The 124,510-nt window shown below is 43.3% G+C and overlaps 4 protein-coding genes across 5 annotated transcripts; 1 reads left to right on the top strand and 3 right to left on the bottom strand.

Annotated features, from left to right (window-relative positions):
• Window positions 1-5,188: 5,188 nt before the first annotated feature.
• zfyve9a (zinc finger, FYVE domain containing 9a) lies at window positions 5,189-80,016 on the bottom strand. 2 transcript variants are annotated; one of them, XM_080727237.1, is made up of 19 exons: window positions 79,807-80,016; window positions 60,583-60,687; window positions 59,615-59,714; window positions 54,026-55,443; window positions 50,052-50,151; window positions 43,850-44,026; window positions 43,097-43,245; window positions 39,766-39,874; window positions 38,701-38,823; window positions 35,486-35,641; window positions 27,947-28,171; window positions 23,505-23,587; window positions 21,470-21,574; window positions 20,328-20,478; window positions 17,779-17,859; window positions 16,834-16,996; window positions 12,612-12,717; window positions 11,048-11,224; window positions 5,189-7,561 (listed from the first exon to the last, which is right to left on the bottom strand). In XM_080727237.1, the coding sequence occupies exons 3-19, from the start codon at window positions 59,682-59,684 to the stop codon at window positions 7,400-7,402; spliced, it is 3,555 nt and encodes a 1,184-aa protein (XP_080583363.1). In that variant the 5' UTR covers window positions 59,685-59,714; window positions 60,583-60,687; window positions 79,807-80,016; the 3' UTR covers window positions 5,189-7,399. The 2 variants fall into 2 exon arrangements, with proteins under 2 accessions (XP_080583363.1, XP_080583362.1); XM_080727236.1 differs by having other exon boundaries at window positions 39,745-39,874.
• Window positions 80,017-81,613: 1,597 nt separating this feature from the next.
• Window positions 81,614-87,137, bottom strand: LOC308285716 (transcription factor BTF3 homolog 4-like). The gene is made up of 6 exons (XM_080726562.1): window positions 86,997-87,137; window positions 86,236-86,297; window positions 83,979-84,092; window positions 83,071-83,272; window positions 82,366-82,428; window positions 81,614-82,054 (listed from the first exon to the last, which is right to left on the bottom strand). Exons 2-6 carry the CDS (start codon window positions 86,287-86,289, stop codon window positions 82,008-82,010), a joined length of 480 nt encoding a protein of 159 aa, XP_080582688.1. The 5' UTR covers window positions 86,290-86,297; window positions 86,997-87,137; the 3' UTR covers window positions 81,614-82,007.
• A 2,508-nt stretch (window positions 87,138-89,645) lies between these two features.
• Window positions 89,646-100,523, top strand: txndc12 (thioredoxin domain containing 12 (endoplasmic reticulum)). Its single transcript, XM_080725467.1, has 7 exons — window positions 89,646-89,798; window positions 92,724-92,784; window positions 94,223-94,275; window positions 94,683-94,756; window positions 95,140-95,209; window positions 98,215-98,298; window positions 98,883-100,523. The coding sequence occupies exons 1-7, from the start codon at window positions 89,699-89,701 to the stop codon at window positions 98,960-98,962; spliced, it is 522 nt and encodes a 173-aa protein (XP_080581593.1). The 5' UTR covers window positions 89,646-89,698; the 3' UTR covers window positions 98,963-100,523.
• An 83-nt stretch (window positions 100,524-100,606) lies between these two features.
• gipc2 (GIPC PDZ domain containing family, member 2) lies at window positions 100,607-121,694 on the bottom strand. Its single transcript, XM_080726513.1, has 6 exons — window positions 121,237-121,694; window positions 106,276-106,461; window positions 105,932-106,112; window positions 105,067-105,179; window positions 103,310-103,391; window positions 100,607-102,627 (listed from the first exon to the last, which is right to left on the bottom strand). Exons 1-6 carry the CDS (start codon window positions 121,537-121,539, stop codon window positions 102,476-102,478), a joined length of 1,017 nt encoding a protein of 338 aa, XP_080582639.1. The 5' UTR covers window positions 121,540-121,694; the 3' UTR covers window positions 100,607-102,475.
• Window positions 121,695-124,510: the final 2,816 nt, after the last annotated feature.

The raw sequence follows: 124,510 nt of genomic DNA on the forward strand, positions 1-124,510 counted from the left end.
TTATATCAGGTCATCGTTGATGGTGACATCACCAGGAATGCTGGTACCTGATTGGCTACAGGCGTAAACACAAACAGATACACGACAGATACACCGAACGCAGTACTTGCGCACGAACTTGCTGGCGCAAGTAATAATGGTGTGGCTTCCATGCAGTCAGTAATTGACCCTTTGTCAAGTCCTGCCCGTGGTTTTGCCCCTCTTCGCAACTCTCCATCCACTACCATTGAAATAACATGTTTTTCAGTTGCTTTGTATTGATATTCTGTGTATTCAATTCTTATTTTAAACTTGGTCTCAGTAAAAAGGAACATCTCAGGTGCAGTACAGTGACTACTGGGCATATCATGTTTTTTTTTTTCCTGTCAAAAATGATGTTTTAGCAAATTCAATATAAACAAAATAAGGCTGAACCAGGGCAGAACAATGCAGAAAGACAAAGGTGGAGCCGGTGAAATCTATTATCTTGTCATCGCCATATTTGGGTAAAGTCTGGGAGGACATGCAGTAGGCTGATGCACAGGGACCTGATTTAGTGTTTGGGTGGGGAGCACAAAAAGAGACAATCACAGGCAAATATACTGTACATATTTTCACCCTCAAAATATTAAGTCGGGAGCGTGTGCTCCCATTGGCTCTATTGGCCAGGCGCCAGTGTGGTGATGGGGATATACTCAAATGCAACAAGTCTTTGTGTCAGGTTCAGGGATATCAAGCAGTTTTAAAAGTGCAGTTCCCCTTGTGTGTACTGCTACGCCGTAAAAAAAAGTCCACTCCCATATCCATCAATACACATGCAGGTTGGTTGCCTTCCGCACACAACCGGTAGGACTCGTTAGTGCAACAATAAGGACGCAAACGACCGGGAAAGATCTCTATCCAATTTCCGATTGGATGAATTTTCATGCCCCTTTCTCCAATTGGATCTCCTTTTGTGTCGACTGGACCTCTTTTTGGGTCCATTGTCCTGTGACTGAGAGGATGGTGGCTCTTCAATGGTCTTCAGTGATGTTCTCCATTTTCTTTCGGTGGCCCACTTGTTCCGTAAGAACTCCATTCTCCGATTGGACCTCTTTTCATGCCAGTCTTTACATTTGGACCTCTTTTGGTGCCAGAAGTCCAATCTCTGTTCCTTAGACCTGATCTGGTCGTCCGTTATGTGGAAAGACACTGCCTTTGGTCTCACTTGTTGTGAATGAGACAATGGTGGCTCTTCAATCTGACAGGTCTCTGACCTTTGATTGCTCCAGCTTTCATGGCCAGAACTCTTGTTCTGACGGAAGTCACATCCCCGACGGGGCCCATCGTCCGATCTCTGTTCACTGGACAAGACCCGGCTCTCCGCTTTAGCGACGAATACGGTCTTTGTCATCACTGCTGGCTGAAATGACAGCGTCTCCCGACTCTGAGAGGAAGAAAACCGTCTGAAACGTTTTTCCATCTCTAGTTTACAGTTCAGAATACTGCACTGTTGTGGAGATCTCCAATAAAGAATGGATTGTAACAAGCTGGAAGTATTCTTTACAATGACAAACACTGGGGCTGTCCAGCAACTATATAAATACTTGCATTATGTCATCACTGAAGCACAAAGATTACTCAATTGTGATTGGCCATTGTATTAGTTACTCGCATTCTCCAGAGGTCTATGTTACTTTAGGTGAGTCAAAATATGGTTTAAGCGGGGAGCTTAAAATGGCTAGATCTTGAATGGAAAAGATTTAGCAAATTATTTTTCAACTGATTCTGGTACCTCTGGATGCTTAAGAACATACTAAAAATCTAGGAAAATACACCTTCCAGAAACGCTTCATTTTCAAGATGGCGTGACTGGCATCCACGATGGCTGCCAGGAGCTTAAAATGCCTATAAACTGATTAAATATATAAAAGATCATAACAATTATGCACTTGGTGACTAGCTTTTGATTTTGTGTCAATTTTGCATACATTTTTTGGGGGTTAAGAGATATGTTTTTTGAGCGGTGCTAACCGCTCCTATAGACCGCTTTTTTACCAAAACTATGATGTCACAAATGATGATGACATGAGTTCGCTAGACCAATGAAACACTTCGATTCTGTTGATCTGTCCATGATGTCATAGTCACAGAGGCACTCGATTGGTTCACCCTGATTTAGAACGCGTTTAGGCCGCGTAAAATACATCATAACGCGTTTAGGCCACGTAAAATACGTCATAACGCGTTTAGGCCGCGTAAAATACCTCATAAAAAATTATTGAGCGGTGCTAACCTTGAATTTCAAAATTATATTAGATGAATATCACTTATAAGCGATAAAATAACCACACTTTTAGACAGACTGTGGAAAATCTTACAGGTTATAAATGATAGGCAGGTAATACAAGTTTAAAATACAAATGAACAGAAAAACTAAAATATTCATCTTCTGGCCTCTTCTCGCCTCTCTGGAGGCCTCTCTGGAGGTAAATAAGGTCACTTATCATTACACTATGACACTCTTACAAGCTACAATCCGTAGCTTGGTCAACTAACTGATGAAAAATGACAATAAAGACTTATATAGTCTGAGCAGACCTCTAGACTGACATCATACACAACAAAAAGAATATTGCCATGCATGCCTATCAACACTGATTTGCGCAGGAATTAGTTTGCACCGCTCACTTCGCACGGGTGCGATTTTTCATATATTGACTCACCTACCCACAACACTCAACCCGCTGCATCATTTTCATCCCATTATCATTCTCACGCATGAACAAAAAAGTATTAACTGTGGTTTAAGATAACATGAGTCAGTCCAGAGTCGGCTTGTTCGCACTCTCGCATGATCGCGTGCGATGTTCTTTCTTTCTGTGTTAATGATCCACCACTTGAATGATGTCAGACAAGGAGTACATAAAAACGCCAGTCAATCAGAGGATGTTCACCTTTAACAGCTGGCAAAAACAACAACTGAGCATTCATTTAAATTTTCTATAAGTTTTAATATACATATACTACAGGATTTTGATAAAGACCACTTTAATTGACATTTGTAGTGTAACGAGGGGGGTGTACAGGGTTTTTGGCTTGTCATACATCTGGTTTCTTTTTGATTCATTCAATGTTGAAAAAAAAAAGAAAATAACGAAAAGCATTTCAACAAAGTCAGTAACAGCCTGGATTGTATAAATTGATTTCTTTTTTACGTTTAGATTTTCACAGACAAGAGAAAATAATTACTGCCAAAAAGCAGTTTGTTTGCTTGCTTTTACCACAGCAAATGAATGTCTCTGTATGCATGCATGCCATCATCATAGTTTGAATAGTAACATCTTTGAACTGAAAATGAGAAATAATAATTGCTACCATCAAAACAATTGCACCTCTTGAATAAAGGATATATTGCACACCTCAAATAACGCCAAAGAAGAACGTAACAGAAAACAGACTCAGGAAAATAAACCCATTTAGTTTCTCTTTGTCTTCATGGTGTTAGTTTGTATAAAGGAAGCTTCTCTCTCCCAGACAGGCATGTCTAATCGTCACACAGCGGAGAGAGAGAGAACACAGTGATGAGGATAGAATAATAAGCTCAACTCAGGGAACAGGATCACAGTAGTCAACCCAGAAGCTCTGACCCATCATCACCTCTGGTTACATGTTTAATACTTTTATTCAAGGGTTCCTACACATCTGGAAAAGAACGGGAGGATGGGAGGATGGGAGAGAGAGAGAGCGAGAGAGTCATGTAAATATGGTTGCTGTCGGGTAGAATTAGAAACAGCTCATCTCCATTCTTCATATTTTAACATTTTCTTTTTTCGCCCTACTTGATCATACTAGTGTCACACAATAGTATGAAAAGTAGCAGATCCCCAAAACGCTTAATTGCCGATCTGCTACTTTTGCCATTTTTGAATCCTGAAAAGATAACAGTTTTGGACATAAGAGATTTCCACCCGACAAACACACACTGTATATTTAATATGTATATTTCATTCCACGGAAAGGTTTGCAGATCTCGGAAACTGCAAAATGAGCGAAGGAAATAAACTCAGTTCTGAAATAGATATGAGCTTGTTTTATGCAACTGCAGACCCTCTGTTGTTTCATATTTATAATAAGATGTGTGTTGTGGCAGGATATTGAAAGATATGAGTCATAAATTTCATACATCGCTCCACAACACATACTGTACATATATTACACTGTAAATATGTGAAATTAAATAACAGGGTCTGAAATTGCATAAAACAAGCTCATATCTATTTCAGAACGAGTCATGTTGAGACCGTTGTGTCTGCGTAAATCACCAAGGAACCGCTCTCTTCAAATTCAGTCCAGAAATAGAAATAGGGGGGGGGGGGGGGGAGTATAGGAATCCAGTAATCAGTTTCAGTAACATTTACCTCAAAGGTCCTCAAGTATTTCAGATCCATCATGTAAATGAAGTCAAACGCAGTGACGTGTGAATTATAAAGTTCCACTTGAGTAACTTTGTCAGTATGTTGGCTCTTCTGCAGATATTCCTGTGATTGTCTTGAATGATGCTGATTAATGCAAGTGGGGAGATTACCCAGTTGTTATAACATGTCATGTCATGGCATAGAAATAAAATGCTCGACTTTTTTTTTATCTGCATTTACATATTGTATCATTTCATTATTTAGCTTCTTCTGGTTTCGTAGTCAATGAATACGTTGGAGAGATGTAACATCTTTACAATATGAAGGGATGATTATGATTATTATACAATTTCATTACATGGTTTGGTTGCTTTCGTCCCAATGTGAATCTAACCATTATAGGTCAAAAAATACATTTTACAGATTTTGACAGCAAGAGAAATACATTCTTTCTTTAGTTCATCAGGTCCATAACACTGAGGGAGAGGACAATCCATATCTATTCACCACAGCACAGAGCATTAGATACCAAGCATGTCCTTCAGTTGAGGCCAATTTATAGTTCTTCATCCTGACTCACGTTAACAAGTAACTTTTTTTTATTAATATAGTTTAATTTTGCCAATCTGTATGGTTAATACAACATAACCTATACAATTGGGGTGGTTGTATTTTGGCTCTTCTGTTGAGAAATCATATATATATACAGCATATATATATATATATATACAGTATATATATATATATATACACACACAGTATATATATACAGTATATATATATATACATATATATATACACACACCCCCACACACACACACACACACACACACACACACACACACACACACACACACACACACACACACACACACACACACACACACACACACACACACACACACACACACACACACACACACACACACACACACACACACGCGGTATATATGGGAAAATAGTCGATCTAATTGATATTGTCAGGAATTCTTGAATTTAAGAAAATATATATTTTTGCAGGCTGTTGTAACCAGAATTGCTGTCCACTCCCTCAGTCAGAGTCTTGTCTCTCCTGTAAAAATGGCTTTGAATCCAGTGCACTGCTTCTGCATTTTTATTTCAGCATTTCTTTATTGTTCTTTTCGTGTTTTTGTTTGTTTTTTCCTTTAAACTTTACATCAAGAGTATCTTTTTTTGTTTTGTTTTCACAATCCAACCACAGACGAAGAAAAACAGAGCTTTGCTGATGTTGAGATAATGATACATGAGAGGAGCTTATCACTGGGATGACGTTCGGCACACACTGATCACCATAACCATGCTTTCCCTCGTTCGTTGCAGTTTCCACTTTCCGGGTGTGTTGATGCTAATAGTTCAGTGCGGTTTATTAGGAAGCTGGGGAAAGGGGGGCAGAGGGGTGTTGTTAGTGGTGGTGGTGGAAAGGATTTTATTGTCCTCTGTCCATTTCCCTCGTTTGTGATTCAAAGAGTTACTGATAAAGCATTGAAACCTTGTTTTGTTTTTTTTCTTAATTTGTTTTGTGAGCAGACTTCCTGTCTAAGGCCTAATCTATGCTCTGTCGCGTGGCAAGAGCAGCAGAGATGCAACGCGTCGTGAGCTTGTTAGGTCAGCTATTCGGAGCGTGCAAGCTACGTTGACAGAGCATATATTAGGGCCTAAGACTAAGGGCTGCTTGGACATGAAGTAATCAGGTTCCGCTGACTTTCACAGAATGCCAGTCGAAAGGGTCGACATATTTGTTATAGTCTGTCACCGTCCTTTTCATTTAACACTGTCCCCTTCTGTACAACAGGGTCAGAGTGCTTTCTGCAAGTGCATTACAGAGACCCAAACTTGTTTGTGTGACAGAGACATTGTTCTGCCCAGAAAATAGTATTATTATTATGTACAAACACAATCAAACCATACCATACTCCATACTTTGTCGTTAAATGATAAAAGCATCTGGGGTGATCAAAACGGATAAAGCTAAAAGAGGCGCACGCATCTGAAGCCCAATAAGTACATTTTGTGTCTTTACTTATACTTCTGCTTGCGTCCTCCAGGGGGAGTTGCTGCTGCAGGCACTGTTGCACCAGTGGGTGCAATTGAACTGGAATGGCCACATGGAGGCACTTTCTCTCTCCTTGTGTTGATGATCTCTTATCTTAGACTGGGCGCTTGTTGTGGTGGTGGTGATGAAGATGAGTCCAAACATGGCAGGGATGCGTCACCCTGGTGGTCTCGGTGTGTCTGTGCTACAAGGACGCCTTTTGCGGATCTTTAGCCCAGATGAAGTGCTTCTGCTTCCCTGGGGAGCTGTGGCTACCATGGTGGAACTGGACTGATTGAGAGGATATTGAGGAGTAGCAGTTTTGCGCCCGAAGGGAAACAAATCGCTATTTCTACAACTCTTGTTTAAAATGTGTTGTTCACCTGCCTGTGAGTGGCAGACGTGTGGAGTGTGCACACCCCAGGCTGCACAATAAACCCTTTGAAGGGTTAACCACATTTCATATTTTGCCATATGATGGCGTTGCACGGCAAAAAAATTGACAATCTACAAGCTCACAACAACACATGGCATTGTGTTGCGTTTGTGAGCTTGTAGGGCTGATATTTTAGCAATTTAGCGAAAACCTTTCATGCCCAACATAGGGACGCCAGGGTTAAAGTGGTTCCATAAACACTCCGGATTTTACAGTGTATTGCAAAAAGAGTTATAACGGTAGACAAGACGACCCCTTTCTCTCAGAACTTCCTGAAATCCCCAGGTGTGCCTCTTCAGATGGGAGATGATGGGTGCATAGGAGAACCGGATGAACGACGCTACCCCTCCTGCCTGGCACCTACCAGCACAGTCTTCCTCAGGCACTCCGAGACGCCCAGTGGGTGGAGGGAGGTGGAGGAGCTGTAGAACCAGGGTGTTGCCCCGGGAAAGAGCTAAGAGAGCAGAGGAGGAACCCTTTTTAATGACCTCTTTTAGGAAACGTTGAGTCTCTTTCTGTCCCCCGGCACCTTCCCTAGGAGATGATCTCCAGGATGTAGAAGACCAGCTCCATGACGACGGGACCCTCGCTGAGCTGGTAGGCCCCTCCGTGGATGACGGGGATCAGAGTGCTGTCCAGGTCGCTCAGGTACTGGGGGAGCAGCGGCTGGCCGTTACTGCCCGCCAGGTAGCCCACCTGTACAGGACACAGCACAGAGGGATTAGAACGGTCAAGGACCCCTAAATTTGATGTGTAATTGGCCGCAAACCCCCATCTGAAAATGTTTGGTGTCAGAGACCCCGGGAAGAGAAGATTTAATGTCTATGTTTGCCTATGAGACCCTGTTATATACTGTATATCTCTGCTGTTGGAGAGAACACACACACACACACACACACACACACACACACACACACACACACACACACACACACACACACACACACACACACACACACACACACACACACACACACACACACACACACACACACACACACACAGCATCTAGCCTTCAGGTTTGGGGCAGGTACTGTAGTAGAGAAACCCTGTGAATATGTCATCATCACTGAATCTAAAGGCAGTCTAGCGACTACTGGGATTCAGAGATTATTCTGTGAAGCAGTCTGCGGCTGCTTTGACATTGTACACAGTATCGGTGTGCTCAATGACACACTGTCACCCTGGCGTGTCACCACCAGTCACTGTGTCACGTCTTGTGAACGCCCGCCCTGGGATGAGGGGGAAGCTCGCAGGCAGCGGTGACGCACTGGGCAGCGTGTCTAGGAAACTCTGACAGGCAGCAGGGGTGTCCATGAAGCTCTCTGAGTCAGCACTGTAGCTTTAATCACATAGGAACACACACTTTGTTGTTTGGGAACACTTTGAGTAGCACTCACTCACTCACTCACTCACTCACTCACTCACTGGCCGTGGGCGAAAGCTCGCACTGCTGACTGTTCTGCAGTGGTGGAGAAAGTAATAAAAGTTCCTTCACTTAAGTAAAAGTGTCAATACTGCAATGTAGAAATACTCTGTAACAAGTGAAAGTTCAGTAAGCAAAATGTACTTGGGTAAAAGTAAAAAAGAATTGATATCAAAATGTACTTAAAGTACCAAAAGTAGAAAGTGCTTATTATGCAGAATGTCCCATTTCACACGTTTTCAAATGTATAAAAATCTTTTGTACATAGCAGATCTACAAGCACACAATGTGTCGCATCGCAACGCAGTGAGCTTGTAGAAGTAAAAGTACTGAAAACTGGAAATACTCCAGTAAAGTAAAAAAAAAAAAAAATTGAGCACAGTAAAAAAAGTACAGTGCACTGAACTGCTGTTCAGTGCACTGTGCAGTGCACATACATCAAGGTATTATTTTTCTTTTGGGATTGTATGCCTTTATTGATAGGACAGTAGACTGACAGGAAATGGGGGGAGAGATGGGGAGTGAAAATGCGGCAAAGGTCGTCCGGATCGGGAATCGAACCGGCGACACCGTCAGGCATCCATGCCTATGTGGCAATGCCTATGTGGTATGGACCAGCAGGCCAGCGGGCACCCCGGTATTTACATCTTTGAACCATACTGTGTCTGATAGCCTGGGTGTAGTCTCTCAAGAACAGCCGAACTGAGCTCCAGTTGAGTCAATGAAAAGGATCAACCTTTTCCTTGACGATGGCTAGCGAGATTGGCCTGGGTGTGACAATATGAGTCACAATGAGGTGCAATGCTATGTTATTTCACTGACCAAATACTATTGAACTGATTTAACTGATTTTAACTTTAACGACCCATTCCATACTCTTGGCAGCTGCTCTCTCACTCTCTCTCTCACCCCTTGCCTCTGCTGAGCTGGTAAAGCTGCCATTGTGTGAACATCAAAAACAATGGAGGCAGCAGGTTCGCCCGCTGCGTGCAGCCACCTACTGCGAAGGTGACATTTACATCGTCTCACCTCCGTGCACTTGGAAGGCCACGAGGGAGAGAGAGAATCGGGGACCTTGCAGTACATGTTTTACTGTCAACTAAAAGACAAAGTAAAGTCATTTATTGTCTTGTCTATTATGTAAGTAAGTCGGTCGGAGATTGTTGTCGGTATTAGCCAAGAATGCGGTAGTCTATCCCTGTTACAATGCGCTAAACCCCTGAGAGATGGAATGCTGAGGTGGTGCACCACACCTAGTGTACCATCAGCTCCCCATACTTACGACGACTCAAACGCTGTGTTAGCGGTGCCCTGGATCGAACGCATGACACGTGGTCTTTTTCAATTAAGCACTGACATGACTCATGAAGCTCAATCATACTAATTGTGTGCTGATGATACAGTTATTAATTGCTATTGAAAGCTTTACTGCACTGTGACATCATTCATGCCTTTTCAGCATTGGGATTCTTTCACGCCGCGTCTCAAGCGTGCAGATCTGCAACTTTTGATGCTTTTGTGTGACGCTGTATAGTATGATCAAGTAGAGCACTAATTTACGAAAAAAAATAAAGTTAACCCATTCAGAACGGGTGCACACTATTGTGTATTATTATTTTATGCTGTAACTACTGAAAAATAGCAGATATACAAGCTCACAGCGCGGCACCGAGTGCCGCGCTGCGAGCTTGTAGATCTGCTATTTTAAAGAAATCGTGAAAATTAGAATTTTGTCCCGATTCATTAAGTGTCTTTTGAATCCTTCTAAGGTTTATTTGAAAAACCTATGTTTCTATGTCAGCAATCGTCAAAGAAAAGGTCCTTTTCACTTAGCTGGAGCTCAGTTAGTCTATTCTTGAGAGACTACTATGTCAGTGGTTCTCAAACCTTTTCATGTGAACGACCCCCAAAATGATATGTATTTGGCCACGGACCCCCATCTCAAAATATTGTATCAGGGACCCCCCAGAAGCAAATATTTATCTTACAAACGTTCGCTTTAAAAATACATATAGTCAAAAGATGTGCACGCATTTTCACGACTTTTTTCAAAAATAGCAGATCTACAAGCTCGCAGCGCGGCACTCGGTGCCGCGCTGTGAGCTTGTAATCTGCTATTTCTCAATAGTTAACTCATACAGTGCCTATCCCGAACTAGTTCGGGATAATTTGGGCCGTATTAACGTCCTGAGTGCCTATCCCGAACTAGTTCGGGATATACATTTTTTTTTTTTTTTGTAAAAAAAAAAATAATAATAATTTTTGAAGTTACTTTTTTTTTTGAACCCCACTATATTCTGTTTACACGGCCCGCGAGAGCGTCGCGCCGCCGATATTTACCATCCACTCCAATGCAATCCAGGATCTTTAGAGCTCATTTTCTCTGTTCCAAGCATATCCATGAGGTGTGCAAGGTTTAATCATGGCTAAATCGCCGAAAATAGGTCTTCTAAAATGCTTGGTAGCCAATAGCTAACTTCAAGCTAACTTCATCCTGTTCCTGTAAATGAACAGAGGAAAGTGTTCTGGTGCATCATGGCTGCGCAGGGCTTGTGCATGTAACAGTGTATCTTTATGATGAATTCTTTGGCCACTGGGCGCCCTCTAGTGGTGAAAGCTGGCACTGATAGGGTTAAAGCATAAAGTATGGAGATAAGAGCTTTTTTCGGCCAGAAGGGCGAGGTAATGTTGGAGCGTTCTGCAGACTCTTGGACCTTTCCAAAGAAAACGTAGCAGCAGTCAGTCAGAACTCTAACCTGGTCAGAGTCCAGCGTGACTCGCAGGCCCAGCTTGGCCATGCCGTCCTCCTTCAGCAGCTTGAGGTGAGGGCACAGTGCCACGCAGAACGCCCGCGCCACGTTCTCCGTCAGCCTGCTGTGGTCGGCCGGGTCACTCAGACCGTTGGGCTGGTCTTCACTCTGCAGGAAGAACACCTGAGAGCACACGCACGCACGCACGCACGCACGCACGCACGCACGCACGCACGCACGCACGCACACACACACACCAAGGTTATTATAGTAAACGAAAACTAACTAAAAAAAGAAAACTAGAATGGGAAAACATTTTAGTTAACTGAAATAAAAATAAAAACTAAGCTTTTTAAAAAAAAAGAAAACTAACTGAAACGGTATTGTGTCTTTACAAAACTAACTAAAATAAACTAAAATTATAGAGAAAATCTCCTTAGTTTTCTGTCTTTTGTCTTTTGTGGAAATACAATTTTAAAAACACCAGTTGGTGAGGTCAAAGAGAGAAGTTGTATGTCTCAACATTCATGCCACTCTCAACAATATGATGTTTTGTTGATTTTCTTTATTAGACAATACTTTTTCCACACACACACACACACACACACACACACACACACACACACACACACACACACACACACACACACACACACACACACACACACACACACACACACACACACACACACACACACACACACACACACAGTGGATTAAAACAGGGGGTTCACACACTTATCAATGCCCGTACACACCGTACCCTTATTAGTGAAATATAGCTTTAAAAAAAAAATGAAAATAGCCGAAATAGCTGATCTACAACCTCACAACGTGTCACATTTTAAAATAATTCAGAATCTCAAAAAGACACCGGCATTTAAACACGTATTGACAAGACGGGGGTAGAGGAGGAAATGGTACAATCAGCTACGGCGGTGTGGGGGCGGGGCATCATGGCCACCGTGCCCTAAGGTCATATCGTTGCTGCCCGACATACGAGACGATGTACTGTAATGATTTGAGGGCCAAACTGAGGGGCAAACAGCGGCCGTGCCTTTCCTTCTCGTGCCTCTGTGGAATTCCTGCCCCACTGAGCACAATGCAATCACAGAACCTTTTAAACAAGACCTCAGAATCAGAACGTTATGGTTTGTTGTGCTGTATAAAGGCGGTCAGTTATGACAGTGGTTCTCAACCTATGGGTCGGGACCCCCATGGGGGTCCCCAGATGATTAACTTAATGCGCGATGTTGTTTTCTCACTCAACAGTAAACAAACCATGTGTGTACATGGAGGTATATGCACATTTCTAAAGTGACAATTTAAGGACTTTTTAATACCTCTAAAATGACAAATTAAACATTGGCCAAATTGTCAAATAATAGAGGCATAAATTGTGAAAATAGACGGTCTACAAGCAGACATTCAGATCTGCTATATTCACAATAAAACCATGTTATACAAAATGTAATGCCTGGGGGGGGGGGGGGAGTCCTCAGTTCAAATATGATTATTTTGGGGGTCGCGGCCTGAAAAGGTTGAGAACCACCGAGTTATGGTACTGTACCTCAGTCCAGCGGATGACCTTGCCGTTGGCCTTGAATTCGGAACCGTGGAAGATCTTCACGCTGGTGATAGACTCCATGGACTTGCCATCGATGGGGCTGATCACACTGTGGAACCAAAGGTATTCAATTATTAGCGACATCCCAATTTGAGCCACTAGAGGCGAAATGGTACACAAATCCTACAAATGCTCTCCCAAGTGGGCGCCACGCACGCACGCACGCACGCACGCACGCACGCACGCCGTCTGATCTTGCAAATGCTTGTTTACTGGTGCTAGATCCTGCAAGAGAGTGTTACTGGGGCAGAGAAAGGTTGATAATAAAGTAGATTTTCTCCTGATTTGGAAATAGCCGAAATGGCTGATCTACAAGCTTACAATGTTGTGTGGCTTGTGACGATCGGGTCCAATATTTAGTTCGGTGAAATTCAACTGATAAACGAGGGCCAATAACCCTGGCAAACATTCTTGAAAGTATCAAAACTACCAGATCTACAAGCTCACAGCGTGCCACAACGCGTTGTGAGCTTGTAGATTGGGTATTTTAGCTGTGCAATGCGTCAAACAATGAAGTATACATTAATTTGACAATTTTGATTTATTACAGGTACACAGGTAAATCTAGCTCTAGAGTTCAAATGCACAGTGAGACAATATATTCTAGATTAAGTGACACAGCAGATATTGTATATCGTTGCCGTCGGTCAGAAACCTCCAAATTCTAACCTTTTCTCGTATACCCAACTTGATCATACTACAGACTAGAGTCACACAAAAGCGAGAGAGGGCGAGATCATTTAGCGACCTACAACCGGGTCGCGACGTGGTCGGTAGTTTTCAGCGACCGGGTCGCTAAATCGACCGACTGGGACGGTAAAACCACCGACCGGGACGCTAGAACCACCGACCGGGACGCTAAAACCACCGACCGGGACGCTAAAACACCGACCGGGTCGCTAAATCGACCGACCGGGACGCTAAAACCACCGACCGGGTCGCTAATTCCACCGACCGGGACGCTAATTCCACCGACCGGGACGCTAATCCAGCGACCGGGTAGGTAAATCCACCGACCGGTGGTCGCTTCCACCGACCACCGGGCTACTAACCCTAACCCTAACCCTAAACCTAACCTCAGTAACCTTACCTCAGTTAGGCTAACCTGCCACGCAACCTCCCGACCGGGTCGCTAAATCACCGACCGCGTCGCTAAATCACCGACCGCGCCGCTAAAGCGAGCGACCGGGTCGCTAAATCGACCGACTGGGGCGCAAAATCTTCCGACCGGGTCACTAGATGTACCAACCGGGTCGCTAAATCTACCGACCTAAAACTGCAGGCAGGTCGGTAGATTTAGCGACCGAGTCGGTCGATTTAGCGGCGCGGTCGGTGATTTAGCGACCCGGTCGCTCGATTTAGCGACCTGGTCGCTCGATTTAGCGACCCGGTCGCTCGATTTAGCGACCCGGTCGCTGAAAACTACCGACCACGTCGCGACCCGGTTGTAGGTCGCTAAATGATCTCGCTCCTACTGACAAAAGCATCAAAGGTAGCACATCTAAAAGCTCGGAGCGCGGTGCGAAGCTATGTGTTTTGGGCTTGTCGATCTGCTACTTTTTTGAATCCTTGAATTTGAATCCTGAAAAGTAACAGTTCTTGTAAGGTTTCCACCCGACATAGACAATATGCTTTAATACCAACATCTATACTTAATGGTGGGAGTCAGATTTCGGTTGGCAGATAACATCGGCCTGCTGTAAGAACGGATTATATAGACATTATATTGATTTCTCCAGAGGGCTGGACCAAGCGTGAAACATTTGCATTCAGAGCACAGTCTCAGCTTGGAGCTTGCATGGCATATGCATGAAGCATGCGCCGCCTGTGGAAATTCTCTCACGGGTTCTCGTCTAAATTCTACACCAGTTTTGCACGCGTCGATATAATACACGTGCATTCCTCACGTGTATTTTACACAATTATAGCAGATAATAGTCTGGAGATGGCAATTGTCATCACACCAGCATTTTGTTTAGCATAATATACTACAGTATACAGTATATACCAATCATTTGTTCATCTTTTGAGAGAGATCCTCCCATACAGTACATTGAAAAGTTATTTGTGCATTGCGCACACAGATTGCGTTCAATACCAATTTATTTTAGGAGCGCTCGTTTCGGATCACTCCACGTCCTCCTGTGTATGAGGCTTGTGAGGGGCGCCTGCGCCGAAAAGCCAATGGCCTCGCCCGCCGACAAACTGACTCCCTCCGTACCTCCCTCCGTGCATCTCAGTCAACCGCAGAAACCGGGGGCAGGGTTTTGAGGACAACTGGTTTGGGCTCTGAATCTGCTCCTCAAGGAAGGCGGTCGTACAGTTGCGCAGGTTCTCCAAGATGGCTGCTGTGGTGACTACGTGTTGCGTTCTGTCGGTGTTGTTTGGTGTTTGTCTGTTTTTATGTTATATGTGAAAAAATGATGATTTGAATGCAAAAATGTAGTATGCCAAAGCAAATTCCTATGTGTATTACACAATGGTTAATAAAGTAATCTGAATCTGAATCTGGAATCGCTTATAGCCATGAAAGATACAAAGGAATATCTCTTTAAAGAAGGAGAGGTCACAGTACATACAGTACACATTCTATAAGCCTTTGTTCCTCCTCACTGGGGGGCAAACTGCGGCTGAACATGGAACACGCAAGTGCCGTAACTTATTTTCCTTTGCGTCTTATGAGCGGTGAGGTTCAGGCATTGCACTGATAATTACTATTTTATTATGAAGCACTGACTGTAATGGACACATGACCTCTGTGTACCGTTGCTCTGTATTGTTGATGCTTCTTGTTTTTTTTCTTTTTGCCTTGTATTGCTGTACACAACAGTACCTTTTCTTTTTCCTCAACATATAACCTGTAACTCTCTAACCTTAACTGCTGTGCTGCCTATGGACGGCTGAATTCCCCCCACGGGATAATGAAGGTTATCTAAACATTCTATCCATCTATGCCTGCGTAACACCAGCCTAACGTGGTCTGATAAGGGATCTATAACTGACGTAAGCTGTTATATGACATGTTTGTTTAAAAAAAGAAAGGTTTTAAAAGGTTTTCATATGGCGTTTATGGGGTGGTCCACCAAAATGGCCTTGGTTTGCGGGTTGGGTTGGAAGTTGGAAACGTGTGGTTGCACTAGTAAAGGGGGAATCATGCTGCTAGGAACTAGAAGGAACACACTGCTCCTGTACACATGTTACTGTACATCCTCCCGGTGAAACTCCTCGCGGTCAGGTGAAAAGAAGCAGACTGATGGCGTCAGGTGTATCGGATCATGAGACACATGCTCTCCTACACCCTCTACAAGAGCAACCAGTAGGGGTCATCAGTGACAACGGACTACAGCACTAGAGGAATTGGGAATTCAATCTACAAGTTTATACATTTACAATTTCTGAACATTTTAGAAACATCTTGAAAGTTCCATAATTCTGAATTCACACAACACCAAACACAAATGTTCTCTTCTCGGGATCCCAGGCACAAAACATTTTTAGATGGGGGTCTGTGGCCAAATACATATTGGGGGTACTGGCCTGGGCCACTGGTGTAGTGGTCCAGGCACCTATAGGCTGGTAATCCGGCCTGACAGCGCGTCGCAGGAGTCGACCCCCGATCCCGGCGAGCTTTGCTGCGTGCCCCCCCCCCCCAACTCTCTCCCCATTTCCTGTCAACCTACTGTATACCTACTGTATTAACAGTGATTATTTCACTATAGTCTAACTCAGTGTTTCTCAACCTTTTTTCTGCATGGGCACACTTTTCATGTCCTAAGAATCCATGGGCACACCAACATAATACAGGGGTGTAAATATCGTCACTGTCGGTTTCAAATGTGTACGTTTCTTCGCAAAGTAAAGCCCTGCTTCATCATACAAGGCTGTCGCACAACAGTAGTGAAAACAGCAGATCTACACGCACACAACGCCTCGCACCGCTTGGCGTTGTGTGCTTGTAGATCGGCTGTTTTCACTAGTTTAAATCATTTTTAAAATGATAAATACAATACTGGCTTTCAAGCAGTTTCAAGGGGCACGCTTGACCCTTCTCAGGGGCACACCAAAGGTCCCCAGGCACAGTGGTTGAGAAACACCGGTCTAACTATACTCCGTTGGTTTAATCCTCCCACTGTCAACCTGGTTCCCGGTCAGTTCTTCCTCTCACCCCTTGTTGAAGTTGTGGTCGTCTTCGGTCCACTGGACGTGGACGTGCTCCTGGTTGTCCTCCTGCTCCGCCTTCCCACAGACGATGGTGAAGTCCTTCATGTCCCTCAGGGCCTGCCGTAGAGAGTCCATGGTCTCCGCTGTGATCTGGACCATCACGCCATCTGACCACCACCACCACCACCACGGGGAGGGGGAACCGACACAGGAGACCCATTATCCTCAACACTTCACCTTTTTAACCAATTCAGACCGGGGTTAACCTCTATGTTGTTATACTGTACTTTTCAATCAGGGAATGCTCAATTTCATTCATTTCTGAAACTCTTAAAGGAGTAGTTCACCCCCAAAATGACTTTTTTTCTATTGATTACTCATGCCATGGAGACATGAGTTCAATAATATTTTTAGTTTTTTGTTGCATTCCTAAGACAGTAATTTGATTACAATAAATGTACCCCCATTGATTCCGGATGGGGACCCAAATGCATTCGGGTGATCATCCGGAATCAATGGAGGTAAATTTACAATAGTCCATTTTTAGTCTTAGGAGTGTGACAAAAATACAAAAATATTATTGAACTCAAGTCTCCATGGCATGAGTAATCAATAGAAAAAAAGTAATTTTGGGGGTAAACTACTCCTCATTTTATACTTCACCATATGACGGAGTTGGACGCCAAAAACAGCAGATCTGCAAGTTCATAGTGCATGCTTGCAGATCTGCTATTTTCCAGCTTGGGACGTGTTGTACGGTTAAGTATAAACAAGGCTTTAGGATTTAGAAGGCCTTTTTGGAATCATCCTCAGGCCTAAATGCGTTAAAGTACTATACTGTACTACTTATAGGAGTGCAACAGTTAATCGAACTAATCGATCCGACGTATTATAAATGTATACCTTTTTTAATTAAATAACCTTTTCAATCAACAAACGGAGTTCTCACCTTCTACAATGCTGGTCTTGGCTAGGTAACCCGACGAGGCTTTCAAAGCACCGCTGAACACAAAGAAGCAAGCACCAGTCACTGGAAAGACCAAGAAAAGGAAACATTTAACCAGTATAACTTTCAGTTCAACTTAATTAACCCCAGAGATCATCAGGCAACCATGACGCAATGAGGCCCAACGGAGATGGTGAGATGAGATGCTGAGAGACGTCTCTCTCAGGCTGCGAACTTGAACTGTACCACCTTAACAAGCACTTGGGATGTAGGTGTTGAGGCATTCAATTTAGTTTGACTCGATCGGTTCTACAGATAAATATTTTCTGGTATTTTCACACAAAAAAATCATGTGGGGGGCCCCCGACCCACAGGTTGAGAACCATTGTCTACGCTACGGGGGTGAGGTGGTGGAGGGGACAGCAATATACTTCCAAAGGAGTCAAACCTTTTTTGGGGGCTCGCCGGAAAGTTCCGTGCAGACAAAACTATTTCATACTTGATGTTTGTTTTCATACTCTGCGTTGTGTGATGAATGTTAGAGCCTCGTCCACTCTATCTAGTGCACTGGTTACCAAACACTGGGGCGGGACCCAATTTGTGGGTCGCGGAAAAAGATTTATGGGTCGACGTGGCGCTTTGTGAGCTTGTAGATCTGCTGTTTTCACTAGCTTGGGTACCGGGCAAAAGTCTTCTCTCTCTTTTGGTTCACGAGCTAAAACGTTTGGCAACCACCGATACAGAGTGCTGGAATGGTGATTCTGCCATCTGGGTCTCAACCGTTTTGTTAGTTTTCATCGACCTCCAATGCAGAGATTTTTCAATTTCTGGGTAAAAAGACAGTGGACAAAGTGAGCGCTCTCTCTTTCTCTCTCTCTCTATGAATTCATTGCCATCTGCTTGAGTTGGGAGTCCCTCAGAGAGCCATTATAGAGAGGTTTGTCCTGCCGCTGCGGACATGCCGCTTGATAACCCTGTAGCCAAAACACTGCGCAAACTCTACTACAGAAAAATGTCAAACTGACTCAGATAAAGAATGCAAAACACGGGCTTTGCCCAGCCAAAGTGGATGTGCACGTACTGTTAGTAACCATATTTGAACTGAAGCGTAACAAAAGGGAGGCCACAACTGAATTAACCTGGAAAATATCATGGACAATGCGTAATCATGGACACAAACCTAGAAAAAAAAACTACATTCACTCTATCATGTTTTTTTATTTATTTTTATTCTCTCATATCTGCTATGAGGCCGATGCATCCTTGAATTTCAAACATTCCTATAACTAATCACTGTATTTTACTCCTTGAATAAGTAGGATAGGCTTCTACAAGCTTTCAGCTTCAGCCTATTCCTTTTGATCACATGTAACAATGACTAAGTGGATGTATGACTTGTAAAAATGTGAGTGTTCAAATAAACTAAACTAAACTAAGCTAAACTAAACTAAACTGCCTCAGACTACCGTTCTTCAGGAACTGTCAAGGGTATGTTGTGGGCAGATTGCAGAAATTAATGGATATTAAATTGTGAAGGAGTGTCCAACCAATCACACACAATGTTCACATTGGGTTCCTCTATGGCAGGGGTTTTCAAACTTTTTTGACCCAGGACACTCCTGTAAATAACCTTTTCATCCACGGCACCCCTGAATTACACTGTTAATTTTTAGAATCTTACATCCTATTTGAGAAATATCTGTTTCCATCAGAACTGACTGAAAATAATGTTATACTTGGCGTTTAACCACTTGAACCCCAGCATCCCTATTCTGGGGGGAAGGTTCACCAAAAATAGCAGATGGTTCTCCCACTTTGAAAACCCCTGCTCTATGGTGGCATTCTGAAAATCTTGCGAGGTGCCGAAAAACAAACTTGGCAAGGGAGAGTGTTTTCTGCAGGTGATTCAGTCCGAGTGTATCAAAGGGTGCGTTCGGAAATGTGCACCGGGTCTGGTTAAGGTTAGGTTTAGGCATAGTTTTACTGAGGTTAAGGTTAGGGTTAGGTTTAGGCATAGTTTTACAGAGGTTAAGGTTAGGTTTAGGCATAGTTTTACTGAGGTTAGGGTTAGGATTAGGGTTGGGTTTAGGCACTCACTACACTGAGCACACACCCGGTGCGCATTTCCGAAGGCACCCTTTGATACACTCGGACTGAACGACCTGCAGAAAACACTCTCCCAACTTGGCAAGGCAATGCTTGTTTGTTTGTTTGTTTCTGCATGAACGTCATGTTCGCTTTGCCTTACCAAACTTTGTTTTGACAAGTACGCACGCTATAGTAACAAAAAAAAACAAAAAAAGGTAGGCTATGGTCTGTGGCCAAATCCATATCAAACTGGGGGTCTTTGAAATGAAAAAAAGGTTGAGAATCACTGAAGCAGACACAATGAACACACTGATGTAGAGAACCACGAAATGTATATATATACCGAAAACATACCGATGTGAGCTTGTACATCGGCCATTTTCTTCATACAACAGGTGGGGTGGAGCGAAGGGGACATTGGTGGTGGATGCTAATAGCCTGGGTCTGTTATTACTATTAGTTACCTTTACGGGGCTGGTGGTGGATGCTGATGGCCTGGGTTTGGTAGTTGCCGTCGTCGTTCTGAACGCACACCAAGTGCGAGTCGGCCCTGTCGTTGAAGCACGCCCCCATGGCCAGCACATGCTCATTGGACTTGTTCATCGCCTTCATTAGCTGGAAGGACAAACATCCTCTGTGTATAATCAAGCTGCTTGACAGGGTGTGTGGGGACACAAATGGGTTAAGCCTTAATTGCGTTGGGCGCATGGGTGATTTCTTTTTTTTTGTTAAGTGGGTTGCGCTCGAGATGACAGATTGGATGAGGACACTGACACATTATGAATAGCAAAAACCCAGATACATTTCCTTTCAGTGACTCGACTGCTGGCGTTTCTTTGAAATCAGTCCCTTCACAGCTTGAGAAACATGAAAATTAAAAAATCTGGAGACGTTTTTAGCCTGCTCGCTGCGTTAAAGGCCCGTCTTACATGCTGTTGTCAAACGGTTCCCCGTTTCATGTTACTGGGCTTCCATCTGTCATCGCGTTCAGTGGCCAAATGACACGGCCAGAACTGCCAGCGAAACCTACCCAACGCTGTTCATACCCAAACTCTGCCATCTCTGATGGTTTATTTGTCACGCTCCCAGACCAGACTAAAATGTTGTGCTCTGTCGCGTTGTGAGCTTTTAGATCAGCTATTTTCAGCATGCAACCAAGTGTAAAACCAGGCATTGTGCCACCATCAAGGCCCAACAAAATACATTGTTGTTACCAGAATCAACTGTTGATTTAGTCAACTAAAATCTTATGATATTTTGGGGCGCCTGCTGGCCTGGTGGTCAAGGCGCATACCACATACTAGGCTATGATGCCTGCTGGCGTCGCCGGTTCGATTCCCGATCCGGACGACCTTTGCCGCGTGTCATTCCCCATCTCTCTCCCCATTTCCTGTCAGTCTACTGTCCTATCAATAAAGGCATAAAAAGCCCAAAAACAAATCTTAGAAAAAAGAAAATCTTATGATATTTTGTCGACTAAAACTAAAACATTTCAGATGACTGAAATATGGAATTTTATTCAAAAGACTCTCCTCTGATGCAAAACAGCAGAGGCATTTAAATACAAGACAGGAGGAACTGTGAGGCTTTTGAAGGGACGTCTCACCTCATTGTAGCGGTTACTGGGGATCTTAATGCAGGTCTTCTTCACCTCCATGTCCACCACCAGACCTTTCACCACCGGCAACGTGTACTGGTAGTTACGGAAGTCCTAGGGCACAGAGAAAGACAACGTGTACTGGTAGTTACGGAAGTCCTAGGGCACAGAGAAAGACAACGTGTACTGGTAGTTACGGAAGTCCTATGGCACAGAGAAAGACAATGTGTACTGGTAGTTACGGAAGTCCTAGGGCACAGAGAAAGACAACGTGTACTGGTAGTTACGGAAGTCCTAGGGCACAGAGAAAGACAATGTGTACTGGTAGTTACGGAAGTCCTAGGGCACAGAGAAAGACAACGTGTACTGGTAGTTACGGAAGTCCTATGGCACAGAGAAAGACAATGTGTACTGGTAGTTATGGAAGTCCTAGGGCACAGAGAAAGACAATGTGTACTGGTAGTTACGGAAGTCCTAGGGCACAGAGAAAGACAATGTGTACTGGTAGTTACGGAAGTCCTAGGGCACAGAGAAAGACAATGTGTACTGGTAGTTACGGAAGTCCTAGGGCACAGAGAAAGACAACGTGTACTGGTAGTTACGGAAGTCCTAGGGCACAGAGAAAGACAACGTGTACTGGTAGTTACGGAAGTCCTAGGGCACAGAGAAAGACAACGTGTACTGGTAGTTACGGAAGTCCTAGGGCACAGAGAAAGACAATGTGTACTGGTAGTTACGGAAGTCCTAGGGCACAGAGAAAGACAATGTGTACTGGTAGTTACGGAAGTCCTAGGGCACAGAGAAAGACAATGTGTACTGGTAGTTACGGAAGTCCTAGGGCACAGAGAAAGACAATGTGTACTGGCAGTTACGGAAGTCCTAGGGCACAGAGAAAGACAATGTGTACTGGTAGTTACGGAAGTCCTAGGGCACAGAGAAAGACAATGTGTACTGGTAGTTACGGAAGTCCTAGGGCACAGAGAAAGACAATGTGTACTGGTAGTTACGGAAGTCCTAGGGCACAGAGAAAGACAATGTGTACTGGCAGTTACGGAAGTCCTAGGGCACAGAGAAAGACAATGTGTACTGGTAGTTACGGAAGTCCTAGGGCACAGAGAAAGACAATGTGTACTGGTAGTTACGGAAGTCCTAGGGCACAGAGAAAGACAATGTGTACTGGTAGTTACGGAAGTCCTAGGGCACAGAGAAAGACAATGTGTACTGGTAGTTACGGAAGTCCTAGGGCACAGAGAAAGACAATGTGTACTGGTAGTTACGGAAGTCCTAGGGCACAGAGAAAGACAACGTGTACTGGTAGTTACGGAAGTCCTAGGGCACAGAGAAAGACAATGTGTACTGGCAGTTACGGAAGTCACAACGGCACCCGGAAAGACAACATGAAAGTCTTCACTTAAGCCCCATATGGTTGACGGGAGTCCCTCAGGGCTCTATACTAGTGTATTGAAAATAGCTGATCGACAAGCTCACAAGGTGTCGCAGCACAAAGTGGTTAAGCGCCATATACTTTGTCCAACGACGAAGAGTGAAAATAACACATCTACAATCACATCTACGTTGTGCTTGGCTATTTTTGCAGTTTTTTTGCTACCATGTTTAAAATATACTTGATCCAGTCTGTAAAAAGGGCATGACTTGGTTTACATCCATATTTTTTAAGATTTCTTTGGGGGGTTTTATGCCTTTATTCGATAGGACAGTAGACTGACATGGGGGAGAGATGGGGGAGTGACATGCGGCAAAGGTCGTCCGGATCGGGAATCGAACCGGCGACGCCGTCAGACATCAATGCCTATGTGGTATGCGCCTGGACCAGTAGGCCAGTGGGCACCCCACATCCATAATTTTTCATGTACCAAATTTGTTTATTTATTTCCCTTCTGCATCATCTACAATCCCATTTCTAAGTAGTGGTGTCACTGTATTTTAAATAGTGGAGATCTCTCGCTTTCATGCATAGCAAGAAGAAAGAATAGGGTTAAAAACTAAACAGTATATCATCAGAAGTGGAAAACAAAGCTCTTACCGCTAGTAGATTCATGATGGTGTGACCGGTTTCTCCAAAGAGAGGTTTTCTGAATCGTACGCTGAACAGCGGGCACGGATAGACTGGAAAAATAAAGTATTTTCAGTTGTTACAACATGGCAGTTTATCACACATCAACCTAGAATCACTCTAAAGTAACATTCTATTCATAAAGCGCCTTTCAAAGTTACAAGCAGTGGTGGAAAAACATACCAAAACTAAAAGAAAAGTGCTTGTTATGCAGAACAGCCGGTTTCACAAGGTATCATAATATATACAATTTATATTTTTCAAAAATCTTTTGAAAATAGTTTTCACATAAATGCAGTATTTGCCTCTGAGATATAGTGGAGTAGAAGTAAAGTACTGAAAAGTGGAAATGCTCAAGTAAAGTAAAAGTACCTAAAATGTGTACTTAAGTACAGTATTTGAGTAAATGTACTTAGTTACTTTCCACCACTGGTTACAAGGTGTTGTACAATACAATACATACAATAAAATAAAATACATAAAACATTACATAAGAATAAAACCAGAATACCAATGAAATAGAAAGTAACCCCCTGCCTCCCAGAAAAACAGGATAAAAAAAGAAATGCACAGATGGCAAAAACCTATAGGACAAAGTGCTTGTTGTTTTAACAGCGTTTTAAAAGAAACAACTGACTGTGTGATTTTTAATGCCAGGGGAGGGTGATTTAGTAGATTATAGGGGCACTCATAGTCTTTAGCCTATAGATCAGGGGTCTTCAATGTTTTTCAGGCCAAGGACCCCTTAGCTGAGAAAGATGAAGCAGGGACCCCCACCACACATTGGATTCACGTTAAATGTGTGTTTTCAGACATTCAACCACTTTAAACCCCCAATACTTTGTAAACTTGACCTTTGGCTCGGTATATGGCCTAGCTTTTTTTCCTCTGCACCAAACCTCTTCTCAGAACATAGCCGATCTACAAGCTCGCAACATGTCACAGAGTTTGTAGACCTACTATTTTCAGCTAATGTACCCCCCAGAATAGGGATGCGAGTGGTTAATGTAAAAATACAAAAATAAAGTTGATATCACACAAAGATTTGGCTGTGCCCCCTGCAGTATCTCTGAGGACCCAGTGGGGGTCCCTGCGTTTAAGACCCCCTGGCCTAGATCAGGGGTTCTCCACCTGTTGCGTCAGGACCCCCAGGTGGGTCTCCAAATTATTTTTGGTGGGGTGGGGGGAAAAACCTTGTCACCTTTATGCTTCAGATTTTTATGTTTTCTTTTGGTAAATTAATGTCTTACCTCCTTGTACAAGAGTGCCACGCAGAATTTTCAAAAACGGCAGATCTACAAGCTAACAACATACTGTAATGAGTTTATAGATGTTCTATTTTCATTTTTTGTGTGAGGTTAAAGGGATCACTTTTTTTTTTAAATGGCACAGAATCTCACATAAGACATAAATACACTGGGCTGTGGCTCCTGTAGGGACAGTGGGGGGGTTAATCCACACAAGCGCAAAATAAGACAGCGTTTCCAGCAGAGCCCTACCAAGCTCCTTATAAACATCTATTTTTGGCCTTATCTCTGCAAAACAGCTGGAAAGGAATCAGGATATATTGATGTATCTGCTGGAGATGAAAGGAATCAGGATATATTGATGTATCTGCTGGAGATCTAATTAGCCTGAAAACCCGGGCTAACAAATCTCCTCAGGTGTCCTGCACCAAACACGCCCCAACAAACAACACCTTCCAGTCGCTCCCCAGTTATTAGAGCCAACACAGGCTGACGTGTTCTTCTGCATGGAATGTTTGTTCCACTGTGTTGTTGTTGTTGATGCTGAGAATGACTGCTTAAGCAAGTGGCTTTAAAGATTAACTCATACTCTGCGATCCCCGTCGAAACCGGAGATTTCCCGCTGCACCGCGGTGCCATGCCTGTCGATCCCGGAAGTTTAATCATTATGAAAGGATTAAAAGTATTATCGCTGATTTTCGCTGATTCTGGCTCTTTAGGCCCGCCCCCCTAACTGTATCCGGTCAATTCCGGTCTGGACCGGATCTAGCTTTCCGTATCCGGTCTGCGCCTGGGCCATAGTCCCGCCTCCGTTGGTTTACATTGTAACAGAAGAGGAAGCTACTCGGCGATGGAAAGCTCGTTTTTCGATCCGATTTTTGCGTTTGGAAACTTTGATCCAGTCTCTACACGCCTGGATTATGATCCCCGCACATATCGTGCGTTTTGTGCGCGAACGTGTCCACGTGTTACCATAGCGCACAGCTGGCTTTTTTCAATGTTTTTTCATGTAAACACTGGCGGATAAGCAGGGATACAGCGTGGCAACGGATATGTCTTTTTCAATGGGGGTTTTTTTATTCGAAAGCTGTCACAGAGTCTACACGTCTACTAGATGAGTCGCGCACAGATTGTGCACGATGCGTGCGCGTGCCCACGTTAAAAGGTAAGGACAATTTGGCAGCTGCTTACTACAGCTATGTTTAAAATGGCAGCAAAATTGTTAAGACTGGTGACTGATTCTACAAAAGTAGAAAAATGTTTTCTGTGTTACTGTATCAGTGGTGCTCAAACGTTTTCATGTCAAGGACAGCCCAAAATGTATTTGACCGCCAACCCCATCTCAAAATATTTAGTTCCAGGGACCCCCCAGAAGCAAAGATTTGAATTAAACACGTTCGCTTAAAAAAAGAAGGAAAAAAAAAAAAGTAAACGAAAATGTTTGAGAGCTTGCTAAGTGGTTTTAGTTCATGTATTCTATCCGTGTGCCATAGCAGTGTGTGTGTGTGTGTGTGTGTGTGTGTGTGTGTGTGTGTGTGTGTGTGTGTGTGTGCGTGTGCGTGTGTGCGCGCGCGTTTGAGGCTCGCCAGGCGGTGGCTGTGTGCTGGCAGGAGCAGGGGTTTTGGTGTGAGAAGAAGTGCCTCTTCAGCCAAATGCCTCACAATAAGGCTTCATGACATGGCTCTCGCTGCGAGCTTGTACGTCTGCTATTTTGAAAGAAAATCTTGAAAGTGAATATTTTTATTTTCTTACAAATCCTCTGCTCAGGGGGTCCCTGCCCTGGCACACAAAAACATTTCAGATGGGGGTCTTCTCCACGGTTTGGGGGTCCTCCAAAAGTGTGAGAATCACCCCCATATATTTTAGGTATTTTTACTTTGCTGGAGTATTTACAGTTTACACATTTCTGTACTTTTACTTCTACTCCACTACATCTCAGAGGCAAATATTATACTTCTACTCCACTGAAATGATTTGAAAACTTGAGTTATTAGTAGCATACATTAAGCACTTCAGCATGATATACGTTTCAGCCATTTGAAAGTAACCGATCTCATAACACATGTATATCCCTCATTGATTCTGGATTCCATGGAAAATAAAAATAAAAAAAGATAACAAAAAATAAATAACCGATCTAGAAGCTCAGAATGTGTCGCATCACAACGCATCGTGAGCTTGTAGATCTGCTATTTCCAAAAGATACATTGTATACAGGAGCGACTCCGCTCACTCGGACACAGAGTCGCTTCGCACAGCCAGCCAACCAGACAACCAGACAACCAGACACACACACACACACACACACACACACACACACACACACACACACACACACACACACACACACACACACACACACACACACACACACACACACACACACACACACACACACACACACACACACACACACACACACACACACTCTCGAAGAAAACAGGGAGAGCAAAGACAGGCTGTTTCTGACCGAGGAGAAACCCTTTTAACAGCGGTTCCGAAACTATCTGTCTGTCTCTCTTCTCCTCCTCCCCGACCTCGAGTCCCCGGCCGCGTCTCCTCCTATGGATTCAATGAGCTCCCCGGCCCGGCCGCATTAGAGAGTGGAGGGGGCTGCGCTGCGGGCGATGGGATATTTTGATTCCGAGTGTTGTTATGGTGTTTTCAGATAGACCACGTGACCTACTGTATACTACTATGATCATTTTGGGCTTGTCAGTGGAGCTTTAATAATAATTCATTTTGAGATATTTACTATACTTTTGTATTTCCAATTTCTAATACTTTTACTTTTACTCCACTACATCTTGGATACAAATATTGTACTTTTACTCCACTACAATTATTTGAAAACTTTAGTTACTAGTTACTTTGCGGGTTAGGGTCAACGCGTCGCATTGCGACGCGTTGAGCTTGTAGATCTGCTATTTTCAAACATTTAGTACTTTTACTTTTGGTACTTTAAATACATTTTGATGCCAATACTTTCGTACTTTTACTCAAGGTACATTTTGAATTCCGGACTTTTACTTGTATCGGAGTATTTCTATATTGCAATATTGATACTTTTAATCAAGTAAAAAACCTGAGTACTTTTTCCACCACTGCCCCTTCACTTCAAAATGTAGTACTTTTTCCACCACTGCCCTTGACTGGTTCACTTACAGCGGTACTCGGCCCCCAGCCGCAGCATGAGGCGGATGGGGAACACCTTGGCCCAGGGCGTCTCCCACTTCTGGATGAGGATGGCGAACAGGTAGGGTGGGTTGGGCAGCAGCAGGTCCTGCAGAGACTGGAAGGACGGCGCGATGTACAGGAAGCCGCCGTGCTCCTTGCTGCCCAGGAAGCTCTGCGTGAAGAACGAGTGGCTCAGGTGGCTCAGCACGTTGCCTGTGGGGGAAGCAAGGTCAATGTAAAGTTAATTAAAAACCCCACTAAAAAAAAATTAGATGTGTGTGTGTGTGTGTGTGTGTGTGTGTGTGTGTGTGTGTGTGTGTGTGTGTGTGTGTGTGTGTATATATATATATATATATATATATATATATATATATAATTCTTATTTTTTATATACGTACATTTGTTTATTTTTGAACGGTGGTCACACTGTCTCCTATACCTGACTGTGTCTGTATGTAACTATGTTTGTAACTGTGTAGCATGAGCTGCAATACCGCTGGGTGATCAGTTGCAGGCCTCGGTCACCAAGTGGTGCTGTTGAGTCACACTCACAAACACAGGGTATAGCTTAACTAAGTGAACTGCTCACATCCATCGCTCACTTCAAACTTGGTTTGATTTCTTTAAGCATGATGATGTTGAGATTTTATTATTACACATACTTTTTCTGATGTTTTTAATCTTGCTCCCGGCTAATGGAAAATGCCAACTAAAATAACAGCAATCATGGATTGCAAACGGACACTGCGGGAGCTAACGCAGGGCTAAGCCGGGAAAGACAAGAAGCGCACCGCCTACGTAGAATAGACAGATGCACTGTGGCGTGACAGCTTGGCTAACAACAATGTAGAGCTCAAGACCCTGATGCTAGATAGGAGAGTGTGGAGGGCAGCGATTCAGGAGTCCTGAGTTGGTGTTGGCTAGACCGCACTCTCACATTGCATCGCAAAGTGCTGATGGGAGGAGGAGATGTAGGTAATGTATTTGTTAATGATTTATTCAGACGGACAGTGGAGAGACACAGGAGGGTGAGAGCCGGGGATGAAGGGCGTTGCATCATGCCACCATGCAGGGACATTATGCTTATACGGTAACCTCGCGTTCCACCGCGGAGGAATGCCGGGTATTCGTTCTAAAACTAGCAGTGTGATCCAGTTTAGTGACCCGGTGGTGTAATGCGAATCAATTAGCCTCGTCCCGCTAGTCGCGCTACGAGTGAAATATGTCTGAAACTGTTACTCTTCGGGTTTCAAATTAAAAACCAGCAAAGCTTGTGGATCAGCTACTTTTGATTCTTTGGTGTGACACTGTGTGGTATGATGAAACGGGGCGTTAATTTACGGCAAAAACACAACAACTTAGAATATGGAGATAAGAGGTTTCACCCCCCCCCCCCCCCCCCCCCCCCCCGACAGCGACCATAACGGAGATACAAGGTTTCTTCCCCCGACAGCTGCACTATGGTACGACCGGTGACTTCCTGCCGCCGGCCACAACTAGAGAGGACAGCAGTTCAAGGGCACCGCAACGCAGAGCCGGTGAGTGGAGCGGCCGGTGTCCTTTCTCACTAGCGTCATTCTGCTCACGTGGCCACTTCCATAACACAACCCCCAACACACACACACACACACACACACACACACACACACACACACACACACACACACACACACACACACACACACACACACACACACACACACACACACACACACACACACACACACACACACACACACACACACACACACACACACACGCACGCACGTAGGAACAAATAAGAGTGAGGAAAAGATGGGGAGGTGTGAGATGAGATGAGGAGCAGGAGGGGAATAAGGAGAGGAGTAAGTGGAGGAGGAAAAGATGGCTTAACCACTTAAAGGAGTAGTTCACCCTTCAAGAGTCTCCATTTGACTCCTCCGGTCATCACATTATTGGCTCAGGCATGCGACAAAAACTAACAGATGTGCAATTGATAGAAAATAAGTCATTTTTTGGGTGAACTACTCCTTTAAGCTCCATTACAAAAATAGTAATAGTGGAGAAAGACAGAAAGAAAGAAAGACAGACAGACAGAAAGAAAAGCTTGTAGGTCAAGGTGCATGTTCACCTTCAAATGTTGAACATTTCAAAAGAACAGGCCTGCCCCAAAATAGGGACAGCAGGTTGGAAAGCACTTAATGTTGCAGTAGATATACGAAAGGGGGGAAAGGTGGACATGGTCAGCTAACGGAGGCATTAGAAACAGAGAGAATGAGAGACGGAGAGAGAGAGAGGGGAAGGAGGGGGGGAAAGAGGATGGAGGAACTGTGAGAAAAGGAAAAGGAAGACGGGAGAAGACAGGGAATTGGAATTCTAATTCTCGTCATCCTTTGAAGGGCTGAATATGAAGGGCTCCGTGGCTTAGTACAGTACGTGTCAGTTTATTCTTCCAGATTATTCCATGGGGATAAAAGACTGGATTAATACCACCAGGAAAACACACGCATGCTCCAAACACGGAGAGCTAGTGGTCAGTCAGCAGCACGCCGACTAAGAGCTCATTCATACTTTTGCTCGATGGAAATGACTCATTTCCGACCCATCCCACAGCAAGGTATAATTACGATTAGGTTTAAAAAGCCTAATCCAAAAATAGACCTACGAGCTCACAATGTGTCACTTCCGCAACACGCGAGCTTGTAGGTCCGCTATTTTCAACACGCGCCACCGTCGTACTAAAGTGTGAAATGAGGCTAAAAGGGAATCGGGATAGTTCACCCCCATAATTACTTTTTTGTTGCATTCCTGAGCCAATAATTTGATGACCGGCGCGGCGGAGACATAAAGAGTCCCTTTTGAGTCCACTCTGCAGGTCATGAAATTAATGGCTGCAGGAATGCGACAAAAACTAAAAAGATCTCCATGAATTCAAGGCTTGATGGGGTGTGTAATTGATACAAAATAATACATGTTTTGGGTGAACTTTCCCTTTAACCCTGACAGCTGTGCGAGCTCCACCTGCAAACCTTGTATTAATTAAACAGGTGGGGCTTCATGTTACTAATCATCTCGGGATCCCGAGGTTCCCGAGCATCAGATGGTATGTAAAAAAAAAAGAAAAAAAGGAAAAACAGCAACACTAGCAAACGGCGAGGCGAGGACTCCGTGCGGAACCAAAGCGAGCGACAGCCACGTTACGTAGATCTGAAACGACAGCAGACCTTCCTTTACTTCCTTCCGCTGCGGAGCCCCGAGTTTGCAGGCGAGCTGTGAATATGTTTAACCACCAGAACGAGCCCCCAGGGGGAGGTAAAGAGAGCCGTCAAAAGCGGTGGTGGGAACAGTACTCAAATGTACTACTTAAGTAAAAGTATGAATATTACAATATAGCAATAGCAATACTCTAAGTCAGGGATTTTCAAACTTTTTTGACTCAGGGCACCCCTGTAAATAACTTTTTCATCCACGGCACCCCTGAGTTACACTGTTAATTTTAAGAATCTTACATTCTTTTGGAGAAATGTTCATTTCCATCAGAACTGACTGAAAATAACGTTGTACTTGACGTTTAACCACTTGAACCCCAGCATGCCTATTCTGGGGGGAAGGTTCACCAAAAATAGAAGATGTACAAGCTCACAACGCGTCACAACGTGACGCGTTGTGAGCTTGTAGATCTGCTATTTTTGTTGAAGAGAGTTGTCGTAGATGGAAAAAGAACTCATCAAGTACAGTGCAAATCAGGTCAGTTTTATTGATTTAGTGATATTGATGAATTCCAAATATTATCAAATTATCTCGCGGCACCCCTGGGTGCCCCGTCACCCACTTTGAAAACCCCTGCTCTAAGTAAAAGTCTGGAATAAGAAATTAAGTGAAAGTACAAAAGTATCGTTATCAAAATGCACTTAAAGTACCAAAAGTACATTTCACAAGTTTTCAAATGTATAAAATGTGTAATCATTGTTTACTATCACAATATAGAGGTTTAACTTTATAACAAAAAAAACAAAAACAAAAAAAACGTTTTCTTTCTCCCTTTCTCTCTTTCAAAAAGAAAAAGAAAATTCTCACATCATTACAAGGTGACACTAATGTTTGGACCACATTTTATTTCGTTGTATTCCCGTGGAGGCCAGCTACTGGGCTCAGTGGCGGTGCCACGCTAACCTGGTTTCCTAAACCAGAGCGGACGAGGGGGTGGGGGGAGGGAGGCAGCGTGCCAGCCGGCCGGCCGGCCGTCTCCACGGACCTCCATCATCCAGAGCTGGGACATTACGTCAGTAGTATACTGGGGTTGTGGCTTATATTTTAACTCGGGCAGCAGCGGCTCGCTGTGACAGATGGACCTCACCTGAGGACCTCGGCATGCAGTGAACCGCTAATGAGCTGCTATTGTCCCCATGAGGGGACACCACGCTGGAGGTGATCTCCTTCTACCGTACAGTATAGTATAGTGGGCCTCCTGGTGGAGCTCTGTATCCCTTTCTTTTTTTAGATTCGTTTTTTTTTTTAAACACACAGACACGATTATTTAGTGTGATATCCATTTAAAACCATTTTCAGGGGTGCAGATGGCCCCAGTATGTTAAGGCGCAGACCAAATATAGGCTCTGATACAGCCTGACGGTGAAGCGCAAAACCGTGTGTGTGTGTGTGTGTACGTGTGTATGCGAGTGTGCCTGGCCTGCTCAACAGCGCCCCTCCCTTAACATGTGTGTGTGTGTGTGTGTGTGTGTGTGTGTGTGTGTGTGTGTGTGTGTGTGTGTGTGTGTGTGTGTGTGTGGTCAGCAGAGGTATTGCCATGGACCTTAAGGTCAGGAAGGCACTAGCGTGGAGGGCCCTGAACGGCATGTCAAGAGTGTGGTGCTCGAATCTCCCCCGACACATAAAGCCGAGCCTATTCCACTATTTGTCTGTCATTCAATGTTATATGAGATACTTCAATGGTTTCCAGTGGAAATAAGCTTAGTCTTTTCATGGATCTCCTTTTAGTAGACCTTGTACCAGTGAACTGTACCGTCATGAAACTGTACCTTTTCCTATGCAAACTTCTAATAAAGTCTTCAATCAATCAATCAATCAATCAAACTGTGGAGTCTGTCCTCCTGTATGGCTGCGAAAGCTGGACCCTGACAACCACCCTGCAGAAGTCCCTGGATGGGTGCTACACCAGAATGCTACGAGCTGTTCTGAATGTGGACCAGAACACCCACATTACCAACAAGGACCTGTACAGGCAACTGCCGAGGCTCAGCATCAGCAAGAAGGTAGCAGCCAGGAGGATGAAGCTGGCCGGCCACTGCCACAGACATCGGGAGCTCCCGGCCAGCAGGCTGATCCTGTGGGAACCAACGCGTGGGCATCGATCGTGAGGACGTACCGCGTTAACGTATGTGGACATCCTGAAGAAGGATGCGGGAGCTGAAAGCTCTTCGGAGCTGGCCGGGTGTATGGAGAACCGGAAAGATTGGAGAATCCGATGGAAGCTCGTCTGAGGACGACCGAGAGAGACATAGCCAGCCACATACAGAGTGACATACCCACTCAGAGGAGCGGCTCCACCGCTCAAAAAACATGTCCCTATTTTGGGCATATTAGCCTTATTCACGGCCCGCCCACTCAGCATCCCCCGTGTGCTGAAGTCACATTTTGAAGGGGAAAATCCTACTATAGCCTATAGAGTTAACACAGAAATCGCAAATGTAATGCAATTTCCGAATAGTAAAGTATAAAATACGGCTAGCATGATCAAGAACACAAGATAGTAAAAGGCACAAAGCATTATAATTTACTTTACCGTTCGAAATAATGATTTGTTGGCTTTAAGTCCAGCTATTTCTGTTATAGTTTCCCCTTCTAAATTGATGTCAGCTCAGCACCCGGGGGATGCTGAGAAATTCGCTGAGTGGGCGGGCTGTGAATAAGGCTTATTACAATAGGTGAACATTAAAACTAAAGGCATACAAAAATATCCGATCCAAAAGCTCATAGCACGACGCGTTACGAGCTTGTAGGTCTGCTATATTCGCCACCCGACAACGTCGTCTGACCAAGTTTAAAATACTGTAGAGCTTCAACAGGGGGTCCGGGACCCCTAGGGGGTCCTCAGAGTTACTACGATACAATACAACGCTACACACTGACAGTGAGGTCTATGAAATCTATGAAAACATTTAATTTGCAATACAATTTTATACAGTGGGGGTCCCTGCTTCATCTCTCTCGGCTAAGGGGTCCTTGGACTGAAAAACGTTGAAGACCCCTGCTGCAGGGCTTAAGTGTGAAACATTCACACCTGCTCAGTGCAAACTGCTGACCACTGAGAAGTACAGTACAGGTACTAGAGTTATGTGTTCGACCCTGGACGGTATATAGTTGTGCATACTGTAAATCCTGACGTCGGTCCTCGGCGGTCCTTGGCGTGCGACAACGACAACTGGGGGAAAGAATTTATGTGATGACAATTCGAGTTTGCCTCCTCCTCCCTCGATTATTTCATCTGCTGTACAACGGAGCAGACTAGTTCATTAGCGCATGAAATCACGCTTTTTTTACATACCCGAAAAAAGTGTGAGAGAACTACTGTTTTAGTAGGCATATGTAGAATCGGCCAACTTACTTACTATGCACTACTTACTTGTATATCTCTGCTTTCGCGCCGAAACCTCCTAACTCCAAAATGTTCATTTTCGGGAAAATGAGCTCAAGTGGAGTTAGGAGGTTTTGACCGAAGGGCTTTTTACTACTTTTCATTGGTTCAATATTATTTTAACCAACACACAGGCGTAAAGGGTGTTCAATAGCACATATTTGTGAAAAAAAAGAGAGGGCCAATTGGTTGGAGTTAGCTGGTTTGGCAGAAAGTGTGGAGTTAGGAGGATTTGTCCCAAGCACTTACTACTTTCCATTGGTTCAATATTATTTTAACCAACACTCAGATGTGTTCAATAGCCCTGATTTATGCCAAACAATCTAAAACCTCAAAAATGGAGTTAAGAGGTTTTTGCCAGACAGTGACGATATGCTATTTTTGAGAACCACTATTCTAAACCACTGTTCCAAATCCCAAGAAATTTCTGAAAAAGTATGTTGCTATTGTGTAGCTAAAATCAAAAATGTCACAGATGCTTTCCGGTTTAAACCCATTAAGACCGGGAATGCATCTTTAACCATTATGTTTCTTATACTTTAGCTGTTCAAAAATAGCAGATATAGATCTGCTATTTTTGAAAAAACTTGAAAATGTGTGCAAATCTTTGAAATATATTCTTTTAAAGCAAACTTTTAAAGCAAACTTTTTTAACTCAAATCTTTGCTTGAGGGGCGTCCCTAGAACAACATTTGAGATGGGGTTCTGCAGGTCAAATACATATAATTCTAGGGGTCCTTGACATTAAAAACCTTGAGCACCTCAGCTAAAGAAACAAACATTTTTTTCAGAAAACCATTATGATTCAGAAGACATTTGGGTATTTTTCCAGGTCTTAATGGGGTTAATGCTTTAAGCAGTTTGACCCTGGAGGTGGGGGTGTTGTGCTTTACCGGCGAGGGCCTCCTGGTAGAGGTGCACGAAGTGGGTGAAGATGTCCTTGGGGATGGTCTTCTCGTCAGGCAAACACTGCAGCAGGATCACCACCTCCGCCTGGCCCACTGCGTGCATGCCCTTAGTGGTGGCGTACCAACACTTCCTGTTCACATCTGTGGGACGAGGAGGAGCCGTCAGAAAACTACAGTATAGCGCCAGTGGCGCCACGTTGAATAACGCCTGCGGCGTCGCACGCAAAACACGGCCGAGCTATGAGCCCTGTGACTCGCCGGGCGCTCGTAGATCGGCTATTTTCGGCACGAGACACTGGCACACAACTAAGTATAAATCACTTAGGCGTCACTTGAGCTTGTTGATCTGCTATGTATATTTTTATCGAGCACCACTGATATAGAAACGTTTTTCAGAAAACAGGATTTAGAAGTCATTTGTCGAATCGGCCTCAGGCCTTATGGGTTGAAAGAATCCCTGGCTAATAAGGCAAATATGTCTTAATACATTATAATTGCCCTCTATAACTAAAATGTTGAATTAAAAACACCTTAAATATGTTATTCTTTCTATTAGAAATAGTTCATCTTTTACTCAAGGGCGACAACGCCCGTCGCAAGTGTGGTCCATTCCTATGGAATGTATGGAATGAATGTGCTAATACAAATGAATTTAAAATATTGTTTTAACCATAGGAAGTATACGTTTTGTTTTATTTAGACATGCAAGGGGGAGAAGACGACAGCCACCTCACGGCCTCCACCTAAGTAACAAGACATCTTGTGAAATAAAATGTCGCCAACCAATCATCAAGGACGACGATACACGAAAGAAGAAGACATGCCAACGACGTTTCTTAGGGCTTAGGACCACACGTGGACAAATGACATCAAACTAATTGCGAAGGCGTTGTCCCCCTTGAGAAGAAAGATGAACTATTCATGAAAGAAATGTAACACTTAAGTTACAGAGGGCAATTATCTAACATATAATTTAGCGAATGTCTGTCTGAGTGTCTGAGTGTCTGAGTGTCTGTCTGTCTGTCTGTCACAGCGTTTCTCCTCAGTGGCTGGAGCAATTGATCTGAAATCGCATCACCATTAGCATATGAACACACCTGACACAACTGTGAAGCCCTTTTTTCACTTTCACAAATCGTTTAATTGATATTAATTTATTAGTGAATAAATTTTTCCCATTGACTTATAATGGGAATCGCAAAAACTCACATTCAATATTTTTTTTCTCGCAAACCATAGGGGCTACAGTTACAAAACTCTGAGAGGAGATTTATAATGATATCAAGGATTAAATAAAAAATAACTTTGTCAGTTGGCCTCATGGTGGCGCTATAACAGTCCACTTTACGTTTCGGCCTGTAACTCTTGAACCGTAGGTCGGAAAATTAAAATTATTTTTTCCCTGGATTCCGTGGGTCGAGACGCATCTCCCGATATAGGCCACGCCCATTTGCGCCAGGCTAGATTTTCCGCCATCTTGAATTTTCTCCAAAACACACTTTTTGCTCCTTTTCCTACATATTTTCTTCAAATGTCGCAAAAAGCGGTATACATGATCTATGAACCCATGCAATGAATATACTCAAGGGATATGTCGATAGTCTGTACCGTTCGTTCGTAACGGGCTTCCAAAGTTATTAGCAGGATGGGACCGCAAACAATAGCCGTAAAGCACAAACAAATTGTCGAGTCAACACTGAATTTTAACCAAGGGTCGCGGGTGGCATACTCAACGAATCCCCAAAAGCATTTCCACTCTGCCTCATGGTGGCGCTATAACGGCCTACTTGCCTTGTAACTCTTGAACCGTAGGTCGAAAAATTAAAATTCTTTTTTCCCTGGATTCCTTGGGTCAATACGCATCTCCCCATATAGGCCCCGCCCATTTGCGTCAGGATAGATTTTCCGCCATTTTGAATTTTCTCCAAAACACACTTTTTGCTCCTTTTCCTACATATTTTCTTCAAATGTCACGAAAATGGGTACACATGATCTCTGAACCCATGCAATGAACATAGTCAAGGGATATTTTGATAGTCCATACCGTTCGTTCGTAACGGGCTTCCAAAGTTAGCGGGAGGGGCCCGTTTTGCAAACAATAGCCATAAATCACAAACAAAACGTCGAGTCAACACTGAATTTCTGCCACAGGTTGCGGGTGGCTTACTCAACGAATCCCCAGAAGCATTTCCAATTCCACCCGTAGAGGGCGTCACAAACGCGCAAAACGTAACCGTTTCGTTCCAAAACGCGTTTTTCAGGCAGACCGACCCTCTCAAAAAGAAACACAGACTACTCTGCGGATGGTCTCACGGTCCAAACCGCTGCACACACACACACACACACACACACACACACACACACACACACACACACACACACATAGCCATTAAACGAAACGGGTATTTCTTACATTGATGCTCCTACATATTATCATGCAAGAACCAGTTAAAGTTACTTTCCATCCCTCATATACCGTGTGCACAGTGCACATCCCATAACCCACACACTGCACATCATTTCGGAGCTCATATCTTTGAACGGGTAAGGACTAGTTAAGTATTAAGCCAGGGATCCTTTTAACCCATTTAAGCCTAGAATTATTGAATGCTTTAACAATTGAAAAAAAGCAGATATACAAGCTCACAGCACGGCAGCGAGTGCCGCGCTGCGAGCTTGTAGATCTGCTATTTTTGAAAAAGTCGTGAAAATGTGTGCAAATCTTTGAATGTATGTATTTTTAAAGCAAACGTTTGTAACTCAAATTTTGCTTCTGGGTGGTCCCTGGAACTAGATATTTTGACATGGGGGTCCGTGGCCAAATAAATATCAGTTTGGGGGTCCTACAGATGAAAAGGTTTGAGAACCACTGACATAGTAGTCTCTCAAGAACAGACTAACTGAGCTCCAGTTAAGTGAAAAGGACCTTTGACGATGGCTGGCCAGATTGCTGACATAGAAACATATGTTTTTCAAAAAACCTTAGAAGGATTCAAAAGACACTTATACAATCTTCACAATTTTTCAAAAATAGCAGATCTACAAGCTCGCAGCGCGGCACTCGGTGCCGAGCTGTGAGCTTGTATAATCTGCTATTTTTCAATACTTAAAGCACAAAATAATGATACACAATAATATGTAACCGTTCTAAATGGGTTAAGGTGGTTCATAATAAATCAGTAGACGGGGGTTTAACTCACAATTCACCAGCTTCACCATGGCCAGTAGGTTGGCGTTGAGGACGAACACCAGAGGGTCGGGGCCTCCCTCCTCCAGCTGCTGCATGAGGACGATCTCAGACGGTCTCTCCTCCACCGCGTAGTCTGGAGCGCAGCAACCGCGGGAAGGAGTCAGGGTTACGTCAGAACAGGAAAGAGGAGAGATTTGGATGAAAGGAGAGGGGCAGAAGGGTGTTCCAAAGTCAGAAAAAACACAATGAGCCGTTGTGGCACCGAGATACATTTCCCTTAGTCTCGCGTGGCCAGACGATCGGAGATCTGACACGTAGCCTACCTAAGATGTGTGGGGACTTCTAGATTTTAATGTACGGCCTAGAACAGACCCCCCAAAATATTCATATTTTAACTGGGGACCCCCGACCCTGACGAGCACTGAGTTGATGCATTACATTTTGTATAACACAGTTCTATTGTGAAAATAGCCGATCTACATGCTCACAAGTTAGATCGTTGCGAGTTAGATCGGCTATCTTCACAATTTCTGCCTCTAATATTTGACAATTTGGCCAATGTTTCATATGTCATTTTAGAGGTATTAACTGTCACTTTGGAAATGTGCGTATACCCTCACATACACTTTAACGTTATGACGGTTTGTTTCCACCCAGTTGTCCTGGCCCCTATGTTGAATTTAGAAGTCACCGGACATCTCGGCGGGCGGAGATCTCAGATCGTCTGGCTATGCAGAGTCCTACCTTTCCCCTGTGCTTTGGCTATGCAGAGTCCTACCTTTCCCCTGTGCTTAGGCCAACAGTTACAAGCAAAGCCCCATTTAGGATCCATGGGTCCTCTCTGTGTGTAAACATACATCATCCCACCCCCAATACCGTCGGCAATGAGTGGCAGTGGCAGTGAACATGAGAGCCGTGGTGGCACAACAAAGGCAGGTACAAACGACACACACCCACACTGTACATACACCACGCCACCGAATGGGTGCCGAAAACCAACGCAGCTCAGGGTGCAATGAGGAGGCAGCGGAATGGTGAGGATGAAGGCAAGCACCTGTGATGTGGCCTCCCATACCTCCTTTGACTCCGGTGGAGATGAGGATGGGAGGGAGTCCGTCCTCCGGTATCAGACTGAGGGAGCTGCCCACGGGGCTGCCCACCGGGGGGGCGGGGGCGTGGGCCGCCTGTCGGGAGGGGAGGGATGAGTGGAGGAAGAGAGAGGAAGAGGTCACAAATACAGACGCTTTGTTCTGAATGGAGATCAACCACCTATCTGAGGCTAAACCGCCACACCACCTGAGGGCGCGTAAACCCACAAGACCTTTTGTTTGGAAAGCGGTTTTAACTTCATTGATTCGAGGACGGAACCAGCTGCAGGACGGAGCCAGCCGCAGTTTCGAAATATGGACTGATGACTTTCTGGTGTCATCACCTGATCGACTAAAATATTAATTGTAATGACGATTTTTGCGTTGGCTATTCAAAAATAGCAGATAAACAAGCTCACAGCGCAGCACGAAGTGATGCTGTGAGCTTGTATACAATATGCGGAACATTTGAATCTGGAAAGTGTTTAGCATAATTTGTAATTTTTAACACAAATCATCTCTTCTGGGGGGTACCAATTACAAAACATTTTCAAATGGGGGTCTATGGCCATATACTATACATCATATCATTTGGGGGTACTTGGCATGATCCTGATTTAGAAGGAGTAGTATGGGGTGCCAATTGTCCACGGTGCCTACGGCTTGGCCCGGGTGCTCCAAAGAATACAAGTGGCTGTGTTGGGAGGGTGGGAAGCCAGCATGGGAGGGTGGTCTCTGCCAGTTCAGCAGGGAGCGGAACTGAGAGGCATGTGCTACACCAGGGTTCCCCAATTAGTTTTCCCCAAGGGCCGAATCATACCCTAGACATCTAGGGTACCAAGCCGAGGGCCACAGCATTGCAGGGGACGATGCTACTCCAGCGACAGTTCAGATATCGTCGTCGTCGGGTGAAAATCTTGTATGTCCAAAACCGTTCGTTTTGCATTTATCATTTTAAAAATGATTTAAACTAGTGAAAACAGCAGATCTACAAGCACACAACACCTCGCGGTGCGAGGCGTTGTGTGCTTGTAGAAAGAACGTACACATTTGGAGATACGAGGTTTCCATCTGACAACGACGATATACTAGTGTTGTTGCTGCTCTTATACCACCATTCTTACTGGGGTTGGTGGGGGCCAGACAGTAGCCCCTCGCGGGCCGCAAATGGCCCGCGGGCCGCCTATTGGGGAACCCTGGGCTACAACCTCCCGTTGAAACTCCTCACCATATTGGCATAACTAATAAATTAGGTGAAACAATGAAAATGTAAGTAAAAGGAACCAGTTAAAACAGAAGTGAGCACTTGCTTGTTACTAAGCACGCCGCGCTTAACTTTATAAACAGTCAACAACAGGAACCTTTGGTGAAACGGTCTACTTGTACTGCTGACCTTGCAACAGCGTGACTGTCGTGATGGTCGTCATGGGGGAATGCCAGACGTCCAGGGGCGTCACACCAAATTCTGGGCCCTGGGTACAAGGATTCACTGTGGGCCCCCCTGTGCTTTAACTATTGAAAAATAGCAGATATACAAGCTCACAGCGCGGCACCGAGTGCCGCGCTGCGAGCTTGTAGATCTGCTATTTTTGAAAAAATCATGAAAATCTTTGAATATTTGTTTTTTGAAAAACCTATGTTTCTATGTCAGTGGAGCTCAAACCCTTTCATGTGAAGGACCCCCAAATGGTATGTATTTGGCCACGGAACCCCATCTCAAAATATTGAGTTCCAGGGACCCCCCAGAAGCAGAATTTGAGTTACAAATGTTCGCTTAACAAATACATATATTCAAAGATTTGCACACATTTTCACGACTTTTCAAAAATAGCAGATCTACAAGCTTGCAGCGCGGCACTCGGTGCCGCGCTGTGAGCTTGTATATCTGCTATTTTTCAATAGCTAAAGTATAAAATAATTAATGCCCCCCCACCACCTTGGGCCCTAGTAACTCAGTCCCACTTTCCTACCCCTTGTGACGCCCCTGCAGACGTCATAGCAACATGCTGGAAATGCAGGCCGTGTGACTAGCATGGTAGCAGCACAGATGAAGAACATTTTAACATGTCTAATCTGTGACAATCAATCCGTTCAACTGTCCATGAAGTCCCAACCGTTTTCATTATGCATCCAGAACGCACTGTGCTCCTGCATTAAACAGCCACAGGCATTGCTTTGTTCTGTAAAAGCACAACTTTAAAAGCTTCAAATCTGGGATTTAACCAATTGTGTATGGTAGAGTATGTTAATGCCAGCGATGACCAACTTTTTGGGACCGTCTGTTTGATGAGCATTAGGCCATGGAGCCCCATTTGATTTTTTTTTTATCTCTGGAGCCCTAATCTACGCTGTAAAATGTTTCGAAATTGAAGCAGTTGGCTTCATTTACTCAGTCACAGACACTTACTGTAAGCGGTCTCTCCCTGCTCTTCCACTGAGAAGGTTTTAGACCAGTGGTTTTCATAGCAAGGCACATTATTTATTCGCCATTTCAGCCACAGACCATCATTTGATGAGATTTATCCTCTCAAACCCAAAATGTAGAATATTTTGTTATCGTGGGATAGGATTTTCCACAATTCCATGCTGTATTCATGTGGTGTCTTAGGAGAGACAACAGGTCAATCAAAAATGAAAAATTATTCTACATCCTGTAATTGTGACCACTGGTTGTCCCCGGACCACTGGTTGAGAACTACTGGTTAAGACCATAGTGTCGGGTGCGACAACTAAGCTACAAGGTGACAACGTCGATTACGCTATCTTGAAGCGAATGGCGAACCGGACTGAACTCTAGACGCGGCTCCGTATATATATTGTATGGTGGGGAGAAACATAAAACGTAGGGATTGTAGATATTGTAGAAGTTGATTGTCTGTGTATTCCATATTTGAGCGTTCAGCATTTAGGTCAAGTGCTATCGCTGCAGGGCCATCCACCACACCAAGCACTACATCATAGCTATAACTTTAACTATATTTGCTCAAAAAAGATTGTTCTAAGCCATCCATGCCACAACTACAACAACACCAGTGGTGAACTATATACAGCAGCAGTAACAGTTACAGTGATTGGTGTGGATACAGCCCTCAACTCTGCCAAAGCCAATGTGGAATGCTCCTTTTGAACCTTGTTTAGTAGCGCTTTGTGGCTCTTGACCCCTTCTCACCATGAGCCCTGGACAAAGGCAGCTGTTGTATGGACTCTCCCCTCCCTATAGCAACAGCTTGGTCCTAACAAGCTAATCTAATGGCATTTAGCTGTAAAAATGAATGTTGTGCAGGTGACTCGTGATGCTGCCAGCCGGGCCAGGCCTACCTCAGAGGACTCGGCACCAGCAGATTTATTGGAGGAGGGCGACGAGACGGGGCTGTCGCTCAGAGGTTTGGGGGACTCCTCCGCCGCGTCCCCGTTGGGCAAGACGCCGTCGGCGAACCACACCCTCCTCTGCTCACGCGACAGCGATCCTGGAAGTGAGGGACGAACAGTGGTTCTCAAACTTTTTTTTTTTTTTTCTTCAAGGACCCCCGGTTTTTGATACGCAGTAAGGCCACGGACCCCAATCACTCTGAGAGTGTACGAATGGAACCAAATGGACCCGTAATAAGGGTCCATTTGGTTGCATTCGTCCACTCACAGAGTTACAGACCCATAATGGACGGTCCATTTGGTCCCCAACTATCATGAATTTAGCGAGGGAACCCCAACCACTTTGAGAACCACTGCAGTAAATACAATACCAGTAAGACTGCAGTAAATACATTATGATGAACAAACAAACCCTCCCTCAAACAAGCGCACACAAGCACACACACATATCCAAATACACCCACCCAGAGTACAAAACACCAAACAACACAGTTCAGTCGTAAAATCGTGCTCCAAGTGAACCCCCACTGCGAGCAGCGAGAGGGAAAACCAAGGGCAGAACTAACAGGGGAAAAGGGAAAAAAAAAACTTCAAGAGGAGGTGGAGAATGGAAATCACGGCTATACATTTCAAAGAGGTGGCGGACATAAAAATAAAGTGGTAATAGGATTCATCGGCGTCCGGTGTGTGGAGGTTGCGTACCCTCGGAGCCGGGCTGTTTGAGGACCCCCACAGGGACCATGACGGTGGGCGGAGGTGAGCTGAGCGCCCCAGAGGCCTGCGCCTGCTGCAGCGGCGGGATGGTGGAGCAGTACTCCGCCGGGTTGTTGGGGTTGGGGCTCTGGTTGCAGCCGCTCACCTGGCTCTCCCAGGATTGAACTGCATGGCATGGGGGGGGGGGGGGAGAGGGGGAAGAGTGCAGGTGTCAAAGCAAAAAAACTAAAAATATCGTGACTGAATTTTGTTGTCATTTTTGGTATTATCGTTCTGAACCTAAATGATGTTCTTGCTGTTCTACAGTACAGCCAACACACCAGTGTTCATTTTGACAGCAAATTCTGATTTAGTCTTTTGAATAACACACATTTAGTTTTTAGTCTTAGTCTTCTGAAATTGTTTAGTCTTAGTCCTAAGAGTCTTAACACAGTGTTAATTTTGGCACCAAATTCAGTCTTAGTCCTTTGAATAACACAACATTTTAGTCTGAAATTATTTAGTCTTAGTCAACAAAATTAACACTGCAACAAACATTGAGACCTTTGACCTTTACTTTTGTGAAATATACGATACCATTAAGGTTTTATCATGGAAGATGCTTCTGAATCTGAACAACATGGTTTCCATTGCTGGTAGGACCCATTCTAGTCTTTAACCCTGAGAGTGTCGTGTCTGCTGCAGTGATAATAATTTCTAGGATCCCCAGTTGATTTGGTTCCATTCGGACACTCTCAGAGTTACAAACAGACAAGTGTCCATTTGGTTCCTAACTACAGTATCAATCATATGGCTGGGGACCCCTTGGAACCCCCCCCCCCCCCCAAGGACCCCTAAGGGTCCCCGGGCCCCACGTTGAGAACCAGTGGTCTACTTTACTTCATCTTACGGTGGAAAGGAGCCCTTGCTCTTTTATTTTTAGCGGTTGACACAGAAACCTGGCGGTTACCATTTATGTTTTAGATGGGTGAACATTTCTCTCCTATTAAACTCCATTCAAGGTCAAGGTCAAGCTAACTTTGTCATTCAGATGTGCACAGGACAAATTACCGTTACATCATCCAGCTCATGTAACTGAGAAATACTATAAAAACGGACACGGTAAGATTAATACATTAATTGCGACCGTAGGTTTACTATGTTACTCGCAAGTTTACTATGAAAACCAGAACTTCTTGTTTCTTGTATCTCTGAAGGTCATGCCTGACACTGTGGTTCCCCTGACACATCACTGTGACATCACAGGTGATATCACAGGTGACATCACCTATGTAAAAGTCCATATAAGGGTATTCCCCAGAATCCCATTTATGCCCATAATGAAGATCCCTGATGTCATCAATATAAATCACTGGCCAGATGGCCAAGACATGGCCCATATCTGTGTGGCTGGTTCAGATAGGGATCTCCATGTATGGGCATAAAAGGGATTGTATGTTGTGATGTCATGGGAACCACTCTAACAGAATCCAGTTTATGCCCATATATAGAGATCCCTGATGTCATCAATATTAAGCCCATATCTAACAGGACTTCATATGGGAATGCCAATATATGGAGGAAGACAGCCCATATCTGTGCGGCTGGTTCAGACAGGGATCTCCATGTATGGGCATAAATGGGATGTACTAAATACAGTACATGGATCTCCATATATGGGTAACTGGCCCGATATACATCACTGGCCAGATGGCCAAGAATTGGCGCAACCTCGCCCTGAGGCGTCTTACTAGTAGTTATTGAGCGGTGCTAACCGCTCCTATGCGTGGCTTCATGTCTATGATCACGGATCTCCAGGAGATAACAGACGTCAAGGACAGAACGGCCCATGCAAGGAGATAAGCACATGTGTCGTGTTTGATACCATGGGTGCTATCGGTCCCAACTTCCCAAGTACTGCTTGTAAAGTAATGTAGTTAAATTTGACACATGTGTAAATTACGGACTGCTGGGTTAGGTAGGGGTGGTGGGTAATATCAACACAAGGGACACTAGCATACTGAACAAGCTGGTGCAGAAGGCTGGTCCAGTGCCGGGAGTTAAACTTTATCAGGGACGCGTAGAGAATGTTAGAGAGGCAGAGGAAGACATTTCTAAAAGGTCCTTTTGGTGAAAATATCGAAAATAGCAGACCTCCAAGCTCATAGCGCGTCACAGGTGTGAGCTTGGAGGTCGGCTATTTTCAGTGCTTCATTCCACACTAAACTAAGCGTAATCAAGTCAACACTGGCGATGTGATGTACGGCATGGATTTCTGCACAGAGAGGGCAATTCTTTCAACATGAGATGCTGCATTTACGTTCAGGAGAGTTTGGACAAGGCAATTCTCTTGAATGCTGCCTTCAGGTATATGGCATGGAAAGAGGGCATTTGCATTTCTTTCACCATAGTAAAAACTGCATTTATGGTCTGGAGAGGAGAGGGCACCTTTTACACAAGGATAAAACGGTGCCTGAACTGGACAGTGTGGACTTGAGGTGGTGGAGGGAAGAATGATGATGAAGAGGCTGTTAGCTATCCTGATGAACCCCTCCTCCCAGGCACGTGCACACATAGACATCAAAGGGGGCTTGAGGCCCTGCCCTTTTACTCGTATGTAAAAAGTGCCCTCTCCAGACCAGAAAAGCAGTTTTTACTATGGTGGGAAAAAAATGCAAATGCCCCTCTTGCCATACCTAAAGGCAGCATTCAAGTGAATTGCCTTGTCCAAACTCTCCTGAACCTGAATGCAGCATCTGATGTTGAAAGAACTGCCCTCTCTGTGAAGAAATCCATGACATTATCTCCAGTATTGACTTGATTATGCCTAGTTCATTGTGAACTCCAAGGTCACAACCGCGTTGTGAGCTTGGAGGTCTGCTATTTTCGAGATTTTCACCAAAAGGCCCCTTTAGAAATGTCAGCCCCTGCCTCTCTAACATTCTCTGCACGTCCCTGCCTCTTCCCACCCCCTCGACGAGGGGAAGGCAGGACGGATGAGCACCGGCGGCAGATTCCCTGACCCTTGACGCAAGGGAGACTGACTGACTGACTCGGTCGGTCAGTCCTTTGTGCCGGTAGCCATGAAGCTGCATAATGAAGGCACCAGGCGTTCCACTGTATCCTTGAATTAACCCATTTAGGCCTAGGATTATTGACTGCTTTAACCATTGAAAAATAGCAGATATACAAGCTCACAGCGCGGCACCGAGTGCCGCGCTGCGAGCTTGTAGATCTGCTATTTTTGAAAAATCATGATTTTTTTTGTGCAAATCTTTGAATATATCTATACTTAAAAGCTAACATTTGTAACTTTAATATTTGCTTCTGGGTGGTCCCTGGAACAACATATTTTGAGATGGGGGTCCATGGCCAAATACATGTAATTTTGGGGGTCCTTGACATGAAAAAGTTTGAGAACAGCATGATTTAGAAGAAGGATTTGGAAGTCGGGTCAAAGATCGGGTCAAATATATTCAAAGACTTGCACTCATTTTCACGATTTTTCAAAAATAGCAGATCTACAAGCTCGCAGCCTTGTATATCTGCTATTTTTCTAAAGTTAAAGCATAAAATAATGGTTAAAGTGGTTAAAATCTAACGTGACTCAGGCACGTTCCAGGTATTTGAGAATTAATGACTCAAGCTCATGTCTGTGGTGTTTTTCTCTTCTTCTCATGGACTGCTGGCATTTCACTGGTATCATAATCAGATGCCTGCTAATTATGCTGCTGTAAATGTCTCTTATTTACAGTCGATAGACCCAGGGGCGTCACACCAAATTCTGGGCCCTGGGTACAAGGATTCACTGCGGGCCCCCCATGAATGTTAACTATTGAAAAATAGCAGATATACAAGCTCACAGCGCGGCACCGAGTGCCGCGCTGCGAGCTTGTAGATCTGCTATTTTTGAAACATTTTGAAAATGTGTGCAAGAAACCTATGTTTCTATGTCAGTGATGCTCAAACTTTTTCATGTCAAGGACTCCCAAAATGATATGAATTTGGCCACGGACCCCCATCTCAAAATATTTAGTTCCAGGGACCCCCCCGGAAGCAACATTTGAGTTACAAATGTTCGATTAAAAAATACATATTCAAAGATTTGCACACATTTTCACGATTTTTCAAAAAAATAGCAGATCTACAAGCTCGCAGCGCGGCACTCGGTGCCGCGCTGTGAGCTTGTATATCTGCTATTTTTCTAAAGTTAAAGCATAAAATAATGGTTAAAGTGGTTAAAATCTAACGTGACTCAGGCACGTTCCAGGTATTTGAGAATTAATGATTCAAGCTCATGTCTGTGGTGTTTTTTTCTTCTTCTCATGGACTGCTGGCATTTCACTGGTATCATAATCAGATGCCTGCTATTATGCTGCTGTAAATGTCTCTTATTTACAGTCGATAGACCCAGGGGCGTCACACCAAATTCTGGGCCCTGGGTACAAGGATTCACTGCGGGCCCCCCATGAATGTTAACTATTGAAAAATAGCAGATATACAAGCTCACAGCGCGGCACCGAGTGCCGCGCTGCGAGCTTGTAGATCTGCTATTTTTGAAACATTTTGAAAATGTGTGCAAGAAACCTATGTTTCTATGTCAGTGATGCTCAAACTTTTTCATGTCAAGGACTCCCAAAATGATATGAATTTGGCCACGGACCCCCATCTCAAAATATTTAGTTCCAGGGACCCCCCCGGAAGCAACATTTGAGTTACAAATGTTCGATTAAAAAATACATATTCAAAGATTTGCACACATTTTCACGACTTTTAAAAAAAATAGCAGATCTACAAGCTCGCAGAGCTTGTATATCTGCTATTTTTCAATAGCTAAAGTTACTAGGGCCCCTCCACCTTGGGCCCTAGTAACTCAGTCCCACTTTCCTACCCCTTGTGACGCCCCTGGATAGACCAGTGCTTGTTAACCCGTGGACCGCGGCCTAGTGGTGGGCCTTGGGTATATTGCAAGTAGGGCCCCCAAATAATTGGCAAAAACTAACAAAACAATGTCATGGTATCTTTTCTATAAAACCTTTAAAGGTGAGTTTTGATTGCAAGTAGGGACTTAAAGTACACCACTGCTCTGAGGAAGTCCGAAACGCGCCATAGCGTTCACAATAAATCTTTCTGGAGTGCCACTTTTTCCACTTCGGTGGCTTCAATTGAATTTGTTGTCTCTGTAGCTGAACACCCACTGCCTAAGGCTAGGGCTCCACCAAAAAGATGGCGTCGCGTCGGCATCGTCGGCAGTGGAGCACCCTTCATTGATTAAAACGGGAGCGTTCCCAGCTTTGACGTTGACGCGACGCTCAACGCGCCCGGGGGGGCCGGGGCGTAACAGAATGGCATCCAGAGGAAGCGCACCTGCTTGTTTCTTAACACAATTAGTGCCTCTTAATCTGAAGGTTGCTTGGTGCCTCGGTGCCACGCAGTTTCCTCCATAGGCCGCCGCTATTATTTTGAAGGGCTGGAAGGGGGTTGTTTTTGTTTTTTTGGATTATCACTTGACGGCAACGATTACGTCATCTAGTCACATGACAGTGTGGGACAAGAAGAGGAAAGATGGCTGCGCCCTGCCTTGTGCCTTGTTTACATTTAGATCTGCTGCAAAATGTCTCAAAATGGCTATTTTGTTTAAATGACGTTTCTTTATGGGCCTCTCCATTGACTTAACATTGAGGAGCTTCACTTCGCGTGCACGCCCAACGTGCGTTGTAAACAAATCGCCGCCATTACCGATGCGGGCGGGACCGGAGCGACATTAAGTAAGTAATCATATCTTTACTGTATATACAGTAAGATTCACAGTCCTCACCGTCAACGGCGCCATGGTATTAACCCTTTCAATGACGGTGAGCGCCGTCTACAGCAGCAGAACAGTTAAGGTATATCGTCGTTGTCGGGTGAAAACCTTGTATGTCCAAAACTGTTTGTTTTGCATTTTTTCATTTTAAAAATGATTAAAACTAGTGAAAACAGCCGATCTACGTGCTTGTAGATCTGCTGTTTTCACTACTTTTGGGCGACGGCCTTGTACGATGAAGCAGGGCTTTACTTTGTGAAAGAACATACACATTTGAAACTTGGAGATACAAGGTTTCTACCCGACAACGACGATATATACCATGTTGATTCCTTTGATCAAAGCCGGAACACAATCACAAACACAATTGATTGATGATAACATGATCTGAAAACACCCACTCACCATTGGTCAGAGCAGAATGACACGTGACACAGACCCGGGCCTCCTTCCTGTCCATGTACACCAGTCTGCACTTAAGGCTGCAGCACGCTGCACAGAACACCTGCCACACACACACACACACACACACACACACACACACACACACACACACACACACACACACACACACACACACACACACACACACACACACACACACACACACACACACACACACACACACACACACACACACACACACACACACACACACACACACACACACACACACACACACACAAGTTGTATTACTACTAGAAGTTTGCAGCCCTTTCACGACGAGACCTCTAGTCTCGTCGTGTTGCGTTATATACTACTCGTACTCGTCTTCTTCCGCTTTTCCGGTCAGGGTCCGGGTCGCGGGGGCAGTATCCTCAGCAGGGAAGTTATATACTATTATTTCTCAAATACAAACCGCTCAGGTACAGGGTGGCTTGCTCTGTGTTGGCTTGGTGGGTTATAATAAGATATGGTATAATGTTAATTTGGGTAAATAAATGGCTATTTGTCATGTTAGTGATGATTGCTGCTCCAAGCCATTTTGTGTGTGTATGTGTGTGTGTGTGTGTGTGTGTGTGTGTGTGTGTGTGTGTGTGTGTGTGTGTGTGTGTGTGTGTGTGTGTGTGTGTGTGTGTGTGTGTGTGTGGGGCTGTCACGATTATGACATTTTACATGATGATTAATTTTCACTCAAATAATTGCGATTAACGATTTAATTGTGTTTTTGTCATTGACAATTACATTTCTGTTTGGCTTTTAGGCTTTGAAGTTGCACATGGCAGATATGACACATAACCTAACTATACAAATAAATTACTGACATATTTGACAACTTTATACTTGAAAAAGAACCTTGATAGTGGAAATAGCCGATCTACAAGCTCACAACGCGTTGAGCTTGTAGATCTGCTATTTCCACTACTTTTTGACTTTTTTTTAAAATATATGAACATTTTTCATTATGGAAACGATTATGACGATTATGAAAAATAATCACGATTATGTCAAATAATCGCAATTAGACCATTATGTAATAATTGTGACAGCCCTATGTGTGTGTGGAGCTACTACAAGACTTGACCTTCGACCCACCGACTCGACAACGCTCTCACTCCTCACTTTTCTACTGTAAAGATAGATCCTTTCTTTTTTCTTTTTTTTTTTACATTTTAGGACAGTGATTTTATGAATGCAAATTTTAATTGTAAGCCCAAAGCCGACAATAGGCTGCAATGCGTTGTGGGCTTATAGATCAACACTTGGAGATGGATTTGTAGATCAACACCAGCGCACAACTAGGTGTAAATAATCCCTCGACCTCACTTCTAAATGTCTAACCCTAACACTAACCCCAACATGAATCTTCTTTTGAGCGGTGGTCACACCGTCTCCATAGCGTGGCCGTGTGTGTAGGTATGTTTGTTTGTTAGTTAGTTTGTTTGTTTGTATGTGGGTGGGTCTGTATGTAGCCTCAAGCCTGTGTAGTACCTTTTCTGACCACACATGTTAAGGGAGGGGCGCTGTTGTCCAGGCCACACACACACACACACACACACACACACACACACACACACACACACACACACACACACACACACACACACACACACACACACACACACACACACACACACACACACACACACACACACACACACACACACACACACACACACACACACACACAGGGGTGGGGGGGGGGGACCACCGCTCAGTTCACACGGGTGTGATTTTTTCTATTTATATAACTATCTCTAAACATCTTTTTAAAACCATAAAACAAGCGTTTTTCTTGGGAGGGGGACCAGGAAAATGGTTCTCACAACATCTATTTCTCATATGCTCCTGTACTTTGGGAACATTTGGTCCTCACAAGTGCGCGCGTGCACGCACACGCACACGCACACACACAGTAGAATACGCAATCCTGACTAAGCAACAATATGGAACATCCTTTAGAGGGAATAAGAATACGTTATTTGATTATTTTCAGAAATGGCAATAGCAAGCTCAACACTCAACAACACGATACAGTACTGTATTTGAAATAGGACTTTAAAGGATTAGTTCACCGAAAACCTTGCTTATTTTCTATCAATTAGGCTACACAGTACACATGCCATGAAGATTTGCAGACTTTTTTGTATTTTTGCATTTGATGACCAGTGGAGTCTGCTACCGACCGATGACTCGGTCATCACATTATTGGCTGAGGAAAGCAAAAAACAATCAATTAAAGGACAACTTTGTTTTTTTTACAACAAGGGTTCATATTTTAGATTGTAAGCAGAGAAAAGATAAGATGAGTGTTAACATTTTTTCACATACTGCTTTCTATTGTTTTAGGGGGGCATGCGTACAAGTGGCTAAATATGTATTTTTAGACACAAAAGGCCCATGCCGAAGATGCACTGCAATCTTTCATGGGCAGATGTGACTTATGGGGGCTAGTAGTGTTACTTAAATAGTAATAAAGAAATCTCCGGCTTAATGTGTCTAAAAATACATATTTAGTCACTTGTATGCATGCCCCCACCAACTGAAATCTAAATAGCTAAAATCTCTATAACAATAGAAAGCAGTACATGAAAACATTTTCACACTCATCTTTTCTTTTCTCTAATTACAATCTAAAATATGAACCTTCGTTGTAAAAAAAAAAACAAAGTTGTCCTTAAATTCAAGGCTTCATGTAACTTATAGAAAATATGCTATTCTTTGGGTGAACTACTCCTTTAAGTGGTAAATTCAGAATATATATTTATGTTTGGGTCCCAAAAGTACAATATATTTCTTCGTCTCAGGTAAATGTACTTATGACAGTCTACCACTGATGGAAGACCAGACACGACACTGGCAGCTGGTTTGCAGGTTTACTACTCCACAGTTGAGTCATGTATTGAGTGCTGTGTGTCTATTCTTTGCCCGGTGCTGCCGTCAGTATTATTGCTGTGCCAGCTCCTCCCAGCTCAAGTGGCAGGGTGCGCGTGTTTGTTTACCACCAGGGGATATTATTAAGCAGCATTCACAGCGGCCTGGACGTTTTTTTTTACAGCAGTGCAGTGTCAGCGGCACGTCTCCGATTTCAGGCAACAGCGTTGGGATGCCCGCCGTTGCCGCCACGGTTACCAGGTTTAGCGAGAGGAAGTAAGCAGCCAGGTCTAATGAAAACAAGCCTAAAAGAAGCGACTAATAGACCACATAAGCACTTTAAAACCTATATACAACGATCTACAAGCTCACAATGCTTGTAGATCTGCCATTTTCAAAAAGAGCTTTAAAAGAAAGTGAAACATTTGGAATATATACTATATATTTATATTATATATACATTAATTTGGGCCTTGACATCCAAATGTTTGATAACAGGTTCAAACACAAATAATATATATATTTAAAAGCAATCCAAAAACATAACGCAACCCGCAACTACCAATATATTGACAGAAAAACAAACCCTAAGTCGCAGACAAGCAGACATGGTAACTCTGGCCACTACTGCTGCAGTGAGCACTGCTAGGATGCCCTTTTTTTTAAAGGGCATGCATTGTTGCAGGTATACATACAGTGCGTGTATGTATACTTTGTATATTTTTGACTTCATGTAATTTGCTCAAATAAAAAAAATTGTTTAAAACATTTTTAAATTAATTGATAATGGTTTGACAGCATTTGTCACAATTTTTCAAAAATAGCTGATCTACAAGCTCACAACACGTCGTGATACGACCCGTTGGGAGCTTGTAGATCAGCTATTTTTGAAAAATTGTGACAAATGCTGTCAAACCATTATCAATTAATTTAAAATCCGTTCCGTCAAAAAGCTGAAGAAAAAAATAACAAAGTGTGTGCGTAAGTGTTTAAACTGGGGGCCCGCTGGGTTCCCCTGAGGGACCCCTGGGGGTCCCCAGAAAGCAGCTCTATAGAACACTGACCTTGCCGCAGGCCCTGCAGTGGTGTCTCCTCTTGGTGAAGGTGAACTTGGCCTCACACTTCATGCAGACGGGGGCCTGGGAGTCGGGCACCCACACGGGGGCCACTTCCCCCAGGGCGCTAACCGCCTTCCTGGACAGCACCCCCTGCTGGCCCGCCTGGAGGTCGTTGTCGGGGCTCTGCGAAGGCGCCGGGCACGGCGAGTCCACGCCGCCGTCTCGGTTCACCATGACCACGGCAACCCCGGCGCCCTGGTCGGCCCCGGGGCCCGGCTCTGTGGCCGCGCCCGTCCGACAGTGACCCTCCGAGTTCTTGTTCTTGCCGAGCGCCGCGGGGCTGAGCTGGTTCTGGAGCTGGCCCGAGAGGGGCCGGGGGATCTGGAGCTTCAGGCTGACCGGCTGCTTGGGCCGGGCTCCGCCGTACGGCACGCTGACCGGCTGCAGCCGACTGTTGTTCAGTTTGCTTTGGACGCCGCCGCTCACCCCCGATCCTCCGCCTCCCACGTCGCCGCTCTCCTGCTTGCTCTCCTCCATCTCCTTCTCCTCCGTCACCGAGTCCTCTTTGGAGGGAACGGGACTTGGAGAGATGCCCTCCTCCTCCTCTTCCTCACCTTCATCAGCCTTGTGGTTGCCTCTCTCGTGCTCCACGCCGTTGGAGAGGGCTTTCATCTCGGAGTGCTGGTCAGCGTGTCCCTCTTTGGCGCTCCTCTCCTCGTCCACTTTGAGCCCCTCCGGGGACATGCCGTTCCCGTTGACGTCCGAGGCCGCCGTTCCGTCGCCGTTCTGGACTTGTTCGCCGCCGTTCGCGGTTCCCGTTCGTTGTCTTTCGTGACCGGAATCCCGCAGAACGCCCTCGTCGGAGACCTCCCTGCTTGCCATCGCCAGCTCCGATCCCGGGAGCCGATCTTCCCGTCCGACCCCGTCCTCGAAGGTGAACCGAGTGTGACCCGCTCGGGGACCTCCCTCGGTCAAGGTGTCCCTCTCCTCCTCTTCATGCTGGGGTACAAGGGGCGGCCGGTCAGGGGCACCGGGCTGGACGTCCAGGAGAGGAGAGGAGCCACCACCGTCTCTCTCCTGGCCGAGCCCGTTGAGCTCAGGGCTGCCGGGGCAGCCGTTCTCCAGGGCGCCGCCGGGCGCCATTGCCGCCGGAGGCGGCGAGAGGTCGTCGGTTCCCACCAGTTTTCCGATGTTAGGCTGGGGGAGAGGAGGGCTGTGGACATCCGCCGATCGCTCCTCCCCCCAGGACGGGGCCGAGTCAGAGCCGTCGGAGACGGGGTCCCCGATGATTTTGAAGGGCAGCGGGCTCTCCTGGGGGCTCAGGTCGGCGTGGGCCAGGGCAGGGTTCAAAGAGAGCAGGTGGGCCGGCGGGGCCAGGATCTGGGTCCACTTGGCGTCCGAGAGCGTGGGAGTGTCTGTCTCATCTGGGAGAGAAAACGGAAGGAAACGCCTGATTTGAGTCATTCGTTGTGCGCTGCGGTGACTTGCACCGCAGCGCACTCTTGTAACAAAAACAAACAAAAAAACAAACAAAAAACACCATAAGTTGAAATGATAGAAAGAATAAATAACCAGAAATACCACGTTGTATGCCTCTGGCAACTATTTGACGTTTACATCCATGATTCATATGGTATATTGTCTCTGTGGGGGGCAAATCTCCAAAACTGTTACTTTTCAGGATTCAAATTCAAAAAACAGATCGACAGTAGATCTGCTACTTTTGATGCTTTTGTGTGACACTGTAGTATGATCAAGTAGGCCAGTAGGGCGTTGATTCACGAAAACTTTGATCTCCTATTTCTAATCACTTCAGCCTTGTGCCCAGAGGTCACCAACTTCCCTCAAGGCGTTCTCTGAGGACAGACAAACGGACGGACAAACATAAAAATGCTCACCACTTGAAACTAGCGTTGATTTTGGCAGCAAATTTGATTTAGTTTGAGTCCTATTAAGTCGTCTGAAATGTTTTACTTTTAGTCTAGTTTTAGTCTAAGATTTTAATCAACTAAATCTACAGTTGAATTTGTTGAAGAAAATTTTTTTTTGGCGTCGTAATAGCTGATTTTGAATTTGGTTGCATGCTGAAAATAGCCGATCTACAAGCTCACAATGCGTAAGTCACAGCGCGATGCGCTGTGAGCTTGTAGATCAGCTATTTAAAATTACTTGTCTTTTAGTTCTACTGGATCTACCTCCCTCACATTTTAGTGTAGTTAAAATGTTTTGTCAAATGTCAAAATATTTAGTCTTAGTTTTCATAGCTTAGTTTCAATCAGTGAAAAAAAGATAGTCGATGAACATTTTTGGTCATAGCTTTAGTCGACGAAATCAACACGATAAAAAGTAGCAAGTTGTCGCAAACCAAAGGCAACATGTATTTCAACTGAAGACAGGGCTCACTTAGTGAGCGCTAATAAAGACACGACGGAGGGGGGAGGGGGGTGTTTAAGTCCAGGGGGGATAGATGGAGAAATGAGGTTGGCACCGATTTGGGAAATTAAGTGTTGTGGATGAACTGGGAAATTCTCTGAAAATGGGCCAATCTGTTCAGCTCCCCCTGGGGGCCATCAGTCAAACTGACACATGAATGCGGTGGAATGTGGGAGGAAATTCTTGAAACACTCACTGCGCCACACACACACACACACACACACACACACACACACACACACACACACACACACACACACACACACACACACACACACACACACACACACACACACACACACACACACACACACACACACACACACACACACACACACACACACACACACACTTCGTGAAATTAATTAATAAATCTGGTTAATTACAACATAGCATTCTGTGAGCCCATCTTTATGATTGTCAATAAATGAGTACCTGAGACAAATAACAGTATAAGTCCATATTTGAATTTTTTTGAATATATATATTTTTGTATTTACCAGACTGTAAACCACAAACTACTCATTTTTAATCTGTTAAATTGTTAATGCAATCCCCCCTCGTTTTGTTTAATTGTCGGTTTTAATGTTATCTGCTCCCTTTGTCTGCTGAATATTGCTTGTACAGACTTATACTGTTGTTCCACAAACTGTTGGAGATATACTGTTTTTACACGTTCCATAAGTATTATGTCTTATAATTCCTAATATATATGAGTTAAGTAAAACAATCTAACCACACACACACACACACACACACACACACACACACACACACACACACACACACACACACACACACACACACACACACACACACACACACACACACACACACACACACACACACACACACACACACACACACACACACACACAACTGCACCATTGTTCTACCCGGATCGGAGTCCAAGCAAAGCTGTTTTGAGTATACACTGTACCAGGTCCTCAAGCAAGCAGATACAGATGATCTACAAGCCCACACCCGCTCAACGCACTGTGGGTTCGTAGATCGGCCATTCTGCGCACAGATAATTATGGATCACGCTTTAATCTGCCGTGCTGGACCTCTGGCAAAGGATGCAGATAATCAGTAGCAGCCAAAATACACACTGGAGTCACACTGAGGGTCAAATACAGTAACAGTGTGCGTGTGTGCAGGGGGTGTCACACCACATTCTGGGCCCTGGGTACAAGCCAGGATTTACTGCGGGCCCCCCATGAATGTAGGGGGAGTTTTTTGTTGTTGTTGAAAAACCTATGTTTCTATGTCAGTGGTGCTCAAACCTTTTCATGTGAAGGACCCCCAAAATGATATATATTTGGCCACGGACCCCCATCTCAAAATATTTAGTTCCAGGGACCCCCCAGAAGCAAAATTTTAGTTACAAATGTTCGCTTAAAAAAAGACACATTTTCAAGACTTTTCAAAAATAACAGATCTACAAGCTCGCAGCGCAGCACTCGGTGCCGCACTATGAGCTTGTAGATCTGCTATTTTTCCAATTGCATAAGTATAAAATAATTACCGGTAATGCCCCTCCACCTTGGGCCCCCACTTTTCTCCCCCTTGTGATGCCCCTGCGCGCGCGCGCGCGTGCGTGCGTGCGTGCGTGCGTGTGTGTGCGCTTCCGTGCTCAGTAGGGCCATCATTTATCCAAGGGTCACCTTTAAAGAAGCAGCGAAAAATCTCATCCCCATAGAATAGCAGGACCCATTTAGAAAGCTCAAAGTCAACAGAGACGCTGTGTTTAAAACCGACGCAATGTTTACTTTACATTACTGTAAAACAAACCCCCTGGAACCGCCGTTTGAAAACGCCAACAGGATTTGTCCTGCCCCCAGTGCAGGAGTTAAGCGTGAAGAAGAGGGGACGAAAATAATGCTTCCTCCCCACCACTCTATTGCTTTGAACCAATTACACGCAGCCACACGCGCCCAGGGGGAAAACGGCTAATCCAATTAATCCTATTCCCACTCCTCCCCACCCCCGTTTACCACCCGCAAATATTACTCAAAAGTCGCCGGGCCGCAGATTGTCTCTCTGTTCTGACACCTGCGTTCTCAGCGCCGCTCGTTCAGCGATCCTCCCCGTAGCTCTTATGTAACGGCATGCCAGCGAGCAACGCGTTCAAATCCATCAATCAAAACCTGTATCGATCGATGTTCTTCCTCCATTTCATGTCTTGGAGGAATAGACAGGAACAGAAGATTTATTATTGCTCACAAATGTTTAACCCTCTCCGCCCTCTTTGTAAAAAAAAAGGGGAAAAAAAGTGCAGGGTAATCACGTATCATATTCTGTTTTGTCAATGTCTTTTGACGTTAAAAAAACAACTGTCTGCCAACGTCCTAATCTTAGGTTACCATAATACAATATTCATTGTCCTGTAAATTTCTAAATTTATGTATAGAACAAACGATCGCGTTGTCCACTCCAGTCCAGCATGTTAACTTTAAACTACTTTGAACCTGGCGTCCCTATTTTGGGCATCTGGTTGATAGGCAGTGTGACGTGTTGGGAGCGTATAGATTGGCTATTGTTTTCATAAAAAAAACAATAATATACAGTATTTTCTGGACTATAAGGCGCACCTGACTATAAGGCGCACTGTCAATGAATGGTCTATTTTCAAACTGTTTTCATATATAAGGCGCACCTGACTATAAGGCGCACATAATAGACGCTACCGTTGTGTTATGCATCCAACAGATGGAGCTGTGCTAAAGGGAATGTCAATGTCAATGAATGATCCATATATAAGTCGCACTGGACTATAAGGCGCACTGTAGTTTTTTGAGAAAATTAAAGGCTTTTAAGTGCGCCTTATAGTCCGGAAAATACGGTAAATGAAGTGGTTATAAAATTGTTCGAACATGTTCGGGGGAGGGAAGCTGGGCGGGGAGGGTCACGTGTCACTGTACGTGTACATACTCTGTATGTACACTCCCTGCCTGTCAGCAGGGAGTGTTGGGCGGGAGGAGTAGCTCCTGGTGGGGGCTCCTCACTGGCAGGTGAGTCAGTAGGATACAACAGTGTGGGGGGAGGAATCAATTGGCCTAATTACTAAATTGGGGAGAAAAGGGGCTCTGGTAGGAAAGACAACAAAAGTTGTCTACTTTTCTTTTTCTTTCTTAATAGAAAAATAAAACAATAAGTCACCTTCGTTCTGCTCAAACTCGTCCAGCACCTTGTCCAGGTTGAAGGCCTCTGCCTGGAAGTAGTTCTCCATGAGTCAGGAAGCCCCACCCTGCCGGTGAACCTGCAAGGATGAGGGAGAGAGAGGGAGGGGGGGAGGGGGGAGGAGAGAGACAGCATCAACACACAAGCCTTTACATTCCCATGATGTCAGTGGTGGAAAGTAACTAAGTACTTTTTTTTATGTATATTACTTTTTTTACTACTGGATTATTTTCAATTTTCAGTACTTTTACTACTACTCCACTACAATTCAGAGGGAAAAAATACTTTTAGTCCACTACAATTATTTGACAACTTTTAGGAACTAGTTACTTCAGTTTGTGCTTATTGAAAATACGCACCCCTTCAGTCACTCTATAGGCACTATTTATGAACAGCTTAGTGAATCAGGCCGTTCTGTCTCTCTACACACTTTAACGTCAACAAGTTCAGCCTTTTCTAGAGCAGAATTTGTTATGGTGCGCAGACTCTACAGGCTGTGGAGTTTAGTCGTACACAGAACATTTTTTTAAGAGTCATTTTTGTAAATATTGCAGTAGTGCTTTATTGATTGAAAACAGTACAAATACAACTCCAAACCTTTATGATGAGTTTCCATGTATCCTTCTGGATTTTATCTTTTCATAATTGTTGCATTTGTATTCTGTGCGTGTGCGTGCTGTCAATGAATGGACGCAAAGACCAACATACCCTAGCCTAAAGTATTGTCGAAGTATGTTCAACGAGACATAACAATTGCAAAGTTGAGCGTGATGAAGACAGCGAGACTATATTATGTAGACATCTCGTATAAGAGCCGTCGTACCCAAACTTAACACACCCAGAAATGGAAGCCTGTATAGCAGTGGTTCTCAATGTGGGACATTGTTTACTTATGAGGTTTACACCCGACAGCGACAAAATGTAACATGTCTCAGTTTGCTCCTCACCTGCGCAGAGGTCCTCCTCGGTCCCAGGTGGCAGCGGTGTGCCCTCAGCAGGTTTCTGTGTCGGCCTTCACTTCATCCAGTCTGGCACGCTCCCCGCGCCCACTCCTGAGACACATGCGGAGGGATAACACCATTCACTATACAGAACAGAACAACCATTCAAGGTACAGTAGGGCTCTCACCATTATGACATTTACTGGGTGTGCAGTTGTACATCAAGCTGCCTCACACAAAGTAAACAGGACATAGGCTCCTGAATTATAGGCCACATCATGGCTCGAGAGCCATTGGTTTCCAAGGCTACTTGGTTATTTACAGTAGTACAGGCAGTGATATCCTCAGTGTTCAATTAACTCTGAGAGTGAGTGTACAAATGCAACCAAATGGACCTGTGGTTCCATGTGTACCACTCTCTCCCTCTCACAGTTACAAGTGGTTAAATGTGCACTGAAGATTTAACAGCCTATAAAAAAGAGGTAACTATTTTGACAAACACAAAACTTTTGCAATGCGTTCAGGATGTGCTTTAAAGACAAGGTGAAATAAAAAAAATATGTTTTTCACCTTTTTTTTTCACGCCATATTATCTGTAGTGATAATATGGCCATACCCAACACTGGATGCCAAAAAAAGTGAAACATTCAGAGTCCTAAGCCCGGCCCCTAAACAGAAACGCCTTGCGTGATGACGAACATCAAGAAAATGTATAATTCACGAGGTCAGAATGACCGACGGGTGTCTGTGTCAATCAACGTCATCTACTTCAGCGACTCCCCGCGAGCCGCTGGTTCGTGTGTCTCCCCCCCTCCCCCCGCCTCCCTGTTCGTCCTCTCCGCACCGCAGATCCAGTGTGTTGCGCTGGCTTACCTCTGGTTCAGCCAATCACAAGCTGCGGCCGACATCTGATGTCCTATGAACACAAATTTGTTTCCGTAGCCACTGCCTTGTCAGTCTATAGCGCGATGACGCTGTGATACTGAGCACCGATCGTCAGCCTGCCCATCTTTACATATTAATGTCTTCAATGAGTTATGGCCTGCCTACTTTTTGACCGTTAAATCACATTCACCCAAGTGCTCTGTACCTCCTTTCTGGACCGTTTCAGGAGGAACTGCGTCACTATAGGGTGTGCCAAATGTAGTTCTAAGAGCTGCCATTTCTTGGGTAAACACAGCCTTACACAGGTGTTCTGATTAGACTATAGCATTAGTTCTATGCAATCAAACAATTGAAACACCTGTGTTTTGACCCAAGAAATGGCCGCTAGGGACTACAATGACGTAGCCGCTGGCACACACTATAAGTACGTGGAGTGAGTGGAAAACTTGGTTTCATTTAGTCTTTAATGAGTCTTTCAGCAATGTGAGGGCATTCCCTTTGTTTCTCAAAAGTCTGCTTCAGAGAAAGTGTCCCAATACAGGGACATACTGCAGCAGTATCAATATAAGGTCCCTAAATATTGCGATATCGATTTTTTTAAAACATAGCCTTTACCGCCCGCACTGCGTACCACCGAGGATGATGAAGCACACTGGCTGCACCAAGTGATCAAGACTCAAGGCCAGCTTACTTACAGCAAACATCTTGACCCCTTCCTGACAGAGTTGTGCGCGGCTGCGTGCGTGCGCGTGTGTGTCGGGGAGGGTGGGGAAATCACGACTCACTCACGCAAGGACAAGATCAATGTTGGATTTACACCGGAGACCAAATATTCAAGCAGAGTGTAGAGGCTCTGGTAGGAAAGATACAGAGTCGACACATTTTCCGCTTAGTTTAAGATGCAAGCTCGGGCCACGCTGTCAGCACAAAGCAGCGAAGACAGACAGCAAACAGATGGCAGAATCTCCTACACGCAGGCAGTGAGTGACAAACCATCATCAACCCCCCCAAAAGAAAGAAAGAAAGATACATATAGGAGATATGCCCCTGGTGGAACCCCAGGCACGGGAGCCAAATATACCACCGTCGAGTACAGTAGTACAGTAGAAAACGAGGGTCCTGCCCTCAGTGTATTTACGGAGAAAATAAATAAAAGGCTGAATGAATGAAAAGTTACAACCTCAAGACGGCACCTTACTGTCCTCGTGCCAAAGCAGAAAATAAATAATACAGCATTGCAGTAAACTAAACAAACAGCAGTCATTTCGCAGCAGGGAGAAGACACAGTGTGGCACAAACATTCAAACACATGTCTGTTGACACCCAGGAGGATTCATCATTCATCATTTACAGACAGGGGCGTCACACCAAATTCTGGGCCCTGGGTACAAGGATTCACTGCGGGCCCCCCATGAATGTTAACTATTGAAAAATAGCTGATATACAAGCTCACAGCGCGGCACCGAGTGCCGCGCTGCGAGCTTGTAGATCTGCTATTTTTGAAAAATCGTGAAATTGAGTGCAAGAAACCTATGTCAAGGACCCCCAAGATGATATGTATTTGGCCACGGACCCCGATCTCAAAATATTTAGTTCCAGGGACCCCCAGAAGCAAAATTTGAGTTAGAAATGTTCGCTTAAAAAATACATATATTCAAAGATTTTCACACATTTTCACAACTTTTCAAAAATAGCAGATCTACAAGCTCGCAGCGCAGCACTCGGTGCTTGTATATCTGCTATTTTTCAATAGATAAAGTTATTAGGGCCCCTCCACCTTGGGCCCCAGTAACTCAGTCCCACTTTCCTACCCCTTGTGACGCCCCTGTTTACAGAAAACTCGGGTGGGATAGCTTCATCCAAAGCAACTCACATTAGTTGTTGGTAGGGAGAGGACGATACGCCATATTATCGTTTATCGTCATAAAAAACACGTATCGTGGAGATTACATTTATCGTGATATCGTCCTCCGTCGTGCACTGGGATGAATTCACCTTTTATTTTCTGAGCTGCATTATACGTACTTTTTTTCACTCTCTATCAAATGTCTTTGCCGAAAAATAGCCGATCTACAAGTTCACAACGCGTCTCAACGTAGATCTGCTATTTTTGGCAAATGTTCCGCCCAAGGATAATGGATTTTGATTATCGCGATAATAACGTAAATCGCAATTTCTTTTGTCACAATAATCGTGATATGAAATGTTCATATCGTCCCAGCCCTAGTTGTTGGGCCCCGATGTGCATCAAAATCCTTGAATTCTTTTGTGTCATGTTGTATAGTCTACCACTGTGCCAACACCAACACTGTGCCCAATGGTTACAATTCCTGGGATTGTTTCCTGTGCCAAAACAAAAATGTAGCCTTGTTATCTGCTTCAGTCTATTTCAGGCTGCAGTGGCTCAGGAGGTAGAGCGGCTACCTGTCTGCTAACACAGACGTAGACGCACGTGCGTGCATGTGCGCGCACACATGGCTTAACCAGTAAGACTCCCTAATCGGGAGATAAACGACCGTCAGGTCGCATACATAAACTTTAGAAGGCAATGGTAGCCAAACAGGAGGGAATATGGGAAATGGGACAGATCCAGGTTGATGTCGTGACTTTAGAGATACTGTGTACCGCTTAGCGTGATTTTAGGGCAAAATCTGTAGGAGCAGTGTCCAAAAATGTGTTTTGCAAGAATCGGCCTAATGGTAGCGCTAGGAGAGGGCCATGTGAGAAATGTTTGGCATGGATATGGGCAACGGTGCCGGAGATATGAGTAGGGCAAAAGTGTGACGTGACGGACAGACAGACAGACAGACAGACAGACTGACTGACTGACTGACAGACAGCTGGCTGAGCTTTTCATGCTTGGCAGAGCTCTGCTCCAGAAGCTGCCTCTTGCTTTCCGGTACCTGTAGAGGGCGCTCCGCTATCTGTAGAGTTAGCTCTGCTACCTCAAATGCACCTACACAATGTATACTGAGGCCATTATATGGTTAAATAACATCTATCTTATTTTATGGGGAAAATATCAGGCTTGTGGGCTTCGGCATACCCGTGGGAAGTAGGGGTGCAGCAGTTTTGACTTTTGTTTTTATTATGAATCAGTGTCTGCCGACCTGTCAGCCGTTTCCTGTTTACCTTTTACGTGCGGGCCGCACCATCGCGCGTGAAGCTCTCTCCTGCCAGCTGTCAGGTTGTTGTTTCGTTTATACAGCATGGCTCAGAAACGAATAGCCTGTCAGATTTCTTTGGTGGGCCCAAATCAAAAGAGAGTTGTACAGAAAGTACTAGTGTAGATGAGTCTGTGACTAGGGCTGTCACGATTATGACATTTTACATGGCAATTAATTGTCACACACATAATTGCGATTAACGATTTAATTGTGTTTTTGTCGTTGATAATTACATTTCTGTTTGGCTTGTAGGCTTTGAAGTTGCACATGGTAGATATGACACATAACCTAAATATACAAAGATATGACTGACATATTTGACAACTTTATACTTAAAAAAGAACATTGATAGTGGAAATAGCCGATCTACAAGCTCACAACCTTGTAGATCTGCTATTTCCACTATTTTTTCCAACATCTTTCTACATGTAAACGATTATGACGATTATGAAAAATAATCGCGATTATGTCAAATAATCGCGATTAGACGATTATGTAATAATTGTGACAGCCCTATCTGTGTGTGTGCACACACACACACACAACTTGTGGGGACATTACATAGACTTCCATTAATTTTTATGCAAGTCCTGTGGCCTTACCCTAACCTCTATCCCTAAACCTAACCCCTAACCGTTGAGGGGACCAACTATTTTGTCCCCACACTGTCAGAGGTCCCCTGCAGGTGACTGTGTTAACATGCGTTTAGTCCCCATAAGTATAGACACACACACACACACACACACACACACACACACACACACACACACACACACACACACACACACACACACACACACACACACACACACACACACACACACACACACACACACACACACACACACACACACACACACACACACACACACACACACACACACGTTAGAATCGGGCATCAGCCTTTTCATTCAACAAGCAAAAGTAAAAATACTAAGTGCTGTAATCTAATCTGTTTAAAGTGAATCATGTCCACCTGATCTAATCCCAACACATTGAACATGAGCAGCAGGCATGCAGGGAGTCAGTGTGCCTGGAACTCAACAGACTGTTTGCTAACTCACACCTGACCTCAACCAACCCATCAGTAAGTCACTCTCCTCCAGTAGCGGAATGAGTACTCCACTTTTTGAGCATGTGGAACACCGTCTCCAATGCTTGACTGTGTGTGTATGTAACTAACTATACTGAATACAAAACACTGATGCTGACCTTCAAAGCAGCCAAAGGTATGGCTCCTCCATACCTCCAGAAGCTGATCAACCCCTACACCCCCACCCGGTCACTTAGATCAGCCAACACAGGGATGCTGACAGAACCCTCGCTAAAAACCCCAGGGCAAAAATCCACTCGTCCGAGACAGTTTGCCCTCCTGGCCCCCAAGTTGTGGAATAAACTCCCTGTCGCACTTAGAACAACGGACTCACTCGCTAGCTTTCGCCGTGGACTGAAGACTCACCTTTTCAGACTCCACCTAAACCCTTGCACTACAGAAAAATCAATGAATACATGAAGCTAGTTAGCATTTGTTTTGTTTTTTATGTTTTTTAGAACTTTGATTATATGGTGTTTTTCTAGATAGATATCCTTTTGCATTTGTTATATTGTTGATGATGTACTGACATATTATCTTGTTTATTATTGTGATGTTATCTGCTGATTGTAAGTCGCTTTGGATTAAAAGCGTCTGCTAAATGCCTAAACTGTAAACTGTAAACTGTAACTATGTATGTAACTGTGTAGGTAGCATGAGCAGCAATACCGCTGGGTGACCAGTGGCAGGCCTGGGTTACCAAGTGGCGCTGTTGAGCAGCCCACGCGCACACACTGACACTGACACACACACACACACACACACACACACACAGTGTGATGGGGGGGGGGGGGGGGGGGTTGATTGGGTTGCCGCGTGATGGGGTTGCCGCATACCCCTCATAATCAGTGGTGTGAAATGGATTTTAGAAGTGGTTCCCCTCTAAATTCATGACGTCACATGCACGTCACGTGCGCGCACACGTGTGCACGCATGCCTGCCGCTCGGTGCTAATACTGTATAACACAACATTTTTTATCTAATTATATTTCTTATTTAGTTACATTGTTAATTTTTTGTTTTTATTTTAGTTTCAATTAATGTATTTTCCTTTAGGTTTTATATAAAATTACTTTACATAGACTTTATAGACTCACCCACACACAGTAAAGTCTGCTAGCTCCTTTCGGAACCACTCCCGAGTCCCTCCGCTATGCAGCTCTGACAAAATGAGTGATTTAAACTCATGATATGAAGAGTGAGGAGCTGCATAGCGGAGAGAGAGGTTCCGAAAGGAAAGAATGCTAGCCGAGCGTACCAGCGTAGGCTATATGCTGGCCGCATATACAAGTGTAAATGAGCCTGCCTACGGTTGATATGCATGCAAAGCAGTCAGACAGGTAGAACTGTTGACCAAGCCGTCAAACAACTTGACGACGTGCGTGCACGCGCGTGTGTGTGCATGTCGGGCGCGCGTGCGTACAGCTTGATAAGTGTGGGCTCGCCGAGCCCAACCGAGCCCACGGCATCTCACCTCTGCTCATAATATGGGGTTGTGGTATAAGGCAGTTTGAGAAACCCTGGCTTAATGAAATGAACTGCTACACACTCTCTCTCTCTCTCTCTCTCTCTCTCTCTCACACACACACACACACACGGTATAATGAAATGAACTGCTCAAATCCACCGCTCACTTCAAGCTGGGTTTGATTTCTTACTTAAGTAAAGGTATCTGCATTGTAAAGAACACAAAGTTCAGTCACCATTTGAATTTTGATTTACTTGAGCAAAAGTACAAAAGTATTGGCGTCAAAATATACTTATGCAGAAGGTCCCATTTCAAAGGTTTTAAATGTATAAAATCAATGTATATAATACAAACATATTATTTTTAAATAGCAGATCTACAAGCTCACAATGTGTCGTGATACAATGTTGTGAGCTTGTAGATCGCCTATTTTCAAATAGCCAAAGTTTAAATAGGGCTGAAGGGGTAAATGCATGTTTTGTAATAATAATCCAAATACAACTAGTGAATAATGTTTCCTAATAATTGCAGTGGAGTAAAAAGTAAAATAATTGACTTTGAGATGTAAGTGGAGTAGAAGTAAAAGTAAAAGTACAAAAACATTTTACTTAAAGGGGAATACTACTCATTTTCAACCTTGAACTTTGTCATTAATATACCTTAGAGTTGTTGTGTGGAAATAAGAGAAAAGTCCCCCGCTTCTGTGTTGCCTAGAACTGGAGGATTGATTGTTGGGGTCATGTGATCAGTGACATCAATGATCATGAGGTGTGTACTAGGGCTGTCACGATTATGACATTTTACATGACGATTAATTATCACTCAAATAATTGCGATTAACGATTTAATTGTGTTTTTGTTGTTGACAATTACATTTCTGTTTGGCTTTTAGGCTTTGAAGTTACACATGGTAGATATGGCACATAACCTTAATATGCAAAGAAATTACTGCCATATTTGACAACTTTATACTTAAAAAAGAACATTGATAGTGGAAATAGCCGATCTACAAGCTCACAACGCGTCGCGATGCGACGCGTTGCGTTGCGAGCTTGTAGATCTGCTATTTCCAGTATTTTTGCAAATGTTTGAAAATATGAACATTGTTCAACATGTAAGCGATTATGACGATTATGACAAAATAATCACGATTATGTCAAATAATGGCGATTAGACGATTATGTAATAATTGTGACAGCCCTAGTGTGTACTCTTTGGCCAGCAGAGTACACATTCATGATGTCACCGATCACAACCCCACAATCAATCCTCCAGTTCTACACAGAACTTATTTCCAAGCAACAACTCTAAGGTATATTAATGACAAAGTTCAATGTTGAAAATGAGTGGTATTCCCCTTTAAGTACAGTACTTGAGTAAATGTACTTTACACCACTGCTCTCCTTAAGATAAAACCAAATTGTTGTAATTACTGTGTGTGTATTTGGTGGTGTGACATTGCTCATGTCGCGCTCCTCCACAACCTGTGCAACTACAGTATGACACGGACTCTGAGATCACACAATATGTTTTCTTTACCAATCATTTCTCTCTATCTATACCAGACATAACAGTCTTCGGCCCATGGAGTAGTATGGTGGTGTTTACCTGTGCAGAAACACATTGCTCCCATGGGAAAAAAAGGTGTTTTCACCATTTGTTTTGGTAGACAGGGGTGTTTTGAGCTAGCCTCGCAACAGCCAGACTCTCCCAGGGGAGAGTCTGGGAGTCCTCCGTAGACAATGCATTACGCAATGACGTAGTTACTCACTTTGACTGACAGGTCCAGTCAGTAGTCATCAGCGCATCAAAACATCGTCGGGAGAACAATACGTCTTTTCCAGACAGAAATTCCAAAGGTGCAAACTGTTGTTCGTTTTTAAGTTATGAGATGCCGTTGATTTCAGATAAAACTTCGCTTAATGCAGCTTTTATTTGCGATTTGTGAACTCGCATCGGACATGGGGTCCGCCATGTTTGTTGTCAAAATGCGAGAGCTGTAGCAGCCGCTCGACCAATCAGGAGCGGTGTGAGGCGGGTTCGCTCGAAATGCAGCCTTTTGATTGGAAATTGAGAAACCTATTTCTCATAAAGAGACTCTATGGGAGGAGTACCAGACCGAGAAAGGAAGCACATTGGTGATGACGTAACTCGGGATGGCTTGCGAGGCTAGTTTTGAGCTAAGAGAACAAACAGTGAAGGGGCGTCCGCTGGCCTACTGGTCCAGGCGCATACCATTTAGGCATTGCCACATAGGCATGGAAGCCTGGCGGTGTCGCCGGTTCGATTCCCGATACGGACGACCTTTGCTGCGAGTCACTCCCCATCTCTCCCTCCAATGGATGACTCGCAACTCCGCCCTTCCAAACGCTGTCTCCGCCTAGACCTCCGACTAGAATCACAGCCGCCTCTAATGGAACCATTCACTTGAAAGGACATGCCGCGGATTTTTACACATTAAATATTCATTCCGTTTTGGACCCAGAGTTTAGAAATCTCTTCCAATCTGTCAAAAAGGCATGGATATGAATTGGAAAAATATGTAGGCCTTCAAACAAAACGACAAAGGAATATAAGGATGCAACAGAGAGGAATGAGGAAATCGCACTTTAACCGGGGGTTTACACTGACTCCGATCGATTTTAAATATGAACCATGACTACAAATACCTTATTTGTTATGTTAAATAGCTACTGAGTATAAGGCTGAATGAACAGGGGTAGCCTACAACGCTAAGTGTTTCAGCTCTGCCTTGGGTAGCTGCATTGCTGGAGGCTATGGGCAGGGGCGTCACAAGGGGGGGAGTGGGACTGAGTTACTATGGCCCAAGGTGGAAGGGCCTTAATTATTTTATACTTTGGCTATTGAAAAATAGCAGATATACAAGCTCACAGCGCAGCACTTGCGAGCTTGTAGATCTGCTATTTTTGAATCTCCCGATGAAGAACATTCATGTGGGCCCGCACTGAATCCTTGTACCCAGGGCCCAGAATTTGGTGCGACGACACCCTTGGCTCCATCGAGCTAAAACTTTTCTGGAATCGCGACCATTTCACACCAGAGATATCAAATGTTATAGATTTATAAGCAATCGGCATGATAAGAAACATGTATTTGAAGCATTTTATTCTGGTTGATTTGACGCTATAACATACTCTATACCAAATCTCTTTGCCAAAAAATAGCCGATCTACAAGCTCACAACGCATCGCGTTGCAACATGTTGTGAGCTTGTAGATCTGCTATGTTTGGCAAATGTAACTTCCGCCCCAGGATAATGGATGTTAGCAGGGCTGCCAAGTTTCAGAAAAAGTTAGGAGTGAGACTTTTGGGGGGGAGTTTTTTCAGGTTTTTTCAGGTTTTTCCCGGGTTTCTATGGTTTATTTTTTTATTTTTTTACCTGCGGTCCTTGAGCTGGAATGGTTGATCAAGTGCAGCTAACCTACAGACATATTTTTAAGTTGTTGTTGTTGTTGTTGTTGTAGCAGCTGATAAAATTTCCTGGGCAATCATTTCTATTTTTATAGTGTGATTTGTGGCTACTGGCTGTTTGCCAGGCAGGCACTGAAGGCAAGAAGATGTTTTCAAGTCAAGGACCCCTTAGCTAAAGGGAGATGAAGCAGGACCCCCACTACATATTGTATCAGATCTGCCTCTAATACTTGACAATTTGGCCAATGTTTAATTTGTAATTTTAGAGCTATTAAAAAGTCCTTAAATTGACACTTTAGAAATGTACAGATACCCTCTATACAGTATACACTTAAACTTTATGTTGGTTTGTTTACTGTTCAGTGAGAAAACAATGTTGCACATTAAGTTAATCATGGCGACCCCCACAAAATAATTTGGGGACCCCCCTGGGGGCCCCGACCCACAAGTTGAGAACCACTGGGCTACTGGGATTCTTCCCTCTAGTAGAGTAGTAGTGTTGGTAGTGTTGGTGCAAACCGCCCCATCTCCCCTCCTAAGAATATGGGGATATTAGGGTTCAAGACAAGTGGATAGTAGCCTAACCCATGAAATTATTGCGCGTGGGCTCGTTCGTGCATGCGCTCGCGGGAGGCAAGAGCTGGATTGTGGTCATCTTTGTGAAATATCGCCCGGCGTTTACTCGCGGAGCGAGTGTGTTTCTCCACCGCGGGGGGCGCAGATCCAAGCGAGAAAGCATTGCAGCAACCGCCGTCTGTAGGGCTCTCTCTCTCTCGCTCCGTCGCCTGCATGTGTGTATGTGTAGAGGGGAGAGAGAGTGGAGAAGCAGAGCAGCTGCTTTCACTGCGCTTAGAATTCTCTGTGCGACTTTGTTTTACCGAGTGAGAAAACCCCAGCAACTTTCGGGAGAGGTCTGTGGGAGGGCTGTAAAAATGCGTGAGAAATGGCATGTGTGGCGTGGAGCGTGAGAAGAGGTTAAATTGCGTGACTCTCACGCTCAAAGCGTGAGACTTGGCAGCCCTGATGTTAGGGATATTTTTATTATCGCGATAATATCGTAATAAACGCCATTTCTTTGGTCACAATAATCTTGCCATGACATTTTCATATAATCGTCCCAACCCTATCTAGGGCTGTCACGATATGACATTTTACATGACGATTAATTGTCACTCAAATAATTGGCGATTAACGATTTAATTGTGTTTTTGACGTTGCAAATTACATTTCTGTTTGGCTTGTAGGCTTTGAAGTTGTACATAGTAGATATGACACATAACCTAAATACACAAATAAATTACTGACATATTTGACAACTTAATACTTAAAAAATAACTTTGATAGTGGAAATAGCCGATCTACAAGCTCACAACGCGTCGCATCGCGGCGCGTTGTGAGCTTGTAGATCTGCTATTTCCACTATTTCGGACATTTTTCAACATTCACGATTATGACGATTATGACAAAATAATTGCGATAATGTCAAATAATCACGATTAGACGATTATGTAATAATCGTGACAGCCCTAACCCTATCCACAACTTTCCAACATCTCATTGAGCAGAAGTTGCACGGAGCTTCCGGCGCCGCAGCCGACTGTGATCTACAAGCTCACAACGGTTTCATCTGCGATGCGACGTGAGCTTGTATGTCTGCTGTTAACCTGGAAGTGTGGTGCAAATAATTCTCCAGTAAATTCCCGCGGAAAGAGGTGGATAGTGGAGAGTCCTTGAAATTTTAAAAAAAAGTTTGAGAACCACTGCATTAGGTTCAAGCCAAGGCCGCATGTGACTGGAGGCCAGGGGGTACGAGCGTGAGACCAGCTTGAACCTCTGTGCCTGCCTGAAGTATTTGTCCGTGATGCTCCGTATTTTCAACCTGTACGCATTTTAACAGCCCTCAGACATCCTCAACTTAAATAAATTCCCCCTCACACTCACTCAAACTCACTCAAAGCCCAGCTCGCACAGTGTGAGAAGGAAACACACCAACACCACCAACATGAGGACAGGAGGAGTCTCTCCCTAATTAAGATTTAATTGCTCTGCAGAGGCGCTGAATAATGCATCTTCCGTCAAAGTGAAGGAGATGTATTTTTAGACACGTAAACTCAGGATGATGACGCTCAAAAGAGGTGTGTGTGTGTGTGTGTGTGTGTGTGTGTGTGTGTGTGTGTGTGTGGCAACATCTGTCTGTCACTGTGTTTATGCATTTGAAAACGCAGGTGTAAGGGCAAGGCACCATCTGTCTGATGGTTTGTTTAAAGTTTCACAATGTCTATATCAGAAAGGCTTCATGCTTCACCAACTGACAGATGAGGAGGATCAAATGGCAAGAAGACACAGAATGACCTGTCGAAATACATTAAAGATTGAAAGCAATTATAAATGAATGTAGGAGGGACACTCTTCTTTTTAATGTTCATAATCGTTAATTGAAACAACTTAAAGATTAATTCATCATTCCGGAAATCTGTGGGTGACCCACCCATCAAAAATGTAATTGTCAATAAATAAATAAAATCACACCCGTGTGAACTGAGCGGTGGTTGTGTGTGTGTGTGTGTGCGCGTGCGTGTGTGTGTGCGTGTGTGTGTGTGTGAGAGAGAGAGAGAGAGAGAGAATATTGCAGTTGATGCTCAGACTAGACTCAAGAGCACCCTCTCTGGTCACTGAGTGGTAGTTCAGGCTACATACACACATACATACATACATACATACATACATACATACACGGATACACGGATACACACACGGCCATGCTATGGAGCGGTCTACCACCGCTCAAAAATGTTTTCCATAACGAAATATTTATTTTTAAATGCGGAATTACAGTACAAACGAGGGGAATCACACCATAGGACTACCCTGCCACACAATTAATAGAATTAACGAAATAAAAAGTCAGTCTAAATGAATAACATAAACCTTATCAGTGTTTAGCAAATAGCAGTCCAACATTCTAATTCTGAAAATATTTATAATTGTATAACTGATAGTAATCGATTAGAAGTGTACGTTAGCACAGCCTAAATTAAAACCAAGAGGGTGTGCTAATGCTTATGCATGACTCAAGAAAGCACCAGTTCTCATGGCTTTAAAAAACTAAGTTAGATCAATGTCAGACGTCCTTACAAAGGACATAAAATATTAACTAATCCCATCTGGTCTACTACCGTTTAAGTGTATCAACATGTAACCACATACCGTGGGCCCGTAACTACAGAAGACAAATAGAACAAGATTAAATGGACAGACACTGAGGGCAATTACTGAACGTACAGACCTGCCGCCCGTTCAAAAAAGTTAAATAGGAAATGAGAGCTGAACCATTGATTCATTTTCATGCTGGACCCTAAGCTAACTGGACGTCTTCGTACACCACAGCCAGGAATAGACTTCAATGGAGTAGCCAGACATGGTAATGAAATGGTTCAACGCTGCGCTAATATGATAACCATGCCTGGCTGGAGGAATGGCAATGAAGACTGAATGAAGCGTTCATGAAGCTCAGAGATGCTACAAAACTAAAAATACTTAAAGGGATATTTCACTTTCAAACATGTTTGGGGTCACTTTAATGTCTTATCTGGATTTTGTGAGCACTCAAGATAGTTCAAGCAACTCAAACTCACGTTTACTGCCAAGATTTTCGTACATTTTGACGTGGGCGTGTGCGTGTCCATCGTGCACGTTCCGTTCACGATTACAAAAGACCCCATGTTAATCCATGCTAGCGTTGCCGCGCTAGCAGCAGTGTAGTGTAACCAAGGAAAATTGGAGGAAGGGACACCAACGTCATTTTCACTATCTCGCAATTCTAACCGGCAGATTCAAGGTGCCAAACTGCAGCCGGAAGTTCGATAGAACGCACTAGAGTCAGTGGAAGCCTGTGGACCAGCTCATGAACAAACACTATCGAACAATTGAGACCTTCATAACATACTCGGCTCAGAAAAATAAAAGAAGACATGTATCTAATGAGCAAAAAGTATGTTCCTGAACGTGACAAGTATTGCGAGACTGTCCACCGTTTCCTGTCTGGCAAACAAATCCTGCGATACTTCCGAGACAGAAACTATTATTATTTACTGTTATTATTATAATATAATTATGTACTGTGCACATCGAAAAGCAAGTGATTATATTCCTGAACTGATTATATGCAGTGCTGTGTTCTAGATTTTCTTCGTGGGCATACTCCCACACCGAGCGCGCGTGTTCACGCTCCCACCCCGAACGTGCGTGCAGGTTCACCGAATAAAATGACCATCACCAATATCACTAATATATACTGTATAGGTCTATATCCTAATCTTTTCCCACGTTGCTTCTTCTGGCCTTGTCAAAGGCAAAAGTTACTATAGTTTTTGTGTGGTAAAAATAACAAGCTTGCGTGTCGTGGATGCGACGCGCTGAACTTGTAGCTTGAGCTTGTAGATCAGCTATTTTCGGCATGAAACACATCAAACGAGTGATTAGCGAGGCATTGCACACAAGCTTCAAAATGAATGCAAAGAAAGATGACGTGCGACCGAACAGCGGCCGGCCATTCATTATCACCTCAAGACAATAGCGGCTACTGAATAGCCAGACATTTCTTCACACCTATATACCGTATACCGAGTGCTTTTCATGGACATCATGGAAGTGGGAGACGTTATTTCTCTTTTTTCTTTTCACAGCAGACGAAGTAGACTCGCGTATCACGTAGAACGCAGCACTGATTATATGACAAAGGTCTCAGTCGTTCATAAATAGCGTTTGTTCATAAGCGGGTCTAGCCGGCTCCATTCACTGCCAAGTACGCGCATATCCTTGGCGTCACGTGTTTCCCTTCCTTCTATTTTTAACTTCCTTGAGTGTAACAAGGAAGTAAACACAGCAGAAAGTGAACCCTGTAACCCAGAGGGTGATGGGTTTCCATTCCGACACATCCCCATTCCGAACACCAGGTTAGCATTCACCAGCGTCGTCAGGTTAGCATTTCACCAGGTTAGAATTCACCAGCATCGGCAGGTTAGCATTCACCAGCGTTAGTTTTACTGAGGTTAGGGTTAAAGGAGTAGTTCACCCCCAAAATGACTTTTTTGCTATTGATTACTCATGCCATGGAGAGTAGAGTTCAATAATATTTTTTTGTTTTTTGTCACATTCCTAAGACAAAAATGTGTAGGGGTGGGGCGGTATCGACATTTTGTTATCGCGGTTACCGTCTTCCCATTTACCGCCAGTATTGCGGTAATTACCGCACCCCCGTATCTATTAATTAAGGTTCGGCGATAAGCCAAAATATTCCTATCATCTGCCCAAAATTCGCCGCTCCACAGCCTGACTGCACCAGTTATACATCCCCGTACAGCACAGCGGGTCTGGTTTCAAAAGGAGCAGATCTACAAGCTCACAACATGTCACATCCGCGACGCGTTCTGAGCTTGTAGATCTGTGCAATGTCGGGTTACTATAGTAACGTGACTACTGGGGCTTTTCAGACACAGTACACTGTGTGTGAACAAAGTCAACAAACCAGATGAGTGACTGTAAACTCCCGTCTCAAATCCCATTGATTGAGTGGTGATATAAACATATAGACAGGTTTTAGTTACCAGACTTGTAACTGTGAAAAAGGTTGTAAAATCGCCGACGGGTGGAAAAAGTAAAAGTGTCTAGCGCTAGTTTCATTTTCGGTTTTAGTCCTTGCGCTCCGCCCGACGCCCGTATGAATAAAAAAGAAACTGCCACAAGGACAAGGTACTGTATGTATAAACATACTTGTGTTGTGTGGTTTATCGAGAAGGTTTAACGCTGCTGCAGCCTGTAGTAGCAGCAGACTCTCCGACTCTCCGTGTCCATAGAGTTATAAGAAGTGTCCGTGTCACGGCACGAGCTTCCAAACATGTGGTATGTGGCCCAGAGCAGAGCGGCATGGAGCGCATGCGGTCCTCGCTTCTCCCACGTTTTAAAACTTGCTCGTTCTCAATTTTCTTTGACCGCGGTAAGGACCCTGACACCGCGGTAGGCCACGGTAGGCCGCGGTACGGCGGTACGGCGGTATGGCGGTTACCGTCCCCAGCCCTTGTACCCCCACATGAGTAATCAATAGAAAAAAAGTCATTTTGGGGGTGAATTACTCCTTTAAGGTTAAGGTTAGGTTTAGGTGGTGGGAATAGCAATGTGCCGATATGTAACCGGCGCCGCCCCAGAGAAACGTGTTGTCCCGCCCCCAAAAATGCATATCCGCTTCCGGTCCCAAACCGGAATAACTCGGGAAACTCGGTTTAGGCCCTATTTTTTTTAAAGATTAAGAAAAAGCTGATCTATAAGCTCACAACACGTCGCACGCTCGTTGTGAGCTTAATAGATACGTTTTTAAAAGATATAATACCATGGCCAAAAGAGGGATGCCATGTTGAGAGTGGTGTCCTCTCACTCTCATAACAGTCTCCCAGACTCACTTCCTGTTATTTTTCTCCCATGCTCCAGAATGTGTCTGCTTGGCCCAGCAGCCACTCCAGTACAGGGTGGACACAGGAAAGCACACATGATTACTTCCTCCTCTCCTTTAAAAATGAACTGACTGACATCACTTTTTAACAATGTCAAAATGCATGACTGGGATGACACTGTATTATGTAACCTTTTTTCACCCTCACTGGGATGCAACTGTCTGGAAGCAAGACTGGAAGTTACCTAATATACTACTATACTCTTCCCTAGAAGGCTTACAGTATACTGTGGGCTACATCTGGGGGGTTTTATGTCAGAGGAAGAACTGCTGTGCTGGCGATTAAAGGAACTAAAGAATCTCGAAAGTAAAAGAATAACATGCCACCACAAGTTAATATCCTCTAGAGAAATAGCGGGTCACAATTGCTTTGGTACTTAAAAAGTGATCATTTTTCTGACATGCAAGAAGGGGTAGAGGAGAGGGATAAAAAAAAGAAGTTTAAATTGTCAGAGATTTGAAGCCGAGAAGGCTAAATAGAGTGGTCATCATTCTGTCATACAAAGCAGTTCTCAGGCTCCCTGCTTCACGGCAAAACGTCAAAAGATATTATGGGATTCTTTCTCTCCCTTACGTTTTGATCTACTACATTCAAACGCTGAGAGACAAGAACACAGCAAAAGCCATGCTGCCAGCCCCCATCAGGGAAAACAGGCGTAATACTTTCTGAAGGCAATACGCTAACCTACATCTTTGAAGTCTGGGTTACTGCTGTAGACATAAATTTAGTAGGAGCTACAGTATTACTGCCTGCCACGGATGCCTGTTGGATCAGGCTACAAGTCTTTCTCCTTGGCTTTGAGAGCTACTTTCAGAGGCACCTTAATATCAACTTATATTGCCATTATGTAAGAAACCTGGCTGTATTATCATCGTCTGAATGCTTCACTGACACCGTCTTGTTATTATTCATGGCAGAGATATGTCAAACAGCCTCTCGCACTGAATAAGCCAGGAATATGTGAGAAATATAAAAAAGGAATATAAGAATTCCTTTTTTTAACCCCCTCTAAATCTCTTAGCTGAAAATAGTAGATCTCCAGGCTCAGAGCCTGTGGATCTGCTGGTTTTGGGAAATGTTAAATAGATTCACGTGGTTACCGAGGGAAATTCTAGAAAATGAATTATTGTGATATGTGGTCATTGGGCCCGGAATTCCAAGGGGGCTGCCCTGCAAAGAAGACACCGAGTCAGAGCTTCAGACTGTTATGTCAATAGTCTTATCTGTTGGTCAATAAGTTGAATGTCACTGTGGCCGAGGAGGGATGAAGAAATGGCACTTCGGTTTAGGATCCTCCCGTCCTCCTGGACGGTCGGTCTTAACATTTTGCTGCCATGTCAGTCAATTTAAATTCCTTGTTATGACCAGCACTTCAGAAAGCAGTAAAGCCAGACCCCGGGTTACTTCATAAATCCAAGTTTGGGTCCTGAGTAAAAGGCCTGTGGCCTCAAAGATTAGGTGTGGCATGAGATGGGGCAATGAGAGCTTTACTGACAAAACACAAGCACGTCCTAAAAATAAATAGTTGCCTTGGTGGCTTCTTGGATTATGCAATAAACATAATAGCAGCTGTGTGCTTCTGTGTGACCATAAGGTATGATCAAATCCTGAAGTAGACTATGACAAACATATGGACATGGCTCTGTGTTGGTGCTGAGTAGTATAGCCTCTCCACTGAACATAGAGCCATTTCCATATGCGGTGCTACTCACAACTTGGGGACCACAAAAACACATGATCTGAGCTATGAACGTTATGCTGGAGAGTCTCCAGCATAACGTTCATAGCTCAGATCATGTGTTTTTGTTGTTGTCCAAGTTGGGAGTAGCAGCACCCCAGGTCGTGTTATGTTAGCTGCTAGCTTGACTGATACAAGTCAAATATTTCACACAAATAGAAATCACACCAGAGCGGCCGCGAGCAAGTTTCCAAAATAGTTAAAAAGGGATCAAAGCCGGGTGCCGTCTAGACGCACGAGCAACAATGTCACAGTGAGAGCAGGCACGAGCGCCGAGCGCTGTTGATCGTATCTAAGTAACACTTTTGTTACAGAGACACTGGATACAATGTAGCTGCTAGCCGCAGCAGCAGCGGCGCTGCGGGCGCTCCCTGGCCGAGGAGCAGTGGCTCCCTGGCGGCCAGTCACACCGCCACCGACCCGCCGATCATCATGATGATCACACCCATCCATCATCAGACACAAAATCACCCCCCAGTGGAACGACTGTGTCGCTTGCCGAAAAAAGCAGATCTACAAGCTAGCAACGCGTCGCGATTCTCTCGCCGACAAGAACAGACCTACAGTCGCATCGCCGATGCTGTTGATGTGTTCTCGTAGGCGAGAGACACTTTTCCCCCAGACTGTTTGTTTCCCCGTTAATGCAATGCTGGCCCTCCAATACATGGTGTCTACTGGGGATGCTGTCACAATAATAACACATGTAAACTGTTGTAATGAATGCCCCCCGTAGCGCATGCAGATCCACCATTCCATCCATACTAGTATTAAATTACACAGACAGTCAGACATATAGGATTACCACCAACACCCCCGGGGGAAGGGAAGGGTAGATAGATCAAGCCTCAATTTATTATTCACAGCTTGCAATGGCGGTGTAATAACAGTGCAATGATATGGACATCATGTCACGAACAAACCAATCCAAAGCGCTCACTCACCGGAGGAATCCTCATTTTTACGCGCGGTGCCACCGCCAAACACCTCCGTCGGTATCCGTCATGATGATGATGATGGTGATGGTGTTGCCTCCTTAATCCCAAGCACTCAGACAACAATCGCCTTTGGATGCTATTTCTGAGTAGCTGTCCCCCCCGGTGTAAACCACACAGCAGCCAGCCACCTGCCTAGCAACTATCCATCCACCTCGCTTCCACACTGAAACAGCATAGAGCGGGGATAATAAAGTAAAGAAAAGCCAGCCTGCTGGAGTTGGTGCGACGGGACTCCGCGTTCCCTCCCCCAAGGTTTATAATGGATTGAGGATTGGAGAGGGAAAAAATGAGCTAGCGCATATAGAACCCATGGCCCGGGAGGACGTTACTGTTGCCACCTGGTTGCCACTAAAAAAATCGTCCATTCATTTTTCCCAAAGACTTTTACAAAAATGTATTGATTTATTTAATGTATAATGTAATGTAATTTAATGTAATATAATGTTTATAAAAAGTCATACTTAAAGAAGCTATAGTCAACTTTTTCATTGTAGGGCCGACACTTTGTTTACATCCTAGTCTATAGACTAGAATGTAAACAAAGTGTCAGTCTGACAATGGCCAAAATGATTATTTTATCATTATTTTACGCTTTTTGTGGTCATTTTTGAATAGAAACACATATATGAAGCTTACTTTTTATAAAATATTTTCGAAACATTATTTTTATTTTAGCATCAGTTTTTCAAGAAAAAGTTGACTATAGCTCCTTTAAATATTCAAATATATATATTCCCCCCCCCCCCCCCCCCCCCACTGAATCAAAGGGTCACTCACGATTCAGGATGGCTTGATTCTAGGCTTAACATAATTGATATCAATATTTTTGTAAAAGTTTAGTGGCACCAATAAAACACGCCCACTATGCCCTATTGGCTTGTTTTAGTTGTCAGGGCAACCGCTAGTACGTAAAAGGATGCAGTCGATGATGACGACCACCTGGCCAATCACAGGGAGGCCATCCCTCCAGGCTATGGGATGCAGTAAGCATTTTGGGGGGGGACTAAAAAGGCTACTTCAGCTTCCAGCCACTACACAGAAAAGACATCCTGGGCTCAAAGTGTCTTAACGGCGGGGAAAAGCATCACTGCGACTATGGTTACAGCACCGTGTAGTCAGTGAGACAACATGGCATTCATTCAGTTTTATAACGCTTCAATGAATAACCTTGCGCGGTACCTCGTCCTACTACGCTGTAGTCAGTGTAGTGAATGACAGCGATGCAGCAAATGACCACGCGTGAATACGTCACCGATAGCGATCAATTCAAACGGGATTAGTGTTACGTAACGGTTCAGAAGACCTCTGTTTAAAGACATCTATGAGTTCACTCACTGGCTGTGGCTGGCTGCTGATGCTGCTGCTGTTGCTCAATGAACTGTTCCAGGGGTTCCCCTGTGTCTGTCTGTGCCTTTTTATGTGGTTATCAATGTTTATTACATTTATAAAATCAAACGTTTACAACATTCACTTAAGATGTTAAGTCCTCATCCCATACTTAACCACATTGACACACTGGAGTCGCTTTATTGGGAAATGGTCATTTTCCAATATCTTCACAATCTCTCAAATAATCAATTGTTATTACATATAGCCCATCTACAAGCTCGGCTTGTAGATCAGTGATGTGAACTTGAAGATTGTCTATTTTCAAATATCCAAAGTATAAATAGGGCTTATAAAAAGATAAGGGATTTAGCCAGGCTACATATTACTCAAATAAACCAACACGTTAATAAATCCACAAACAGCATTCTATGTGAGAAAATTCAATCAATCACCTTTATTTGTATTATTAATAAACATAACATCTTAAATACTAGTAACATTTAACAGCGCTGGGTTCAAACCACTTAGAAAGCGTATTTTCCAAGGCAATTGTGGTCCTTAGAATGATGCGAGAGCTGCACATATATCCTGCTCATCCGGAATATGACAGCCTTAATGAAATGAAGACAAAAATCATATATTTGATATAACTGTATCTGTGTGCTGTTTGTTTTGGGTATACACTGAAGTGGTTGACGTCTCCAGAGGTGAGGCAATGCACTTCTATAACAACCATTTCCCATGACGGGAAAAACAAAACCCGGCCTTTTGTTAAGCCCACGAGTGGTGAAAATGTTTTGCTTGCGGCTCTCTGCAAATTAGTTGGCTTCGTTCTTAGAAGCTTCGTCGAAGTTCTCCACGAGATCTGTGACATTGAAAATGAGTTTAGTGCATGAAAAGACATTGGTTTTTAAAATAATATAATAATCAGAACTACCTATGGAGTGTGACACCCCGCCGGTACAACATAAAGCGACTTTGACAGTCCTTATTACATAATCACAATTATTACATAATCGCCATTATTTGAGATAATAACAATTATTTTTGGCATAATCGTTTCCATGATAACATTTTTTCAAACATTTTACAAAAATAGCAACAAGAATCCATCAAATTAAAACCGTACAATCAGAAACAATGATAAATCATGTGCTGTGTGATCGTCTACTCTACCTGGAACATCATCATCATCCTCGTCTTCAGCCTTATCCTCCTTGATCGTTTTGATATCCATTGCTGAAATGTATAAAGAAAGAATAATTAGCATTAAATATGCTCAAACTAAATTCCTTGCTAGTAACTACTCCTTTGTTTTAATGTGTAGTACACATTAGTCAAAGTTCCCTGCCAGGTCCTTGAATGAATGGCCTACAGTATGTTACGTTTTTCCATTGCTTAAAAGTTTCAAGGCATTCCCAGCCGCAAGTGTATACAATCTTTCAGTTCAGAACATTTCTAAACTGATTCTATAATTACAATAGTGTTTTCTACCCTTGCTGTGGAACGGTGGACGTCTGATGAACAAAGGAGACAATTAAAGACTTTCAACCTGGTGTGCGTATTTTGGACATATCATTCAGAGGTAAAAAAAAGAAAATGTTTTACTAAAAAGCTCGCAGATCAGGCATTCTTGCAATAGAGCTTAAGTTGTTCAACATACATTTTCAAGACACCCATAAGTTATTTCTGAAATTCAGCGACTTATATGACTTGACTCATAAAAACTGTCACTATTTCCATGACTTTAGAATGTGCCCTAGCTTCCAGAAGCATTTCTCTCAAAATTCTATGATGAGACACAAATTCCATTACCAGTTGGAACCCCGATGGTCTGTGTGTGTGTGTGTGTATGTGTGTCCCATTTGTGTGTCTGCCTACGTTGCCTAGGAAAGTGCTCTGCCAGTTTGCGCAGGCTGGTGAGGCTGTCGGCTCCCAGCTGGCTGAGGATGCCAGGCAGCATCTCCGTCAGCTGCTTGGTCTCGGCGTGGCCCGTGATGGCGAAGGTGTTGGCAGACAGAGAGGCCTGGACCTTGGGGTTGTTGAAGTGGATCACCGTGCCGTCGTCCTTTATCATGTTCACCTGGGGAAGGAGATCAATGTCGCCGTTTAGACTAGAGGCTACAGGTGGGGGTGACGCGTGCCTCCTTTTACCATACCGCTCCACCTAGCCCACACCCCTGCTAGCCGTGATGCGCACTGCTGGACGCTATCATCCTCTTTAGTTGAGAATTTGTTTTTAAACCGATATTTTTACCCGGTGGGAATGCCGCTCTACTATGGCCATGTTATCATTTTACTGCTATTACAGCACACATTTGTTGTTTTCTATTGTGCTGTGATCAATTGCATGTAGTCTATAATGTAAAAGTCACTGTGTGCGCTGTGTGGTCTGGGACAGAGGAGGGAGAGCGGGGAGGCGAGGGTGGGGGCTAGCCGGGGTTGGGGCTAGGTGGAGCGGTATGGTAAAAGGAGGCAAGCGGGGGTGACATGGTGTAACATCATTCTAAAATGAAAGAACTTCCATCAGCACATAATCAGAACAACAGATTATTGAGAGAGTCAATTGTTGTTGAACTTGTGACCCATTATTGGGTTGCAAGTAAATCTTTTTTTATTTTTCATTAGAAAATGTAAAAAAAAAAGTTAAACATTTACAGAAATTATATTAGTTTTTTTATGTTTAGGCATCATATCGTCGTCAGACGATTAATTCTTCTTTGCGTTGGCCCAAACTAAAACACGACCAGGGATCTCAAAATGTGTTCCGTGGCGGATTGCTACTTTACCTCTTCTATTCCTGCAATGTTGTTCACTGACAGTTTCTTCAAGGACCCCTGGAGTTTCTTGTCGTCAGCTGTTGCCGTCTTGTGAACCACCTTTTTCTTCCTACGAGCCGTTCCCTGAGGACGGAGGGAACAGACAGTCACGTTAGTGCCTGGAGTAGTGTTGATTTTGACTACCTGGAGTAGCAAAAATTTAGATTTAGTCACAGTCTTTGGAATAAAATGTTTGGCATGTTTTTGTCATCTGAAATGTTTGCGTTATGGTCGACTAAATCTGAAAATTTAGACTAAATCTACAGATGATTTTGTCTTGTCTTGATGGTGTCATAATGGCTGATGTTACACTTGGTTGCATGCAGAAAATAGCTGATCTACAAACTTGCGACGTGTCGTGAGCTTGTAGATCTGTTATTTTCAGAGTGCAGCACCTGGGCGCAACCAAACATAAAACGACTTGTCTTAGTTCTACAGGATCTGTTCTCCACTAGTCCATCCCTAACATTTGTCTAGTTTTTATTTGTTGACAAAATGGTCAATATATTTAGTCTTAGTCATAATTGCTTAGTTTTTATTTAGTTTGTCAGTGAAAAAGGTAGTCAGTAGTTTTGCCTTAGTTTTGGTAGAAGAAACTAACAGTGGCTGGGAGAGCACAAATGCAAAAAGACAGATGAATTACTGGAGTAATAAGAGTTATTACAAATGTATAATCCCAGACCAGACCAGTTTTAGCAAAACCGTCCATCATAATGAAATCACAGATGGTCGTCTTGGCTATGGAATGTTACCAAACCATTTAACATGTTTTCTTGGTGTCACTGGTGTATTTCTGTGGGGGACATACAGACAAAGCCTATTTTTGCCTATATTCACAGCAGCAGCTGTGTTCCGCTTCGTTGTTCTGAGAAAGTGCAGAGGTTCCATGGCATGCATTGTCTACTGGTGTGAGGACGTTTTGGCAGAAGGCGCAGCCAGTTAAAAAAAGCGTTATGGAAAAGTTGAGAAAAGTTCTACTTTTTCGCTGCCACTCTGCAGCAAAGACAACGAGCCAACGAGATGCTAGCTGTGGTCTGAACTAGGTGTGTGCTGCTGACTAGGCATGCACACAAGGTGATGTGGCCATTTCAGACATTTCGTAACCAACGCTATCGTTGTTGGTGTGAATTTGGTGTTACAGACAGAAGCCCTAAGGTAACACCATTATTTATTTATTTATCATTTTTCAATTGAACCCTTTACTCATTTTCAGAGGCCTGTGAATAAAATTCACACTTAAAAAACACTTTCAAAATATGATACACACACACACACACACACACATATATACATATATATATATATATATATATATATATATATATGAGCGAGCGAGAAAGTTTGGGACAAGAGCAGACCTATCCTTTTTATAGCTCATCATGAAACAAAGTGTGTATATAGGGCCATCTAGTGGATGATGAGTTAAATGCCTGCCAGTCAAAAAAGGGCAAAATATCACAAGCCACTGTTGAAAGGGTCATGCTCTCAGGCTATAAAAGGAATGCTGAGGTCAGGAGGAAAACCTGCTGCGTTACGTCAAACTCCTCTTAACCAAGCAAGAATTGAACCAACAATAAGGCTAGTTTTAGAGTATAACATAAAGGTCTTCAGCGAGAATTCAACAAAATGTAGAACTGCCATCTTAACTTGAACAGCATGTATTACTGTATAATAATCAGGTTCATAGAGCGAGGCACTCTATAAACCTGTTGATCAAGCCCCTCAGGGCTGTGATCGACCTGTTGTTACTGGTTGGAAAGTACCAATAAGAGCAACTTTTAAACGCTTTTGACTTTGCTCAAGTTAATTTTCCATAGAATCTCTGTTAAAGTTTCGATATTGTACTTTTTTTTTAAACCACTAGGATAATTTGAAATCTTTACTTACTTTGCAGAATTAGATTAGATTATTAGATTATTATATAACACAAAACATACATTGACCCATTATACAATTCAGCTGTTGAGCCAATCTACAAGCTCACATCTCACGATTGGATATATATATATATATATATATATAATATATATATATATATATATATATATATATATATATATATATATATCAAATGTCTGACAAAATGTTGTACCTTTACTGCACCCAAGTCAAATATTGAATACAGGCCTATTTGTCACAGATTTGTTTAATTGTGTTACTTTTATGTTGTATTTATTTATTTGTAAGTTTACGTTGGTTAAGATGAGGAGGTTGTGTGTTGCTGTACCTTTCCACCTATCCGAACTTGCGCCTGAAGTTTCGCGAGCTTCTCCGGGTTCATGGCTGTGTCTGGAAAAGAGAAGTGATGGGATTATTAGTATCAATTACTCAGCTAAATGGCCTTCTGTCTCATCTCTCCAAACAGCTGACTGGCTGAATTATGTCTTCAATGGAGACAGTGACATGTGTATTTTACTGGTCAAATTATCATCAACACAACGTCAGAGATTATGGCTGATCACAACCACAAAAGAGGACTCATTATTTTAACAACTACAACATAGAACATGCAAGGCTACCAGTCAGACTGCTAATGAGAAGCATTGAGCTAGGTCGCTGTTACTTGCCATTTCCTGACTACTAGCAGTAGCAATCCACCAATTGTCAACAGTGTCCCTTTAGTTACAGACATGTAATGATGACAACAGTGGTGTAAAACAACCATGCAATGTACACACAACTCAACTTGACACAATCCGTGCTCACTCAGGTCAGCTAAAGTAGCTAAGTAACGGGGTTAGCTTCACGATAGCATTTTGGCTAACGTGAGGTTAGCATTAAATCCAACCAACCCAACCACCAGCTCCTTCCCGTTAGGCTAGCAGATAGCCAGGCAGCCACAGCACACACCTAATGTAATGCTACTTAGCCACCACATACACACGCCCTAACATTATTAACGTCTAAACACGTCTACAACCATAAATGATGATCAGCATTCAATCGATCGACAAGGTTAAAGACATGAGTGTTTTGTTTTGGTTTTACCTGAGATGATCAGTGGTCTATCAGCAGTAGAATGGTTCTTCACAGACTGTGTGGGGGTTGTATGTTAGCAAGCAGCTGGAGCAACACGCGGTGTGTGCTTAATTTGTGACGTCTTGTGGACGCATGGTGCGTATGAAGGCCACAAGGTGGCGACAAACACAAGCCGCGGACACACACACACACACACACACACACACACACACACACACACACACACACACACACACACACACACACACACGCACGAGTTATGTGTAAACATACGTTTACATTGCCAAAGCAAGTGTCAAAATGGCTAAAGTGTTAAAAAGTTGAAAAAGGGGAACATACAACAGTTGGAGGGGTACATATTGTGTAAAGAAAGCTATGTCACATTTTGTCGTTATATGCACGCACGCACGCACGCGCACGCACGCGCGCACATACACACACACACACACACACACACACACACACACACACACACACACACACACACACACACACACACACACACACACACACGTTTATATTTATCCCGGGGTGGGCCTTTACATAACATTAACCCATATTAAAGTCAGAGGTTAAAGGGTACAATACGCTTTTATTGTGAAAATACAGGTCTCGAGCGCCCCGCCCCCGTCCGACATTATACCGCCATCGTTCATTGGTTAAGCTTCCAGGCTCCATCGTCTGGCGGGACGGCCACACTGTGATTGGCTAGTTGGTTGTCAGGCAACTGTATATTAATGAGGCTAGGCAACTGTTGACAGCGCTGTTATTATATCGGAATAAGAATCCAATAGCTTCAATTGCAATGGCTATTGGCTAACTGTGCCCTATCTTTTATATTTTTATTCTTTTTTAGTCTTCCTTTCTGAACTGATTATTTGACAAAGTTCACAATAATTACATAGTGTTTATTATTACTTTGTCATTATATATTATTACTCCCAAAGCTGCGGCCTGCGGGTATATATAAACATATACATAATCATATAATTTATAATCTTACGTCTAAAAAAAATCTAGTTATTAGAGTTAGGGTATTAAAGGGTATTAAAGGTATTAAAATGTAGTTATTAGAGTTAGAGTATTAAAGGGTATTAAAGTGATATTTTTTGGTATTAAAGGTTTTTGTTTAAGGTACAAGCACTATATTCTGATAGTAATCATTGACAGTTTGTGTTCGTCACAGGGTCTCCCGGTCTCAAACTCTGTTCCAGTTCCAATTTTTGTCTGCTCTTTTATTTGTGTCATCAATTTCACTTGTTGAGTGGTGCGGTGGTCACACCACTCCTAAGCGTGAGTGTGTGTGGATACTGGATTACTATCTGTGTGTATGTATCTGCGTGTAGCCTGAGCATGCCATGAACTGCAATACTGCTGGTGACCCAAGTGGCGCTGTTACGTCATGCAAGCGCGCACACACACGTCTCACAACCCTTAAATGAACTGCTACACACACACGGCCACACACACACATAAAGTCACACACACACACACACACACACACACACACACACACACACGACACACGTACCCGTACCAGCGCTCACTTCAAACTTGGTTTGATTTTTTAAATCTGTTCCCTGACTCAGTTCTCTATCCTGAATGGATGAAATTGGTATCCTGACCCGAAAATGCATTTTTTTTTGAGCGGTGGTCACACCGGCTCCATAGCGTGGCCGTGTGTGTAGGTATGTATGTTTGTTTGTATGTATGTATGTATGTATGTGGGTGGGTGGGTCTGTATGTAGCCTCAAGCCTGTGGTGTAGTACCTTTTCTGACCACACATGTTAAGGGAGGGGCGCTGTTGTTCAGGCCAGGCCAGAACAGGCAAGGCACACTCACACACACGCACGCACGCACGCACACACACACACACACACACACACACACACACACACACACGCGCGCGCGCACAGACTCCACCGCTCAGTTCACACGGGTGTGATTTTTTTGTTTAATAAAGAGCTGGAGAGACATGGAGACTCCTAGCCTGGTTAATAAACCAGACTGCACAACACCACCCCCTGTTGGTAGTGGTGGTGTTGTGTAGTCTGGCCCTTCACATTAAATAAGCTTTTTCCACCAGCCCTCAGAAAGGGCGAGCCAATCAGGGCTGTAGGCTTGGGGCACGTGGTGGGAGGTGGCCTGGTTCAAAACCATTCAGCCAATCAGGCGAGTCTGTGTGTATTCAAACACATTCCCCCCTCCACTCTTATTACAGACATCAAACAGATTTGTAGTCTTTGATGCTTTCAGTGACTAACGAGCTATTGACACTTGTATGGCTCAATCAATTACAGCAGCTCACAAGCCCTTTGAAGTTCAGTGGGAGCAATTAAGAGCAAGTCAATTTAACATTTTTTTAAACCACCCCTTGGAAATGAAAATTCTGCTCCCGAGTCCAGACTAATATCCAACACGCAGTGAGGAATTAGTATGAGCAACGCCAGGGCAGGCTAGGAGACTCCTGCCCTGTTACTGTTACTGAACAGACATAGAGCCATTTTAACACTTAATGTAACCAAAGAAAATCACTTACCCTACCTTTAACGGTTGTTTGGCAACCCACTACCCAATCACAACTATGTCTATGGTCACAGCAGTACTAGCGTCCTTCCGAGCCATGGGATATGAAGTCTTCTTCCTCGTCGCACAGACAGCAGCAGGCAGCAGCAGCAGCAGCTAGCATTAAGCTACCATTGTAAAAAAGATGCAGCCCTCTCTGCTCAACATTGTCTTCTTGTCCTCTGTCCATGTCTTGTTTTCTCTGTCCTGTTTCAATAAGGTTGTAGCTGCAAACCAAAGTAGAGGTAAGTGATATTTAAAGTGCACATTCTCATCTTAATATTGAGTTATTGGCTTGGGTCACCTGTGCGAGCCTCAGAATAATGGCAATGAGGACCATTTTGGGAAAGAAAAAAAGATTATCCTCTCTTGAATGAATTCATCCTGGATCGCATCGTTTAACTCTTGAGAGGGTACAGAACAGATGTTTGGTTACATTTGTTTCTACCTTCCAGACTCATTCCAGAGTTACATATGGATAAATGAATATGAGTATTTTATTGTGTAATTCATTAACATCCTGGACCACAGAGCCTGCATCCTGAACAGAGTACCAGGCCAGGGTCAGTGATTCTCAAGCCTTTTCAGTGCAAGGACTTTGATTAGATTTGGGGCCCCAATCTAAGAAACAGTTTTACTGTTAGATTAGAATTAACCCAAGACCTGGGATGATCCAGTCTTGTCATTTTGGTCCAGAATTCCTTTACTGTATGTATGTGTATTGTATAGGTAATAGATTAGTAGTAATAGGTAATAGTGTTACCTTTTTTAGTATTTGGGAAGGCAGTATCTATTCGTTTCGATACCTAGATAGATAGGCCTATTGCCTTCCCAAATACTAAAAAAGGTAACTAGGTTCCCGAAAGGGGCCAAGTGAAACTCTGATCAAAGTACAGTAGGTGTTCTTGTAAGTTCTATTTACTTTTACATGTGATAATGACTGGGTTGGGAGGGACCCCTTGGACCAGTCCCAACTCCCAAGGACCCCTGTGGGTCCCGGGACCCCACGTTGAGGACCACTGGCTTGCCCATATCACCCATATCGTTGCCCATAGCCGCAAATTGCAACACTAGATTTTTTTATAATCGGATGAATCTAGGGTTGCAATACCTCCCATAGGCAGCCAATGCATCAAAACAGTTTTTTGCTATTTGACTGTATTAAACGACTTCAAACTCACCAATATTGTGGCTCTATGGAAAGCTTGGAATTTACTCTTTCTATCTGCAAAGTGTTTGTTTCAGAAAAATCCACTGTAGACATGTTATGAGTTACTTTCTATCCAAGAAATTTGGTTCAGGTGATAATTTTTTCTAAGTCCTGGAGTTTGGAAGCGCTCGTGGAAAATCCCTCAACTGTCCTGTGACCACCTGGTTCTAAATGTCACATTATGCAGGAGGCAGCGGGACATGGCGTTACAGAAGACAAGCGCTTCCGAAGTTCAACACTTAGAAAATAAACCATGTCTGCTCGGATTTCTTGACAGAAAATACATCATAACAATTATACAGTGGATTTTTCAGAAACAAACACTTTGCAGATAGCAAGAGTAAATTCCAAGCTTTCCATAGAGCCGCAATATTGGTGAGTTTGACGTCGTTTAACAATCAGACAGCAAAAAAACTGTCCGATTATAAAAAAATCTAGTGTTGCAATTTGCGGCTATGTTGCCCATATCGTTGCCTTTTGCTACAATTAAAATATCAAATAACAAAGTGTGGGAACCCAATAACACCCAAAATCAAGAGTGATATTGACTTGTTGTTATGCTGTTTTTTTGAATAATGCTTAGTTTTCACTGTTGCAACACTTAAAATGTTGAATGTGAAATGTGTACTGTAATATCATATCATATCGATATCAAAATATTTGGCATAAATACAGAGATATGAAATCAAATGTACTAAAAGGTAGGTTACTGCCAATGTAATGTTGTTCTCTCTGTATAGGCTAATTCATAAATCAATTATGACTGACCACCACCAACTTAGCCAAAATTGGGCTGCTCAATTATGATTTAAATGGTGGTCCCTTTTGTTAGTTTCGCTGAATATTCTAATCACAATTGTCACAATTGCTGATGATTATATTTGATTATATATTCTTAGTAAATATTTGTGTTTCTCTGTGTCATATCTTTGGTCAAATACTGTATTATGCAATGGTCTCTGTGATTTTTGTTTTGTTCCTCTGTTCGCCTGATGTATGGAGAGATGGGTTGTACAATGCTGTTTATGTGTGAGGGTGAGCTGGTCTGTGAGGTGAAGTCGCTGGTGCAACAGCTGAAAAATAAGACATTTGAATGATTTTGTCTCTGTCGGGTGCAAACCTCATATGTCCAAAACTTTTACTTTTAAGGATTCAAATTCAAAAGTAGCAGCTGAGTTTGCACCACGTTTCGAGCTTGTGGATCTGCTACTTTTGATGCTTTTGTGACGCTGTAGTGTGATAAGAGTATTAATTTATGTGTATGGTGATTGGAGGTTTCTTCCCGACAGCAATGATTTGTAAAACAGTGTCACAATTATGTCACTGTGAAACGTAAAATCAAAATATTTGACGATTAATTGGGTAGCCCTAAACTGAATCAGGAAATTATTGCAGGTGTCAGTGAACGAGTTGAGTACAAAGTCATAAATTCTTCTGTTTAATTTCCTCCTATCGAGTTACTTCCCATTCAGAGTTCTTTGCCCCAGGAAGGGCCTTCATTTGCAAAGCAACATTGTACATAAAAAGACACACCCTTAACCTAGAAATCTAAAACCAATACGAGCATGAAACCTACTCACCCAGCCCAGTTCATTTGTGCTCTGCTCTGTATTTCCATTTCACCTGACACAAGTGCACAGTGTGAACTGAAAGGAAGGTTCCTTAGGGCCAAGGTGCCGCGGTGGAGAAAGTACAAAAAGAGTGAAATTATATAACATTGTGCTGTAATAGCATACAATGGATTAGAAGATCTATATTAACCACTTAAACCCTCTATACTTGGCAAACTAATAATTAGTTGACCAGGTTTGGCTCTACATGGTCTGCTTTTTTCCCCCTCTGCCCCAAATCCTTGTGTGGAAAATAGCTGTGAGCTAGTAGGCAAAATGGGATGTGATAGACTACTCTGAAATTAATTCGGTACACATTATATCAAAGCATTGATTCATCTCCTCTGCAGGGTTTGGAGACAACATCAACTGGAGGAGCTTGGAAGATGGCAAGAAAGAAGCAGAGGCCAGGTGAGTAGGACTGATTGTATTTTCTGATCAGGTTTTTGTTGTCATTTGATGGGAGATTTTTAACAGTAAAGGAAGGCACAATCCGCACTCTCTGTATGTCTTACAAGTATTTTTTAATAATGATTTGCAGCAGCAGTATATCCAAACAGATCCGTTTCGGCTCGCAGCCTTCGTCAGTGTTAGTGAAGTGAAGTGAGTTTGATTTTTAGCACCACTCACAGCGGGGCTCCAAGGATGGTCAGTCTGTCCAGTACTTGAATCAATCAAACAATCGATCAGCCGGACGATCAGTCAAATGTTACTGCACAGATACAAAGTAAAAGTGAGTGATTTATGCAGGCGTTCACTGTTTCAGTTTAAGAGAGTAAATTGAAACGGAATAAAAACATGGGGGGAAAACGAAAGGAACCTAAAATGCATGAAAATAGCATACCTAGTCCCAAACAATGTTTTTTGATTAACACTACACATTTAGTTTTTTCCTCTTCTCAAATTTTCAATTTGCACACAAGATAGGCCTATATCAAAATGGAATGCTTTAGATTTATTTGTTTTGCACCATTATTGTCAGCGCAGGGTTATATAAGCATGTAAATACAAAATTGGTTGGTTCAAGCAACTTTAGTCTGTTTGTGTGTAAGGAGCATCACAGACTCTACGGGGTGCTAGTAGAGCTTTTAATTAACTCTGATTAACTCTAATCATGTACAGTAATATGATATTTAAGGGGACAATGATAAAGGTACATAGTGTAATATCTATTAATTATGGAGGTTCCAGTCTGCAAAAGTTATTCATTTAGGCCTGCTCAACTATAACTTAACAGCAGGGGTCACTTTTTCCCCGATGTTGATTTTTCAATGATTGTCCTCTTGTGTGAGATTACAAACTATTAGGAACATTTTCTCCATTGAATTGTACCCCTTAAAAAAATAAAAAAATAAATCACAATCCCTTATCATAATATTAACCCACCTTCACCTGCAGTACAACCCAAAGGAAGTGCAGGATTTAAAAGTAGAAATGAATATTGTCTCTGTCGGGTGGAAACCTGTATGATTGTCCAAAGCCGTTACTTTTCAGAATTAAATAGCAAAAGTAGCAGATCTTGGAGCTCAAATGTATCGCTTCGCGCCACGTTTCAAGGTTGTATATCTGCTTCCTGTGTGTGATGCTGTCTGTAGTATGATAAAGTTGAGCAACTATACGATGTATACAGTATAAGGTTGCTTTCCCATGGTTAATGCAGGTTGTTTCATGGAAAGAGCAGGTGTTCCTGTATATACAGCATTATATATGTACCGTATGTCCAAATGGCCAGGGCTATATGGTGTGCCAACACAGTGCGGTCTGCGGATATTAGATTTCATGTTGGCTCTGTGGTTCCTTTATTGACTTTGATTGTGTGACAACCTGTTCATGTGTTTGCCTTTGACAGTGGCCTGCCAATGATGGTCATCATCCACAAGACCTGGTGTGGAGCCTGCAAAGGTGAAATGGCCATTCCATTATTAATATTGACATACATAACCAGAAAGAGATTAAGATGGGCCATAAACAGAGTCATTATTTGTCAACCCTCTTAATACCATAAGAGGAATATTGCCCATGCACGAATTCTACAAGATGGCCATACATTCCAAAAGGCACATTCACTAGAATTAGGTCAGTGATAATAAAACGTTGTTTTCATCATGGATCTCGGGATTTGTTAGACGTCTTGGATATTACCATTAACTACTTGAAGCCCTGTTTGATAATTGGCGTCTGTTTCACTCAAAAATAGCGAAATTGCTGATCTACATTCTAGTCAAACAGACTTTTGAAATATAATATGCTTAACAAAGTGTCATGTAATAATAACATGTTTAATTATTAATTATGTGCTCTTCTTACAGCACTGAAGCCCAAATTTGCTGAGTCCAAAGACATCTCTGAACTTGCCCACAACTTTGTTATGGTCAACCTGGAAGTAAGAACATTTAGCTGCAGCAAAGCTCTCATTCAGATATAACTACTGTACCATCACTATGTTTTGAAATATATTTTATTTAGCTGTCATTCGTGTATTTACACCATTACAAATTGATTGCATCCCTTTATCTTTTGTGTGGAGATGAAAAGAATAAAAAATAGTGATTCCAATCTAATTTAAATCCAATTAAAAGGGAAGAAAATACAAGTAAAGACTGAACAAACTAAATGAGATTGGAATCATTATTTTCATCTCCACTGAACAAATGAGTATTGTTTCTCTCTTACTTCTTTGTTTTGATTGTTTTATCGCTCTGCGAGTAAACACACTGTGTGGTTGGATGTGGAATTCAGAGCGTCATTGGTGTCTAATTTCGACAGGACGAGGAGGAACCGAAGGATGAGACGTTCAGCCCAGATGGCGGATACATTCCTAGGATTCTTTTCCTTGGTAAGGAGGCACTCCTATCACTCTTCCTCGTAAACATTGTTTGGGAAGTGGGAGGTGAGAGACTGTGCAGCTGCCCTGTCTGAATCTTGTGATAGAAAAATATTAATATCCAGTCAGGGTGAAGTCAACCATTTATTGAAGAAGATTCATCAGCATCAGAGAAACAGCATACAGCATACACAGCATAGAGAGCTCTGGCCTGCTGGCCAGAGCTTTGCCCTGTTGGGCAGAACTCCTTCTGAAGTGTCATATGGGACACCTTTTATACACCAAAGTGCTCTCCCTAGACGGAGATAGAATCTAAGCATCTATACTAGTACCATACAGTTTATAATAAGGCTGACTGGTTAAGTTGCAATGACCATGTATAGTATCACTTAGTACAGGTTTTATGCTGACACAGAGGAGAAGTGGAGGTCACAGTCCATGGTTGTCAGCTGTTAGATTGACAGCAGCAGGTACATCTAAATGTAGTAGCCTAGTGAGATTTTCTTGTAGACTACATACAGTACACTTATTTGTTACACTATAAATATTACTACCACATTCCATCCTTTTTTTTTTGTGAATGAATACTCTATTCATTTACATACAACAGGATATTTATAGAGTGCCAAATCAATAGACCTTTCAGACAATTACATGTTGATATAGCAATTTAAATAATTAATTCATGATTTCCACATGATAGCTATATGTTAAATAGCTATACGTCCGCGTTCCACGGCTAACACCTTTGACTTAAGGTATTACACGTCCGAGTTCTATACGGCAAACACCTTCTATCATGCAAGGTATTTCTAGTCTACCACGGTTCCCCCGTGAAGCTATAATTAAATAGCACCCTGAGTTACACAGGTACTGTTTTTTTCTTTTCTTAAACAGAACTTTTCCGCTGAGATATGAGAAAGTTAGAATTTAGTAAATGTGAATCTATATTTGTTTGTACTTTGAAACTCTGTTTTACAAAATCAAGAGCCCGCATGTACTCCCGTCTGACTCAAGCGTTTTCCTTGACAGTCACCACGTTCCCGGAGCTGCCTGACAACTCTTCAATGTTGAAACAACAGAGTTTAGACTATAAAACCAAATATTCTTACATTAGTGGCAAATGCCTTGTTGACTCATATTTTAGATCTCAACTTTTAGCTAATATTATTCCTATATAAATTACTCAGCTTCATATCAAACATATAATTGTTGTAGTCTTCATGGCGTTGTCCTCCATCTGCCCATCTTCATTTGGCTTATGGCCTGTGGTGGTTAATGTCTCTGCTTCTGTTGGATCTCCACTGGGCTGGGGGGCTCCAGTTCAGTGGCTCTCACACCGCATGTGTGTCTCCTTGGCTTCGTCCCCTCCTACTGTGGCAAAAGTCATGTTGGTGTTCGACATGGTGTCGATTTCGTCACCTCCGCTGTCAGTCTGTGTTGTTTCTTGGTGCCCGACTTGCTCTCCATGTTGGTGAATAGCAATCTGCCCTCCTTGTCACCACAGGCTGCAGTCATCACAAGATTATTGTTAATCTGTGAGGTCTCGACCTTGTAGATCTGCTTGAAAGTCAGTTCTTGCTGGTTTTGCATAGCTTGCAAGTTGCTTCTGTAGCGGTCTCCTCTTTGTTCTTCATGGTGGTGGACCTGCTTTAGGTCTGCTTTCAAAAATCTCCTTTCCAAAAATGTTCCTTCAACCCAGAGTTCTTTTGACCAAGTATCCATCTATGGTAAAGATGAAATATTGGTCCCTTCGTGGTCGCCAACTGTGATAGAAAAATATTAATATCCAGTCAGGGTGAAGTCAACCATTTATTGAAGAAGATTCATCAGCATCAGAGAAACAGCATACAGCATACACAGCATAGAGAGCTCTGGCCTGCTGGCCAGAGCTTTGCCCTGTTGGGCAGAACTCCTTCTGAAGTGTCATATGGGACACCTTTTATACACCAAAGTGCTCTCCCTAGACGGAGATAGAATCTAAGCATCTATACTAGTACCATACAGTTTATAATAAGGCTGACTGGTTAAGTTGCAATGACCATGTATAGTATCACTTAGTACAGGTTTTATGCTGACACAGAGGAGAAGTGGAGGTCACAGTCCATGGTTGTCAGCTGTTAGATTGACAGCAGCAGGTACATCTAAATGTAGTAGCCTAGTGAGATTTTCTTGTAGACTACATACAGTACACTTATTTGTTACACTATAAATATTACTACCACAATCTGAAATGATGCGTGTAAAAAATTATTTTGAAGTTGTTTAGCCACTTAAACCAGAACGGAGTCCCCCAGGCGTCTATTGTAGGCCCCCTCCTTTTTTGCTTCTTCCCCAAAAATAGCCAATCTACAAGCTCACAACGTGTTGGGTTGCAAGTTGCAACATGCTGTGATCAGCTAAGTGTTAGGGAAGCTATGGTTATTAGCCTTTTTATTTCTCCATCATCAGTGTAGTGATCATCTCAGAATGTCACGTTGTTTTGCAAGTTTGACAGAGTAATAAAACATGATACTAGGTATTAGTGGGAGAAATATGTGAAAAAGGTGTTCACTTCCGACAGAAAGCGTGAACATTTGCACCTAGGGGTATTTTTGTGCGCTGAATTCAAATATTGACGGATCCAAGCACTTTTCTCAAATTCACTTTTCTCTATACTAATTCACCATACAGGGAAAAAAGACCCCCCAAAAAAATCTTCTTTAAGTAGCATGTGAGGGGTCTATCTAGGGGGTTTTCATGATTCTGAATCCATTCCAAGCATTTCTTTTGCACAAAAAAACATTCCTTGGGCTAGAAATGGACCCCACAAAACTATGGTTTGGTGATGAGTCATCACTTTTCACAGTTTTGTAGGGTCCATTTTTAGCAAATCTTCACGCTTTCTGCCGGAAGTGAACACATTAATTAGCCTATTTTTGTTACATATTTTCTCCCACTATATGTGACGGCATTTATACTTGACATGCATAGTTCAGACTTCAGAGCACAATTATCTCTTAACATCTTCCTTGTAGATCCCAGTGGCAAAGTCCATCCTGAGATAACCAACAAGAATGGGAATCCCAACTACAAGTACTTTTACAGCAATGCCGATCAAGGTAACAAATACAATCGTTGGCTTGCCATGTTGTGTGCTAGCCTAATATCTAACAAGTTAGAAATGTTCTGCAAAATGTCTGACGTGAAGGTAGGAACTCACTATGCAATAGGCTATATGCATATACTCCATTTTGTTCTACTTCCGGGTGTCTGTCGACTTCCTTCACAGGTGTTACCGATGATACTAATGAAGGGTCTGTTCCATTCTGGTCAAACAGAGTCAGGGTGCTGATAGTGTACATGTTGGCTCACTGGAAACACTCTACTACACCAGTGGGTCTCAAAGTGTCCATGAGTGGGTTCCAAATCACTGTACAATAAATCAAACAGAGCCTTCATTAGTATCATCAGTAACACCTGTGAAGGAAGTCGAAAGACACCCGGAAGTAGAACAAAATGGCGTATATGCATAGAGCCTATATCATTGGATAGCAGATCTAAAAGATGTACAAGTTCACAATTCAAGCCATTTTGCAAATCCTTACCGTTTTTGGTGTATTTCCCAAAATAGGGACACCGGCTTGAAAGTGGTTTTAAATGAACTGGAATGCTGAACTTTCTCTGTTTCCTCCACCTCACTCAGTTGTATCCGGTATGAAAGAAGCTCAGGAGAAACTGACAGGCGATGCGTTCAGGCAGCCTCACGTCGGGGATGAACTTTAAAGGAGCCAGAGACGGGGCAGGAGTCTACAAGGTCTATGTGTCACACTATCCTAGCCTGGTCCCAAGTCAACCCTTCAAAACCCCTCCTCACTTTTCTTTTGGTGTTCAATGTTCATTTCAATTTAATAATGGTTTTATATACGAGTTGGAAGGTCAAATGCTTTCAAATTGGGAGGCCATTTTGCTGTCTTGAGGCAAACCCAACACTTTGAGCCGTTGCAGCTTAAAGCGATGTGGAACTTTGGTAGAACCTTGGGTTTGTAGACCTACCTGGCCATGATGTCAGTCCAATTCTGTTCTCTCTCTGCTCCATGAGCGAGAAACTGGAAGTTTCACATTTTTCGCATTTTCATGAACAAATGCAAACAAAGCTGATTCTGCCAATATTATAAAGACAACTTAGTCCCGGTTTATAATGTTGTGTGTTATGTCATATTACTCTTGATGCAACAAATCAATGGGTCACTAATATCAGTATGAGGCGAGCACCAGTCTGACCATTATGATGATTTGAAAATGTTTAGAAGGAGATTCCGTGTTTGGGAGACTCCGCTTCTTCTTTTGCTGGGAAGTCTTTCCGACCAGGTTCTCGTCGTTCTAAGACGTCCCAGATGTGGCGCCACGCCGCCATCGTCCGGCAAATCCCTTTTCCTTGGTCAGAGACGTCTCCCCCAAATTGCTCTAGTGTCTTTGGTGTAGCACTGGCCTTCCTCTGCGTCATTTTGGAGGTAGGGGTTCTTGCTCCACTCCGGGCTCCGCCAGACGCTCCAGGCCTTTCAAGTCTCCTCTAGCCTGTGGTCTCTCTCTTTCAGCTGGACAGTGCACTGCTCCAGTTTGCTCCATGTTTGACAGAGAGAGGAATAGCTACTTCCTATAGCTCAGTCAACACAGGAGCAACAGATCAAAATTATCTACAATATTTGGTCTTGTATCATTGCCAAGAATTGAAGCTATACAACCCAAAGTTACACTAATTCCATCTTCTCCTCTATGAATGACCCGATCATTTCACAAGACTAGGCTCTTAAACGATTTCAGTTTGTGTATTGTCCCCTTTCTCTTAAAAAATGTCCAATTGAGATGTACTGTACTTGAATATAATGCCATATTATATACCTACTGTTTGTAGAGGTTGTAAAACTACTCAAGTTAGCCCAGCTTACTGCAGTATTTCATATTAACCCACGCCTGCGTCAGGTACTTCAGATTGTTAGAAATACTGTCTTTATGCCTAACAAAATGTGCTTCCAAATCCTCTACAGGACTGAAATTATAATAATGGCGAGACTCTCCCTGATCTATCAAGGGGGAATTGTAATTTTGTATTAACTTTACTATAATGGTGTCGGTGGGAGAATCCTGTACTTTCTATTGTTTGTGAATCATGTTTTTCTTTTTTCTGCTGCTTGTGAAGTGATAACCGGTGGTTCTTTTTAATGGCCTTGTTAAACTTTCTGTAAAGACGCAATCAAGAGCACGCTGAAGTGTCTCTTGTCACATGCTGTATTTTATACACGTACACAGCCAAGTATGCAAATAAAATTTGTTGTATTGAATGGTTTGTGGTTTCCATTGCAGTTGGTTTCTCTCTTCTCCTTTTCCTCAAACCAGTGTCATAAATAACACAAGGACTATTGTTATGTCATTTTTTATTGTCCAACATCAGTGATCCCTGGATTGTCAAACAATATACAATTGTGCCATGAGTTGAGCAATGACCTGAAACATTACTACTTCAATCTTTAATATTTCAATATTTAAATTCCGTTCTACTGGTGATGGATGGTGTGGACAAGTCATTGGATAACAAGTGTCCATACAGAACACCTTGACAGGAGTGAGTATGGTGGAATCGGAGCAAAAGTTAAGGTCAAGACTGTAAAAATATCTTTCCAGCATATCAAATCTAGTGGAAAAAATAAATTAAGACAAAATAAGCATCTATAATTCAGTTCAAAAGTGCCACAAGGCTCTGTTCAGACCGCAGACACATCCGATTTGTTTCCATCCGACTGACTGTCCGCATCTCGGATGTCTTTATTTAGACAGCAGCTAAAATGGCCGATCTAAAAGCTTACACCGCGTCTTATTGTGGCACATTAAGCTTGTAGATCAGCTATTTGAAGCGAGTGACTTTGTACAATAAAGTATAAATAAGACTTCAGTGTCGACTTGAATCACATGTCAACGACCAAGGAATGTGGTTCAAATGTTATAAACAAAAAGACTTGATACAGTCCTATTCAAATCTCGATAGCCCAAAATGGGATTTGGGCTGCCAGTCTGAACATAGCCTAAAGGATGGAATGTTAGTTGAATATCTGTCAGCACATCTGCTAAAAAAAGAACATAAAAATACTAAATGCCAGGTTATCTCAACAGGCTACTGCAGTGGTTCTCAAAGTGGGGTCCAGGGACCCTCAGGGTTCCACGAGGGGGTTCCAAATGGACCCTTACAAGTCTAACTCTTGAGTGTACAAATGGAACCTCAAGGGTCTTACTACCCCCATCACCTGGACCCATGAAGGTCCTTGAAATTAACCACTGACTGAACTACTCCACAGCCTCGTCTACACGGTGTGCTTCAGCAGCTACTGCCAGCTGGATTCAAGGCAAGACTGGAGAAACGGGCAAGGGCACGAAGAGGGAATTCATTAAAAAGAAATCACATTCAATTCAAAACAGGATGAACTGGCATCAATAAAACATCACGTTTTCCCCCTCAGAATGAGAGCAGCCATTTACAGATATATTCATTAATTCTACAAAACTAGTCCATAACCAATATAAAGACAACTGTACTGCCTAATTTATACTTTGCTGCTTATCACATTGGACATCAAAAATAGCCAATCTACAAGTTTGTAGATTGGCTATTTTTGGTATGTGACCCCAGCGTGCAACCAAGTACGAGTTAAAGGCTGACTCGAGAGAAATATTGCTATGTTCACTATAATTATACACTAATTACATAATGCTGCTGCTCAAAAATCTCAGTAGCATTTGCACACAATATAAAAACATGTGATACATAATAGGACGTGTATATTCAAATTGACCAGACAAAGATAAAGAAGCGTGATTAAAACTGCGTGAATGATTTTGCATACGTACCATGTGTAACCAGTGTTAAGTAATGTGCTTTGGGATGACAGCATGTGTGTACTGTGTGAATACCATTATAGCAATGCTGTCTTCCATGGGGTAAACAGTAAACACAAGGTCATCATGGGGGATTCTAGAATTCTGAGCCTAGATTCTTAACCATCCAAGACCAGTTCCAGAGATGGAACTGCAATCCAAATCGCAAAAAAATATCACAGGCTTGCCTTACACAGCCTAGATCCGCCTCTTCACCACAGTCAATGCATTAAGCCGTCAGAACCAGGTGCAGCACTGCTTCCCCCATGAACACGCGTCACACTCCTTTTTGTGCTGGTTGAAATTTGTCCAGTTGGCAAATAAAAAACAAAACAAAAACACGTGCTGGGAATTATGCAGTATAAGTGGTGCTTAAACTCGTCCCTGCTTGGCATCTCCTATGGCCCCCCAGACGTCGAACACAAACTCATCGGGAAAGGCAAAATCCCCAAGGGCTTCATCCAGGGCCATGGCAAATTCATCTGGGTTGTTCTTGTCTTTGCCGACTTCCACCATAGTCGCAGCTGGAACATGGAAGCGGTAGACAGTTAAGAATAAACCAAATAAATGTATTTCAAAAAGAGATATTTGGAAGAGAATGGTAAACACAATTTTGAATACTCTGCCATATGTTGACACAATGACATCAGTATCGAATGATCGGAAATGTTAGCCTTAGGATCGATTCATACCCCACTCTTAGAGCCTAATTTATTTCAGTTCGGCTGTCTAAACAATGATATGGCGTCATTCGGAGCAGAATTAATGACGTTACCCACCCCCCGATCCTCTGAATGACGCCATATCATAGTTTCTTTAGACAGAGCCGAACCTAAATAAATTAGGCTCTAAAAGTGGAGTATGAATCGACCCTTCCATCTTATGAACATTGTCCACGATATATTAACACTGCTCGAAGCTCATGAGCCCAACATCTCCCTTAGCCATGGGCGGATTAGCTCTCGATAGATGTTTGGTCTCCAAGGAGACGCCAGTTCGAATCCCGGGTGTTAAGAGTTGCAATCACCTCTCCCCAACAGGTAAGGACATTAAACTTATGTAGCTTTAAACCACAATATTGCATGGGGTAATAATATTCCCTGGTGTAAATGTCTCTGATGCAATTACTCCCTAAGGCCCCTGTGGTGTGTTGTTCTTAGTCAACCAACTGATGGGAGAAAGAAAAGGGCTACAAAAACTACCCACCAAGTTCAGTGTCTCTGATTCCCATGTAGCTCTCCAGGAGATCATCCACTTTCCTCACCGCTTTCTCCTCAAATTCTGTAGGCTAGAAAACACAGACCAATATGTTATGTCAATCATGTCTTCGGGGCAGCCTACCGATCATCAACAAGATTTCACGAATAGCCCCATCCATGCTCTTTTGCTCAACTGAGGGTAGTATTTGGTTTAAAAATACACAATGTGTAGGTCGCTCGGGTGGCGCAGTGGTAACGTCCCTGCCCACCACCACCACGGAAGGTTGTGGGTTTGAATCCGGCTATGTCGGGCGTCTGTGCGAACACAATTGGTCCGTGTTTGGGGGAGGGTAGCCGGACGGGGAGGGTGATACTGGTCATTGCATGTATTCCTACGGGCTGGGGCGGCACCTGTCAGCAGGGAGTGTTGCGCGGGAGGAGTAGGACGAAGGCTCTACGTCCTCCTGGTGGGGGCTCCTCACTGGCAGGTGAGTCAGTAGGATACAACAGTATGTCCTCCTGGTGGGGGCTCCTCACTGGCAGGTGAGACAGTAGGATACAACAGTATGTCCTCCTGGTGGGGGCTCCTCACTGGCAGGTGAGTCAGTAGGATACAACAGCAGTGACAACACAGAAATGTGTGTGGGGAGGAATCAATTGGTATAACAACTAAATTGGGGCAAAAAAGGGGTACAAATAATTGGCTAAAAACTCTCTGGGACTAAAATAAATAAATAACACCAGTAAGACTCCCTAGTCGGGAGATAAGCGACCGTTGGTCGCTTATCTCCACAATCTGTCGGTATATAATGCCGGTCTTATATAAGGGTCATTTGTGTACGGTGTGATGTCATACTGATGTCAGCAGTGTGATGTCATACTGATGTCAGCAGCTATGTCTCTATATATGGAGTTATATGTTGTTCGTGTCCAAATATGGGGCTTGTGAGGTCAGACTTAGTGAGATTCGTCGGTTATCTCCATATATGGAGGGATGTGTTGGTTATCTCCATATCTGGAGATTCAACCTTCAACGTGTAACTATGGCTACCTAACGACTAGCCACATGACGTGAAGGTGAGTGAGGGTCTTTGTAATAGCCACCCCCAGATTTCCCGTGGAAATCTGTACAATATCGAGAAGGCCCGAACGGAAACTCTTAGTCAACTGGCCACCCCATCAAAGAGTAAAGGGACATCAAGGCCTCTCTCTTGTCAATGGGCTGGTGTCGGCCACCCCGTACGGGTTCTAGTCTGAGGTGATAGCCTGCCACCCCGTTAGTAGGCAGGGGTCCCGACAAGCCAAGGGGTCGATTGCACCAGCTTCCTCCTGCCGCGAAGGGTGCCAGCATGACTCACACTATCCTTCCTAGACGATTTTGACATCTTGTTACTAATCTGTCGGTAGATAATGCCGGTCTTATATAAGGGTCATTTGTGTACGGTGTGATGTCATACTGATGTCAGCAGTGTGATGTCATACTGATGCGGAGATATGAGCAGGGCAAAGGTGTGACGTGTGACGTGTGACCGACCGACGGACGGACGGCCGGTGGAAAACAATACACAATGTGGGCAGGAATCAACAGCAGAATCTAGAGACTAGCATGTACCCCCATAGTGCATTTTGGTCCTTTATTTGTATGCAAATCTCTATCAATGCATGTATACTTTTAAGGATGGATCTACCAAAGTCATAGTGCACCTATTATAAGCATTTGGTAATGGCTGCCAGGGCTTTGCTGGAGCAAGTGAAGTCACTTACCACATCCTCCACAGTAGCAGGGCCCTTGGATCTCAGTCTCAGGGTCCCTCGTCCTGTGCCAATCTTGTTCTCACTGGCAGGTTTCGATCCCTTTGACCTGGGCTCCAGCATTTCTGATCATTCAAAAAAGGACTAAATGTGAATAACTGATGTCATGTCACAGGGTGCGTACAGTTTGGGCAACTTAATGTAACTGCTGGTCATTTTCACTGTCCACAAGATACTGAGGAGATACTCTTATGTTATCTTATGTGACTGTGGGTTATGTATACTAATACTTGATGTTGTCGTTTTGTTATGTGACATTTTCCTTTTCTGACATTGTGTTATCTGTCGAAACTAACATTCGTGGAAGCTTGCACAGAAAATATTTTCATTGACTCTTACACCTTGTCTTAATGTAAATTAAGACTTGGAAAAAATGACAGACATCGATTTTGTTATTCTTCTCTAAAATGATTTTGTTCATTTAAATTAAATCTTTTGTGTGTGTTAATGCACCATATACTTTGCATAACATAAACAACCTCTCATGCTTATTCTTATTCTCCCAAGATTGTGGATCAAGCAATCACTGGCGTGGCCAAGACCTGTATTTGCCATAACATCCTCTACTCTACTTTGTATACATGCAGCGCTCAGTGTATATTGAAATCGTTCTCAAAACTTGATTGATCGTCATTTCAATTAATAATATGATAAAACCTTTTTTTTATTCAAACACAGAACACTCCAGATCACATAATCAAAACTAACATGATGAGTCATACTGTAGTTCATGATAACACTACCCACATCTTCTGTTGCTTAATTCTTAGATTTTGTTTGTTGCATAATATGTACCGCACACCCCACGGTGACTCACCGAACGCCTTCATGGGCTCCACTAGTTTGAGAGTGAAGGACTTGTCCCTGGGCAGCTCCTTCAGCATGCGGGCCACCTCGTAGTGGCGCGTCCCCACAATGTTCTTGCCGTTGATGCACTCGATGTGGTCGCCCACACAGATGACCTTCACCCCGTCCACCACACTGCCCTCTTTGATGCGCTGGAGAGAGGGGGAAATGGAAGAGGTGGGCACTGGGGTTCATTCGTTAAATCGGGGCGAGTGAATAGTAACAGTGGAACTCTATACCATTATCGTGAGTGTTTTTTCATCACAATAAACAACGTTAACGATTATCGTCTCATCCCTGGCTCCAAGTCCTTACCTTGATGAAGGCGTAGCCCGCTCCGTTGTCAGTGATGGTCAGGCCCAGCGCGTCCTCCTTCTTGAACACCTCCACCTCCTTCTTGATGCCTTTGACGTGGGCGAAGATGAAGTCCTCCAGACCGATCTGACCCCCCAGCAGCTTCTCCATGTCGATCTTGTGGGTGTTGAGAGTGCAGAACAGGATCTGCACACAAACACACGCGGCAAGACACATGCATTATGCATACTGTACGTACACACACACGCACGCACACACAGGAACTAAATATTTGGGGTTATTGGTGAGAAAGATACAACAATCTATGTAGTGTACAATATTTGCTGCCTTTGTCTATCCATTAGATGAGGGGAAAATATCTATACCTATATCTAATCTAGAACTATTGTCAATCAAAGCTTAAAAAGCAAGCTAGATGTTAAAGAATTAAAGGTGTTTTATTTATAAGAGGAGATGAGATCTCTCTCCAAATAGAAATAATCAAGATCGGGAAAGCAGGGCCCCTCCTTTCCCAACTGTGTCACTGTGGTACTGTACAAGGACATGATTTATAGTACTGTACAATGTATGTGTTTTAAATCACACACGTGTCTTGTTTCAAAGTACATGTACTGTATGTGTTTCATAGTACATAGTATTGTTTTAAAGTGTTTATGTTTAGATGTTTGGCTCAGTGCCTTATTGTTTAATCGGACATCAGTTATATCTCCTTCATAGACGCTGGGTCGGAGATGTGATGGCACTTTTAAAAACTGAGAAGCAGAAAAAATATTCGGCCAGCTCTGGACTCACACCAGATTTTCTGTATGGCAGGTGACACTCTGATCCATTACTATTTTGTCTTTTTTTGTTCTGTATCAACTGTATTGTTTTAAATTATCTTGTATATACTGTACAGTACTATGTAGTTACACATCCTCCTGTGCCGTCCTGCTGTGTCACGTATGCATTACTGTTGTTAAAACTAAAGAGAAATCAATGAAGACAATCGAATGATAATTAATAATATAGCAGACGCTGGCTGTGTGACGCCAACTCCAACAAAGGAACTCAAGAGAGATAATATTGAAACGGGGCGTCACAATTTGTGGTTGCACCTTGTTGGCAGGACTGGCATGGTGATAGACGGTGGTAAATTATGTGTCTCTCTGTCGGGTGGAAACCTCATGTCCAAAACTGCTCTTTTCAGGATTCAAATAGAAAAAATAGCCAAAGTTGCAGATCGACAAGCTCAAAATGCATTGATTATGATCAAGTAGGGCAGGGGTCTCAAACTCAATTTACCTTGGGGCCGCTGGAGGCAGAGTATGGCTGAGGCTGGGCCTCAGCCTCAGCGCACATGCACGCGTGCGCAGCGCATGCATGTGCGCATGCACATACACTAATAAAACAAATTAGTGCATGTGCAATAATTTGTTTTATTATTATACTGTAGTTTCATACCAGCCTAACAACTACTGTATCTATCTCCCCATCAAAGAAATTAAAAAAGAAAATCCAATCTTCTCAAATGTCTTTTTTTTTTTTAAACACAAAATAAGATAAACAAGGACCCTGGTGTAAACAAATTGTGTTTAACTTATGGAACATGTACTGTACTGTTAACTGTACTGTGTTATTAACTGTTTTGAGGTTCATATAAAACTCGCAGGCCACACTAACATTAAACTTTCATATTAAGGTGGGGGCCACAAAATATCGTCTTGCGGGCCGCAAATGGCCCTCGGGCCGCCAGTTTGAGACCCCTGAAGTAGGGTGTTAATTTACAAAAAAGAAGGGGAAAAAACACACAAAAACGTAGAATATGGAGATAAGAGGTTTCGGCCCGACAGCAACGATATGCTTGTTGCCCACCCTGTAGACAATATGCCTTCCGGTGTGTTCCAAGATTTCTAGCGGAAGTCTGCGTTTAACGGACGTTACGTCATGCGGTGTGGGTCTGTTTACATTCCCCAGCGAAAAAACTAAAATAGATTGTAGCTCCTAACTCACTCTTAATAGGTGTAACATTGCTTGAATCAATGTTTTTGTTTGTATATTGTTTATTGCAAGCGCAACCGACGGAGCAGGAGACGTAGACCAGAGTTAATTTCGTGCAGGGAATACGTTTGCAGGAACACCGCACCGTGAAAAAAATACAGCTTCCGGTGAAATTCCTACGGCGGAAGTTGAACGCTTTCTGCCTTCTATTGTCACCAGGCTTTTCTCTTCGGAGATGAGTAAGCCTGGCTACGCGAGGCTACCTGTTGCCTGATTTCAAAGCCTTTATTGCCAGTGAAAGCCAGCAGGAGGAGCCTGGAGGCAGCACTGGTGAACCCCGGGTTATCTCCTTTCATCACTTAAAGCTTTAATTCAAATATAGCAGATCTACAAGCTCACAGAGCATCAAACAGTGGAAATCTGCTATTTGTTGACAATTTTCACCTATAAATATCATGCTCAAATTGGGGATTAGGTTTGAATTGAAAGTGGTTAATAAACACTAGTCATTGTCTACAGCACTATCATGATACAATAAAAAAATAAAAAACATTGTGGGGAAAAAAAGAATGTTGTGCAACTAACCACTATTTACAATGAATCAAATCATTTTTCTAATATGAATCTATGTGATTCATTTATGACCATTAAATGATTACCGGTACATTAGATGACACTAATCTAGTGTAGTGTATAGCAGCTGCCTTTGTCTAGACTCTGGCCACTAGATGAGATCAGCATCTCTTGAGGAAGAAAATCAATACATTTTTCTATTGTTAATGAGATTTAACAAATAGCGTGTTTTATTTATAAGAGGAGATGAGATCTCTCAATGAGCATAATACTGATTCGATTTTCAATTTGATTCATAATGGTATGCCTACTCTAGTAGAAGAAAGAGTCCCACACTCTATCTTCTTCACATGCAAGTATGTTTATCATTATTATCTTTTGATGATGTGTAACAGATGTAGAATGGTCTGGGATGGTGCATGTGAGAGCCCTTATATGTTTTGTCAATGTATTGGGATTTTTATGTGATTGTATCATGTCATTGTTGTGTGTTGTGCATGAGGACACTCTGGAAGACGAGATGATGCATCTCAAGTGTTTTATCCTCCAATAAATTTCCAAATCAAAAAATTCATCCTGTCAAATAGGCCCGTGCGTGGGAGTCTTCTATCCATTGCATCAGTTGGCCAATGGTCATTCCCTGGTTGACTAGGTCTGTCACGATTATGACATTTTACATGGCGATTAATTGTCACTCAAATAATTGCGATTAATGATTTAATTGTGTTTTTGTCATTGACAATTACATTTCTGTTTGGCTTGTAGGCTTTGAAGTTGCACATATATGACACATATATGGCACACGACATAACCTAAATATACAAAGAAATGACTGACATATTTGACAACTTTATACTTAAAAAAGAACATCGATAGTGGAAATAGCCGATCTACAAGCTCACAACACATCGCATCACGAGCTTGTAGATCTGCTAATTCCACTATTTTTGAAGATGTTTGAAAAATATATGAACATTTTTCAACATGTAAACAATTATTATGACAAAATAATTGCGATTATGTCAAATAATTGTGATTAGACGATTACCGTCTGTAATAAATGTGACAGGCCTCGGGTCAACCCACCTGTCAGTCTGTGGAAGACTGACAGGTGGAGTGTGCAAAAGTGTTGCTCTTTTACGATCTGCTCTTGTGTATGTTGCATAAGTACTGTACTGTATGTGCTTTCGCTTCCAACCCCCTCCCTCCTGGGGCTTTGTGAATAAACACCTATCTGTGATTTACCAACCAACGTTCGGGATTTGTGAAGAAAAAAATAGAATTCGTACAGGTTCAATTCAAGAGGATGATCTTTTGTGTCGCAGAGCGAGCAGCATATACTGTATAATAAGGCAGCCAAAAACCGTCCGTATTTGGCCCCCTTTTGTGTACCAACAGGCAGGCAAGCGAGCACACACACACACACACACACACACACACACACACACACATCAGCTGACACAGACACAAGCGGCGTTGCCTGTGGTTACCAGAGTATAAAAGGACGGGATTACAGAAGGGGGGGGGGTGGGGGGGGGGGGGGCAGAGAAAGGGAAAAGGGAGCAGTGCAGCGGGGAGTGGGAGGATAAGAGGGGACTGTAATTGAATGGTCACTCTCCACAGCTAGGCCGACTGTTCTCGCCACGCCAAAGTCCCCTTAAACGCCTCGCCTCGCCACCCCCCCTCCCCTCCCCTCTGAAGGGGCATTACCCATGAGCACGTGGGACGAGTGGCAGTGTAGACAGCCTAGCCCCTCACCCCATTAACGCCAGAAGCTTTTGCAGACATTCCCGCCACCACACAGCCTAGGTCGCACTGATGTAGTTAAGCCTGATTTATACTTCGTTGAGCGCCAGTGTCGCGTGGTGAAAATAGCAGATCTACAAGTTTTTTTTTGTTGCCGCGCCATCTCTCACATCACTCCATTGCCATTGCTGAAACAGAGACAGACCAGAGAAAGCTCACTTTAAGGTGGATAGGTGCTTAAGTGAGGCATTTGACAGTTCACAAAATTAGCTGGCCTTTACAGTCATTTACAGCATGTTCAAAAACTCAACTTGTGAATGTGTAGTCAAACTAGTCATATGTGTGTAACCACATATGGAAAATTCTCTTAATAAAATGTAATTGAGCAAGTTCTTACTGTATAGAGCATCGGAGTTGAAGCCCCACCCCGTCTTTACTCTGGTGTCGGAAGCGTTTTCCCCATTCATTTCTTCCATTGACATTTCATAAAGTATTTATTTAAACGTTTTTAAGCCTCGGACAAAGCCACCTCGGCTGGAGAGGAATCATGACAATATTCAATTTTTGTTTAATGCAACAATTGATTAGAAAGCTGAAAAAAGGGCAGGGTACAAGACTGTGTACATCATTATTTTTTAAATTGCGGAAACTACAATCCCAGAATGCATTGCGAATGACACTTGTTTCCTGAAATATAGCCCTTAAATCACGCTCAGTTTAGTTATCCAGGGCAGCATATGGCCTGACATGTAGTGATTTTCATCTCTGTGGACGCTCTTATCGTCATCTTTAACATAGTGCATCATATTTGTAAAAGAAAGACACTCGCTCACGGAGTTCTGCTGAAGTGCAATAATCTGCCGGGCAGACAGGGAGCAGTAGCTACTTCCGCCGTAACCACAAGATATGTGAAAGAAGAAGAAGCTAGACCAACCACAGACGTCGATTTCACCGGATGTACATGTTTAGCAGTATGGGAAATGCAGTTCTTCTCTGTGCGATCTTGATTAAAACGTGTTTTTACTAAAACTAGAGTGATTGCATACATACTCGGGGGTTCTACAGGAACATATAGAACCATTTTACAACCACCAGCCTAGTGGTAAGTGTACATTGAATTGCTACGACTTTGTGGTTGATAATGAAAAACCCTATGGTAAAAATGAATGGCCAGCTTGCTTCCGACACCTCACTGCGATGCTCTATACCAACATGTAATCTGATAACCTACAGTGAGTGCACTCAGAAAGGCTTGTCCTCCTTGTACTTGGGGGAAGTTTAGGCTAGAGAGAGAGAAAGACATTAATTGACTGCCTTGAAACCCGGCCCGTAATGAGATAGTGTTTATCACACAAAGCTTGGGAAACCAGTTTATTTTTGGTAAGCCACTCACTGTTGTTCATTTTACAGCCTCTTCAACTGGTCTTCCGATGATGATGACGACAAAAAAAAGAGAAGTCAAGAGATCAGCCACTTTCAACCTGCCGTCCCTACTTTGGCCATGTCATATTAGGACAATATAGAACATTTTCTAAATGTTTTCTAAATGTTCTACAACACATTGCGTTGGGTTGTGACTTGTAGATCGGCTATTTTTGAAAAGGTTTTTAAGTATATATAATAGGGGTGGTTAACTGTAGCTTACTGCTACGGAGTCATGGATTTATGTAAACAATAGAGATATAGATATTTGCATGTCTATTCTTTACCTACAGTATTCTGCTTTATTGTGCATTTTGTTTGTCACCAAAGGGAAGGAATTGCTGACCTCAACCATGCCAGACATGTCTCTAATTTGCCAGACACCGCATCGTAAGGGGAAGAAGCGGTGGATTTTAATTATTTATTAAAAGGCATGTATTGAATAACTTTAACGACTCCCTTAAACCACCACAGCTCATTTCTTAACAAGGAATGACACTGATCAGCACTTTCATTTTGTAATCATTTACCAGTCTGCGGATGTTAAGATGTGCAGGAGTACAAATACAAAATTCTTAATAACAGCTGACAGCACAACGAGAATCTTGTTTACAACTCATATTTCAGTAGGGCAGGGTTCCCCAATAGGCGGCCCGCGGGCCATTTGCGGCCGGTGGGGGGCTACTGTCTGGCCCCCACCAACACCCCAGTAATAATGGTGGTACAAGAGCAGCAACAACACTAGTATATCGTCGTTGTCGGGTGGAAATCTTGTATCTCCGAATTTGTACGTTCTTTCGCAAATCATACAAGGCCGTCGCACAAAACTAGTGAAGACAGCAGATCTACAAGCAGATACACAGAAGTGTAGCAGGACAGTGAGAGGGCTGTGCACAAGGAATGCAGTGGTGTAAAGTAACTGTAAAGTACATTTACTCAAGTTAGTTATTACAAGACATTAACCACTCCACTTCAGCCCTATATAGTACATTTCGGCCATTGGAAAATAGCCGATCTACAAGCCCACAATGCGTAGATCTGCTATTTTCATCTGAAAACTTGTGAAATGGGAGAGTACTTTCTACTTTTGGTACTTTAGGACGGGAACACCTTTTGGGGTTTTTAGCTTTCAAGACGGGAACCCCAAAAGCCAAATAAATAATATGTTTTTCAGAAAGTTTTTCAGGATTTAGAAGGCGTTTTTAGAATCGGCCTCAGTCCTAAATGGTTAACGTACATTTTGATACCAATATTTTTGTAGCTTTTACTCAAGCACATTTTGAATTCTAGACTTTTACTTGTGTTTCTGCATTGCAGTATTGATACTGTTACCTAAGTAAAACATTTGGGTCCTTTTTACACCACTGGCGGATACACTTAAAAGCGTAGTAGGGCAGAGAAGAGGGCTTGTTGCGCGTAATGAAAGACATGTGGTCAAATTCTCCTCTCATTCACCAGAGGCACAAACACACCCATTCCACGCAGGTGATGACAACTATCAGGAGTAGAGCCCTACTCCTCTTTCTCTATCAACAGTAGCTGTTTTGTCAAGCTCCTCATTCCTGCTTGCGACACACCGCAGTCAGCCTCTCTCTCTCTGGAGCAGCCGGCCAATGAGAACTCCTCCCTGCCGGTGAGCTCACGTTGTGCGGAGGCTGCAGTGGCGTAGCAACCCTTCCTTCCGTCTGATCTGCGGGTAAACAACCACTTAGCCCGCTATCAGTCCCATTTTATTCCAATCATGGCTTCAAGCCGCACCTGAGGTCTGTCTCAGCTGCGAAGCGCGACGTCGCTGTAAAAAGCTGGGCATGTTCTGTACACAGAGATAGCGCTCTGTTTCGGAACACCCATGTAGTATGAAAGCCAATGTTGTGCACTCATCTAATATTTGTTTATCTATTCTGCCAGTTTGCCATGTGCAATAATAATAAGGCGAATATTGGCTGCAGTGACCTTTTTTCTTTTACATTATGTTCTTCAAAACTTTTACATAACTTCTAAATTACTTTCTAGCTAGATAATAATACAGTAATATCACACACAAAAAACAACACAAGTTGAACATTTGGTTTGCATTGGATAACATATGTCCGCTTTTCTTTACTAGGGTAAACAATAAAAGCTTTTTTATTACAGATAAAGTCTAATTATCTTAATTTCTCTGAAAGGAGCTTAAATCAGAAGAACCTTTTAGCTCTCTCCACGTGCTAGCCTCAAGTGTGTTTTTCAATAACAATCAAGCAATCTCAAGTATTCCTTTGAAGGTTGTAATCTATACTTAATATCTGCAATAGCCTATATTTCCCAGTAATCCCTGGTTTCGTGCAGACATACTGTAGTAGGCTATGGGCCCTGGAAGAAACACAAATAGCAGCACTTTAAAACGTGTCTGATTTTACTTCCTTTCACTGATGCCTTGTTTGAATTCCAGAACTATTGCAGGTGAAACACTACGTAACCTATAACTATATGTAACCTATGCACTGATAGTGGCACTCTTGCCACTTTTTGTATCTTCGTATAAGATGGCTCTTATCACACGTCCTTTTTGGCGGTAATGTTGTAACTTGTTCCCTTTTTAAGACGCCCATGGCACTGGGCTCAGGTGATTGTAGAAGCCAGGGCTAGGGCTGTCACGATATGACATTTCACATGACGATTAATTGTCACTCAAATAATCACGATTAGACGATTATGTAATAATTGTGACAGCCCTAGCCAGGGCTAATGCAAACAGCAGACAGTCTCCATCAAATGAGACTGTAATACCTTAGCTAATCCTCCCTCTTAATTAAGAAATGTCTGGGTGTGCGCTTAAAGCTGAACAGGAGCTAACTAACCCATTCTTTGCACCACTGCAGAGAACCAGCCTGTGGACTTCTGCGAAGCAAAAACTCCAACATGCAGTTCTGTCACAGGGAGGGGATGACAGCTTGGCTATTCAAAATCTAAACAAATGACTTGTGGCCAGTCAGTGTGATTAGGGAGCGACGCACACTGAGGGAGAACAGGTGGACACGTTGCAAAGTCATACTGGCTGCCACACCTCAAACTACAACTGCAGGACAATAAGCAGACTTTGACCTGTATAGTGTGACATGCTGTAAGGCTTCTACTGTTCACGCAATGACGTGAGACGTTAATATGAAACAAAGTTCTAACTTGATTCCCAGCAACAGATAATTACAGGGAAGTCACATGCACTGTAATGTAATCGAATTTTGACAGGAGGTAATGGGAGGTAATGCGGCAGCCTGGGAATCATGACGTTTCTAGTTCGATCGCTGGCAGTCAAAGTGTCATTGAGCAAGGCACTGAACCCCTAACTGCCCCCAGTGAGCAGGTTGGTACCTTGCATGCAGACATGTGACACATGCTTTGGCAATGTAAACGTATGTTTTCTCATGCCAATAAAGCTCCTTTGAATTGAAAAACTGAATTGCATTCCTCTGCCGTCGATGTGTGAATGTGTGTGTGTGTGTGTGTGTGTGTGTGTGTGTGTGTGTGTGTGTGTGTGTGTGTGTGTGTGTGTGTGTGTGTGTGTGTGTGTGTGTGTGTGTGTGTGTGTGTGAATGGGTGAATCTGTAATGCACATATAGTGCTTTGTATAAAGTCACTATATACGTAAATGCACTGTGTACCATTTATAGACAGAAGACAGCAGCGTCACCACCAGTCATTACATAATGGGTAATAAGAAAGTACGCAGGTAAACGCAAGAGTCACAAAGCTATTCCTTCCCTTTACAACCCTAGTTATGGCTTATCGTAGCTCACTTCTGGATATCTTGTCACAGGTTATCTTCCAGTTTCATTTGAGGTGGAACTTAAGGCCAGTTCTAGCAAGGTGTGCAATAAGTGCAGCCAAAGGCCAACATCTACCAAATAATACTGACAAATCCAACTATCAAATACAGGAAGCATGGCTAACAAGATCATTCAGATAAATGACAAAATGTTGCCCTTTACAACTGAACACTGAACTATTGATATCTCAGCACTGTACTGTGTGCCGATTCTGGATGTGACCCGCCAGCTTGATTTGCACAGCAGAGTAAAATGCAACACAATTAGTTGTGTGAGAAGAGGATGCTTGGACAGCTCTTAAGCACATTCTGTCATTTCATAAACACAATGGTGTGAAGTGGAAAGTCAGAGCAAGTCCTCCTTAACTTTCAATCATCCAACAGCTCAAATATTCTCCTGGCTTTGTGCTGCTTCTGGATGTGTGACCCTGGTTGACGTCATGCAGTGTTGCCAGATTTTGCAAGAGAAATAAGCAACACGCCCGCGGTGCGAACGACGTGTTGTGAGCTTGTAGATCTGCTATTTTCAAAAATAATTACTGGTAAAATATTACAAATCTGGTACGGGGGTCCCCTGGCACAAAATATTTTCAGATGGGGGTCCGTGGACAAATACATATGCCTATTATTTTGAGGGGGGTCCTTGACATGAAAATGTTTGAGTACCACTGGTTTAAACGACATTCGGAAACAAGCCCAAATAAGCAACTACACTTTAGAAACGAGCCCCAAAAACCGCAACCCTAACTAAACTACCCATATCTACAAGCAACAAACAAGTCCAAAGTCACTTATAACAAGTGGACATGGTAAGTTGGTAACCCTGGTTGGCGTGGCTTCCAGAGCATGCTGTGGGGGTGTTTGTGGAGGGAGGAGGCTCCCTGGGGACCACCAGAGGAGGAGGTGTTATCAGGGCAGATTTGAGGCCGTGCCCACAGCTCCGGACGCCAGGGACTTCCTCTGGAGGATGATGTTGAATTCAGCAACACCCTCCATCATCACATCACGCTGTGTCTCTGTCTGTCTCTCTCTCTCTCTGCCCCATTCTGGCTTTCCGTTTGTCTCCCTCTCACTGTAATAATAATGATACAAGCACACAAACTGGAGCCTGAACGACACCAGATCTTTGGTTCCGATGAGGATTCTAGAGAGCACTAGAGTAACTACTAGACCACTGACTATCAATGTTTTGACTGATCAAGATTTCTGATCAATTAGGTCAACTTAAGATTTGATTTTGAGAACCTTATGATATATTACAAAATCAACAGAAACTTTATTTTTATTTAACCACTTAAAGGAGTAGTTCACCCCCAAAATTACTTTTTTTCTATTGATTACTCATGCCATGGAGAGTAGAGTTCAATAATATTTTTAGTTTTTTGTCACATTCCTAAGACATAAATGTGATAACAATAAATTTACCCCCATTCATTTCGGATGGTGACCCGTTCATCCGGAATCAATGGGGGTAAATTTACTCAAATCAAATTTTTGTCTTAGGAATGTGACAAAAAACAAAAAACTCTGCTCTCCATGGCTCGAGTAATCAATAGAAAAAAAGTCATTTTGGGGGTGAACTACTCCTTTAAGCACTATTCAAAAATGGTTGTGACGCATTGTGAGCTTGTACCATAGATCGTCTATTTTTGAAAAATGTTTAGAAGGTGTTAAAACCAAAGCCTATAATGAGAAGGACACCAGGTTCGAAGAGGTTAAACATTGAGGCACACCGGGTGCATAATTGCTGATACTGATTGATTGATAAGTTTAACAAGCGGTCCAGACGCATACCACTTAGGCTCTAATGCCTGACAGCGTCAGCGTATCGAGGCCTCGCGGGTTCGAATCCCGATCCCGACAACCTTTGCTGCATGTCACTCCCCGTCTCTCTCCCTGTTTCCAGTCTACCAACTGTATTATCAATAAAGGCAGAAATGCCCCCAAAAATATCTTGAAAAACTAAACAAAAACAAACTATGGATGGAACACAAAATGTGATTGATTGATTGATTGATTGATTGATTGACACTATTTAACAAGCTATGGGATGGATAACACAAAAGGCCCTAGGCTAGGGTCTTGTTTCTATTTTGATCCTATATGTACTCAATTCATCGTGTCATCAAACAAGTCAAATAATGGCAGATATATCTATCAGCCTGGCTCTGACACAAACATGTCTGCGTGGATGGAGGAGGTACTGTAGGCAAATCAGCCTGCCGCCATAACAGAAGCCCAGTCAGTGGTATGTAATGTTACTGTGGAAGGCGCTATCACTTAACATACCAGCTCAGAACAAAGGTAGAAAGTTTCTCAATAGTCTGCTGAAGAAGAACAACAACAACAAAGATTTCCTGTAGCGCTTCAAATACAAAATGTGCTAATCCACAACGCACTGTTGAAAGAACACCGACAAGCCTAGACAGAGAGAGTGATTATGATCATTTCTAGACGCATGACGTCGATACTATCGGGTATCGGTTCACGTAAAAACGAACGATACCTCGTTTCGATACTCTGGAACGCACCCCTGGCCGGTCGCATCTGTAACAGTTGGGCTACTGAGAGTTTAATGCTCTCAGTCATTACTGTGGAAAATAGCTGACAATAGCCTATAATGTTTATTACTATGATGATTATCCAACATCTATACTCTCCGCTCCACCACACTGTGATCATCATTATCATCACCTCAGAGCAGTTAAACTTAAATAAAAAGTATCGAAAATGGTATCGAAAAGGGTATCGTATCGATTCCCAGGTATCGAAAAAGGTATCGTATCGTTTCAAAGGTGAACGATACCCATCCCTAGTGATGCCTTGCTCAGAAAACCTCTGTGCAGTCTGATCAGGATTGTTGACAATCATTTCTCCAGCTCAAAAAGACAGTGTCTGGTTCCATAGCTTCACAGAACCAGCCCTTCAGCAGCTATGCGAGTGGAGTTGTTTCGATACCGATACCGATACCAGTATACCTGTTTGAGTATACCTGTTTATGCCTTTGACAATCCCATACCATATTACATGATGAGAATTTATTCACGGTCATATTGTGATTGCTTCAGTTGATGTTGCACCACTGTTTTATACTCTTTACTGTAACATTTATTATTATTTTACTAACTTGTAGCTGAACTTTAACAATTATTAATGGGTTTATTTATTCCTACATCAGTGGTTGTCAAACTTTTCAATTTCAAGAACCCCCATAACTCTGAGAGTGGACAAATGGAACGTCTGTACAATCTCAGACTTACAGACCTGTAAGGGTCCACTTGAGAACCACTGTGATCTAGATTTATTCTATTCTTTTTTTTTCATTACACACCGTTATCTGTTATTACACAAGTTATAGGTATTGGAATCGGGAAGGATTGTGTTGGTACATCTCTATTATGTGAGGTCCTACTGTATTGCTCCTGTGACCCATGTGTGCCAGCAGTTATGGACAACCCTCAGTAGCATACACATACACAACATGCACCAATGCCAAATTCCTGCACATTTCCCGCACTTGGGCAAATAAAAATGGCCCTGACTCTCATCACCGGAGTGGAACTGGAGGCCATTGTTTGGTTGTGTGGGGGAAGGTGGGAGTGAGGCAGTGAGTTAACCCGGGGCTCCTGCATCAACGCGTCCCTGTGCTGTGCTCTGGGTGATAGCAGGCTGTCTGGCCGGCCTATCTGGTCCCCATGCTCAGGGGGTTGACAAAAGGCTAAGCAGCAGCGTAGCATACCATTCACTGATGCTTTTGAAAAGTACAAACAGCAAGTCAGGACTGGAGAGGAGGGCGCACATGCAAAATGCAGCATTTGATGCGTCTAGTTCAAGGGTCTTCAACGTTTTCAGGCCAAGGACCCCTTAGATGAAGCAGGGACCCCCACAACCTGTTCATAGATTCCATACAGTTTAATCGTTTGATAGCTTAATCGTTTGATAGCTCAATCATCAGTGTATTTTGGATTCATGTCATTTGTGTTTTCAGATATTTAACCACTTGAACCGTCAATACTTTATAAACTTGACCTTTCACTTTGTACTTAGTGTGCTCTTTTTCCCCTCTACTCCAAACCTCTTTATTCCTAAGTTCTCAGAAAATGGACGCTAGGGTTCAAGTGGTTAAAAAGGAGAAAAAATGTTTCTATCACACAAAGATTTGGAGGCCCCTCTGTAGTAACTCTGGGGGTCCCGGACCCCCTGTTGAAGACCCTTGCCTTGGTCTAGTTGGTAAGCGCAGTGGTTCTCAACCTGTTCAGCCCACAACCCCCCAAAAATAATCATATTTGAACTGGGCCTGGGGATCCCCCCCACCCTGATAAGCACTTGGAATGTAGGAGTTGAGGCATTACCTTTTGTTTTGACTCTGTTCCAAGAATAAATATTGGGTTAGGGCTATTTTCAAATATTGCCTCTTTCTTATATTACTCTTTTGCATTAAAAAGGTCTTAAAAGTCCTTAAATGGTCACTTACTTCACTACTCTCCTGAGTCCTGACCCGACCCACAGGTTGAGAACCACTATGGTCGTAAGACTTACAGATAGCCTACTATCTGAACAGGTGTTCCAACATAGTCTGTAACTCTGCGGGCATCTCTATCTGATCATGAAATTATGTCACAATAAATTCCTACAAATATTTGTTTAGCTAATGAGAGCTTTTTTAAATTCAATTATTATTCAAACCACTTTATTTTTGGGCATGTCATATAGGCAAAAATATAGGCTAATCATCATGTTTATTTTTGTTTTACAATTGTTATTTTTAATTTGAACACTACCTCAAAAATAGTGTAAATAGCAGACCAACAAGCTTTACTACAAGCTTACAACAGGCCTACTCGTAGACAAAGCGTGTAGTAGGGCTTAAAGTGGTATTCAAAAACTAAGGAATGCGTCAATGTGTGCACAGTGTGTTTGGGTTGTAAGGCTATAGGCCTACTCTCATACTATTTATTATGATCTTGTATTATGTGCTCTCTCAGTGCGCACAGGGCGCGCCTTCATGCAAACACCTGCTGCCTGCTGGTGTTCTCCAGCAGTTAATCATATTCATAATAAATAATACCAAAATGACCATCATCATCACCACCACCACACAAAGCCCTCCAGATGTCATAACTGCGCTTCTTCTTATAGCTCCATTTCAGTTCCAACTTCTCAAAGGCTCGTATTCTAATAGATCCCAAACTAGTGAAAATGCAGATCTACGCGGTGTGAGCTATTTTCACTATAGGCTACTTTAAACATCTATTTTGGAATGTTTGGAACTTCTTAGAATTTTGGTATTTATTTATGAAATAAAATAATTTAGAACATTTTCAATTTTAATAATAATAATAATAATAAAATATTTACTTGCGAACCATAAATTGGTCCGTGACCCACAAATGGGTCCCGAGTCGACCCCAGTGTTCTAACATAACTCAACTCACCTCAGGCGGGCTGATACTGAACGCGTCTGCTATCTTGGCGTACAGTTCCTTGACATTGGTGAAGCCCTCTATCCTGCCCGTGGGGCTGCCGTGGGCCAGCTGCGTGTGGAACACCAGCTTGGGCCGCAGGTTGGCAGGTGGAGGTGGCAGCCCGCCGGCGGCGGCGCCATTGACACCGTGGTTCGACTTCGCGGAGCCCGAGGAGGAACCGCCTGGACGTCCGCCGCTGAGCACCTCGTTCTCCACCAGATGGGAGCTCTCCTTGCTCGCCTTGTTTTTCTTTTTCCACGGTCCCAGAGGCATTGTGGCGTGCAAAGCAGTCCGTGGATTAAAACAACATTGAAGTGACCGTGCTTATAACCTGCCTTTTCCTGCCTTCCTCCCTTCCGCTTTACCTCTGTGGTTGACTTGTCTTTTATTACCTAGCTTTGACTTTGTTCTTCGACAGTCAGTGACTCAACCACCCTCCTCTCTCTCTCAGTACAAATTAATGTTGTAAATATTCAACAGGTAGGTGGCGTGGTCTCCTTTTAGCCCTCGTCTACCGGTAGCCTGAACTCTGACACCCCCTGCCGGTCGTAGGGAAACGATACACACACGCACACACACACACATACACGCACGCACGCACACACACACACACACACACACACACACACACACACACACGCACGCACACGCACGCACGCACACACACATGCACACGCACAATATTGTATTTGACCCAGTGTGGTTCTCAAAAGTGGGGCCAGGGGTCCTTGAGGGGGTCCCAGAGTTATGGGGGTCCTTGAAATGTAAATGTTCCACAATCACTTACTAGTGCAAATGTTCCCAAACTTTTCAGGCCGCGACCCCCACCCCGACAAGCACTTGGAATTGGAGGCATTACGTTTAGTTTGACCCAGTTCCACAGATACATATTTTGAAAATAGCCGACCTACTACTTTCACAATGATTGCCTCTTTCTTACATAATATTTGACAATTTGGCCAACATGCATGGTAAAGGTCTTAAAAGTCCTCAAATTGTAACTTTAGAAACATGCAGACACCCTGTGTAGGCTATATACACTTATGGCCTATTGCATGTTGGTTTGTTGGTTTACCGTTGAGTGAGAAAACAATGTTGCACATTAAGAAAATGATCTGGGGACCCCACAAAATAAATTTGGGACCCCCCTGGGGGTCATGACCCCGCAGTTTGGGGACCACTGATCTAGTGTGTATGAATGTTGTCTCACAACTTTCAGCTCAAACAGTATTATGTCCTCAGAATGGACCGGGACTTCATTCCTAAAGTGGTATTGATGGACCCCACCTGGAAAGAGGAAACCAGGGAGGCCAAAAACAATTTGCCAGAGGATCTTGACCTCAAAACAAACCTACAGTAACTTTGGGCGAGGCGGCACAACATGCAGCACAGCAGAGCAGAGCAGAGCACAGCACAGCACAGCACAGCACAGCACAGCACAGCACAGCACAGCACAGCACAGCACAGCACAAAGCACAGCACAGCACAGCACAAAGCAGAGCTCCGCAGTTTTACGTTTCAAAGAGAACGAAGACGAGGATTAAAGTAGGATTCTGATCAATCTTTTAAATCAAGTGTTTTATAATGCTTTATAGATGCTAATGATACAGCCCAGGACTTTTCACCACCACAAACCACTCGTTCATTCCAACGCCTTCATGCCCATGTGTCAGTGTGTCAGTCTCTAGGCTATAGCACAGTTGTTTGGGTTTGATTGCATATTATTTTTGGAGAAAAGCATGAATGTATGTTTCAGAGTCAGACAACAGTTGCATACGTGAGTTATGACTGGAAATCCTCCTGAAAGTTGTCATACATTAGGCCCATTATTAATAAACTAGTCATATACACACATGAACATAACATGTGTTGTTGTGTATGTATGTATGTATGTATGTATGTATGTATGGATAGATTCAGTAATTGAGTAAACTGTCATTGTCATGTTTATGTGAGTTGTGAGTGTTATTTTTAATATAAAAACATATAGGCTACATTTTATATAAGTAGAATCCAGACCAGGGCAATGTCCCAGGCTGCAGTTTCCACTGGACTGTGGCTGCTGGATCTCCGTTCGTCAGACAGCACCATCTAGTGGACTACCGACACCACACCACCATTTATCCACTGCTGGTAAAATGTGGGGTTCTGCTTTATGCAGTGCTGCAGCCTGCACTCAGAACTATCTGTTTGAAGAACCATGGTGTTTTTCTTATTACCACCTAACGAATTGGATGTCCCAGATTAAAGATTTGTTTTAGTTTAAGCTTTATCCCTCACCCTCAGTAGCCACTACATCTGAATGGCCAGTCTGTTTACATGTAGCTAGCAATCAGGCTAACATTAGCTAGTAGCCTATGAGGGAAATGTTTAAATTCCAATATGTAGGGCAGGCCTTTGATATTTCATTCAATTTATGTCTATTTTTGAAACAGCTGGCACACATTAGCACACTAACCCCCCTGCTGTATATGTGAGGTCACAGATCAGTCCACTCCAGACCCCCTAGTCCACTTGTTCTTAAAATGGAATCCAGGGACCCCCAGGGTCCTTAACAGGGTTCCAGGGGATCCCAGGCTAAATGATTGATTAGGCCTTTATGTTATGAACCAAATGGAGCCTTAGCATAGTGTACAAAGTGGAACCAAATGGACCCTTTCATTTGGTTCCGTTTGTACACTCAAGAGTTATGGGGGTCTGTTTAATTAAAAGCATTGAGATCCACTGATATAGCCCTTAAGGCCCATTCCCACTGGGCCAGATAACAGATATCTGGAGATATTTCTCCAGATATTTTTCCATGCAAAGTGGATGGTAGATACAGATAAAAAAAATATTTGCCACAGATAAAAGTATCTGTGGCAAATATCTGTGGTAGACTTTTTTTTTATCTGTATCTACCATTCACTTTGCATGGAAAAATATCTGGAGAAATATCTCCAGATATCTGTTATCTGGCCCAGTGGGAATGGGCCTTTAGGCATATAAAGTGTTAGGGTGTCCTCCTAACATTCTAATTGTTGTAAACCTCAGTATAAACATGTTTGCTCGCTTAACTGTTTGCACGGGGTGGGTAGCCCAGGGGGTCTGACTGTCCCTAAAGGGCCCTTCTGTGTGTGTTGTCTGTTGGCTCATCTCCCCTGGCACACAGCTGCATCTAATGTCATCTACAGCAGTGGTTCTCAACCTTTTCAGGCCGGGACCCCCAAAATAATTATTTTAACTGGGGACCCCCCACTCTGAT

The sequence above is a fragment of the Nannobrachium achirus genome (genome assembly GCF_963921795.1).
Source record: "Nannobrachium achirus genome assembly, chromosome: 5".
Classification (NCBI taxonomy): domain Eukaryota; kingdom Metazoa; phylum Chordata; class Actinopteri; order Myctophiformes; family Myctophidae; genus Nannobrachium; species Nannobrachium achirus.

Bases quoted from the DNA above. Each gene is read 5' to 3' on its own strand.
- zfyve9a (XM_080727236.1), bottom strand. From the start codon at position 59,684: ATGGAGAACTACTTCCAGGCAGAGGCCTTCAACCTGGACAAGGTGCTG. The intron at 50,152-54,025 runs GTCAGTGTTCTA...TGTGTGTGGCAG, and splicing joins ACTGCAGGGCCTGCGGCAAG to GTGTTCTGTGCAGCGTGCTG. The intron at 23,588-27,946 runs GTAAGTGAACCA...TTATTTTTCCAG, and splicing joins GCTGGGGGCCGAGTACCGCT to TCTATCCGTGCCCGCTGTTC.
- LOC308285716 (XM_080726562.1), bottom strand. From the start codon at position 86,289: ATGAACCCGGAGAAGCTCGCGAAACTTCAGGCGCAAGTTCGGATAGGT. The intron at 84,093-86,235 runs GTACAGCAACAC...CTCCGTCCTCAG, and splicing joins AAGTTCGGATAGGTGGAAAG to GGAACGGCTCGTAGGAAGAA. The intron at 82,429-83,070 runs GTAGGCAGACAC...TATACATTTCAG, and splicing joins AGAGCACTTTCCTAGGCAAC to CAATGGATATCAAAACGATC.
- txndc12 (XM_080725467.1), top strand. From the start codon at position 89,699: ATGCAGCCCTCTCTGCTCAACATTGTCTTCTTGTCCTCTGTCCATGTC. The intron at 94,276-94,682 runs GTGAAATGGCCA...CTCTTCTTACAG, and splicing joins CTGGTGTGGAGCCTGCAAAG to CACTGAAGCCCAAATTTGCT. The intron at 95,210-98,214 runs GTAAGGAGGCAC...TCTTCCTTGTAG, and splicing joins TCCTAGGATTCTTTTCCTTG to ATCCCAGTGGCAAAGTCCAT.
- gipc2 (XM_080726513.1), bottom strand. From the start codon at position 121,539: ATGCCTCTGGGACCGTGGAAAAAGAAAAACAAGGCGAGCAAGGAGAGC. The intron at 105,180-105,931 runs GTGAGTCACCGT...TTGAATGATCAG, and splicing joins GGAGCCCATGAAGGCGTTCG to AAATGCTGGAGCCCAGGTCA. The intron at 102,628-103,309 runs GTGGGTAGTTTT...TCCATGTTCCAG, and splicing joins AATCAGAGACACTGAACTTG to CTGCGACTATGGTGGAAGTC.